Source organism: Perognathus longimembris, chromosome 2, assembly GCF_023159225.1.
Source record: "Perognathus longimembris pacificus isolate PPM17 chromosome 2, ASM2315922v1, whole genome shotgun sequence".
Classification (NCBI taxonomy): Eukaryota; Metazoa; Chordata; class Mammalia; order Rodentia; family Heteromyidae; genus Perognathus; species Perognathus longimembris.
This window is the reverse complement of record NC_063162.1, coordinates 89,120-205,057: the sequence shown is the minus strand read 5'-3', so window position 1 is coordinate 205,057 and position 115,938 is coordinate 89,120. Positions and strand designations below refer to the sequence as shown.

The 115,938-nt window shown below is 43.1% G+C and overlaps 7 protein-coding genes and 2 pseudogenes across 9 annotated transcripts; 7 read left to right on the top strand and 2 right to left on the bottom strand.

Annotated features, from left to right (window-relative positions):
- The first annotated feature begins 6,542 nt into the window (after positions 1-6,542).
- Positions 6,543-23,696, top strand: Scart1 (scavenger receptor family member expressed on T cells 1). Its single transcript, XM_048334610.1, is given in 13 exon segments — positions 6,543-6,782; positions 7,528-7,915; positions 8,854-9,162; positions 9,513-9,818; positions 10,002-10,341; positions 10,343-10,722; positions 20,365-20,682; positions 20,845-20,913; positions 20,989-21,463; positions 21,530-21,555; positions 22,038-22,127; positions 22,179-22,360; positions 22,697-23,696. Coding segments are annotated over 13 exon segments (3,567 nt in total). The 3' UTR covers positions 23,141-23,696.
- Positions 23,697-27,761: 4,065 nt separating this feature from the next.
- Positions 27,762-31,117, top strand: LOC125342438 (annotated as a pseudogene).
- A 6,066-nt stretch (positions 31,118-37,183) lies between these two features.
- Positions 37,184-38,378, top strand: LOC125342430 (olfactory receptor 13A1-like). The gene has a single exon (XM_048334586.1). It carries the CDS (start codon positions 37,449-37,451, stop codon positions 38,376-38,378), a length of 930 nt encoding a protein of 309 aa, XP_048190543.1. The 5' UTR covers positions 37,184-37,448.
- Positions 38,379-47,005: 8,627 nt separating this feature from the next.
- LOC125342520 (olfactory receptor 13G1-like) lies at positions 47,006-47,920 on the top strand. The gene has a single exon (XM_048334741.1). It carries the CDS (start codon positions 47,006-47,008, stop codon positions 47,918-47,920), a length of 915 nt encoding a protein of 304 aa, XP_048190698.1.
- Positions 47,921-58,839: 10,919 nt separating this feature from the next.
- LOC125342422 (olfactory receptor 13G1-like) lies at positions 58,840-59,772 on the top strand. The gene has a single exon (XM_048334573.1). It carries the CDS (start codon positions 58,840-58,842, stop codon positions 59,770-59,772), a length of 933 nt encoding a protein of 310 aa, XP_048190530.1.
- Positions 59,773-63,447: 3,675 nt separating this feature from the next.
- Positions 63,448-64,388, bottom strand: LOC125342413 (annotated as a pseudogene).
- Positions 64,389-77,310: 12,922 nt separating this feature from the next.
- On the top strand, positions 77,311-78,237 carry LOC125345914 (olfactory receptor 13G1-like). The gene has a single exon (XM_048337976.1). The coding sequence runs from the start codon at positions 77,311-77,313 to the stop codon at positions 78,235-78,237; it is 927 nt and encodes a 308-aa protein (XP_048193933.1).
- Positions 78,238-87,730: 9,493 nt separating this feature from the next.
- On the top strand, positions 87,731-96,245 carry LOC125345916 (cytochrome P450 2E1). Its single transcript, XM_048337978.1, has 9 exons — positions 87,731-87,907; positions 88,688-88,847; positions 90,407-90,556; positions 91,034-91,194; positions 91,586-91,762; positions 92,553-92,694; positions 94,094-94,281; positions 94,969-95,110; positions 96,026-96,245. Exons 1-9 carry the CDS (start codon positions 87,731-87,733, stop codon positions 96,208-96,210), a joined length of 1,482 nt encoding a protein of 493 aa, XP_048193935.1. The 3' UTR covers positions 96,211-96,245.
- Positions 96,246-102,139: 5,894 nt separating this feature from the next.
- On the bottom strand, positions 102,140-109,259 carry Syce1 (synaptonemal complex central element protein 1). 3 transcript variants are annotated; one of them, XM_048337973.1, is made up of 14 exons: positions 109,163-109,259; positions 107,093-107,155; positions 106,304-106,363; positions 105,867-105,941; positions 105,301-105,348; positions 105,020-105,074; positions 104,755-104,844; positions 104,479-104,542; positions 103,730-103,796; positions 103,628-103,630; positions 103,424-103,547; positions 103,242-103,352; positions 102,967-103,051; positions 102,140-102,263 (listed from the first exon to the last, which is right to left on the bottom strand). In XM_048337973.1, exons 1-14 carry the CDS (start codon positions 109,239-109,241, stop codon positions 102,186-102,188), a joined length of 1,002 nt encoding a protein of 333 aa, XP_048193930.1. In that variant the 5' UTR covers positions 109,242-109,259; the 3' UTR covers positions 102,140-102,185. The 3 variants fall into 3 exon arrangements, with proteins under 3 accessions (XP_048193930.1, XP_048193931.1, XP_048193932.1); XM_048337974.1 differs by lacking the exon at positions 103,628-103,630; XM_048337975.1 differs by lacking the exon at positions 102,967-103,051 and having other exon boundaries at positions 102,146-102,263.
- Positions 109,260-115,938: the final 6,679 nt, after the last annotated feature.

Genomic DNA, 115,938 nt, shown 5'->3' with positions numbered 1-115,938 from the left:
TGGCTTCTTCCCGCTCAAGGCTAGCACTCTGCCACTTGAGCCACAGCGCCGCTTCTGGCCGTTTTCTGTATATGTGGTGCTGGGGAATCGAACCTAGGGCCTCGTGTATCCGAGGCAGGCACTCTTGCCACTAGGCTATATCCCCAGCCCTTAAGTGATGTTTTAAATGGTGTTTAAGTGATAGTGCCAGGGCCAGAGTCATAGTTCTCCCCTTCTGAGTCCTTTAGGCTAATGACTGCATCTTGGAAAGTCTTAATTTTGTCTGTAAGATGGGAGTAGTAATACCTGCCTAATAAAGTTATTAAAAGTATGCAATGTGAAGATGCCTGGAATAGTATGCTTGTGTAGTACTTGGTATAAAGATGTAATAACTATGATTATTGTATTGGGCACAAATTTTACAATCCCAATTCCTAGTAAGTACAACTTACTTCTTTTTTTTTTTTTTTGGTCAATACTGGAATTTGAGTTCAGAGCCTGTGCTTACTAGTTGAGTGCTCTACCACTTGAGCCATACCTTTAGCCTCTTTTGCTCTTTAGCTATTTTTGAAAATAGAGTCTTGCTTTTGTCTAAGCTTGTCTGGGTCATGACCCTCTTATTTAGGGTATCTGCACATTTAAGATGATAGGTGTGCACCTCTGTGCCCAGCTTTTTAAATTGGTCTAGATTGCGCTTACTAACTTTTTTGCCTGGTGTTGGTCTTGAATCACAATCCTCTCAATCCCAGACTCCTGAATAACTAGGATTACAAGCCTGGATCACTGTGACTGGAAGCATATGGGATCTTATAAGTCAGTGTAACTTCTGACTTTGAGCCTCTATCTTTTCCACCATAAAAAAGAAAACTTAATTAATAGAAAAAAATAACTAAAGTCCAATAGCTTATTCTTAGTATATAGAAATCCAAATGTTTTTCTAGTGTTCTGATCTTATGTTCCAATCTTGCTAAGTTGATGTATCAATTCCAGGATCTTTTCTGTAAGTTCCTTGAGATTTTCTATTTAGATAATTACTTGAGCTGAGTATAAAATGTCTTATTCCTTCCAATCTATAAGCTTTCTATTTCTTTTTCTTGCCTTATTACACTGTCTAGGATTTTCACCAAGATGTTGAAGAAGAGCGATGAAAATGGGTATTTTTCTTTCTTACTTATTTTAGGGGAAGCCATTAAATATGATTTTGACTGTAGATTTTCTGATATTGCTCTTTGTCAGGTTAAGTAGTTAATTCTCCTGTTCCTAGGTTGCAGACAGGTTTTGTAGTACAAGGGTGATCAGTTTGTCACGTACTTTTTCACATCTTTTGAGGTGACCATATGTTGTCTTTTTCATTTTTTTATGAGGTGAATAAATTGATTCAATTTCCATTGTTGCACAGATCTTCATTACTGGGTTATGTTTCATTTGGTTTTCTTATCTTATTTATTTATGTAATATATTAATTGCACTATAAGTTACACAATATAAAGAAAGACCATCCAATATATGTGGACAATTAAATTATTTAAAAGATAAATTTGTAGCATGGTCAGACTTGTGAACAACAAAGTGTCAGCTGACTTTCATTTGAGGTTTTACTTCAGTCGCAGGGCAGTTTCAGCAGATGTGGGGTTGGTTGTTGATGGCTGTTCCACTTACTACTGGTTTCCATGTCTGATGAGAAATTCCTTGCCATTCAATTAGTATCATGGTCCTCTTGTGCAGCTGTTTCTAGCTTTCCTTCATCTTCCGAGTTCAGAGGTTCAGTTCTGATGTTTCTGGCTATGAATTTCTTTGGATTTATTCTTTTGGATTTGCTCAGCTTCCTGAATCTGTAGCTCTAAGTCTTTTACAAAATCTGGACAGTTTTCAGCCATGATTTTTCCAAATGCTTTTTCAGCCCATGGGCTTTCCTCTCCTTTCCAAATACCCATAGATACCACCGATCATGATGATAGATATCATTAGATCGCTGCCCCATAGATCCTTGGGGGCTCCCTTAGCTCTCTGCTGTTTCTACTGAGTAAACTTGATTTACCTTCAAGTTCACCACTACCATCTTGTCATTTCCATGCTATTACAGAGTCCAGTCACTAGATTTTTTTGGTAATATCATTCTGAAATATACACTTTTTTGTTTTCTTTTTTTTTTGCCAGTCCTGGGGCTTGAACTCAGGGCCTGAGCACTGTCCCTGGATTCTTTTTGCTCAAGGCTAGCACTCTATCACTTGAGCCACAGCGCCACTTCTATATATGTGGTGCTGAGGAATCAAACCCAGGGCTTCATGTATACAAGGTAAGCACTTTACCACTAGGCCGTATTCCCAGCCACTGAAATATATATTTATTTTAAGTAACAGCTTTGTTGAGATATAATTTATATGCACAAATGCATCCTTTTATAAATGTACCATGTGATGGATTTCATTATACTCAGAATTATGTAGCCCTCACTACAGCTAATTTCAGAAACTATTCATGACCTCAGAAAAGAAGCCTTGTGCCATTAGCAGTTGATTTTCATATTCTCCTCTTCAAGACTCTCATAACTGGAGTTTGGCTACTATGGACATTTTGTGTGGAAGCAATCGCACACACTATGTGGATTTTTGTGGCTGGCTCCTTTCATCTGGCAAGTATGCTCAAGGTGAGTCTACTCACAAATGGTATTTCATGCTGTGCACACACCTCTTCTTGCCATTGACTCAAGCTTCTGAACACTTGGGCCATCTGCACTTCTGCTTTCTATGAATCGTTATGCTGTGAACATCCATGCACAGGCTTTTTGTGTGGACATAAATCTCCATTTATCTTAGATATATGTATATCTGAGGGTGGGATTGCAAGGTCAGTAAAATATTTTCTTAATTTTTTTTAATTTAAAATTTTTATTGTCGAGGTGATGTACAGAGGGATTGCAGTTACATAAATCAGGTAATGAGTACATTTCTTTTTGAACAGTGTCACATCTTCCTTCATTTTCTCCTAGTTTTTTCTTTCTCTCCCACATGTTGTAAAGTTCATTTTCAACATAGTGTCTATTGAGAATTACTGCTAAATTAATTCACCATTAAAAAAAAGAAATACAAGAATGTCTTATTTGCTATATATATATATTTTTTTTACCAAATCGCTAAGGGCATATGGCAGAAGAATGCTGAAAAAATCACTGGGAAGTATGTGTTTGTTACATCAAGGAAGTTCCAAGAATCACAAAATCTGCAGATGCTTGGTTAATCAAATACTGCAGGACTGATTTACTCAGTATAAAATTGAAAGAGCTTTATTTTTGTAGTAAAAATCCCAATTTGGGGAAGGGCAAACTTTAAAACAGTAGCCAAGTAAGAAAGCCTAATTAGGGCAAGGGGTAAGTGAACAGGCAGGCATGCTGGGACTCATTAACTGACCACTGTCAAACCAGTGTAAGTTTCTTGGGTTCTCATGGAAAACATTTTATACATAGCACACTGTTTGTCCCACCATTTCTAATCCCTCCAATAAAGAGGACATTTACAATTTGCAAACATTGTCTTCATTAGTTTATTGTTGTAACTTCTATTTCTTTGCTGTCATTTTCAATTTTTTTCATTTGTTTCAAGAGAATTGACAATTTATTGTGGAAATATTTTATGGTGGCTACTTTCAAGTACTACTGATGATTCTGAAGTAGAGTTTCTCTTGGTACTGGTGTCGGTGGGTTCTCTTTCTCTAGTTTTTCATGAGATGAGTGATTATGAGTTGTATCTTAGACATTTTGGTTACTGTGTCCATAGCCTCCTGATCCTGTTCATCTTCTTTCTTCACAGGTAGTACTGTCAGGCTGGTGCTTGGTACTACACTCTGTGGGCTTGGTTTCAACCATGGTTTATTTTCCAAACCCTCACCAGACAGCTCGGTCCGTCTCATTTTTTCTGGTGTTGCTGAGGCTCCCTCTACTTCTCAGGGTGACTATGGGTGGAATGCAGCTCCTCGAGGTCTGGCCAACCTTGTCTTATATCTTCAATGCTTGTGGTGGGGCTGAACCACCAGGCCTGGATGGAGTGTGCAGAGGTTCAGGGCATGCTGCTGTGCTGTGTGCAGATTGGACACCTGTGTGGTGGTAGGATCTGGGTAAGGCTTGTAAGCATCACAGCATGAGAGGAAACTCCCAGCCTGGGCCTCTCACTCGTATTTGGTGCTACCAACAGAGTGATTGGTTGCTCTGCTCACAGAAACAGAGCCGCTGATATGCTCTTGGAGAGGTTTGCACTGTCCCCATTGGTTCTAGGCCAGTGGCAGCTCCTACATCTGTATATTTAACTCTGGGCATTGACCTCTACTATTTCTCCAGCTAAGCAGTGAGAGCTGATCCAAGTCCTGGGCTCTGTGGAGTCATGAGGGCCACGCTCTGGACCCTGGGGTTGGGGTTCTTTCTTCTTACTCTCAGAGCAGTCCCCATCGGTAAGTTTTACTTCTCTTCACTCACAAGGTCTAGAGATGGTGGCTTTGCAGATGCCCAGGCCCTGGAGCATGAGGATCCCTAGCTGCGACTGACCAGCTATTTGTCTGGCTCCTACTCAACTCTGAGGCAGAGAGATGTCCTAGTGGTTTCAGAGGGCTTGATTGCTGAAGAAGCTTCCATGGACATTAACTTCAGGGTGAGAGCAGGGCCTGGGTGCACTCTGATGGAATGATAGTCATAGTCTAGGGTAAGTCTCATGGCATGGAAGGGTGCTGAGTGTGGGTGGTCTCATGGGGCTGCTCTGGCTGCCCTCCCCTTGAGCAGAGCTGAGCATGTGAAATAGCGGGAGAGCCTGGTCATGTGGCAGTAGTCCCAGGGAGTTGCTCTGCCAAGGTGGGGGTCATGTGGATGGGTCATGAGAAGGCTGGAGGTGACAATAAGCCAGGCTGAGTCTATAAGAGGGTGTGTGTGTGTGTGTGTGTGTGTGTGTGTGTGTCTGTCTGTGTGTCTGTGTGTGTGTGTGTCTGTGTGTGCATGCCTGAGTGTGCATGCATATGTGAAGATGTGGCAGGTGAGCTGCAGAGGGGGTCCACAACTTGTGGTGTCTTTGAAACTGAGGGAGGAGAATTTAACTGGTATGTTCCACCATTCTCTGGTGAGAATGGTGCTGGACGGAGTCACCAAGATAATCACTTGGTGTGAACAGCTGCAAGAAAGAACAGACAATCTAGGATCTGAGGAAGACAATGACATGGTGGCTGTAGCTGGGATTGCAGGCTACTGAGATTTGTTTTTGTCTTAAAGATGACAGAGAACAGTGCATGTTCCTCCCAAGAAGGACCAGGCTTGGGGGGTTGAGGGGTCCAAAAGCAGATGTGGGGGTAGAATGGACGGCAACTCTGTGAGGACCCATACCTCCCTCAGGTGAGGGAGTCATGGGGGAGCCTCCCTCTCTCTGCCACCATCACTGAATCTTTGCACTGCAGAGGGTGTAGGCACTCTCCAGATCCTTGGATGAGTGTCGGGTGGATGGGGGAAGGGCATCCAGGCTGGAGCCACAGAGCTCCATTCTGCTGGCTGTTTAGTTTCTTCTACACCAGCAGGGTGGAGTTGGAGGGTGTGATGAGATGAAGTCCAGGGGCTGTGGAGGAAAGAGAAGGGGGCAGAGTCCTGGAAATGGCACTGTGGGTATGCTTTTTTTTTTTTTTTTTTTTTTTTGGCCAGTCCTGGGCCTTGGACTCAGGGCCTGAGCACTGTCCCTGGCTTCTTCCCGCTCAAGGCTAGCATCTCTGCCACTTGAGCCACAGCGCCGCTTCTGGCCGTTTTCTGTATATGTGGTGCTGGGGAATCGAACCTAGGGCCTCGTGTATCCGAGGCAGGCACTCTTGCCACTAGGCTATATCCCCAGCCCCTGTGGGTATGCTTTTGACCAGGTGGTAGGAGGTAAGGTAGGAAGGCGAGTGTGGCGAGAGAGGAGCTGGATAGAAGTGGCGGTGGTTTGGGGACTAGTTCCTTGAGATGGAGGACAAGGAGGAGGCAAGTGGATACTGGGCACACTATGGTGGGTGATATGTATGTAAGGCAGGGTGAGGAAGAGCCAGTGGTAAAGGCCTTGGGACTGAGGTATCTCCAGTGGATGCAGTGACATGACCTGTGGGGGGGGCAGGGGTGGATGGGATGAGATGACATAGAGGAAGGGGTGGATGGGGTGAGATGACATGGAGGAAGGAGTGGATGGGGTGAGATGACATGGAGGAAGGGGTGGATGGGATGAGATGACATAGAGGAAGGGGTGGATGGGGTGAGATGACATGGAGGGCAGGGGTGGATGGGATGAGATGATATGGGAGGGAGGGGTGGATGAGGTGAGATGACAGGGAGGGACAGGGGCAATCTGTTACTTTTTCAGTATTGCCTTGGGATGGGGATGATTTATAGCCCAGGCTTTGCAGCAAGACCTTGGGAGTGGTTTTGGGCAAATAAGGGCTCCTAGAGGCTATTACTGCTGTCCCCCTACTCCAGGCCAGGTCAGATATGCTCCTCTCACAGGGTCTGTCTCTCTGAAGGTGACTTTGGCGGCCTGAGGCTGGCGCACAGGCAGAGCACATGTGACGGAGTGGTGATGGTCCAACGCCATGGGAAGTGGGGGTACGTGTGCAACCAGGAGTGGACATTGACGGAGGCCTCTGTGGTCTGCAGGCAGCTGGGCTGTGGTCCTGCCATAGGTGCCCCCAAGTACGTCCCACTGCCTGGAGAGATGAGCCAGCCATGGTTGCACAATGTGTCCTGCTGGGGCAATGAGTCCTCCCTCTGGGAGTGCAGCCTTGGGGCCTGGAGTCAGAGAGCATGCCCCCACGAGTGGGTAGTGGTTGCTCTCTGTGCAAGTAAGTAGTGGGTGGGTAGAAAGGGCAAGGGAGGGTTTTGGGAGGGGAAGGGGGCGAGCATGAAGCTCATTGGCAGGAGCTACTGGATGGGCACAGAATGTCCTGAGTGTAAAATATGTTGGAGTCCTCTTTCTTTCAACAAATGCTCAGATGCCAGGTTCTCTCTCTCTCTCTCTCTCTCTCTCTCTCTCTCTCTCTGTGTGTGTGTGTGTGTGTGTGACCAAAGTCTCCTGGAGCTTGCTCAGGAGAGCACAGCAATCAAGTGAGTAGAACAGCCAGCGTGGAGTCCTCTGAGCCCTTGAGGAGGGCCCCAGACCACCCCTGGCCATTCACTCAAAATTTCCTAGAGAATGACTGGGGGAATGTGTTTTCCTTGGAGGTCTGGCTTGAGGGTCCCCAGCTGTGACTGGGAGCTTTGCGTATGTGTACTTGTGAGGACCCTTCATGGCATTCATTCTGTGGGTGGAGAAGAACTTGGCCAGAACCCCTATATGGTCTTGGGGTCCAGTGCAAAGTGATAGTGCAGCCTTTGTTTAAAAAATGATGAGCAATTTCAAGGGGATAGCCCTGGAACATTATACTTGAACAGGTGCTTCTGGCTACTAGGTGGCTGGTGCTCGAGGCTGATTGGGAGGGCATGTACTGGCCTCTCTGGGGATGGATAGAGTGATCTCTGAGGTTATTTCAGTTGTGGTCTCAGCCCCAGGCCCAAGTGCCCTGTAGAGATTGCTGTGGCCAAGTGGCAGGCTGCAGACTCCAGGCAACTGTGGCAGGCAGGGTCTCCACCTCTGTACGCTGGGTTTGTGCTCCACAGATGGCACTTTCCGGGAGATCCGGCTGGTGAAGGGCCACAGTCCTTGTGCAGGACTCCCTGAGATCAGGAATGTGAATGGGGTGGACCGCCTCTGTGGCTTGCATGTGGAGGAGGCCACAGTGTTCTGCCGGGAGTTGGAGTGTGGCCCTGCACTCCAGGCCTCCCGCCGTAATGTAGGCCTTGTGGAGAAGTACATGGCCTGCAGGGGCACGGAGCCCACCATCCGCACCTGCAGACTCAACAATAACCTGCGCAGCGGCTGCGACCTCCAGCTGGACGTGGAGGTGGTCTGCTCAGGTAGGGCCCTCACGCCCCAGGGCAATGCCTGGACACAAGCATGCAGGGAAGCGGGGCAGAGGCTAGAGGGCCCTTGGTCCTGTGCCTTTGCAGTTAGTCATCTTACAGGAAATAAAGCTGGCTAAAGGGTCGAGGGAAACAACAGGGGAGAACTAACTCTTCCTTAAAATCTGGTATCTCTGGCTCATAACTGCTTTTGACAAAGGCCTAGAGATGAAAAACCTGCCAAGTTCTTCAGGATGGGCTGACAGGCACCAGCCGAGCAGACTAAAGGTACACTCAAGTCTGCCTGCAGAGGCTGCACTGAGTGGGCTGCAAGGGCATTCCAGCTGTGTGCAGGAGCTGCACTGAATGTGATCAACAGTCTCAGATCTGTGTGCTGAGGCTACACTGAGTGTGAATGTGCACTTAGGTTTTTGTGTGTCATTCAGCAGATTGGAGTTGGGCTTTGGTGTCACAGAGCAGTAACATAGGTCTGACCTCCAGACCATTTGAAGGTCTCCAAGGACAGGTGCACCTGGATTGTTTCAACTGTGAGGGTCAAATGTTGAGTGTGTCTGATAGGTAGTAAGTCAGTGCCCTGAAGTCTGTGTGAGCTGCTGGTTGTATTAAGAGGTGGATGACCTACCTGCCATGGACCTACAAAAGGGCAGTGCTCTGTGGCCCAATGGCAGCCTCAACATTACTTATGAGACTGCAGAGGACATTGAAGCCATTCTTCTGGGCACATGTGAGCACCAGAGCATGAGGCCTTGACCCCTGGGTAGGGTAAAGGGTGGACAGGTCTCTGGCTGCCAGTTCCTGGCTGTGTTGGCAGACAGCTGCCTGGATATGGAAGATTTCCCCTGACTAAAGCCTGATGTGGTTTTAGGTGGCAACCCAGGGCTGCTCACCTGAGGACATCTGTCTTCTACCTGAAAGGATGTTTACTCTCCTAGGACACATGGAGACACGGCTGGTGGGTGGCGACCACTCCTGTGCTGGGTACCTAGAGGTTCTTCGGGGCCTGACCTGGGGCACTGTCTGTGATGCTGACTTGGACCTGCCCACAGCCCATGTGGTGTGCCGGGAGCTGGGGTGTGGGATAGCTGTGTCTGTATCTGGAGGCACTCACTCTGCCCGAGGCTCAAAGCCCAGATGGACAGAGGCATTCCACTGTGTGGGCAATGAATCAATGCTGTTCTACTGTCAAAGAGAGCCTGGGCACAGGTGCTCACATAACCAGGATGCCATGCTTATGTGCTCAGGTGAGTCCCCACGTGATTTTGAAGAAGTCCTCACTTCTCCCTTGCTAGCCTCCTTCAGTCCCTAAAGATGTGCTGGCTAGGTTGTATGTGATCCATCACGACAGATGGGGTCATATATTTTTAGGTAGGTGGAGAAGAGGGAAGGGATGGGCTCTGGTTGGTTAGGATGTGACCCAGAGAAGCACTTGGTGAGGCTTGTCTGAAGGGCTGCAGTAGGGGGATGTTGATTATTCAATGGGTGGGGAATCTGCAGAGAGCAAGGGTTCAGCTCTGTGCCCTTCATGCTGGGTACAAAAGAAATAATGGGACAAGGAGGGGGTCTGACAGTATTCCCACTGCCTCTCCCCCAGAGTTCCGTCTGGTCAATGGCAGCAACAACTGCGAGGGCCGCGTGGAACTCCAGGTGCAGGGGGTCTGGGCACCCCTGTGTGCCACCCACTGGGACTTGGCAGATGCCACAGTCCTGTGCCAGCAGCTCAACTGCGGCAGCGCAGCAGCCACACCCGGAGGAGGCCATTTTGGCGAAGGAGATGCTCCCTGCTGGCAGGACGTGTTCCACTGCGTGGGCACAGAGCCCCATCTGTTGAGCTGCCCGGCGAGCACCCTGGGGGCCCAGGCTTGCACCCAGGGAAATTCTGCCTCAGCAATCTGCTCAGGTGGGTGTGGCAGTTAGGACCAAGGGGGAGGAAGGGCAGAAGGGCGGGTGGGCAGAGTATGGGGCGGCCGGAGGGGCGGGGGTCCTGTGCCCCGTGGAGCTTTGTACGTGCGTGTCCTTTCTGCCTTTGAGAGGCCAGCACTCTCAGCCTGAGCCGGAGTGAGTGCCTGGCTGTCCTTCCTAGGCCTCCCCAACGCCCTGAGGCTGAGGGAAGGCCAGAGCCGGTGTGATGGGCGCGTGGAGGTGTCCCTGAGAGGCGAGTGGGGCCGCGTGCTGGATGACGCCTGGGACTTGCGTGGCGCCGCGGTGGTGTGCAGGCAGCTGGGGTGCGGTGGTGCGGAGCGAGCCTATGACGCGCCAGCCCCGGGCCGCGGTGCGGGCCGGGTTCTGCTGAGCCGCGTGCGCTGCCTGGGCTCCGAGGCTCGCCTGACCCAGTGCAATGTGTCCACCTCCCTGCGGGTGCGCGCGGGGACCTCGAGGGACGCGGGCGTGGTGTGTGCGGGTGAGTGAGGGTCTCTGTGTCCCCCGCCTCCTGGGTGGGGCTGGGTCCCATCCTGCCCCATCTCACCGCGTCCCTCCCGGTGCCGCAGGGAGCCTCCGGGTGCGCCTGGCTGGGGGCCCTGGCCGCTGTGCGGGCCGCGTGGAGACGCTCCGCTGGGGCACGTGGGGCACCGTGTGCGACGATGCCTGGGACCTGCGGGACGCGCACGTGGTGTGCAGGCAGCTGAGCTGTGGCCGTGCCCTCCGCGCCCCCGGGGCGGCCCGCTTCGGCGTGGGGACGGGGCCCATCTGGATGGACCAGGTGGATTGCCTGGGCAACGAGTCTGCCTTGTGGCAGTGTCCTTCACGGGGCTGGGGCCGGCACGACTGCAGCCACAAGGAGGATGCTGGGGTCTTCTGCTCAGGTGGGTCCTGTTCCTGAATCTTTTCCTGGGGGGCAGCCAGGCACCAAACCAGTGTGCTGAAAACAGCATACCTGCTGTCCACACTTCACACTGTAGAGTCCGTATTATGCACTTTAATTCTGTTCTTCACGTTTTCTGGTCCATGTTCCACTTTTCCTTCATGCAGAGTGACCACTATGTGTGCTACCTGTTGAGGCTTGCTACAGCAATTTGGTGTGACAAACTATAATGACTACCAGGCAAAAGACACAACTGTGGCTTAGCCTAGTTCCCAAAGTGCTTTACTAGTTCCTCTGTTTGTTCAGTTAGATAAGTCTCTCTCTCCCTACCTGGAGTTTCCCTCTCCTTGTTCTTGCTGATCACAGGAACAAGGGAACTGTCAATAAGATATGTCACTTCGGAAACTCAAGAAGTTCAGAGATAGTGTCCCGTGACCACTGTACTGGCCTTCCAGCTTAGCTGCCTGAGTTCTGGGGAGCAAGAGGGAGCTGCTAATGTGGCAGCCACCTCTATACAACTGGCCTTGGAGTGCAGGCATGAGTGTTTCTTCTGGTAGAAACCTTTCTTACTTGTGTTTGATGTTTCTGTTTTGAATGAATAGTTTTGAGCTATGGTATTGTGCACTGAGCATTCTCTAGAGTGTTTGTAAAGTGGAACATGACTCAATAACTCCTGAGGTTTTTTTTTTTTTTTTTTGCCAGTCCTGGGCCTTAGACTCAGGGCCTGAGCACTGTCCCTGGCTTCTTTTTGCTCAAGGCTAGCACTCTGCCACTTGAGCTACAGTGCCACTTCTGGCCGTTTTCTATGTATGTGGTGCTGGGGAATCGAACCCAGGGCTTCATGTATATGAGGCAAACACTCTTGCCACTAGGCCATATTCCCAGCCCCCTGAGGTTCTTTATGTTGCTGAGTTCTTGTCTTGGTGATTGGTCGTTCTTGGGTTCAGGATTTTGTCATTACTCTTAGGCGTTGGAGGGGTTCTAGCCCTCTGGCTGCTTGAGTCAAATCTGACATTTTAGGCAGCAGAATTTCCTATACTCCATCCAGTAGTTCATTTTATAAATAAATAAACTGGTATTAGTTCATATTTTGTTTTAGGACAGTTTTCCTTGGTCTCTGCTTTTCTTTCTAAGGAACATTGGTCTCCTTGAGTCTTCTGTCCTTTTCTGTTTTCTCTTCTCTCGATTCCTCTCAGGCCTTTCAGGAGCTTGTCTGGGTCTCAGTCCATGCCACCATGTGATCTTCTCTTGTTTTGGTCCTCATGTTCTGAGCACCACACTCCAGTTTGCCTTTGCATTTGCAATTTCCTTGTATCCTTCCTTATCACATCCCTCCAGTCCCCCAATTTCATTGCCTTTTACTATCCTTTGCCAACCAGCAAGCATTCTTTGTGTGCTGATGTGCTTTCCTTTTCCATGTTTGAATCTTAGTGAGAATGGCAGACTTTAATCTACAAGTCTCTTTCAGTTCCTCTGGACCCTGAATGTCTGTGGCTAATCCCTCCTTTGTGTTACACTGAAGTGTTCTTGTTCATTGTTTGGGGCTCCTTCCCCAGGTCATTTCTTTAACTGTCTTCCCTGTCCTCCCCACATGTAGTCATCTCTCAGTGATGTACTGGAGTCCAGGTCAGGCATGGGAACCTCAAGCCTCCAGTCATTTCTGGCATCCTGGATACTGCTGTAGTACCCTTGCGGCACAGGGCTGCATTCCAAGCACTGGTCTAGCAACTCAAGGCCCCTGCTGTCTGGGGCAGGGGGACATTCAGGCCAGTAGAGGGACACATATTTAATTGGAATATAGTAATGTTATAGTGTATGGATTACAGAGCAACATGGCAGTGCTGGTCTACCTTCAATCTAGTCCACTGATCACCATGCCTGTCCTTACAATCTCTCCATGATATTGTGGTTACTCTAGTTTTGTAGTAAGTTTTTAAATCAGGAAGTATGAGTTCTCCAACTTTGCCCTATTCACATGCTTTTTGAGTCTTGGTACCCATTCGTGTTTATATGAAGGATATGTTTGGACTTTGATTATGATCACGTCAAATCTACAGACCACTTTGGGGGCTGTGGACATCTTAACAATATCACATCTTTCATCTCTTGATGTGAAGTATATTTCTTTTTATGTAAAGTTTGTTTTCTTTCAAGGGAATTCTTTTAAATTATTTTTTTGCTAACACATAATTTTTTTTTTTGGCCAGTCCTGGGCCTTGGACTCAGGGCCTGAGCACTGTCCCTGGCTTCTTCCCGCTCAAGGCTAGCACTCTGCCACTTGAGCCACAGCGCCGCTTCTGGCCATTTTCTGTATATGTGGTGCTGGGGAATCGAACCCAGGGCCTCATGTATCCGAGGCAGGCACTCTTGCCACTAGGCTATATCCCCAGCCCCGCTAACACATAATTTTGCTAACACATTCAATTTACATATTTCTGGGGCTCAGTAGGTTATGGCAATATATCTGTACAATGTTTACTAATCAGGTCTGGGTACCTGGCACATTTATCACTTCAGATATGATTTATCTGTGTTGCAAATGTTAAATGTTTTCTTTACCAGCCATTTTGAAATAATTAACTAAGTGCCGTGCTGTGGAATGTTAGAGGTTGCTCCTTCTCCAGCTGCTCTGTGCCCATGATAGCATCTGCTCCTCATCCCCACCCACTTCCCAGGCTCTGGTAAACCCTTTTCTACTCTCTACTTATCTGAGATGAACATTTTAGCTTTTACATGCTAATGAAGAGCATGTGGTATTCATCTTTCCGTGCTTGTGTTTTCTCCAGTTCTACCCTCGTTGCTGCAAATGACAGAATTTCATATTAAAAAAGAAAATTATATTCCACTGGTTTATACACACTTTTCATTTATTCTCATGTCTGGTATTAGACATTTGTGTTGATTCTGTGTCCAGAATATTGTGTACAGTGTTGAAATAAGCATGTGAGTGCTGATGTCTCTCCCACATACTGAGTTTGGTTTCTTTGGATAGACCCCAGCCATGGCAGTCAGCACTGCCATGGCCCTGTATCTAGTTTGCTCAGAACTCTCCATACCATTTTCTATGTGGCTGGGCTAATTTACATTTCCACCACCAGTGAGAGTCTCCCTTTCTTCACAGTCTCACCAGCATTTGTTGACATTTTGCTTTTTGATAATTGTCATTCTAAGAGGGTTGATAGCTCTTTGTTCCTTGATTTGTATTTCCCAGATGATTTGTGATATTGAATATATACATATTGCTCATTTATATATCCTTTTTTTGGGAAATGTCTTTCCTTTTTTGGGGAACTCACTTTTCTTATCCACTTTTAAATATGCATTATTTTCTAGTGTGTTGTTTCAGTTCCTTTATTATATTATAAATATGAATCCCTTGTTAGGTGAATGGTTTATAGATTCATTGTTCCATTCTGCATTTGTCTCTTCCCTCTTTTATGGTTGTGCTGTGCAGAACCTTGCTGTGCAGAAATTGTTTAGTTTACAATTCCATCTGTCACATTTTGCTTTTGGTAACTGTACTTTTGAGGTCTAATTATTAAGGTCTTTGCTACAACCTGGTCCCTGCATGTTTTGTGCTCAGCTTTATAGTTGATTCTTATATTTAGTAAGTCTCTGATCTATTTGAGTTGATTTTTCTTTATACTTTCTTTCATATGCATATAGATATCCAGTTTCCCAACATTATTTATTGAAGAGATTTTCTTCCCCTATATGTTGTTACTGCCTTGTATGTTACTGATTTGTTTGTGTTTTCCATTTTGTTCTATTGGTCTGTCTTTTCATGCCAGTATCATGCTCTTTTCGTTATTGTTACTTTGAAGTATATGTTTTCATGCTTCCAGCTTTATTTTCTTCTCAGGATTGCTTTGGTATTTAGGCTCTTTTGTGATTTTTTTAAATCATTAACTCCAGTATTCCTTTGTTGATTTCTTGTATGGATGATCTGTTCACTGATGAATGTGGTATATTGATGTCCCCAACTATTATTGTATTGAATATTTTCCCTCCTTTTAGATCTATTAACGTTTGTGTTGTAAAGTTAGGTTATCTGGTAGTAAGTACATGTACAATAGCTATAACTTCTTGTTGAGTTGATGCATTAGTAATTATATACTTTTTTGCATAGGTTAATTTTTTTGTGCTAGTCCTGGGGCTTGAACTCAGAGCCTGGGTGCAGTCCTTGAGCTTTTTTGGTCAAGACTAGCATTCAACCACCTGAGCCACAGCTCTACTTCCAGGTTTTTGGTGGTTAATTGTAGATAAGAGTCTCATGGGCTTTCCTACCTAGGTTAGTTATGAACCATGATCCTCAGAGCTCAGTCTTCTGAGTAGCTAGGATTACAGGTATAAGCCATTGGCTCTTTTTTATAGTTTTTAACCTGAAGGTTTCTTTATCCAATATGTGTACAGCTACTTCTTCTCAGATTTGGCTTGCTGTGTGTAATATCCTTTTGCATCCTTTTTCTTCTAGTCTATGTGTGTCTTCTCTGGTGAAGTGAATTTCTTATAGGTAGTACATTGTTGTTAGGCTATAAGTTTTAATTGAGGAATTTAATATGGTTACATTAAGAGCTATTATTGTTAAATAAATACATACGCTTACCATTGTTAGTGTTTTTTGGTGCTTGTATATTATTTTTCTTTCTTCTTCTCTTGTTCATCGTTGTGGGTTAGTGTTAGTGTTTGAGTCCCTTTCTCTTTTGTACATATGCTCTACTGCTGAATTTTGTCTTTTTGTGTTTTTTTCATGGTGCCATTTCTCATTCTCTTGCTTCTAGAATAGGCCTCTATAAGCATTTCTTATAAGGCTGATGTGTGGATGCAGTCCACAGGGTTTGCTAGTCTTGGAAATTCTGTTTCTCCTTTCCTGAAGGATAGCTTTGCTAGATATTGTATTCTTGGCTGGCATTTTCTTTTTTTAGGACTTTGAATTTTCCTCTAGTCTGTAAGGCTTCTGATGGTAAATCTGCTAGCAGTGCAGTGATACTCTTGCTGTTTTCTTTGCCTTCCCCCCCTTTTTTATAGGTTAGCTGTAATAAGGCTCCAGGAAAATATTTTTCCTTTTCTTACTTTCTTTCTCTTTCTCTCTATTTTTTGCCAGTCCTGGAGCTTGAACTCAGGGCATGGGCACTGTCCCTGGCTTCTTTTGCTCAAGGCTAGTACTCTGCCACTTGAGCCCCAGTGCCACTTCTAGTCTTTTCTGTTTATGTGGTACTGTGGAATTGAACCCAGGGCTTCATGCATGATAGGCAAGCATTCTACCACTAAGCCACATTCCCAGCCTGAATAATTTTTCTTTTAAAGATTCATCTTTAAGTAGTTGCCATTCAACAAAGCAGTTTCTGAATACAATGCATTTTGATCAATGTCACCCTTTTCAATATTCTCACCCATCCTTTACCTACCCACCCCTCCATCACTCTAAATTTTGTAGGATCTACATTGAATTCTTGACTGTATTCTCCCCCTCTTCTCCATTTCATTTGTTTGCCCCATTCCCCTTGACCCTATACCACCCCTTTCAAGTACCTGCTTCCTGGTGTGTTTATTTTGTTAAACTATGACTGTGCCTTTCTAAGGAATTGTACTATTTGAATTCTCCCTTGAATTTACCATATCTCAGTTAATACATTTATATATACTTGTATACCATCCAATGTATTTACTTATGAGTTTGCAAACTAAATCTACTTCCCACATGTAAGAGAAAACATACATCCTTTGTCTCTCTGGGCCTGACTAATTCACTTAACACAATTTTTCCAGATCTTTCCATTTCTTTACAAATGGTAAAATATCATTCTATCGAATGAGTAAAATACCATTACACACACACACACACACACACACACACACACACACAAACACACCATTTTCTTGATCCATTTGTCCATTGAGGGGTATCTGGGCTGATTCCATACCTGGCTATGGTGAATAGTGCTGCAAGAAACATGGTTGTGCTTGTGGCTTTACTGTATCCTGGAGAATTCTTAGATCAAGTCCATTGGGATTTAGATTTCTCTGGACCTGGATACTTTTTCTTTCTCACTATCTGAAAAAATTTCCAGCAATTCCTCAAAGCAGTTATTTTCCTCATTTACTTTATTTTTTGTATATATTTAAGGAGTAAGTGGTGTTTTTATATACATATGCATGCTGAATGATTGTCAAAATTGAGTCAATTAAGATACCTAGCAATTCACCTCATTTTGTTTCTGTGGTAAAAGATTGTGAAATCTTCTCTATTAGCATGGTTTTAGTATACAATACAATATACTGACTGTAGTTCTCTGCTACACATTTAATCTTAAACTTACCTTCTTTTGACCTATTTCTCTCTGCTTTCCTCTCACAATTTAATTTTTTCTTTCCTTCCTTCTTTCTTTCTTCCCTCCCCGCCCCTCCCTTTGTTTTGGTAGTCCTGGGGCTTGGACTCAGGGCCTGAGCACTGTCCCTGGCTTTTTTTTTTTTTTTGCTCAAGGCTAGCACTCTACCACTTGAGCCACAGCAACACTTCTGGTTTTTTTTTCTTGCCAGTCCTGGGCCTTGGACTCAGGGCCTGAGCACTGTCCCTGGCTTCTTTTTGCTCAAGGCTAGCACTCTGCGACTTGAGCCACAGTGCCACTTCTGGCCATTTTCTTTCTTTCTTTTTTTTTTTTTTTTTTTTCAAATTTTTATTATCAAACTGATGTACAGAGAGGTTACAGTTTCATACGTTAAGCATTGGATACATTTCTTGTACTGTTTGTTACCTTGTCCCTCATACCCCCCTCCCCCTCCCCCTTTCCCTTCCCCCCCCACGGAGGTGTTCAGTTCACTTACACCAAACAGTTTTGCAAGTATTGCATTTGTAGTTGTTTGTCTTTTTTTACCCTGTGTCTCTCAAATTTGGTATTCCCTTTCAATTTCCTACTTCCAATACCAGTATACACGGTTTCCAATATACTCAGATAAGATTACAGAGATAGTGTAGGTACAACCACAGGAAGGTGATACAAGAACATCATCAATAATGGAAGCTACAGATACACATAGGACATTGAAAGTAGTTACAACTGTTTCCATAACATGGAGTTCATTTCACTTAGCATCATTTTATGTGTTCATAAGGGTATAGCTATTGGGCCTTGTGATGCTCTGCTATGACTTGCCTAAACCTGTACTAATTATTCCCAATAAGGGAGACCATAGAGTCCATGTTTCTTTGGGTCTGGCTCACTTCACTTAGTATAATTTTTTCCAAGTCCTTCCATTTCCTTACAAATGGGACAATGTCATTCTTTCTGATAGAGGCATAAAATTCCATTGTGTATATGTACCGCATTTTCCTGATCCATTCATCCACTGAGGGGCATCTGGGCTGGTTCAAGATTCTCGCTATGACAAATTGTGCTGCAGTGAACATTGTTGTGCTGGTGGCATTACTGTGATTTTTTTTGTGGTCTTTTGGATAGATACCCAAAAGTGGGGCTGCTGGGTCATAGGGGAGTTCTATATTTAGCCTTCTGAGGAATCTCCATACTGCTTGCCAGAGTGGCTGAACCAGTTTACATTCCCACCAACAATGAAGTAGGGTTCCCTTTTGGCCACATCCCCTCCAACAATTGTTATTGTTAGTTTTCTTGATATATGACATTCTTACTGGAGTGAGATGGAATCTCAATGTTGTTTTGATTTGCATTTCTTTTATGGCCAGTGATGTAGAGCACTTTTTCATATGTCTCTTGGCCATTCTCATTTCCTCATCAGAGAAGTCTCTTTGTAAGTCTTTAGCCCACTTGATGAGGGGGCTATTGGTTCTTTGCGGTTTTGTTTTGGAAAAAGGCAATTTTTTTAGTTCTGCATATATTTTAGAGATGAGGCCTTTGTCTGTTGAATGTCTGGTAAAGATCTTCTCCCAGTCTGTGGGCTTTCTGTTTATCTTGCGAGCTATGTCCTTTGCCGTGCAGAAGCTCTGCAGTTTGATGCAGTCCCATTTGTCCAACCTTTCTTTGATTTGTAGCATTTCTGGGTCTTTGTTTAGGAAGTTCCATCCTGCGTTCTGGCCATTTTCTATATATGTGGTGCTGGGGAATAGAACCCAGGGCTTCAGGTATACGAGGCAAGCGCTCTTGCCACTAGGCCATATTCCCAGCCCCCTGTTTTTTTTTTTTTTTTTAAATATATATGTGATGCTGAGGAATCGAACCCAGGGCTTCACGTATGCAAGGCAAGCACTCTACCACTAGGTCATATTCCCAGCCCTAATTTTATTTCTTTGTATTTAAAATTTTTATATTTCACATGTAGGAGAGATTGTATACTATTTTTCATTATGTGTCTGGTTTATTTAACGTAATATATTCTTTAGGTTTGTCTATTGTCACAAGTGATAGTTTTTCCTCTTCCTCCCTCTCTTACCTCTTCCTCCTTCTTCCACCTTCTATTTTTTAGATATTGAGGTTTGAACGCAGGGCTGGGTACTTGTGAGGCAAGGCAGGGGCTCTGCCACTTGAGCTATCTCCTCAGCCCTTTTTACTTTGGAGATACATAGCTCTAGTACAAAGGCTTAAACTGAGGGCCTAGTGCTCTACTTTATTTATTTATTTATTTATTTAATTTATTTATTTTTGCTTGACTGACTCTCAAAAACTTGAGTCATACCTCCAGCCTGGCAGTTTACTGGTTAATAGGAGATGGAGTCTTGTTTCTGCCTGGGCTAACTTTGAACTTTAATCCTCCAGATTTCAGCCTCCCAAGTGCCTGGGGTTGAAAATGTGGACAACTGGCTCCTGGCATTTTGGTTATATTTGAGATAGGGTTTTGAGTTTATGCCCAGACCAACCTGAACTGTAATCCTCCTACTTGTATTTCCTGTGTGGCTGGGATCATACATCATCATTTCCACTTTAGGATTTCTTTTTTTAAAAGACTAACATTATTCTCTATCCATATCTGTTTTTATATCTATATCTATAGCCAGATAAAGTATTTCCTGTTATCATTCATCTGCTAATGGTCTCACATGTTGTTTTTCTGCTCTATGATATATCACAATGGGTCACAATGAAAAGAGGGTTATGGATGTTTGGCATAATGGCTTAGTTTCCTTTGGATATTGTGTTAGATTTTTCATTAGTCCATTTGTTTCTGGGCCATGAGGCAGAGCTCATGGGAAGAGTAAGGGGAACACAGTTGCCTCTCTCATGGTGGCCAGAAAGCAGAGAGAGAAAAAGAGAAGCCCAGGACAACATAGTCTCCCAAGGAATGCCCCTAGTTGACCTAATTCTTGCTAGGCTCCACCAACTAAAGTTTCCAGAATCTTCCAAACAGCAGCACCAGTGAAAGACCAAGGACCAAGCCTTCAACAGTGAGCCTCTTGGAGGAATTTCCTTAAAACCATATATATATATATATATATATATATATATATATATATATATATATATATAGTGGGATAGCTGGTGCCTATTGGATTTGTAGGTTTTTGAGGACCATCCATACTGCTTTTCACAAATGCTGGAACTACCCATGTGCCAGTAATACCAAGGGGTTGCTGGGTTAGGCGCTGAGGGGTAGCTAAGATGCCCTCCACTGGGCTTCTCCTTCTGAGAGCACCCAGTAGAGCCTGAAACAGGGCCACTATGTGCTTGTCCTGCAGAATTCGTGGCACTGAGGCTTCATGGCAGTAGTGGAGACTGTGCTGGCTGGCTGGACGTGTTCTACAATGGGTCCTGGGGTGCTGTGTGCAGCAATGCCCTCAGGGATGTCTCCTTGACCATCATCTGCAGGCAACTGGGGTGCGGGGACCAGGGCTGGCTGGAGAGGAGTTCTTCCCCTCTGGCAGGCTCTGGCATCTCCTGGGTAGACAGAATTGAGTGCCGCAGCCCACACAGCTCCAGTCTGTGGCAGTGTCCCTCTGCACCCTGGCACCCACGCTCTTGTGCCCCAGGAGAGGAGGTCTGGATTTCCTGTTCAGGTGGGCACTGGTAGTCCCTGAGAGTTCCCCGGAAGGCTTGTGTGTCTGACAGGTCGTTTGGAAACAAAGCCCTGCCTGTAGGTCATGATGGACCACAGCTTGATTTGGTGGAGTCCCAGGGTATTTACACTCTGATGTAAGATAGCAGTGTCTTCCCCACAGGACTGTCACAGACAGTACCACCAGCTTCTGGGGAGACGCTCAACTGCTCATCCTCACTCAGCTGCCAAGGTACCCATTGTCTGTCTTCCAGTGTCCTTGTTCATCTAGATGCAGCTCCACAGTGACCTCAAGTCTCTTTTCCAGAGGAGGGAGCACTGCGGGTGAGCGGGGGCCCAGACGGCTGCTCTGGACGTGTGGAGGTCTGGCACGCAGGCTCCTGGGGCACTGTGTGTGACGACTCCTGGGACATGGCTGATGTGGAAGTTGTGTGCCGCCAGCTGGGCTGTGGCCAGGCCATGGAGGCAGTGCCAGGGGCTGCCTTTGGGCAGGGCTCAGGGCCCGTGTGGCTGGATGAGGTGGGGTGCCATGGCAGTGAGTCATCCCTGTGGGGCTGCCCTGCAGATCTGTGGGGACACAGAGACTGCACGCACAAGGAGGATGCTGGTGTGCGCTGCTCTGGTGAGTGGATAGGAAGGGGCAGCAGAGACAGGGTGACCAGGATGAGTTTTTGGAGTGCTTCTACCTTCTGCTCAGCCAGCTCTCCTAGCATAGGCCCTGAGGTAGATGTTCTGCTGGATGGGATAGCACAGGATGCCTGTTCTGTCCTGTGGGGCTCAGGGTGAGTGTGGCAAGTCTGTATTGCTGAAAGCAGTTGATACATTCCCATCCAGCATTTTTCCTGTAGGTATCCCCCAAGAACCATGGCATTGGGTAGGCGACTCATTCTCATGCCCATTCTCTTCCTGCCCATCAGTTCCTAGAGGGCCAGAAGTGGAGCTCAGCTTTGTCCATCCCTGGATGCCTGTGGAATCTTGACCAGTTGTAACTTCAGCTAGTTCAGCCTTTTAGTGATGGACACTCAGCCCACAATGGGCAGTGATCTTTTTTCCCTGTGTCTGCAGGGGTAGGGGATCTTTGAGGGACAGAGGCCCTAGATCCCCAGCTGTTACTTCTTTCCCTTGCTGACTGTGGGGTTCAGCCCTCTTGGACATCATAGCTAATGTCCAATGCAGAGCTGAGGAGGGGATAGTGACAATGGTGAGACTAATCCCTTGGGACCACACCAGGATTATCTCACTTGCACCCTGCCTGAGACCACACACCTGGATTGTCTCATTGGGGCTTTCCCAGTGGTCTCCATATTGTCCCTCCTCTTATGGTCTCTGTGAGTCCACTTGGGAACTCCCACCTAGATTCTCCTACCTGGGTCCTCTACAAGGGGAGCTTGGCCCTGCTGCCTGGGGCTATCTCTGTGGCAGTGGCAGCAGCCTTCCTAGACCTCAGTGAGGCACTGTGGGTGCCCCACCCCTTCTTGAGGGGCTGAGGTCATCTAGGCCCAGGGTCACAAAGCCCTGGGCAGTTCAGGCCCCGCCTCTCTCTGTGCCCCACAGCCCCTTCTCAGGCTCCTCCACCTGCGCCTACAGTCTGGACTCTGCCTGAAATCTCCTGCCTGGTCCTTGGCTGCTTTATGGTCCTGACCTTCCTAGCCCTGGGTACTCGGGGGTGTTGTGGCAGAGTTTCCAGCATGGGTATGTGACAATAGATGGGTTTAGTTGAGCTGACAGAGGGTGGGAGAAACCCTGAGACCACCACCATAGCAACTCCTCTCTGTTCTGGTCCCTGCCCTGCATACTAGCTAGTCTGTATGCCAGCCACTATTGGGCTTTTCTTTATGCATCTCTGAGCTGTTGGGGACTCAGGGAGCCTGGAGTCCCCTCTTTTGAGATGGGCTGGATGAAGAAATTTTATATTCTCAGGGTTCTGGAAACATTAGTCCTGCCATCCAGTCCTTTCATTACCACTGCAGCTGGGGGGGGTCTTTCAGGAATGAGTGTAATACCTGGACCAGCAGTCCCACCCTAGGACACTGAGTCTGTCCATCAGTGAGGAGCATTGCTTTTTAAGGGGTTCATATGTCCCAGCACCTATGAAGGATGCAGAGGCATGGGAGAGTGGGCTGTGCCTGCAGGATGGCTTTGTCTTTGAAGGTTCTGTTGTGGCATTTGCAGGTTCTGGAATGTCTGGGCACGTGCCATCAGAAGGTGTCTATGAGCACATTGAAGCTGCCTCTGTGGAGGAGAAGGAGGAGGAGCCCATGGTGTCCAGAGACTCGGTGCAGGAGCAGGATTATGACGATGCAGGAGACACAGAGCAAGACCCTGGGGATGAGGAGGAGCAGGCTGGGGCACTCCTGAGCCCAGCAGGTGTGCACCTCTGTGCCCTGGGGTCCATCGCCCTCCTCCTGCTATACTGCTCTCATGCTGGGGGCTCTGCTCTGGCTGGCACCTATATTTAAAGGATCAAAGAGTTGCTTTTCTGTGTCCCTGAGCCTTAATCCCATCTCTGGCCTAGGGCATTTTGCCCTTAAGTCTGCTCCTTAGTCTAGAGTCTTGTAACTGCCAGACATGTGGTCAGGGAGGTCTTTGTTTTTCTTTTGACTTCTTTCATATGTTCCCAGAGGTGCACATATAAGCACCTGGCACCCAGTGGCTTCAGGAGGGACTCTGGGTGGACAGTGGCTTAGAGTGGTGGTCTCAGTGTGAGAAGCAATCTCACTGTCACCTGTTCAGCCTATTCAACTGTGGTCTATACCTCTGTGTTTTCACCCTGCAGAGGGAAAGCTGGGGCTGAGAGATCCCTGGGGACAACAGTGGGCATGTCTCTTATTAAACACAGGTGGGGCTCCTTGCAGCCTTGGCCCTGATGCTCAGATGGGTACAGAAGATCTTGGCAGCCTCTTGGGCCAGCATGTGATGATCCTGCACTGACCAAAGGGGACATTAATCTGTCCAGAGCATGGTATAACTAAACCCAGGAGACTGGGGCTTTCCTTGTCCTTATTCTTTAAACATGTTATTAAGCTCCCTTTGAGTTCATCTATATCTGCCCACTCACCCATCTGTCCTTGGTCCTTCCCAGAAATGTATCAGACTCTACCATGACACTCATTGTGTTTATATTCAAGTTTATTAAATCAGGCTTTATAGTTTTTTTGGACATCCTTATCCACATAGTTCTTCTGAGAGGTACATGGGGTTCCTACGTACCTCCTGTCAATGGCAGGCAGGTCTGTGCTGCAGCACACGATTAATGTACCTGAGAGTCCAACTGTTCTGTCTTGGTCCCAACATATACTAGACACTTAGTGGTGTATTTAGTGCTTCCACTACCACACTTCATAGACCAGCCCTGATCATGTTCATCCAAGACCACAGTCTTCATGTCCTGATCAACCCCTCACCCTTTTCCTCTCCTAACCTTCTATCACACCTGCACACCCATCTCTTATCTACCACCTGCTCATTAGTGGCCACTGCTTATGGCCTTACCCACCTTGATTAGCCCTTAATAGACACACATTCAGGCCCAGAGCTCCTTGTCCACATTCCCTTTGAGAAATAGGTATCTTGCCATCCTCTTCTCTGTGTGATCAGAAAAAAATCTACAAATGAATGGAAATATTTGTAATTTGATAAAGAATTACCTTCATGAAGTTCTGTTGGATATTGGACCCACACGGTGTCCTTGGGTAGAATGTAGTTTGTTGGCTTTGGATCTTAAATTTCTTCCAAATGTCATGTTTTGATGGCTTATGTCCCAGCTTCTTCTGTAATTAGAAGATGTCAGGACAATCAAGATCTAATGGATCCAGTAAAAGAAAATTTGGTCATTGGATGCATGCCCTTGAAAGGGTATTTGGGCCTCAGCTCCCTTGTATCCCCCTGTCTCTACCACTATGTGGTGAGCAGCTATGTTCTACCATGTACTCCTGTCATGACGTTCTGTCTCCCCAGAGGCTCCAAAGCAACTGGTGCAACCAACCTCGACTGAAACTTCTAAACCTGAGCCAAAATAATTTTTTCCTCCTCTTAAGATGAGTGAAGTATTTTGTCACAGTGATGGACAGTTGGCTATACATACCCTTATGACATTGGTGAAGGAACCTGACAGTGTTTTTGTGTAGACTGGTATCCATATGGGGAGATCCTGGTAGCCAGTGGTTCCTGTGGTGTCCTCGAGTAGCACGAGCCCTTGTAGTGTTCTCATATCAAATAATCTCTGGGATTCTTGCCATTCAATGGAATTCCATGCCTTCCTGATGAAGAATGGACTTCCTTTGTGGCCTTGTATAGAAGAGACTCCCATGGTGGATGAGCATCAAGTGGACCCTCATGGTGATGAACCTAGTTTAGAATAGCCCATCATGGTGATCTGGTATAGAACAAACCATGGTGGCTCAGGGAGAATGGACCTTCATGGTGACCTCATGCATAATAAATCTTCATGATGGCCTTTACAGAAGGCTTCTTAGGTTTTCTGGTGGACATTGAACTCTCATGTGTCATTTACAATGCTCCCCATGGTATCTTGGAGTGAAAAATAAACTGGAATCCTCAGGCTGGATGAATCCTGTGGTGTATTTGTATAAGAAGAACTTCCTAGTGTTCTGGTGGGTGATGGGCCTGTCTATGGACTAAGAACACTTCAAGTGTAGGATACTGCTGCCCTCCATTCGCTGGATGATTTGACTCCAGTAGCCTTCCTGCTGGCCTCCACATCTTTAGACCTTCATGAACTGGTAGAAGACAGTGTGCAAGCAGGTGAGGTCAGCTAAAGGAGTAAGGGTTTACTACAAATTCCAATGGCAGAAGAGAGTGTGGCCCTCTATCTCCCTACCCAACATCCCTTCTAACTGGTCTGTGATCTTCTTCCTGTCTGTGGGCTCCAAGCTTGCTCTCCCTTCCCTTTCTCCTTTCCAGTACTGTTGCTTTTCTCTCCAGAAACCCAGAAATCCCCTGTTCCCCCTGAGTAAGAGGGGTTCCACTTCTTCCTCTAATAAAATTGGGAGTGTTTCAAATGCCTGATTGTACTGATGAGAAATGATGTAGGCATCTGGTGGGTATAGTGAACTAATGGGACACCAGGTAAGATGACTTGTGTCTTGGGGACTGGCTTTTCATGTTCAGGCTAGGCCATGGCTGAGGTTGGGCATGCAGTGAGAAGCAGGGTGGTAGTGAGTGCAGGAAGGGTCTCTGTGTGAATCCTTCCTGTTTAAGGGAACCCGGGCTGTCTGCCTGCTTGCCGTGTGCACCTCTGCATCTACATCTGGGTCCTAGACTGGCATAGAAGAACATCCACACCATGAGGTGTGTTCATTGTCCCTTATCTTCTTGTGTGACAGTTTCCCTCCCACCCTGTCCTCACAGATCTGCTGAGATGACTGGGGTTTCACAGGGTTCACAAGTGGCTTTGCACCCTACACTGTCATGTTGACCTTCTTCATAGGTTTCATTGAGGGGACTGTAATTTTTCCTTTTACTCTGGGTCGAACAAATTGTGTAGTGGACTCAACACATCTTTTGACTGAGATAATTTTGTGTGCAAAATTTCATGTTCATTTTCAAATCTCTAGAATATGAATACAGAAAACACAATAAAATGTAAAGCCCTAAATATGTTACTGCTTAAAATGAATGTTTTTAAAATATTTTGTTATTGTTAAGGTATTGTACAGAGGGATTTCCATTTCATAAGTGAGGTAATGAGGACATTTCTTTTATGGACAATGTCACTCCTTCCTTCGCTTTCTCCCTGTTTCTCCTTCCTGTCCCTGCCCACAAGTTGCATAGTTCATTTTCTACATAGTGTATACTGAATACCATGATTGCTTTGGTCCACCCTTTCTCCTCCCTTGCTATGCCCCACCCTTGCTTCTGCTAAAATGATAAAAAAACAAAAACCCCAAAGTTAAAACAAATACCACCACCACCACCACCACCAAAATACTCCATGTTTCCATTTTCTGGAATTTGTTTTGATAAATAGTATTTTTAAATGTTCAGAGGAGTTATATCTTCTGGTTCCTCCCCCCAAAGTATCCTTTAATCTGACTGTGTATGAATGTCTACAGTCTTGTATAAGTTTTCATGTAAGTTGTATTTTAGATCTAGCTTCCACATATGAGAGAAAACATGCACCATTAAATATTTTAAAGTATGAAATATATTTGATGAAACCTTACTTTCAGAAATGTATACTGAGTCCAATTAAAATTGATAAAAGTTGGAGTAATAAAATCCTATATGGGGTTGGGAATGTGACTTAGTGGTAGAGTGCTTGCCTAGCATGCATGAAGCCCTGGGTGCGATTCCTCAGTACCACATAAACAGAAAAAGCCAGAAGTGGCGCTGTGGCTCAAGTGGCAGAGTGCTAGCCTTGAGCAAAAAGAAGCCAGGAACAGTGCTCAAGCCCTCAGGTCAAGCCCCAGGACTGGCAAAAAAAAAGAAAAAAAGAAAAGAAAAGAAAAGAAAAAGTCCTATGTGATTTTTCCTTGACAATCCTCCCTAGTATAAATCGTAAGTGGCATTGTGTCCTTCATTTTCCACCCATCTTTGTGTGGCTGACTTGAATGTGTGGCTGCCTCCTAAGTGCACACCCTCAAAGGGAGCATATGTCCATCCTGATGGGTCACTGGGCACATGTGCTTTTCAGTGCTGTGATCAGATTGCTGACTCTGCCTGTTCATGACATACCCATTTTGGAAGGACCCTGAGTTTCCACCCTCATCTTCTGTGTGAGGCAGATGAAGGTCCCCATCCTCCTGCATGGCCTTGGTCATGGAAGCCTTGCTGTACATGGGATCCTGGACCCTGTCACACTGGGAGATGTGTGATGTCTGCTGCAGGAATCTCTGCTGGCTTTACATTGGGCTGCTGGCGTTGCCTGGCCACAGGCACAGTGAGTGAGCACCTGCACAGTGTGGCAGATGATAGCTCTGATGTGGGAGAGGCACCACAGCTCAAGTTATAGCCTCAGAACAGCATCTCCAAATTAGTCTGTCTTCCTCCTGAGGCAGAGCATGGTTGCCTGTTCCCAGACTGTCAACCTGGCAAGCTGCAGCTGCAAGGCAATTGGGCATGGCACTGTCCTCTCTGGGGCTGTGGGCCATTTTTCTGGCCTGCTGGATCTTTCCTCCTGGTGAGTATGTTCTGGCTGCTGGCTGCAGGTCCTGTGGTCAGGGACACAGGTGTACAATTTGCAAAGGGTGGAGTAAGAGATGACACAGTTCTGATACCTCCTTTTTTGTGCTCATTTTTGTTTCCATTTTATCCATGTGACTGTGTTGATACAATCTTAATTCCAATGAGATAAAGGAGGGCTCTGAACTGGAAAACAAGGGCAAGCTTTCTAACTTGGAACCTCCTGAACAAAAATCCTAGAATCTTCCATCTCATCTTGTGTTCTTTTCCTGAAGGTCCAGCTGGAACGGAGTCTGTGCGTCTCCTGGATGGTATCAACCACTGTGAGGGTGGTCTGTACCTTCAGCATCAGGGCCTTCAGGGCTTTGTGTGTGGGGACCACTGGGGCCTGCAAGAGGCCTCAGTGACCTGTAGACACCTCGGCTGTGGTCACGCACTAGCTGCACCTCAGTTTGTTCTAAGGCGTGAAGAGATGAAGGCACTGTGGCTGTACGGTACCCAGTGCCTGGGAGAGGAAGCCACCCTCTGGGAATGCTCACTGGGGAACTGGAGCCCCCTCGCCAGCTGCAGATGCCAGTGTGTGGTGGCAATGATCTGCTCAGGTGGGTCAGCAGGGGGCGCCTAAGTCCTCCTCAGTTCTGGGACTCCTTCCTTGTTCAAGATCCAGAAGGGGAGGAAGATGGATCTGTCCTAGGTGTGAGTGCCTCATTTTCTTGAAGCTCTGGGGCTCCCTCCTGATGCAAGATGGGGACTTTCCTCTTTGTCCTACTGCATTTCAGCTCTCATCTGCATGGAACTCTTTTCTGATCACTTTTCATAGGATTTTCAGGGTTCTACATTTAGCTACCAAAGCTATGCTTTCCTTTGTCATCTTTGGGCCACCTCAATGGAGTATCTGTGCAAGCTCTCTGTGTGCTGAGTTCAGATAGCTGGGGGGGGGGCAGTTACCCATTCGGAAACTTGAGGCAGGTATCCTGTCATGGATTCCCCTGGCAGCTTTTCTTAATGCTGTGAACAACTAGACCACGGCCCAACAATCCTGAGGGTGTCAGGGGTGGGGCTGCAACCAGGGTGCTCTGGAATGTCTCTCTGGGTAGTGAAGCAGCAAAGGTGCTGAATGAGGCTGGGTCATATCACCACTGAGAATCTAGACATGTAGCCCTGGCAAAGCTTCCAGGTCTCTGTTTCTCTTCTGTCCTACTAGGTAGTACCTTGGGAAAAATTAGACTGCACGGTGGTGGAAGCCCTTGTGCTGGGATCCCAGATTCAACAAACTTTGCTGTCTTTGTCCTGTGATGTGACTTGCAGCAGCAGGAGGCGAGTATCTTTTGCAGACAGTTGGAGTGTGGCACTGCTTTGCAGTGGTCAAGAACCTATCCCAGAGGAGACCTCAAGAGTCAGGAGCAGAAGATTGTGTCTTGTCAGGGAACAGAGGCCAATATTTTCCAGTGCAAGTTCAATGTGAACTTCCTAGAGCAGTGTTACTGTCCAACCTACACCCAGGTGGTGTGCACAGGTAAGGACACCCTGGGTTTTCTGTGTCTGTATTTGGAGAGAGGACATCCAGGTGTCTATCTCATCACAGGGGGACATGGTCAATGGAAACCTTTCTTGTGGATGGTGGTTGGTATGATTTTGCATTTCTACTGGGCAGAGGAAAGCCCTGGAAAGCAGTCTCCTATGGGCAGAACTCAGGTTTCTATCCAGCCCCTATTTTGGGGCTGAGGCAGCAATGCACATTTACCCTGCTTGTGCAGTCCCAGGGAGCCATGTACTTCCAGAGGCCAAGGAACATGTGAACTTTGTGATCTCGGCACATGTGTGAGATCTGAAGGGAGATCTGAAGAGAGGGGGCAAGGTCCTGTCTGCAGGCCCCTGAACTACTCTTGGGCTCCTGAACCCTGGGGCATAACTATGTCAGAGCTAAATGGTGGCCACTTTCAGTAGTTTGGAGCCTTCCCTACCCTTGGTTGCTCCAGTTCAGTTTCTCCCCTAGGACACGTGGAAGCCCGATTGGCAGTCAGCGAGCATCCCTGTGCCGGACACCTGAAGGTTCTGCAGGGCCTGACTTGGGGCACTGTCTGTGATGCTAACCTGGACCTGCCCACAGCCCAAGTGGTCTGCCAGGAGCTGGGGTGTGGGGTGGCAGTGTCCACACCTGGAGGTGCCTGCTTCGGCCAGGGATCAGGGCCTGTGTGGACAGAGGCATTCCACTGTGTGGGCAACGAGTCATTGCTGTTCCACGGGAGCAGGGGCACCAGTGTACACATAGCCAGGATATGGCACTCATCTGCTCAGGGGAAAGTGAGTCAGGCATGGGCCTGGGATGGATCTGGGCTGTGGTGATAGAGTCTGGGGTCTCAGGAACTGGGTTGTGGTGGCAGAGAGCCAGGACATGGAGGTTGGGGGCCAGGCTCCTTCCTCTGTTAGTGAGCTTTCCTGAAACTCCAGTCTCTCTTTTTTCTCCAGTTTCACATGTATTTGTTCGCCATTTTCTCTTTGGAGAAATATCTATTCCTATCTGTCACTCATTTCAGAAATAGAATGCTTGTCTTTATGTGATGGTATTGTGTGTTTCTGAATATTCTGTGTGGTAGACTTTTATAAACTCGTGATTCTAATTCCTGTGGCTACAAAGTGCACTTTGTCATAAAGCCCTTTGACATATGTTTCAATTTTGATTAATTACAGTACCTAGTTTTTGCTTTACTGGTTGTGCTTTTGGTGTCTAATTAAAATTCCTGCATTGCCTCCTCAGTGCTTTCTCCTATGACTTTTGTCTTAGTGTTTACCTTTAGTCTTCTTGGCCTCTTGGCCCTTGGGGCAGGCTGAGTTAGGTGGTCCTGGTTCCTCCTGCACCTGCTTCCTGTGACCAATAGCAGCCTCTGGGTCTCTTTATCCCAGTGGTCTGCAGGGAGCCTGTCCTGATCTTGGTTGCCCATCTAGTGTCTCTCCAGGATATGTGGGGGTTCAGCTCATGGGTGTTGAGCCTGGAATTTTAGTGTGGTCTTATCTGGGGCACCATTAGCCATGCCATTGCTATAGCTTGCCACTTGTTTGTTCCTTTGAATGTGTGGAGAAGTCAGCTTCACTGTTTCCATGAGGCCATCTAGTGTTCTCAGTACCTTCTTCAAGAGACTGTTCCTCAATGAAAGACCATGACACTTAAAAAGTTACAAGAATTAACACATGCAAATGGCCTAAATGGTATACTTCACATTCCACGAGGCATGTATCCATGCTTTTGTCCATGCTGCCTAATTCTTTACTCTCTCATCTTTCCTTTCTCCCTTTTCCCTTCCCTAGTTCCTTTTCTTCCTTTTCTATTTTCAGGTCATTTAAAAATATAATCTTATTGTTATTTTAAAGGTGTTATTCAGAGGGGTTACCATTTCATATGTCAGGCAATGACTAAATTTCTTTTTTTCCTTTGCTATCCCCCAGTTCCTCCCTCCTGTTCCTGCCCTCAAGTTACATAGTTCATTTTCCATATAGTATATACTGAGTGCTGGGACTGCATTTGTTCACCTTTCCTCCCTCCCTTCCTGAGCCCCACTTGTCTACTCTAAAATGACAAAAAAAAAAACAAAGCCTAAACAAACATCACCACTATCACCACCACCACCACTACCACTACCACCAAATCCCCATGTTTCCATTTCCTGGAATTCCTTTTGATAAATATTATTTTAAATGTTTGGAGGAGTTATACTTTTGGGTTCTCCTATGGGTATGCTCTTTTAGTCTGACTGTGTGTGAATGCCTAGAATCTCGTATAATTTATTATGTCCCCAAGTATTTTAGGTCTAGCTCCCACATATGGGAGAAAACATGCACTGTTTATCTTTCTGAGCTTGGCTTACCTCACTTAACATGATTTGTTCTAGGTCCATCCATCCATTTGCCTGCAAATAACCTCATGTTATGTTTTCTAATGGATGAGTAAAATTCCTTTGCGTATAGGTACCACTTTTTTTTTTTTTTGTCCACTCATCTACTGTAGGGCATCTGGACTGTGGACTGTTGCCATAACTTGGCTATTGTGAATAGTGCAGCAATGAACATGGATGTACAAGTGTCTTTAGCATATCTTGACTTGTAATGTTCTGGGTAGATGTCCAAGAGTAGTACAGCTAAGTCATAGGGAAGTTTTATATTTAGCTGTTTGAAGAACCTCCAGTTGTACTAGTTTACATTCTTGTCTGCCGGTCTAACTTTAAACCCCCTTCCGTGGAGATCCCGGGCTTATTTTCCCCCTCTTCCCCTTTCGCTCTCATTTATAGCCTCTGGCCAGTAGAAAGTAATGCGGGAGCGAGGGCCACGGGTAAGCTCCAGACCAGGTGTGGCCGAGAGAATGCCCTCCCCACCCTCATACTTGCCAAAGAGGCCAGGTATGTGTGGACATCAGGGAGTAAGCTTCAGGAGCTTCCCGAAGTTTTATTCAGGGGAGGGGTTTATATAACAGTAATGGTGGGAGGAAGAGGAGGGACTAACTGGGTATTAACGATTGGCTGATGAACTGTCCATCACGGTGATGTCACGGAACTTCCCGCAGAGGCGGAGATCACAGTCCCCCCAGGACTGGCCCCCTGGGCTCAGGCTGGTGCCATGGTGGCACACGTGCTTAGGGCGGGGCTGGCTTAGCTCCCTCTTCCCGGGGAGGTTCCAGACCCGGGGAGAAGGTAGGAGTGGCTAACAGCCAAGCAACCCCAGGTCTTAAAGGTATAGCCATCCCCGACACTTGTCAACACTACAATAGGGCTTCTCTACATTCCTGCCAGCATTTGTTGTTGTTCGAATACTTAATGTTGCCAATCTAATTGGGGAGAGATGGACTCTCAAAGTTGTTTGGATTTTTATTTCCTTTATGATGAGAGATGCTGAACATTTCTTCATGTGTTTATTTGCCATATTTATTTCTTCTGAGGTCTCTTTTTAGCTCACTTGCTATTTATTGATTGGTTTATTTTTTGTTTGTTTGTTTGTTTGTTTTTTGCCAGTCCTGGGGCTTGGACTCAGGGCCTGGGCACTGTCCCTGGCTTCTTTTTGCTCAAGGCTAGCACTCTGCCACTTGAGCCACAGCGCCACTTCTGGCCGTTTTCTGTATATGTGGTGCTGGGGAATTGAACCCAGGGCCTCATGTATAGGAGACAAGCACTCTTGCCACTAGGCCATACCCCCAGCCCCTGGTTTATTATTTTTGAGGGGGGCAATTTTTTGAGTTCCTTGGATATTTTGGACATTAGCCCTTTGTTAGATATATTTCTGGTAAAGATCTTTTCCCAGTCTGTTGGCTGTCTTTCTAGTTTAGTAACTATGTCCTTTGAATTTCAGAAATTTTTAATTTTGGTATAATCCCATTTTTCAAGTTTCTCTCTTGTTTGCTGTGCCCCTGGGACTCCTTTCAAAAAGTTCCTACCTGGGCCCATAAGTCCTAATATCTCCTATACTCCGTCTTTCAGTACTTTCAAAGTTTTAGGTCTATTGTTGAGGTCTTTGATTCCCTTTGAATTGATATTTGTGCATGGTGACAAACAGGGATCCAATTAATTTTCTACACTTGATGTCCAGTTTTCCCAACACCAATTATTGAAGAGGCTATCTTTTTTTTCCACTGTACATTTTTGGCTCCCTTGTCAAATATCAGACAACTGTAAGTTAAATGGTTTTGTTTCTGGGTCTTCGTCTGTTCCATTGATCTTTGGGACTATTTTGGTGCCATTATCAAGCTGTTTTTGTTATTATAGCTCTGTCGTAGAGCTTGAGGTCTGGGATTGTTATATCACCAGCATTGCCATTTTTTTTTTTTTTTTGCCTAGAAATGCTTTAGCTTTTCAAGGTCTTTTGTTGTTCTATATGATATTTTAGGTTGTTTTCTCTATCTTGGTGAAGGAGGTCATTGGGATATTCATGGGATTGTGTCAAATTTGTAGATCACCTTTGGCAGTATGGCCGTTTTCATATTAATTCTACCTATCCAAGAACATGGAAGGTCTTTCCTTTTCCTGGTGACGTCTTCTTTGGTTTTCTTCATATTTTCATAGTTTTCATTTTGCTTCCTTGTTTAGGCTTATTCCTAAATACTTTACTTTTTGAAGCTATTACAAATGAATTTGTTTTCTAGATTTCCCTCTCTGCTTGTACACTGTTGGTATACAGAAAAGCTACTGATTTTTGTAGGTTGGTTTTATATCCTGTTACTTTGCCAAAGCCATTGATAAGATCTAGCAGCTTGGGTGTGGAGTCTCTCAGATCCTTTAAGATGTAAGATCATGTCGTCTACAAATAGGGTTAGTTTGACTTCTTATTCCCCTATGTGAGTCCCCTTATGGCTTCCTTTTGCCTTATTGCTCTAGCTAGAAGTTCTAGAATTATAGTGAAAAACTGTGGAGAGAGTGGCCATCCTTGCCTTGTTCCTGATTTTAGAGGAAATGGTTTGTTTTTCACCGTTTAATATGACATTGGCTGTTGATCTGTCATATATAGCCTTTATTGTGTTTAGATATGTTGCTTCACTCTTTAAAAATTCTAAATTATTATCTTTAAGTAGTTGTACAAAGGAGTTACAATTTAATAAATCAGTTTATGAATACAATATATCTTGATCAATGTCACCTCTTTCAACATTCTCAATTATCTTTCTTTCCTTTAGCCACCTTCCTCACTCAATTTTGGATCCTTGACTATATTCTTCTCTTCTCCACATCATTTGTCTAACCCTTTCTCCCTGGCCCATCCCATTCAAGTACCTGCTTCCTGGTGTTTTATTTTGTCTTTCTAAGGAATTACACTATTTGTGATCTCCCTTGAATTTACCATATTTCAGTCAATACTTTTGTATACACTTGCATATCACCTAACATACTTACTTAGGAGTTTGTAAGCTAAATCTAGCTTCCACATAGCAGGGAAAACATGCATCCTTTGTCTCTCTGGGCCTGACTTCACTTAACATAATTTCTTGTTGTGTGCCTCTGTCCTCTTTCTCATAAAAACTTGTGACTTTGGTCTTTGAGGGGAAAAGACAGATCCAAATGGAGGGAAACTACAAAATACCAATTAGTATCCATCAGAACTGTCATAGTGATCACAAGCAAGGAAGTTTGAGAAATGGTCTCAGTCAAGAGAACCTAAGGAAATCATAAACAGCTTGTTTGGGGGCATCCAGGAACAGTCCGGAGATATGAGTGGATTGCAACTTGAGATATGGTTATGACTATGCTACCCCCAAGGCAAGATGCTAATAAAGGGGAAGTAGGGAGGTGGTATATCTAAAGGCCATGCTGCAGAGTAGCATTTATTTAAAGGGAGCCCATCCCATCTTCCTGCAGGGGGCTGGTGCACACTACTCTTGCTGAGCCACCAGGTGGGCACCTCAAAGGCCAGAGATCATGGCAGGCCACTCTCAGCATCTCCACAAAGACCCACTATCCTGAAGTCTGTGTCTACATCTACAGATGGCCACCTATTGTGCCCACAGGGTCCTGGTTTTGCCTCAGCTTGGGGATCAGGCTCTCCTGGGACTCTTGCTTACTACCAGGTATGTAATTGCTCCCTCAGGGCCATTCTGGGATGTTACCCCGTGGGGTCACCTCTACTTACAGGTCAACAGCAAACAAAGGAGACCCAGAAAGGAGGAGCAGGTTGTACCCTTCTGGCCACATCATACATTTGTCATGAAATGAGGATATCTTGGATTTAGAGTGAAGCACTCAAGATCAGTATTATCATACACGTGAGTTGCTTTGTCCCTCTAAGGTCTTTCATTTATCCTGTTTCCCCCCTTTTAAAAGTGCTTCTGTCTTGTTTCAATGCATATAAAATGTCACTTTTCTCTCAAATCTTTCATAGTTTCAGTTTGAAATTTTGAATGCCCAGAGCCTGCTCAGATCTGCTCTGTGCTCTGTCGTGGCTGTGAGCCCTAACCTGTGGCTTGGTCCCGGAGGAAGATCAAGGTCTCTGAGAGCATGGTGGTTTCCTGTGAATTTGGTGTAGGGGGCTGGGACAGCCACCTGTATTGCAAGAAGCTGGGACTCAGGTGTTGCAACCACAGGGAATTTGGAGCAGCAGATGAGAAGCTGCATGTGTATATGTGTATGTGGGGAGGTAGTTGTGGGTGCACATGTATGCATGTGCATGTATATGTGCATGTGTCTCTGTGTGGCAAAGTGCTGCTTCAGGCACTATGGACCTGACTCACCAACCTTCACTTCTGCAGGCTCCTAAAAGAGTGGCCCTATCTCAGCCTCCCTTTGTTGGTGGCCCTGACCTCTGTAAACCAGCAGTGTCTGTTTCATGGGAAGAGCAGCTTTCTTGCTTAGTAAGTGACCTAGAAATGAGCCTTAGGCAGTCCACAGACCATCTGTGAGTCATGGATCCAGTGTTCTGAGACCACACACCTCCCACTCCCACAAAGATGTCATGGTGTCACAGGAAGGAAGATCAGGTTGGTGTTTTAATTCCTTTTGGCTCCATCAGCCCCTCTTTGGTCTGAGCTGCCCTTCTATACAAGAAAACCCTGGAAGTCAGAAGGCTTGGGGCAGGTATGTGAGGGGGGAGACAGGTTGGTTACTAGGTGGGCATAGTGATCTGAAGATTAGGCAGGGTCGGAGGCTTTGTTAGCATATCTCAGGCTAGGAATAGCTTTAACTCACTGAGGGATTAGTCTGTTCCTGGCCCAGGGATAGGGATAACCAGCTACCCTAGACACTTCACAGGGCCCAACTGATATATCCCTAGAAAGAAACCTGGTGTGGCTAGGCAGGTATAAGCAGCTGGGGTGTCCACAAAAGACATGTTCAGGTTGATTCAGAACCTGAATCTGAAAGCCTAGGGTGTCAGTCCCAGGAGCCAGATCTCTGTATGTCCTTCCTCACAGCTACACTGGTCCTCCTTTAGGACCTCTGGAGACTACTGATCACATCTCTCCTCTGGTAGAGCCACCTCACAGCCTATGTGTGAGGCCTTGACCACTTAGCTCTTACTCCCTGGGGTCCCCAGCCCTGAGCAGCTTGGTCCTCTATGACATGGTGGGGCAGGCACATGTGCTCACAGTGGTGCTACAAGTCTAGGGATAATATTAAAACACACTGAAGGTCTGGGAATATGGCCTAATGGCAAGAGTGCTTGACTTGTATACATGAAGACCTGGGTTTGATTCCCCAGCACCACATATATAGAAAACAGCCAGAATTGGCACTGTGGCTCAAGTGGCAGAGTGCTAGCATTGAGCAAAAAGAAGCCAGGGACAGTGCTCAGGCCCTGAGTCCAAGGCCCAGGACTGGCCAAAAAACAAAACAAAACAAAAAACACTGAAAATAAAAATGCACAAAGGCCACACTTTCACATACTGAAAATCAAAATGCACAAAGGCCACACCTTCCACGGTGTATGGATGAGGGGCCACTTCCCGGTGCAGGCCAGCAGGAGGCGCTGTTCTGGGGCTTCTGCAGAGTGGAGAGCTGCCCATTTTCCTGGCTCAGGCATGACATCACAATCTTAATTATGTGCTTTCTGCAGCAACACCACCCATAGCAAATACCACCCATCTCCTCAGCAGGACCAACATGTGCCTGGTCAGCTAGCCTGGCTGTGTTCCAGTAGTCCTGGGGATCTCACCTGCAAATGGCAGTGAACAACCACACAACTGTTGAGGAGTTTGTCCTGCAGGGTTTCTCTGGAGACCTTTGGCTCCAGGCGATCTTCTTGGTCATCTTCCTTCTCCTTTACCTCCTGGCTCTTTTGGGAAATTTCATTATTGTCATGGCCATCAGCCTGAATCCAGTCCTTCATACCCCAATGTACTTCTTCCTTACTAACTTGGCCCTGTTAGACATTGTCTGTACATCCACTGTCCTCCCCAAGCTCCTGGAGGGCCTGCTGGGCAAGAGCAGCACCATCTCCTACAGGGGCTGCATGACCCAGCTCTTCTTCTTGACATGGTTCCTGGGGGCAGAGCTGTTGCTGCTCACAGCCATGGCCTATGACCGCTATGTGGCTATCTGCCGCCCTCTGCACTACAGTTCCATGATGAGCCGGCCTGTCTGCCTCTTGCTGGCCAGTGCTGTGTGGGTGGTCAGTGCCATCAGCACATCTGTGCACACAGGCCTTATGGCACGGCTCCATTTCTGCGGCCCCAACCAGATCCGTCACTTTCTCTGTGAAGTCCCCTCACTGCTGCTGCTGTCCTGCAGCCCAACCACCCTGAACAACATCATGATTGTCATCGCAGATGCTTATTTTGGTGTGGTCAACTTCCTGCTGACTATGGTGTCCTATGGCAGTATCATTGCCAGCATTCTGCGTATCCGCTCAGCAGAAGGCAAGCGGCGGGCCTTCTCCACCTGCTCTGCACACCTGCTGGTGGTCACACTCTACTACTCCACAGTCATCTACACCTATGTTCTCCCTGGCTCTGGCTCCTCCATGGAAAATGGTAAGGTGGTTGCTTTGTTATACACTGCCGTCAGCCCCACCCTGAATCCCCTCATCTACTCTCTGCGGAACAAGGATGTCAAAGTGGCCCTCAGGAAGATGGTCCCCTGCCTTGGGTGAGCGAACACAAGGGCCCAGCTCGAGTGTTCCAGGTGATGACTTTGAGAACGTGATGCAAGGAGCATGGAGGCTACTGATGTGGTTCATAGGCAACATGCTTCCACAGAACCACCAGCACTGCACATGGCATTCAGACATCTAGAGTCCTCAGGTTGGGGTCTGTCAGAACTGCAGGCTACACAGAGTGAGGGAGGGCCATCCAGGAGCTGGGAAAGCAAAAGCAACAGCATCACTTGTCTCTTTTCCTTTCTGAGTTTGCTGCTGATGCCTGGGTCCCACATTCCTAGCCAAACAATGGCATTTTTGTCTGTGTTTCTAGTATACTTTTTGTTCTCTTTAGTCTTGACATTTTGATTATGGTATTTTCTGGTAAGTTTCTCCTCTGGTCATGTTTATTTGGAGTTTAAAATACCTCCCACATATGAGTGTCTATATCTTTCCCAAGATTTGGGAAAATATCTACTATAATTTTATTAAATAGTTTTCTTCCTACGCATTTTTATTCTTCCTTTTACACCATGATTTTTAATCATATCTCAAAAGTTCTTGAAGGTTTTGATCATGGTTGTTTGTTTGTTGGTTTCTTTACTTATTTAACCAGTACTGGAGTTTGAACTTGGCCCTTATGTTTATTTGTCTTGCTTATTTGGCTGGACTTCTCCCAGTTGAGCCATTCCTCTAGCTTGGTTATTTTGAAGATGGAGTCTTGGGGACTTTTCTGCCTGGGTTGACTTGAACCCACAATCCTCTGAATCTTAACCTCTATTGTTTGATCTTGTCTGATGATGATGTTGTCTACAATGTTTTTTTCTTCATTTCACTTTCTGTGTCCAATATTTCTGTTTTTATTTCACAATTTCAATTTTCTTGCGGAATTTTGAACCACTATTGTTGACTTTCATGTCTAGTTTTTGAACTGATTTTTCTTTTTCTTTTTTCCAGTCCTGGGCCGTGAACTCAGGGCCTGAGCACTGTCCCTGGCTTCTTTTTGCTCAAGGCTAGCACTTTGCCACTTGAACCACAGCGCCACTTCTGGCCGTTTTCTATATATGTGGTGCTGGGTTATCGAACCCAGGACTTCATGTATACCAGGCCAAGCACTCTTGCCACTAGGCCATATTCCCAGACTTGAACTGATTTTCTAAGTTAATTTGTTTGAATCTTCTTTGAGGTCAGTGATCATTTAAAAAAATAGGCTTTTGGGAAGGAGAGAGAAAGAGGGAAATAAGAGGTGATTATTATAGAAATATATTATATATATGTATAAAAATAGCACAAGGAAACCCATCAAAACAGTTTAGAAGGGAGGGTGGCTAACAGAGTAATATAGGTAGAGTAAACTCGATTTAAGAATATTATGTACATGTTATAAAAATCAGAATAAAATATCTTTATTTTATGAACAAAACCTTTATTTTAAAACACAATTTATGCTACTAAAGAGTGACTTTTGAATTATTTTCTCGGTTTTTAGCCAATTCGGCATCTTTGGACTTTGCTGAATTATTGTGAGGTTTTGGAGGAACCATATTGTCTTGCCCCTTTATTTTATTTGCATTTCTACATTTCAGTTTGCAATCTCTTGTGCTAAGTTTCTATTTTACTTAGGTGCAAAAGAAATAACATCTTTGACAAGGCCAACAATTCAACAATAAACCAGATGTATAAATGTAAGATATGTAAGATATATAAATGTAGTAAAGATAGAAACTTCAACTACATCTCCAATAAAGTTTTAGAAGTAAAGAGCTCAGGTTCTTATGGAACAAAGAGGGAGTTTTATATATAGGTATTTAAAATTAAATAATACAGGGAATGGGAGTGAAGAAATGAAGTAGAAATATAAAGAGAAGCACAGATAGAGAAGATAATAGTGTGAAGAAGCACTTTATAATTATTACAGAGATACAGAATAGCTGGGGGAAGTAGAAAGAAACCCCTAAAACAAACAACTACAAAGTCTCACAAAAGCAACAAATAAAAATAAACGATCCAGTCCCATTTGTCAATGCCTCTATCAGAAAGAATGACATTGCCCCATTTGTAAGGAAATGGAAGGACTTGGAAAAAATTATACTAAATGAAGTGAGCCAGACCCAAAGAAACATGGACTCTGTGGTTTCCCTCATAGGGAATAATTAGTACATGTTTAGGCTACTTATAGCAGAAGATCACAATTTCCCAATAGCTATGCCCGTATGAACACTTAAGATGATGCTAAGTGAAATGAACTCCATGTTATGGAAACAAGTGTTATATCATTGTTGTAATAATTTTCAACATGCCATGTGAAACTGTACCTTTTTGTTGTTGTTTCTCTCGTATTTCCTTCCTGTGGTTGTACCCCCGCTATTACTGTATCTCATCTGAGTACCCTGGATACTGTATATATGTGTATTAGAACTAGGAAAGGGAATATCAGAATGGAGAGACAAAGGATAAAAAAATGATTCCAAAAGCAATACTTACAAAACTATTTGGTGTAAACCAACTGAACAACTCATGGGGTGGAGGAGAGGGAAAAGGGGAGGGGGAGGCAGGGGGAAAGTGATGGAGGAGATAACAAGTTGAACAAGAAATGTAGTCGCTGCCTTACATATGAAACTGTAACCCCTCTGTACTTCACTTTGACAATAAAGAAAAAATTATCTATAGTTCCTGCTGAAGAGAAAGGTTCCTTCAGGCTGAGCTCTGTCCAGGTGTCTGGCATTTTTCTTCATCTTTAGCTCTCAGAGGTCCATCTGTGGCTCCCAGTATAGTTGGTACTAATTTCTTCTGGGCAAGAACCTGTAGCTGTTCCCCTCTAGGTACAGCCTGGGCATGTAGGCTGGCTGTGGGTGCTGTAGCAAAAGCTTCAGGGGGTGGACCTGCTAGGGAGGCAAGACCTCTGAGGGGAGCTCCTTTGAGAGATGGGGTCCAAGAAGAGAGGGGGCCTGGCAGGTGAAGACCATGGACTCTGCAGGTGAGGCTGATCAGGTAAGAGTGCCTTGGTGCTTCTATGGGCAGTGGCTTTTCTAATGAGTGATGCCTCCTGCACCGTGGCCAGGGCTGCTCCAGGAAATCATGCGGGAACCTCAGTGGGTGGGCAAGGGGAGCTTCTCAGAGTGAGCCCAGGGGCTCTCATGCTGGTGGGCTGTTTCTTCCAATCTCAGGGTAAGTTGGTTACTCATTGTGCCCAAGGTTTGTGCTGAGGGAAGACTTCTCCTGAGTGTTCCCAAAGTCCCTCCATTGCGAGGAGCACACATTTAAGCAGTTTTGTGTCTGTGAGACAGTCAAGACCTCCACTGATTTGCTCCACTGAGTTTCAGTTGGACCTTTGCTTGGTTGGTGGAGTTGGGAATACTTTTGAGACTGGAGATATAAAAAGAACACAACAAACAACAAAAACAGAACTGATGATCTTCATATCCTGAATTGATTCCAGCTTACATTGTTTATATGGATACACATGTGGCTCAGTTTTCTTCCCCTCTCACTTCCACCTCTCCTTTCCCTACCCCTAGACCCAGACACCTGCTATTCTCCATTGTCACTGCTATTTGTTTACTGGACTCTAACCTTGTCACTCAGGTCTCAGACAAAATGCCACCTCACTGTGGTGTTCGTACCATTATCTGAAAGATTTCCTCTGATATTCACAACCCATAATTTAGTTTGTCTTCTTGAAATCGTTAAGTCTCAGACCTTCTATTTACTGACTTTTTACTTTCTTTTTATGTGTCATTTTTTATTTGCTTAAGTCCTGGTGCTTAGACTCAGGGCCTGAGCACTGTCCCTGGCTTCTTTTTGCTCAAGGCTACCACTCTACCACTTGAGCCACAGCACCACTTCTGGCTTTTTCTATATATGTGGTGGTGAGGAATCAAACCCAGGGCTTCATGTATATGAGGTGAGCACTCTACCACTAGGCCATATTCCCAGCCCCTTGCTTAACTTTTTATTTAATTTTTTTTTCTTGTCTGTTGCGAGGCCTGAACTCAGGGCCTGGGTGCTGTCCTTGAGCCTCTTTGTGCTCAAGGCTAGCGCTCTACTACTTGAGCAACAGCACCACTTCTGGTTCTTGAGTGGTTAATTGGAGATGAGTGTTATGGGGACGTTTTTGCCTCAGCGAACTTCAAACCACAATCCTCAGATCTCAGCCTCCTGAGTAGCTAGGATTAAAGGTGTGAGCCACCGGCACCTAACTTTTTTTTTTTTTTTGCCAGTCCTGGGCCTTGGACTCAGGGCCTGGGCACTGTCCGTGGCTTCTTTTTGCTCAATGCTAGCACTCTGCCACTTGAGCCACAGCACCACTTCTGGCCGTTTTCTATATATGTGGTGCTGGGGAATTGAACCCAGGGCTTCATGTATACGAGGCAAACACTCTTGCCACTAGGCCATATTCCAGCCCCAGCACCCAACTTTTAACTAACTTTTTACTAATCTGTCTCACTGCTGTATCTCAACCCTAACAGCCATAACTAGTAGGCAGAAGGCACATAATGTATGCCAGTTGAGTGAATAATGCCTCCCCTGCAGCAGGATACAGGACTGTGGAGAGCATGTCTGTCTCACTGATGCTGAGCACAATGCAGAATGCTGGTTCTCAGGTGCCCTCATTTACTGCAAGAGTTGCATGCATGCGCACTTTTGGAGAACTTAAGTGCCAACAACAGAATAGGAATGTGATTTCTGTGGGAGCCCTGGGATTGGCCACACATCTGCGTGATGCTTCAGGACCACACGTACCAGCTTTTGCCTATAGCTGAAGTCAAAGAGGAAAAGTGAGCAGGGGAGTAACACTCCCCTCCTCCCCCCACGAGAGACAGAACAAAAGACAATGACACAAGGAAGGGGGAGTTAGTACAAGTGGAGGAGGACAACCACTTTAGTTTCGTTGTGATTTTTAAAAAAATTTTTTATTGTCAAACTGATGTACAAGAGGTTACAGTTTCATACGTTAGGCATCGGATACATTTCTTGTACTGTTTGTTACCTCCTCCCTCATTCCCCCCTCCCCCCTCCCTCTTTCCCTTTCCCCACCATGAGTGGTTCAGTTCATTTACACCAAACAGTTTTGCAAGTATTGCTTTTGTAGTCATTTGTCTTTTTTACCCTGTGTCTCTTGATTTGGGTATTCCCTTTCAGTTTCCTAGTTCGAATACCAGTATACACGGTTTCCAATGTACTCAGATAAGATACAGAGATTGTGCAGGTACAACCACAGGAAGGGGATACAAGAAGATCATCAATAATAGAAGCTACGGTTACACATAGCACGTTGAAAGTAGTTACAGCAGTGATATAACAATCTTTTCCATAACATGGAGTTCATTTCACTTAGCATCTTATGTGTATTGTGAATATTTTTATTTAAGTAGTTGTACAAAGGAGTTGCCAATCAACAGAGCAGTTTATGAATACAGTGCTTCTTGATCAATGTCACTCCTTTTAACATTCTCTCTCACCCCTCCAACCCCACTCCTTCCCTCACTTTTCTTAATTTGTAGGTTATATATTGAATAATTTTACCATTTAACAAAACAATTATGTATACAATGCATCTTGTGTCATCCCTTCAACTTCTTTACCCCCCTTGACCCACCCCTTCTCTTATTTTTCTCAATTCTATGGTATATACAACGCATCCTTGCCTGCATTCTATTCATTTTCCCCATTCGTTCTTCTACCTCTTTCTCCTTGCCCCCCACCTTCTTGCAGCCAGAAACAAACTCTATTACACTGTTGTTGGGAATGTAAATTTATTCAGCCACTCTGGGAAGCATTATGGAGGTTCAAACAAAACAAACAAACAAACAAACAAAAACCCAGAACTACTCCATGACCTAGCAATTCCATTTTTGGGCATTGATCCAATACAGCACAAATAAGGATATACTAAAACCACCAGCACAACCATGTTTATTTTAACATATTTACTATAGCCAAGATATGGAATGAGCCCAGATACCCCTGAATGGATGAATGAATCAAGAAAATGTGATATATATATATATATATATATACATACACACACACACACACACACACACATATATATACACACACAATGGAATTCTACTCATCGATCAGAAAAGATGATATTGTATCAATTGTAAGGAAATGGAGAGGCTTGGAAAAAATTATATGAAGTAAGCCAGACCTAGAGAAACACAGATTGCATAGTTTCCCTCATTTGTGGGAGCTAGAATGTGCCTATAAATCTATAAACTCACTGTGTAGTATACAAGAAGTTGTAAATTAACTGAATTATAATAGACTCTATAGATGGTATAGGTAGTATAATTCTTTAGAAAGACTAAGTCAAAATAAGTACCGGGACAATCACTTTGAGTGGCTGCCTTTTAATGGCTTCCTATCAGTGCTGGCCTTTAGATACTCAGGTTTCCTCTGGGGAGTTGTGCAGAGCCCCCTGTGGGCAGAGGTGGCTGAGCAGCTCTTCCTCCCCATGTCTTGCACGTGCTTCCGTGGGTATTAGTGTCCTTTTGAATTATCAGTTGTTTTTCCTCCTGGACACACAGTTGAGGATCAGTTGTACCAAGGGTTCAAACTCTCTAGGAGATAATGATCTGTCTAGAGCCACTGGTCAGCTCCCCCAAGGTTCCTTCCCAGGAGGCTAGAGTGGTTCTGCCTAACTGGTTCCTCAGAGCCCTGCCCCTCCCTGTGAACACGAATCTGAATATTACAGACCATACATGGCCTGTGGTTCTTATCCAAAGCCTCTTACTTTCCCCCTTTGTAACTATGTACTTCTATCCTTTTAAACCAGTTTTCTTCTCTAATGAAAGCTGATGACCAAATTTCTTTTAGGAGAGCAGGAAGCTAGTTTCCTGAGAGGACTCAAGGAAATCTTCTGCCATCTTTTGTAAGCACCTGCTGTAATGGGTTTTTGATTCTATGTATCTATATGTTTGAATGCAAAGGATAATACTTTTGGAATGGGGGTAATTATATTTTGTGTCATGAATAATATCCATGAGATTCCTTTGGCTGTCCTTTTTGGGGACAAAAGTTCTGTAGTATGTAGAAGGGAAATGAGAAACGTGTACAGGTTGTAGCACAAAGCCTCTTCTTGGTTTATGTATAATTTCTCTTTTCTCTCCATCTTTTTTTTTTCTAACTCTTTTCTGCCCTTCTGTCTCCCTAATACTATTTCTGACTCTCAGTGTCTATCTTTCTGACTTTGACACTGTATTTTCCTTGTCTTTCCCTCTGTCTCTGTCTCTCTGTCCTTATCTTTCTGTTTCTCTTTTTCTCTGAGTCTTTCTCTGCAACTCAGTCCATTTGTCTCTGTCACTCTGTTTTTCCTTGTCCTTACTTTACTATGACTCTATCTCTATCCCTTTTGTTCTATGTGGACCCTGTATGCATAAATTTCTCTGTCTCCTAGTCTGTGTCTCCCTCCATGTCTTTCTGTCTCCCTCTCTGTGTGCTCCTCTAGCTCTCTCTATGTCTTCCTATATCTGTTTCTATCACTTTTTCTCTCTCTCTCACCTTTTGTTTCCCTGTCTCTCCACTCATTCAGTATAACATGCAAGTAGAAATCTGTCAGCACCTTCCATGGCACCAAGCTCAGCTCTGAGGGTGACAAGGTCTCTTACTCTCTGGCCAGCCTCTCAGGGACATGTGTCCTTGTAATGGTTAGTGAAGGTCACATACCCCTGGACATTGCCCCTGGAGCAGACAGAGGAGGAGAGATGAGAACTAAGCCAACCAGAAAATAGTTTGTTTACTCCTCAGGGTTATAAAAGTCTATGACAACAAAATTATAAAATTAAATGGGTATGATCTAGTTAGGTATTTACAAATGGGAAATTTAGGCAAATATTATTATCCCTAAACTTAGTAATAATTTGTGTTCAGAGCCAAGCAATCTGCTCTTATCTTATGATTAGCTGATGCTGTTTAAGGTTTATCTGGAGGGTCTCTATTCCAAGCTGAAAAGTTGGATCTGGTCAAGTGAGCCTCCGTTTCGTGGAGGTGAGAGGGCTGCACTCACCAGGCGAGAGAGTCTGGAGTTGGAACAGGGCTCACAGAGGGTCTGGAGTTGGAACAGGGCTCAGCCCTGCCACACAGTTGCACTTGTCTGAGTGACAGCAATGCCCAATAGTTAGGGCATAGGTCATGTGTGAGGACTCCTGGCTGACCAAACTGAGTGCTGTTAGATATGAGGTGAGGGGGCGTTTTACAGTTAGCTTTCCTCATCCCACATGCTCTCAGACCCTGAGCACTTGTTTGGTTAGTAAACACATCTTTTGCAATCTCTCAGAAGACAGAGCTCAGGTCCCTGGAGTTTCCTTGTGAGACCCCCCTCCCCATGTGCATTGCACATATTTAGACCTCTCTGTGCTGGACAGCCCAGCCAAATGAAAAGAAATCAAGATATTTGGCTGTTTCCTGAGAGCAAGAAGGGGGAAGTTCACACTCCCTAAATGGTGACTTTTCCTGCAATATGTGGTGGCTCAGAACTCTATTTTTACCTCAATATGGTGCTTGAATGGGTTATACACATAAGGAGCAGGCTCCGCAGAAGCTGACACTGGTGTTTGTTTTCTCTCCAGCTCCTGGCAGAACCACCAAGGCAGAGCAGTGGTCCAAGATTACTTGGGGTACACACCAGCCCTGGGATGAATCAGACTCTGGTCACTGAGTTCCTCATTCTTGGATTCTCGGAAACACCTCACCTGCGACCACTGCTCTTCATCAGTTTCCTCAGCCTTTATGCTGCTGCCCTCTTGGGAAACCTGCTCATCCTGGTGCTCATCAGTGCCAGCCCAACCCTGCACACTTCCATGTACTTCTTTCTAGCCAACCTGGCTTCAGTAGACATTCTCTGCACCTCCACCATCCTGCCCAAGCTGCTTGGATGCATGGTGGCCAGGAGGACCATCTCCTATGGGGGCTGTATGGCCCAGCTTTTCTTCTTCACATGGTCCATGGGGGCAGAGCTGCTGCTCTTCTCTGCTATGGCCTATGACCGCTATGTGGCTATCTGTTGGCCACTGCACTACAGCACACGGATGGGTGCCCGAGCATGCATACTCCTGGCTGCTGGTGTGTGGGCCATCAGCCTGACCAACACCTGTGTGAACACTGGCCTCACGATGAACTTGCCATTCTGTGGCTCCAATGTGGTTGAGCACTTCTTCTGTGAGATCCCCCCACTCCTGAAACTCTCCTGTGCTCCCACAAACCTCAATGAGGCCATGGCCTTCACTGCAGATGTGATCTTGGCTGTGGGAAACTTCTCTGTGACAGTACTCTCCTATGGCTTCATTGTCGCTAGCATCCTGCGTATCCGCTCAGCAGAGGGCAAGCGGCGAGCCTTCTCCACCTGCTCGGCTCACCTGCTGGTGGTCACCATGTACTACTCCACTGTCATCTACACCTACATCCGTCCTGCATCCAGCTACTCACTGCACAAGGACAAAGTGGTATCTGTCATCTACACCTCTGTGGCACCTACTCTGAATCCCCTCATCTACACTCTGAGGAACAAAGATGTAAAAGTTGCACTCAGGAGACTTCTGTCCTGCAGCTGAGCCTGCATAGCACCAGCTCACCTGGTCTGCCGCTCTGGGGGCTCTGTGCTGGCAGAAGCAGGTCCTGCTCCAGAGAACACATTCTGTTTAGGGACAGCCATGACATTGCTGATCCTCACTATAGTGAAGCTCCTTTTCCTGCAGGCCATTTAACCCTGTGACCGGGGAATGTCCTGTAGGATCAATAGTGATCCATGAGACTGAACTCCATGAATACTAGATATCATTCAATGTACTACATTCCTTTCCACAGCCCCTCCCCCCTGCTCTGTCTTCCCTTAACCCAGGGTTTGTGGGTTTGGGGTCTTGGGGCCTTTGCCTGACTTACAGCTGGCAGATGGGCTTGAAGGCTGAGGGAGCAGGAGATCAGGGCTTCAGGAGGACAAATCTTTCTATAAACACAGTCTCTGAGAATGGTTTCTTTCTAGATTGTAGTTCATTGAAGGTGACAGTTTAATAGTAGCTTTGCAAATCTACTATGGAGGCATGCCGTAAGCATGTGATATGACCAGGGGCTGCTGCTTTGTTCCCTTCTGTCTAGTGCACAACAACAGTGCCAGCTGGCCACTTCCTGACCACTTGTGGTTCTGGTTGCAGGAATGCCTGCGTACCAGGAAGAGCCATGGAAACTGGGCTCTTTGGAATTTCCTCTGAGCTGGATTAGGTGCAGGGTGTGGGAGCATGTGTGGTTGAGAACAGTGGCCAGAACAGAACCTCACGAGGTCCTTTAGAGAGAAGCAGCTGACTTCTTAGAACGGATCCTCACAAGATGCAGGGACTCTGGTCATCACAAAAGTCCCTATTCTTAGCCTGATCCCTATTCTAGAGCTGAACTGTGGAGACCTGTTGGCTTCTATATTGGCTTGTTTGTTCCCTTCATGTTGGCTTGTCCTTGTCCCTTGATGTTGACCTGCCCATTATGTTGAAGTTGATTTGTCTATCATCTCCATGTTGACTAATCTATTCCTTTCATATTGGCTTGTCTCTGTTCCAACATGTTGAGTTTCCCAGTATTTTCAAGATAATTAGACTCTCAGCTCCCTGTTGATTTGTCTATAAAATTAGTGTTGACTGGTCTATCTCCTTTATGTTGTGCTATCTGTCCCCTCCATGTTGGCTTGTATGTCCCTTTTGTGTTGACATGCATGTATTCTCCATGTGGTCTTCTATGCACCATTCACTTTGCTTTGTATGTTCTTTCCATGTTGATATGCATGTTTCTCCCATGTTGGCTTTTATTTTTTGCCAGTCCTGAGGTTTCCATTTAGCACCTGGGCACTGTACCTGAGCTTCTTTTACTCAATTCTAGCATTATTCCTCTTGAGCATCAGCACCACTTCTGGCCTTTTCTGTTTATATGGTACTGAGGAATGGAACCCAGGGCTCCATGCATGTTAGGCAAGTACTCTGCCACTAAGGCACATTCCCAGCCCCTATGTTGGCTTTTATGTCTCTTCCATGTTGGTTTGTCTGTCTCTTCCATGCTGGTTTTTATTGTCTTCCCCTAACATAGACTTTACCCCCTGCTGTAAACTGTAGCCTCTTTGCTGGTGAGAATAGTGTCTTGTTCTTATCTTTGCACCAAGTACATGGCAGGCACTGCCATAATAAATGAATGATGCAACGATTAATCCATCAACTAGTGCTTTAGTTTGGGAATGACCAAGCCAAGGCCATTTACATGATTGGTAAAGGAACTAACATTTTTTTATTTCCTCCCATATGAGTCCTATTCCATGATCCTGTGGAAAGTAGGGTGGGTGTTTGGATGAGGGTCAGTGGAAGCATTTACAATTCAGACTGAGAACCATGGAGCCTGGCATAGAAGTCTTGCTCCAAAATGTGGTAGAGTCTTGTTGAGATTGGTTCTAGACTCAACCTGATCTGGAACTTGTAAATGTGTTTACCTGCCTGCCTTGCTCCTCTGATGCCAGAGAAGAATTGCCAATGGAAGTGCTCTCCGATGAAATATAAAGCAAAATTCTGTGAGAGCCAGCCCTATCCACCCCAGCAGTGCAGGAGCACTCTGGACTAAGTGAATGTCTGCTACAACCCCAGCAGTGGAGAGGCACTCTGGACTTCGTGGATATCAATTCCAAGCATGCGGACCGGAACCTAGAGAATCCCCAAGGCGTCCCAGATTCCTGAGTAATATGCACTCCTGGTTTCTTTTGTTCCTTGTGTCACAACTCCTTAAAGAAAGAATTTTCATTCTAAGTATGTATTTTATTCTAACAAAATCATCCTTTTAAAAATCAAAACACTAACTCTCTGTACATCACTTTGACAATAAATAAGAAAAAAATAAAAATACATATATAAATAAAAAAATAAAACACTTCAAATTCATGCAGAGGTGTTCTTTCTTGATATTCTTGTGTTCTTTACTGTTCTGTCTCTGTGTTTATTTGCACACATACACTGAATTTTTACCCTGAGTCAGCTGAATCTGCAGGGGTTTGTTTTTCTGTTTTTGCCAGTCCCTGAGGACCTGAGCACTGTCCTTGAGACTCTGTGCTCAAGGCTAGCACTCTACCACTTGAGCCATGGCTCTACGCCTCACTTTTTTCTGAGTACTTTATTGGAGGTAAGAATTTCACAGACTTTCCTACCTGGGCTGGCTCTGAACCACAATCCTCAGATCTCAGCCTCCTGAGTGGCTAGGATTACAGGCCTGAGCCACCAGCATCTGCTCGCTGCAGTTTTTCTAAACCAATTTCTTTTTTTTTTAATTTTTTTATTATTAATTGAACATAAATTTTTTTTTACAAGGTGTTGTGCAAAGAGGGTGCAGTTACATAGTAGGGCAGTGTGTACATTTCTTGTGATATCTTACAACCTGTTTTTCCATCCCTTGTCTAGGTCAGGTAGACCCATATGCAATATACAATGTATCAAGCACATATACAGTGTTCACAGACTTGGTCTCTACTGTCTCTCCATCTCCCTTTGTTAACAGTCATATATCAGGGAGATCATGCCCCTTTGTTTTCTGTGTTCTAGGCTTGTCTCACTCAACATTATTTGTTCGAGTTCTGACCATTTCCCTGCGAATAACAATATTTCACCATTCCTAATCGCTATGTAGTATTCCATTGTGTATAAGTACCATATTTTTTGGATCCATTCGTCTGTGGAGGGGCATCTGGGTTGTTTCCAAATTTTGGCTATTGTGAATTGTGCCGCGATAAACATGGAAGTACAAATGTCCTTTTGATATCTTGGGTTTTGCTGTTTAAGATAGATGCCTAGGAGTGGTATGGCTGGGTCATAGGGTAGGACTATATTGAGCTTTTTGAGAAACCTCCATACTGTTCTCCAAAGTGGTTGTACTAATTTGCACTCCCACCAACAATGGAGAAGGGTTCCTCTTTCCCCACAGCCCCTCCAGCATTTGTTGTTTCCTGAGTTCAGAGTATAGGCCATTCTAACTGGGGTGAGGTGGTATCTCAGGGTTGTTTTTATTTGCATTTCCTTTACTAGCAGGGATGTTGAGCATTTCCTCATGTGTTTCTTTGCCATTTTTATATCTTCTCTTGTGAAGTCTCTCTTTAGCTCTTTTGCCCATTTCCTAATAGGTTTGTTGGGCTTGGAGGGGCTTAGTTTTTTGAGTTCTCTGTAGATGACAGATATCAGGCCTTTGTCTGTTGCTGTGCTGGTAAATATCCTTTCCCATATCGTTGGCTGTCTTTCTATTTTGGTGGCTATGACCTTAGCTGTGCAGAAACTTTTTAATTTGTAGTAGTCCCATTTGTTGAGTCTTTCCCCTATTTGTTGTGCCCCTGGGACTCTATTCAGGAAGTTCCTTCCTGTGCCTATAAGTTCTAGTGTCTTTCCTACTCTGTCCTTCAGTAGTTTCAAGGATTCAGGTCTGATGTTGAGGTCCTTGATCCATTTTGAGTTGATCTTGGTGCATGGTGATAGGCTTGGGTCTACTTTGAGTTTTCTGCATATGGCTGCCCAGTTCTCCCAGCACCAGTAGTTGAAGAGGCTATGTTTATTCCATTGTATGTCTTTAGCTCCTTTGTCGAATATCAGTTGGCTGTAAGAGTGCGGTTTTATTTCTGGGTCTTCAATTCTAATCCACTGGTCTTCCGATCTGTTTTTATACCAATACCATGCTGTTTTTGTTATGATGGCCTTGTAGTAGAGCTTGAAGTCTGGTATGGTGATACCTCCTGCACTATGTTTTTTGCCTAGAATTGCTTTGGCTATTCTAGGTTTTTTGCTGTTCCATATGAATTTATGGATTGGTTTCTCTATTTCAGTGAAGAATGTGGCTGGGATTTTGATAGGTATTGCATTGAATTTGTATAACAATTTGGGCAATATGGCCATTTTCACTATATTGATTCTGCCTACCCATGAGCATGGGAGGTCTTTCCATCTCCTTGTGTCTTCTTTGATTTCCCTTATTAGATTTTTGTAGTTTTCATTGAATAGGTCCGTCACGTCCTTGGTTAAGTTGATCCCTAGGTACTTTATTCTTTTTTTGGCTACTGTAAATGGAATTGTTTCCATAATTTCCTTTTCTGTTTGTCTATTGCTGGTGTACAGAAAAGCTGCTGACTTTTGCGGATTGATTTTGTATCCTGCTACTTTGCCAAATTGGTTTATTAGATGTAGGAGTTTGGGTACTGAGTTTTTTGGGTCCTTGAGATATAAGATCATGTCGTCTGCGAATAGGGATAACTTGATTTCTTCCTTGCCGACGTGGATCCCTTTGATGTCCTCCTCTTGCCTTATTGCTATGGCTAGGGATTCCAGCACTATGTTGAACAGAAGTGGGGAGAGTGGGCATCCTTGTCTTGTTCCTGTGTTTAGGGGGAATGATTTAAGTTTCTCTCCATTTAATATGATATTAGCAGTTGGTCTGTTGTATATGGCTTTTATTGTTTTGAGGAATGTTCCATCTATTCCTGTTCTCTCCAAAGCTTTTAATAGGTATGGATGTTGTATTTTGTCGAAGGCTTTTTGGGCATCGACTGAGATAACAATGTGATTCTTGATTTTAGTTCTGTTTATGTGGTGAATTACATTGATTGATTTACGGATGTTGAACCATCCTTGTGACTGAGGGATGAAGCCTACTTGGTCATGATGTATGATATTCTTGATCAGTTTCTGGATCCTGTTAGCTAATATTTTATTGAGGAGCTTTGCATCTGTGTTCATTAGTGATATTGGTCTGTAGTTCTCTTTTTTTGTTGGATCTTTGCCTGGTTTGGGGATGAGTATGATATTAGCTTCGTAGAATGAATTTGGGATTTCTCCCTCCGTTTCTATTTCGCGGAAGAGTTTGAGGAGTATTGGAATTAGCTCCTCACTAAAGGTTTTGTAGAATTCGTTGGTGAATCCATCTGGGCCTGGGCTTTTCTTAGTAGGGAGGTTCTTGATTACCTCTTGTATCTCACCGTAAGTTATTGGTTTATTTAGTTGATTTATTTCTTCTTGGTTCAGTTTGGGCAGTTTATACTTCTCTAAGAATTGATCCATTTCTGTAAAATTATTGTTTTTTGCTGAGTAGAGGTTTTGGAAATGGCTCCTTATGATTGTTTGAATATCGTGTGTACTTGTTGTAATTTTTCCTGTGGAGTCCCTGATTTTACGAATATGAGTCTCTTCTCTTTGTTTTTTTGTGAGTCTTGCAAGGGGTCTGTCAATTTTGTTTATTTTCTCAAAGAACCAGCTTTTAGTCTTATTTATTTGTTGAATGGTCTTTCTATTTTCAATCAGATTTATCTCTTCTTTAATCTTTGTAATCTCTCCCCTCCTAGTCGTTTTAGATTCTGTCATTTCTTGTTTCTCCAGTTGCTAAACCAATTTCTGATAGAGGCTTTATGTGTCCTTATTGCTGGGGCACACAATTAATTGGGCCACAGTGGCCTCAGACTTTGCCCACCAAAACCTTTGGTAGCCTGTTGTCCTCAAGTCCCATATTCAGATGATCAGAAAGCTCCATTGTCTTTCTTCTCAAAATAAAATGTAGGCATTTTATAGAATTGTTATGGGGAGAAATTTAAAAGACAGGGGTCTATTGCCATATCTCATAAATCTTCATAAGAACTAAAATTTCGGGGATGGGAATGTGGCCTAGTGGTAGAGTGCTTGCCTAGAATGCATGAAGCCCTGGGTTCGATTCCTCAGCACCACATATACAGAAAAAGCCAGAAGTGGCACTGTGACTCAAAGTGGTAGAGTGCTAGCCTTGAGCAAAAAGAAGCCAGGGACAGTGCGCAGACCCTGAGTTCAAGCCCCAGGACTGGGAAAAAAAAAAAGAAATAAAATTTCTAGGAAGTACAGCTATGGCTTAAGTGGTAGAACACTAGTCTTGAGCAAAAATGCTCAGGGATAGCACCTAGATCTCAAGTTCAAATCCCAGGACTGGCACCTAATTTTTTTTTTCCCTAGAAAGTTTTTTTTTTTTTAAACCAAAACTGTACTAGATAATGGAGAGTGATCAAAATAAGCCAGAAACTCAAGAGGTTGGGAGCTTGAGTTTCTCGTGTAGAGGGAGAACATGTCATTATATTCAATGTATATATGTAAAAACAATTACAGAACTCGAGGGTAGGGATGAGATGGGGAAAGATAGGGAGAATGATGGAAGGGGTGCTATTGATCAAGATGTATTGTACTCATAACCTGACTTCTGGAATCAAAGATCAAAGCCCCTTTGTGTAACTACTTAATAAAAGTAAATAAAATATATGTACAGTTTTGATCTATAGAATTTGTAGTTTTCTTTACATTTTGCCAATATATTCACCAATAAAACTAATGTTTAATTTAAAAATATTTGATTCCTCAACCAGGGCATGGCTCAAGCAGTAGAGTGCTACAGAAACAATAAATAATATTTGAGTCATTAAACAGACTTTTTCCCTGAATAAATTCCATGATTGCTAGGGTATACGGCTGCTAGCAGCCATCTTCAAACCACAACCTGTTGGTTCAAGTATCAGAGGACAGATTATTGCCAGCAGGGCAAGTGGAAATTGAAAATAAATGTCTCAGAGAACACAAGGAAGGATCAAGACATTGACAGACACCACAACTCTACATAAAAGACAAAAATTAAAAAATATAAGGCCTCGGGGCTGGGGATATGGCCTAGTGGCAAGAGTGCTTGCCTTGTATACATGAGGCCCTGGGTTCGATTCCCCAGCACCACATATACAGAAAACAGCCAGAAGTGGCGCTGTGGCTCAAGTGGCAGAGTGCTAACCTTGAGCAAGAAGAAGCCAGGGACAGTGCTCAGGCCCTGAGTCCAAGGCCCAGGACTGGCCAAAATAAATAAATAAATAAATAAATAAGGCCAAGCTATTCCTGGAAGGCTCAAAGAGACCACAGATGTTTCATCTACCTCCTCCTATGAGAGAGATTAAGTTTGAAATCCATGTAAAATGGGCTTGGCAAACATTCATGATCTTCACTACAACCCACAAGGCCTACACTTACTTCAACACTAGACTATATCACAAGACTAGGGTATTTGTCTTTAGACTAAGATCAAGATGTTAAAAAAAATCACATTAAGCCCTTAGCACAGTATAAAACTACATTTCCTTAGATCCACTGGCAATCTGTCTACCAGAACACAAATTCACCACTCTTAGAAAAAAGCTTTATGGTATATCCATTCACTAAGTAATGAAATAGGAAAATGTGTACCAAATACAGTAAATAGTTAACAGTCCTTGAGTTGACCAAGATGTTCAAATAATTACCTTAAAGTAGGTATTGTAATGATTTTCAAGAGCTTTAAGGGAAATATGCTTGTAATTATGAAATTTGAAGTGACTCCCTATATAGGATTAATAATGAATTAGAGAAATAAAGGGATGAATGAACTTAAGGTAATTCAAAATAAAACACACAAAAAATACGAAAAAGGAATGTAGCTCCAGTGATGTGGACATCAAGGTATGTGCCAAGCTAGGCTGCTGTCTTCTTCCAAGCTGGATGGATAATGATTTTGGGGGTAACACTGATCAAGATGCTTTGTATTCATAAATTAACATGCTGAGTTGAAACCCCTTTGTGCAAGTACTTAAAGATAACATAAAAACAACAAAAACACCTTCATAAGATAAAACGTGTCAACTTATTAGAAATGCATGCACATTTTTGATAAAATTAGTGAGGCATTACTTTTAACATCTATGCAGAGAATTCAAGTTCATAGCTGATGATGGAGCTTCTAAGTAGTTTGTCACAGAGTTAGCAGAAATACTAACTATAGACCCCAGAGGTAGAATGGGAGGTTGGCATTTCCCAGGCCTTCCCTTTGGCTAACCATAGGTCTGCCAATTCTTTCTAGAAGGACTGTGTGCTCACATTAACTGAGCTACTTTAACAGCTCAGACACAAGGGATAATGTTTGACATCCTCTACTGCTGGCATTTGAAGGGACACAGGATTCACCCATGTTCTTAGATCACAGTAAATTAGTGGTTTTAAATGAATTTACAAGTACTTCCAGGGCTATTTTGCTCTCCAGGATCAGAGCAGAGATCTGCTCCCTAGGGCTTGGGTTGCATCACACAGCCCAAACCAACCTTATGTAACCGGGATGATCTGGAGCCAGCCTCCAAACAGCAGGATCATAGTTACCAAGAGCACAAATGGGGTGGGGAGGACATGTGGAGTTGATCCCTGGCTTAATACCTGTCCATGCTCTCTCTGGGCAAGTGTATCTGCCATGTGACACAGCCTGTCATCTAGGGCTCACGTGGAATAGTCCATTTGTCTAGCGATGCCCTGTTGTGCTGGTTATAGGCAGGATGTACTTATTTAGCCTCTTCTCCTGTTTAGTCAGTTTATTCACTTGCTGTTTGTGGGTACCTGTGGGCCCCAGCAGCTCCTGTGTCAGGAGGACACAGACTATTCTGTGAATACTTCTGATGTCCAGGGAAGAAGGAGTTCTGATAAATATCACAGGAATATGAGCAGATTCAGGGACAGTCACAGATTAGCCTCCTCCCTATTGACTCTGCTGGGAGCCAAAGTGGATGCCCTGCATCAGGTGGTGGGCTCCATAGTCACACAATTTACTTGCTTCTTGGAAACAGAGGCATTATGTTTTCTATAGAGTTCATTTACAAATGCCCCCCAAACAAGATAGTTGCATATCATTCGTGATTCGGGAGCATATGGAGCTGTATTCTACCACAAAAGCTAGACAAGAGTGAAAGGGTCCCTGCTCTGGTGGCCTCTCAGCTGTACTCTGCATCCAGCCCCAGCAGTAACCATCCTATTATACTTTTTCTCAAGGTATTTGCAAATGTTTCCATCTCTATCCATCCTAAAGGTGCATAGGACACAGAAAGGACATCTCCCTTCCTTAGGTAGGAGAAACTGCTTCAGATATTGCCCACTTGCATCTTTTCAGGAACCTAAGCAGGAGTTTGGGGCTGCAGTCTTTCTACAGTCCCTCTGGTTTGGCAACGGCAAGAGAGGAATTGGAGGTGAGAATGGTACTTAGGAAATGAAAGTGGTTACAATGCTGATGCTGAGCTGTTGTGATAGCCATTCAGACGTGTTAATTCTCTCTCTCTCTCTCTCTCTCTCTCTCTCTCTCTCTCTGTGTGTGTGTGTGTGTGTGTGTGTGTGTGTGTGTGTGTCTGTTTGTGGCTTTCTGGATAAATCTCAGATCTCAGCTTCCAATGTGGCTAGCATTACACGTGTGAGCCACTGGCATCTTGATAAAGAGAAGAGAAGAGGGGATCTGGTTGTGTTTGGGATCAGATGCTCAGAGAAAATACAGGATGTTCTCTTCAAGAATTTCTTTCACAGGATTTAGGCCAAATTCATACTAAAAATGATCACTCATTACCAGAAATAAATCTAGCACCACGTCTGAAACATGCAGCATTCAGGGATAGCCACATGACCCATGACTAGTAGTGCTCTTGTGTAACTGAGGCTTATTCGTCCTACACAGACAAAATAGAACAAAGTGTGACTGAGAGTCTGTAGGTGGGGCAGTTAGAAAGCAAAGAGAATGAGGCTCAGCCCATGGAAGAGAGTATGGGAGTGGGGGACACCAGCTGTGATGATGCTTTCCATGACATTGAACTTTTGATTGCTCATTTTCAAATGTGAGTAGAGCCAGTACAATGTTAGCAGGCCTTGCTTGGTGACCCAGGACTGACTAATAGCATAAATCTGGGAGAGCCCTATGAGTCCGAGGATCCAGACATGTGGTCCCGATGGCTGAATCTCCAGGATGGAAGGGATTTATAAAGCCATGGAGATGACTGTTGTAGACTGCTGTTTGTTATCACAGCATGGGTCTGGCTGCTGGAGCTAAAGCATGCCTGTTTCTGACTCCCATTACCTATTGTCTATTGCCAATTTGACCCCAATTGCCACCATCCTCTCAGCTATACACACTGTAGGGGATGTATCCATGGTCATCTCATGGAATCCTGGGCATCTCTGCCCCACATGGAATGGAGAGGAGAAAGTATAGCCCTGTTTAGTCAGGATGTGGAAAAGAGCCCCCCAGTGTCTATCTGTGTTCACATACAGGTCTCTGTGGAATTTCTCACTGACCTGAATTTCCCTGTAGTTAGAGAAGCAGAAGTTTGCTGTTTATTTTGTATCTGAAAATGTAAATTTAAGCAATGCTTTTCTACCAGAAAGGTTTCCCATTCCATGGTATGAATATTTTAAATTTAATTTTATTGTTAAGGTGATTGCAGAGGGGTTACAGTTACATAGGTAAGGTAGTGAATAGATTTCTTGTCATACTTGTTACCCACTCCCTCATTTTTCTCCCATCTTCCCCTCCTCTTAACCCCCTCCTGAATTTTTACATATTATAAAATGACATTTAGGTAAAAGCAAAGCTCATCTGTGCTCAAGAAGGAAGCTCCAGCTGCAGACCCACTCTGGTCCTGCTCAGGATACCCATGGCCCCTGGAAACCAGTCTGCGGTGACCATGTTCATCCTGCAGAGGTTTGTGGATGACCCTTGGCTCCAGGACACCCTCTTCTGTCTCTTACTCATCTTGTTTGTCATGGCTCTTCTTGGCAACATCCTGATCATCACTGCCATCCACTGCAGCCCCAACCTCCACACTCCCATGTACTTCTTCTTGGTCAACCTGGCCCTGATGGATGTTATCTGCACGGTGACTGTCTTGCCCAAATTCCTACAGAGCCTAGTAGCTGAGAACACCATCTCCTTTGGAGGCTGCCTCATCCAGATGTTTGTCTTCACTTGGGTCCTTGGATCTGAGTTGCTGCTTTTCTCTGCCATGGCCTATGACCGCTACCTGGCCATCTGCTGGCCACTGCACTATGGTACTCTGATGAGTGTCAGAGCTTGTGTGTCTCTGGCCACCTTTGTGTGGTCTACAGGGGCTCTCAACTCCTTGGTGCTCACTTGTCTGGTCCTGCGTCTATCCTTCTGTGGACCCAACCTCATTGCACACTTTCTCTGTGAGATTCCATCGGTGCTACTGCTGTCCTGCAGCCCTACCTTCATCAATGACATCATGACAGTTATTGCAGACATGTTCTTGACTGGCCTAAACTTCTTTCTGACCATGGCCTCCTATGGTTGCATCATTGCCAACATTCTGCGCATCCGCTCAGCTGAGGGCAAACGGCGTGCCTTCTCCACCTGCTCAGCTCACCTTGTGGTTGTCACGCTGTACTACTCTACTGTGCTCTACACCTATGTCCGGCCAGCCATGGGTTCCACTGGGCTCCAGGACCAGGTCATCGCCGTTCTGTACACCACTGTCACTCCCTCTCTCAACCCGCTCATCTACACCTTGAGAAACAAAGAATTCAAAGCATCCTGCAGAAAGCTCCTGTCTTTTGCCAGATTACCCTAGGAGAGAAGAGGAACTTTGAAAATGGCGGGAGAGGGGCTGACACTTCTCACATCTTGAATCTGGAGTATGTAGGTTTTGTCCCCTGGGCTGTCTGTCTGAGACTCTGTTTAGGAAATGCCACACTTTGTACCATAGAATATCTGATATTTTTACTCCTCTAAAGGCTTCACTAAGCCACATGCATTGCTACATTCCTAGTACCTTAAAATTTATGTTTGTACATTAGGTTCTCTTAAACATTAAGACCTTTGACTCATTTAACTAGATGTCACTAGCTGTTTAACTAAGAAGTATAGGTTCTTTTAATGTACACGTTTGTGTTTTTTTGTTGTTTTGTTTTGTTGGTTAGGTTTGTTGTTGTTGCTGTTGTTGTTGGGTTGCTTGTTTTGATGTGGGTCTTGGTGCTTGAACTCAGGACTTGGGCAGTGTCCCTGGGCTTTTTTAATGCTCAAGGTTAGTTTTGCTTTTAACTGGAGATAAGAGTCTCAAGGACTTTCCTGATCAGGCTGGCTTTTTATTGCAATCCTCAGCCTCCTGAGTTGCTGGGATTATGGGTATAAGCCACCAGCACCCAGCTTAATTTACCATTTTTAAGTGCTTTCAACTAAAATAGTGATTCTGCCATTGGAAAAATTTGAATAATTATAACATCATTTGTAATCCATGAAAAAATTATCAACTCACATAGAAGGCCAGTGACACTTAAGGAGCATATAAGAAGTACACTTGGCTGTCCCATCATGTACCAAATTATTTTGGGCTGGATGTTTCCCACCCTTGCCATTCATATTGTATTGCCCCAATGACCATGAATTCTGTACCTTACCCACCTTTCCTGTTCACCCCTGACTCTTGTCCTGTGACCACCTTCCAGTCTCTACATTTTGTTTTGTTTGTGGTTGTGGAGCTTGAACTCAGGGACTAGTTGCTGTCCCTGAGCTCTTTTTGCTCAGGGCTAGTACTTTACAACTTTGAGCCATAGCTTCACTTCTGGTTTTTGAGTGGTTAATTTGAGATAAGAGTTTCATGGGAACTTTTCTGCCTGGGGCTGTATTGAACTGTGATTCTAAGATCTCAGCCTCTGGAGTAGCTAGATTACAGGTGTGAGCCACCAGCACCCAGCCAATCTCTACTTTTATGAGTTCAAGATTTTGTTTTGTTTTGTTTTGCCATTCCTGGGGCTTGAACTCAGGGCTTAAGCACTGTCCCTGGCTTCGTTTTGCTCAAGGCTAGCACTCTACCACTTGAGCAACAATGCCCCCTCTGGCTTTTTCTATATAGGTGATGCTGAGCAATCGAACCCAGAGCTTCATGTATACGAGGCAGATATTCTACCACTAGGCCATATTCCCAGCACCAGGATTTTAGATTTTGTACAAAATGAGAATGTGACATTTGTCTTTCTCAGCTTAGCTTACTTCATTGTGCATAACACCATTCAGATTCATCCATATAAATTAGAGTTTCTTCCTTTACATGGCTGAATATTAGATATATTGCTGTATACCTAATATATGCAACACATTTTCTTTATACATCAGTGGACATTTGCTTTCTTTTTATTGGATATTGTGTATTGTGTATGCAGTGAACATGAGGGTGGAGATATCTCTTTAAGGCACTGATTTCATTTGTCTCAATATATACCCAAAGGCAGTACTGGTTGTCCATATAGAGTTCTATTTTAAAATGCTTTGAAGAACTTCCATATTGCTTTGTGTGATGGCAGTACTAAACCTTAGTGTGCAAATTTGCATTTCTCCCCATTTCACTAACACTTGTTATTTTTTGTCTTGCTGATAATAACCTTCTTAGAGGTTTGAGGTAATATTAATTGTGGTATTGACAGGCAACCTCTAGGTGATTAGTGTTGTTGTGAATCTTTGAATAAGACTTACTGTTTCAAAACCTTAAGACATTTCTGTATCCTCTTTGCAAAAACGTCTATTCACTTGTTTAGTTTTTTAAAAAATGTTTTTGAATATCAACCACTTATTAGCTATAAGATTTGCAAACATTTCCTCTTACTCCATGGTTAGCATTTTCCTTTTTTTTTTTTTCTTCCTCTTTTGCCAGTTTTGGCGCTTGAACTCAGGATGCTATCCTTGAACTTTTCTTTTTCTTTTCTTTCCTTTTTTTTTTTGCTTTTCGGTTAAAGGCTAGTGCCCTACCACTTGAGCCACATCTCCACCTCTGGCTTTTTGGTGATTAATTGGAGAAAAGAATCTCATAGACTTTCCTTCTTGGGCTGGCTTTGAACCTTGATTCTCAGATCTCAGCTCCCTGATAAGTTAGGATTGCAGGTGTGAGCCACCAGCATCTGGAGCAGTGCGTTTTCTTTTTAATTATTGTTTCCTCTTTGGTAAGCAGAAGTCTTTTCAGTTGATGTAGTCATTGTAGTTTAAATATATTTTTGCCTCTGCTTTTATATCCAATATATAATTGTAAGTAAAAAATGTTATGGGGTTATTTCTCTATGATTTCTTTGGGGATTTTATGGGTTCACAACTTACACCTAAAACTTTTATTCATTTTTTTTTAATTTGGGAGGGCTGGGGATATGGCCTAGTGGCAAGAGTGCTTACCTTGTATACATGAAGCCCTGGGTTCAATTCCCCAGCACCACATATACAGAAAAGGGCCAGAAGTGGCGCTATGGCTCAAGTGGCAGAGTGCTAGCCTTGAGCAAAAAGAAGCCAGGGACAGTGCTCAGGCCCTGAGTCCAAGACCCAGCCAGGACGGGCCAAAAAAAAATTTTGGGGGGGGGGGCATATTCTACAAATATCTGAGTCTGACATGTATGAAACCGAGGAATCTGGATCTGATGGAAGGGGCTTGTGAGAGCTGGGGATGGCTGGTTGGCTTCAGTTTAACTTGGCGTGGTTGAGTAGAGTGCTTGTTCTGGGTGGACATGGCTTCTCGTGTATCTGTGTAGGACTCAAAGTATAAGACTTTCTTTTTAAATAGTCCTGATCTAGGAGCTTGAACTCAGGATATGGGTACTGTCTCTGAGCTTTTCTGCTCAAGACTAGCATTCTGCCACGTAAGCCACAGCACCACTTCTGTTTTCTTTCTTTCTTTTTTTTTTTTTTCTTTGTATGTGGTACTGAGGAATCAACCCCAGGGTTTCATGCATGGTAGGCACGCACTCTACCACTAAACCACATTCCCAGCCCCTACATGTAAAACTTTAACACATTTATAGTTAATTTTGTATGTAGTATAAGTTAAATTTCAGTGTCATTCCTCTGCATGGGGTTTCTAGTTTTCCCTACTCCATTTAATGGAGAGACTGTTCTTTCTACAGGTTTGGTCTTGTCATTGTTGTTAATGATGAATTGGCTGTGGATTTATGGCTTTCTGCACTGTTACATGGGTCCATGCACATACTTATACCAGTACCTTAAAATGTTGATCACTATAGCTTTGCAAGGTAGTTTGATATTTAAAAGTGTGATGCTTCAAACTTGAATTTCTTTCTTAAAATAACTTCAGCTTTTTTGTGGGGGGTGTTGGGGCTCATAGGATTTCATACAAAGCTGAGCATTTTTTCTACATCATTAATAAATGTCATCTGGTATTACTGCAAATGGAACTGTTTAATTTTTTGATGTTTGTTAGTATATATAGTTAATTCCAATAAACACATGGGAAAAACAGACAGCATATATCCACCTAACACTGGAGAGAGAGCAAACATCTTTGCAAGGCATTCTCTACTTCCTTGTTCCTCAAAGTGTAGATGAGGGGGTTCATAGTAGGGCTCAAGGTCAAGCACAGAACACCAGACACTTTGCTTCTTTCTGCACTACAGCTGGAGGCAGGGCTGATGTAGGCACAGAACACAGAGGAGTGGTACACATAGACCACGAGGAGGTGGGATTAGCAGATAGAGAAGGCCTTCAGCTTCCCGTTAGTTGAATGCATGCACAAGATGCTCTTGATGATGCAGCCATAGGACAGCAGGGTGAGCAGGAAGTTCAAGCCTCCATAGAAGGCATTGGCCAAGAGTGTCATGATGTTGTTTACCCGTGTCGGACTATAGGAGAGCAGCAGGAGAGGAGGAATCTCACAGAAGAAGTGGGTGATGACCTTGAGACAACAGAATGTCAGCCTTGTCATCAGACCAGTGTTTAGGGAAGCATTTAAGGCACATATGGCCCACACGCCTACAGCCATGTGGGCACCACATGTGCATGGGTTCATCCTGGAGCTGTAGTGCAGGGGAAAGCAGATGGCCACATAGCGGTCATAGGCCATGACTATGAGCAGCAGCAACTCAGAGGATGCAGACCAGACAAGAAAGAAGAGCTGGGTCATACACTCCTGGAAGGAGATGGAGTTTTGTCTGCAATGAGGCCAACTGGCACCTTAGGCAGCAAAGAGAAGGTACAGACAATGTCCATGGTGGCCAGATTGCAGAGGAAAGAATACATGGTGCTATGTAGGCCAGTGCTGTAGATGACCAAAGCAATGAGCAACAGAACATTGCCCATTATTGCCACAGAGTACAGGGACAGCGGGTAGCCAGTCAGGGTCAGTCACAGCCTGGGATGCTCTGAGAACCCCTGCAGAACAAACTCGGTGACCAGTGTCTGGTTGGAGCTTGCCATCTGAAGGGAACAGCCCTGGTCCCACTCCTGCATCTATAAGTCTGTGAGGAGAGATCACTCTCTGTTTACTCACTTCAGACTCTGGCTTTCATATGTGATCATGATCAAATGTATCCTGATGTGAGGATTAGAAGTGAATGTATTTCCTTCATGGAAGCCCATTTGTCCCTTAATGTCTACCCAGTATCATTTGGAAGCCACATATCAATTTTTGTTATTTTTTTACCTTCAAACATTTCATCCTCTAGATTTGTGTTCTGAAAGTCACATATGCCTTTCTCTAGGTGGTTTTGGCCTGTAGGTGTATATGGAACAACCTCATTCAGGAGTGACCAGTCATTATTTCTACTCCTGTGATTTATATGCCTTCAATATGACTTTTAGGATATTTAACTCCCACCCTACTCAGGCATACAGAGACAAAGGACTTTGTGCACTTTCTGCCCTGATCAGTCAGAAACATTTCAAACTCAACACTCTTGAAGTTGGATTCCTTACCATTCAGCAAATGTGCTCCACTTGGGATTTTTTTTATCACAACACAGGGCAGGGCACCTTTAGCCAGCCAGTGTATGGGGGTGAAGATATAAGCTCTGTGAATCAGAGACACAACACTCTACCTCATCATTGTGTTTTCGGTTTCTGGCCATAGTAGAGTTTTGGAAGAGACCTACTCAATGAGATAAAGATAGCCTGCTGTGTTTTCCTCCCCTTCTCATCCATCTGGTTACTGAGGCCCACAGGCAAAGCTCTTCAAATGTTATGCATACATGCTCTCAGCTTATATCCTCAGCAATTCTGTCAGTTCAGGCTTTGAAAAAAAATTCCAGGATGGTTAATTTATTGCTACAGTATCCTCTCACATTTTCTCCACCTTAGCCAGGTTAGTATCCTAAAATGAAACCCTAATTTGTGTCTTTCTTCTTCTCCTTTCATGCTGACTATAGCTCTCCAGGCAAGTCAGTAGCTCTATAGCTTGCTGGGGCCCATCTCACAGTGTTTTCTCTGAGTTCATTTGTGCTTAAACTCCACCCCTTCACTTGTGATTCTAGATGTTCCAGTTCTTCACATTTCTTCTTCCCTGAATATGCACTTTATTTATTCATTCATCAAGGGCTTAAAAGGCCTTCATTTTTCAAGATCCAGCACAACCACAATCTATTTAGTGAAACCCACTATAAATCAAGGCCATTCAACCAAGATGAACACTTTCCTTACTACCTTACAGTAGTTCATTGATCACAATCCTTGCAGCAACAAATTCATTGTCTTTGTTATTAAGGCTTTTTTCTATAGTAGGGTTTGCGACCTACTGTTTTCCTGGCAGTACTAACTTCTGAGTTAGACAAGCATCACTATTAATACTACAGCTCCCACCTATCCCAAACTCTAGATATTGTACCTATCTACATATTCCCTGGCAGAGAATGTGTTTGCCTGATCATACTTCTTTGCTGTTACAGAAGTGGTGAAAACCTTCTATCCATATATTTCATCAACACCGTAGGCAAATCCTTGAATATGTGGGAATTAACTAACATTCTAACAAATAACCAATGAGAAAAATGAATATATGTTTCTCAAAAGAAAGTCATTTAGGTGGCCAACAGTTAGGATGACATAGGAGACCCTGCTGAGATGGTGTAGTGTTCCTTCTTGCTAGGTTTCACACTGTGTTCATCTGTATCTGTACGCTACCCCTTATCTTGTAAACCCTGAATCTAGCTCTTCAGCTCTGCCCCTTTTACTCTACTCCCCAACCCTGTCATAGCTAAGTACAGAAAACTTTCAACATTATTAATCAGGGAAATTCAAATTTAAAGAAGAATGGTGTCACCTTATTTTTGTTAAAATCGTTATTATCAAAGAGACCAAAATTACTAAGTGTGGAAGAAGCTGTTAACACAAAGAACCCTGTATACTATAAGGGAAATTAAATCAGCTCTTATGGAAAATAACGTATAAACCTTAAACTAGATCCACTCTAGATCCATACAACTATGATTAAAAGAGCATTTGAGGGGCTGGGAATATGGCGTAATGGCAAGAGTGCTTGCTTCCTATACATGTAGCCCTGGGTTCAATTCCTTAGCACCACATATATAGTGGCACTGTGGCTCAAGTGGCAGAGTGCTAGCCTTGAGCAAAAAGAAGCCAGGGACCATGCTCACACCTTGAGTCCAAGCCCTAGGACTGGTCAAAAAAAAAAAAGCATTTGAGAAATGTCAGGCATTGGATTATGATCTATGTACAAAAAGAAAGAACTTAACCAGGGTTTTTTTTTTTTCTATGCATGGTTTTTCATTTGAGGTCACACTTAAACCTACCTAGGTGTGCAGTTGGTAAAACAAACAGAAATTGAAATTAGTGGGATTCTCAGATCTTAATTTTCTATAGAAGTGGTAAAAAATCTGGTAGATCGATCTAAAGAAGAGAGAGTGGCCAAACACACATATAAAGCATCGTAATACTCCAAAATGTGTATGTGTGTGTGTGTGTGTGTGTGTGTGTGTGTGTGTGTGTGTGTGTGTGTATAGGTCTGTTTGTCTGCCATCTATCACTTTGTCTGTCTCCAAGCCATCCAATGGAAAACAACAACTGTGTTACTGACCTGAGATTTCATCAACCATAGGGAGAAGAAAAATGTTTGAGTTTCATTTTAGCCAAGTGAAGTACCTGGTAAGACAAAAATCTATTCTTTTCACAGTTATATATCACAATCCAAATCTCCATAGTGTATTATCTATAATCTGTACAATACTGAAAAACATATATATATACACACATACATATATGAAAAATGAGAAAATGTGGTCTGTACACAAGTAAAAAGTATTCAATATAAACTGACCTCATCATTTTTGAATTGGAAGATAAGAACTTATAAAATACACTTTTGTAAATATGTAAAAGGCCAATGTAAAATATAATTGTGCTGAATAAGCATACAGATAAAGTATCAATATAAAGTGTAAAACTAAGTTAAACATCAAATGAAACTATAGAGATTTGAAGTCAAATATCTCAAATGAACAATAATCAGATAATTATTTTTGTGTGCTAGTCCTGGGGCTTGAACTCTGGACCTTGGGCTCTCATTTGGCTCTCTACCATGGGGGTGTCAACTTCTTGCTTTCTGATGGTTAGTTGGAGATGAAAGTCTCAGATTTGTATGTTCAGGCTGGCTTCTAACTGAGATTCTCAGATCTCAGCCTTCTAGGATTATAGGCATGAGCCACTGACACTTACCTCACCAGATAACATTTTGAAAGGCAATGGGAATTCTATCAAAGAATGTGAATGTAGGTAAGTAGAATTTATCCAGTACTAAGATGAGAGAAATAGAAAAAAAAAGCATTAACAAAATGCCTGTGACGTATTGCAAATAATCTAACATTTTGTAATTGAAGGAGAGTGATGGAGGGATGATTCTGATGAAGGCACATTGTATGCACATATGGGTATGTCAGCATAAAATCCCCTTGTATAACTAACTCATGCTAGTAAAATATGGAAAAAGAAAAAGAGTAAGATAAAATACATCTTGAGAAACAGTCATTCCAAGCCCCATCATAGTACTATATAGCAAGGTAGAGCAATGGGCAGATGCTTGGTATACCTAAGGAGAATGAATACTTTTATTAACAATTTTTTTATTGTAAAGATGATGTACAGAGGGGTTACAGTTACGTAAATCAGGCAATGATTACATTTCTTTTTGAACAGTGTCATCTGAAAATGAATATTTTTAGAAAGCATATCTTGGCACATTTCAGTCACCCTGCTGATATTCAGAGATAAAGAAAATACAAACGTCTTATTAGATAAAAACTATTAACAATGATGTGAATGAGTTGGTGTCTCATTTAAAAATGAGGCTAAGGATTAAGAATGGCATTTGAAAGATTGATTTTAAAAACAAAACAAAATGATTGATAATCACAAAATTTGAATCTAGCGAAAACATCACTTAATAATGAAATAAGTGCATTTCCCAATACTTGAGCTAATTCATTGTTGGCTAACCAAGCGGAGCTTTCAGGTTGGAATGTAATGATATAGAGGGGAAAAAATACACTAGAAACAACGAAAGTGATCTGAAATGTAGCTACTAGAAGATTATAAACGCCATACTACCTTTTTCTTAATTTCTTCCTTTTTCGGGGGGGTGGGGGTGGGTAGGCAGTTGTTGGGCTTGAACTCGGGGCCTGGGAGCTGTTCCTGAACATGTTTTGCTCAAGGCTAGTGCTCTACCACTTTAAGCCCAAGCTCCATATGAAGGTTATATGCCTGGGATACTCCAATGAAGACTACTATGTATTGAAAGGTCCATTTGCTAGAATACACAAACTCTCTGTAGTGTACTTGCTCAGATAAAAAGGTAAGAATGGCCCTTCTAGAAAATAATGACTCAATAACTAGTTCACCCTTGCACATTGGCTGCCTATTCTGCTGACTGAAGAGGTGAGTATGTTTGTCATTTTTAGATACTAGAATAAAATCCAGAGAGAATAAATCAATGAATAAGTTTCTCAACTTTCTATGTGCACACGTGGCCAGATAGAGAGGTGGGCCACATCCACCTGGAGAGTTTTTACGACTCTTGGCTTGTTTTGGGAATTCAGTATTGATTGTTAAGGTGGCACTCTGTGTTTGAGATAACATGGGAAGAATTTAGAAACAATGCAGTTTTTCAAATGCTTCAAGTGGACTCAGAGCAGCACTCTGAGGCAGCATGTAGACTACAAGACCAGCATGTTTTGTTGGCAAGCCTGCAGGATTAGTAGGAGCAAGGCTGTCTCTAGCTCTTTCATTTGGTCTTAACTGTAATAACGCCAGCACCTCATGAGCACAGGCGGAACTTGGTGCCTATGAGAATATTGGTGGAAGTAACACATATAAGGCCAGCCTTTAGATCAAACATTCTTTACCTCTTCATTTTCTCAGTTTTTCCTGACTCTTAAGGTCATAGACCAGAAATATTCCATTAGGTGAGTTCTATTTACCCTTATACCTGAATCTGGAGTAGACAGGGCTTCTATAGCACCAGCATGACTGGGCTGTTTTCTTCTTCCCTGGAAAGTAAAAGTTACTTTCTGCTTTCAAACACTGGTCTCTGGACCTTAGGATAATACATACATATATTATATATATGAGCACAGGCCCAATTGTCTGCGACCAATCAGTTTTCATAAAATTCTTAATCATAGGCAACGTCTATCATGGGTTGGTATCACTGAATATGAGGGTCAAGTACTGGAATGAATGCTACATGTATGCTGAAATGAATGTTTCTCTGAAGGTTCAGAGAGTGAGAGAAGACTGCACTCACCTTTGCTGATCACTCTGGGTTCAGTGAGTGAAGGTGGACTGTGACCAAGATAAGTGTTGTCTGACATTCTTTCCATGTCCCAAGTCTTCTTGACTCTCTGATCACAGTGTACAAAGCCTTCAATTTTCCAATGACAGAGACAAATGGCAGGTGTTTGACCTGTAGACTCTAGGGGAGCAAAGTCAGAGAAATTTCCTCCAGGGGCAATTAAACATGGCTCTTGGCTTCAGAACATGGTTCTGCAGAACAATGAGGAGGAAAGTGGGCAGGGAACCTCATCTTGTGGTCTTATATGAATATCAGCCCCCCGCCCACCCATCCCCTGCATTCACCTTACAGAGTATCATAGATTTAAGTACCCTATGTGGAAGATTTATATTTTAAGTGGATTCCACTCTGATCCTCCCGAATCCTCTGGATTTGTAATTAATAATTGACATGAGAAGGCCACATAAGAAAATGGGCATATCCCCAAAGAATTTTGTTTTCTGTTTGTTGCCTTCCTTTTTCTATATTTGAGCAGTTCAATATATTGCTTAATTTTGTTTAGCATTGCTTCAGAACTTACTTTTGTGTGTGTGTGTGTGTGTGTTTGTGTGTGCGTGTGTCAGTAGTGGGCCTTGAACTCAGGGCCTGGGCGCTGTCCCTGAACCTCTTTGTGCTTAAGGCTAATGCTGTACCACTTGAGCCACAGGGCCACTTCCCAGAGCTTACTTTTTATTACTATTTGAACTCTGTAGAATAAAGCTACCAATTTGATACTTTGTCTGACCCAAATTCTTTCTTTTCTTCAATATGTTTTTGTCTCAATTTAATTTGCACATTTTTCAGCATTTTACCCTGTTTATTAAGGATTTACTAGTGAACTAGGAAAACAAGACCTCAACTTTGTAAGTAGTACCAAAATTGGTGCTACCATTACCCATAATGGTCAAAAACTGAAAGTTTTTTCTTTAGAACTAAAAGAAACACATTTTATTTTCCCTGCTTCTATTCAACCATGCTCCAGAAATTTCTTCTAGTAAAACAATGTGAAAAGATTAAATAAAGAATACCAAAAGAAGAAAAGAGTAGCTTGTATTTATCTGCAGATGAGGCTATGCCTGTAGAATAATCTATGATTCAACCTCAAATAAGTAAATGAAATAAATGGGTTTAGTATGGTTAGAGGATATAAAGCCAATATACATGTCATTTAAAAATCTTCAGACTAGCAGTCTTTGGAAATCAAATTTAAGCACTTTTTACAAAAAGCCTAGGCTCCCCTATGTAGGGACATACAATGGCAAAATATGTGAAAGAATGAATACTCAAACCTTCAAAACATTGTTAGTGTAGGGCAATGAATAGGGACTGAAAATGTTTAAAAAGTTAAATTACCCAAATAGTGGAGAGATGTCTTATTTTCATGCATTGGAGGTGTAATACAGTCAAAGTATTAATTCTTCCCAAATTGACTTATGGATTCAATGTACTCCTGATCAAATGCTAGCCTTTTTGTATAAATTAATAAATGATGAAATTAATTTCCTAGGGGTTTCATAAGAGAATGATGATTTGATTTGTGTTTTGGTGTGTTGTGGCTAGGTAGTAGAATGAGTGAATGGATGAATGCATGTGTGAGTTGAGAAATGACAGATGGGTAAGTGGAATGAAAGACAGGTGTCTAGATGCTTAGTTAGATGACGTATGAATGGGTAGATGGATATGTGGATGGATGGGTAGATGGATAAGAGGATGGTTACTGTATGAGTGCTGGATGGGTGAACAGATAGATGGATGATGCAAGGATGAATGGATATGCAGACAGGTAGGTGAATGTTAGGGTAGATGATGGAGAGATGGGAGGGCAGAAGATGGCTAGGTAGGTGGAAATATACATGGATACATGGAGATTTAGGTAGATAGGCTGATATGTGGATAGATAGATGGATAGGTAGACAGATGCATTGCTGAGAGTAGATGAGCGAATGGATAGAAGGATGATGGATAGATGATGGATTCATGGATGGACAAATCGGTGGATGAATGGTGAGTTGGTGGGTAGACAAGTATACAAATGGTTGCATTGATGGAATATAATAGAATGTATATGGAGGCAAGTGATTGGCATGTGAATTTAAGAATGAGGATGGGACACATTTACAGGTGATCAAAAACTTAAGGGAACTTTATTATTTAGAGTACAAACCATTTTCTATTGAAGAATGAGTATACATTTAATGCCAATTGTTGCCATGATCAACTATTTGCCAAATTCTAGAATTTGAGCATAGAAACATTGACAATGTATCCATTTAGTCAGAATAGAAATCTAAGTATGTTTTCTGAAGGTCCTGTGAGAAAAGTAAGTGCTGTGGTACTACTGTCATCTCTAGAAAAGAATCACAATCTCAGCTGCCTGATTCTGAGGTGGCACCAATATAGTGTTTGCTGTTGGTAATGTAGATTTCACAGAGAAGCCACATCTTGCTTCTTGTATTTTCTTCCTAGGTTATAAGTATCAAGATCACCAAACATCAATTTTACCACCCACTCTCAGCACCATATATACCTTTTATCAATGAGCTCCTGGCATAGAGCAGAATTTAGCACAGATAAAATGTCCATAGAAGTAGTCTCTGTTAATGGACAAGATTCCGGGTCTCCTTAAGGGTCCAGGCTGAGACAGAGAAACCCTTGATCTCAGGCCTCCCTCTTGTCTGGCCTCTCTCCCATATTGAGGTCCCGGTAGTCTCTAGTTGGCTTTCTGTGTCAGTCACAACAGAGGACATAGGTTTTACTCCTTTCTATCCTCATTTTGTCATCAGAGGATCGAACACAGGCCTTCCTTCAGAAGGGACAAAGATTGTAGAGCCTTTTCTGGTGAATATGAAGCAGCAGAGTATTAGTGACCAGAGCCATCTCCTGTCAATGTTTTGACTTGGGACTTGAGCTCTGGGTCAGCATCTGACTTTCTACCATGTGCAGCAGTGAGGCAACAGCAAGATACTGTGCCATTTCTTGTCTGCCCCTGGGATCAATTGACTCTGTTCTGTCTGGGGATGGTGTTGTGACTTCACAGGCAGACATCAAGGCCACCTCAGTGTGAACCCTAGGGCATAGCTCCTTATGGCTTGGTTTGCATCACACAGCCAAAACCAATCTTATGTAACCAGGATGATCTGGAGCCAGCTTCCAAACAGCAGGATCATAGCCACCCTGAGAGTGAATGGGGTGGGGAGGATATGTGGAGCTGACCCCCGGCTGTAATATCTGTCCATGCTTTCTCTGGGCAAGTGTATCTGCCTGTGACACAGTCTGTCACCTAGGATTCGCGCAGATTAGTTCATTTGTCTAGAGATGCCCAGTGTGCTGTTTACAGGCAGGCTGTACTTCATCAGCCTTTTCCTCTGTTCAGTCAGGTTATTCACTTGCTGCATGTGGGCACCTGAGGGCCCCAGCGACTCCTGTGTCAGGAGGGCACAGACTCTATACTGTGAGTACTTCTGATGTCCAGTGAAGAGGTTTGGTGAGTTCTGACAGGCGTCACAGCAGGATAGGGTGAGGATGTGTGGGCCTAGGTGATTACAATTCAGAGTTTCCTCTCCCCCTTGATCTGTTTACTCTTGTGTCAGCCAGGAACCCAGGCTGAATGCTCAGGGCCACATGCTGAGCTCCAAATCACATAATTAATAATCATACTAAAAATATTGTATTGAAGACCTGGGAGTTATCTTTTTTATAGAGTGTTGACTGTTGTTCACAATGCCCCAAACAAGATAGTTCCATACCAATAGAAATTCAGGAGCATGTGGAGCTATATTTTACTACAGAAGTTAGAGCAGGGTGGGAGGGTTCCTGCTGTGGTGGCCTCTCAGCTGTTCTCTCTGATCCCAGCACTAACACTCACCATTACATCACACCTGTTCCCAGGGCACCTGTATGTGTTTTCTACCTCACATCCATACTAGACATTCAGAAGACACCTTCCTCTCCTAGGTAGGTGGAATTGCCCCTCATATTGTCCACTTATCAGGCACCCCAAACAGTCTGGGCAGGTTGTAGGTTCTGCTTGGTCTCTGTGTTAAGTGACTGTAGGGGAGGTGTTGGAGGTTAGTAGGGAGTTTGAAACAGGGAGGTACTTGGAATGCTGTGCTGATCTGTGACATGTGTTAATCTTGACATTAAGATATTCTTGTAGAGAGAAGGGGTTATCTGGTCTTGTCAGGACCAAGTTGACCAGACACAACACAGGATGTCCATTTGTTAAGTATAAGCATTTCCCAGACAGTATTTGGGCCACACTTGGTCTACAAATACTCTCACTGATTACCAAAATTCACTTGAGAATCTTGCAGTTTGCTAAATCTGGCACCTTGCATCACACCTGGGACATTCAAAGAAGCCACATTAACATTTGGACACAATCAGTGACTTGTAGAGCTCTTACGTAACTGAAGGTTGCTAGTTATCTGGAATCTGGGAAGGAACAGTCTGTGGCTCAGAACTTTATTGGCTCAGTGGTTAGAAAATCATTCAAATAAAGACCAGTCCCTGGAAAAGGTGTATGAGGAACTTCCAGTTTTGATAGTACTTTTATCACACAGTGATTTCTTTGCACATTTTGAAATGTGAGCAGAGGCATTGTAGCATGAACTACCCTTCCTGGATCGCCCAGAAAGTCGTCTCCTGGATACATTGATGGAGAGAATCAGGAAAAGCCAAACAGTCCTGAGAACTTCAGCAAGGGTATTGCAATATCGGAATCTCCAGGATCACGTATAGAACACCAAGGAGAGACATGGTGGGAGGCTCGTGGGTTATTCTTCACAGGTCCAAACTCTGAGATTGGCTGCTGGAGCTAAAGCATGCCTGTTTCTGACTCCCATTACCTATTGTCTATTGCCAATTTGACCCCAAATGCCACCATCCTCTCAGCTATACACAATGTAGGGGATGTATCCATGGTCATCTCATGGAATCCTGGGCATCTCTGCCCCACATGGAGTGGAGAGGAGAAAGTGTAGCCCTGTTTAGTCAGGATGTGGAAAAGAGCCCCCAGTGTCTATCTGTGTTCACAGACAGGTCTCTGTGGAATTTCTCACTGACCTGCCTTTCCCTGTAGTTAGAGAACCAGAAGTTTGCTGTTTATTTTGTATCTGAAAATGTAAATTTAAGCAATGCTTTTCTACCAGAAAGGTTTTCCATTGCATGCGTATGAATATTTTATTTTATTTTTGTTTTTTTTAAATTTTTTATTGCCAAACTGATGTACAGAGAGGTTACAGTTTCATACATTAGGCATTGGATATATTCTTGTACTGTTTGTTACCTCCTCCCTCATTCTCCCCTCCCTTCTCCCCCTTTCCCTTTCCCCCCATGAGTTGTTCAGTTCATTTATACCAAACAGTTTTTCAAGTATTACCCTTGTAGTCGTTTGTCTTTTTTACCCTGTGTCTCTCAATTTTGGTATTCCCTTTAAGTTTCCTAGTTCTAATACCAGTATACACGGTTTCCCATGTACTCAGATAAGATACAGAAATAGTGTAGGTACACCACAGGAAGGGGATACAAGAAGATCATCAATAATAAAAGCTACGGTTACACATAGCACGTTGAAAGTAGTTACAACAGTGATATAACAATCATTTCCACAACATGGAGTTAATTTCACTTAGCATCATCTTATGTGTTCATAAGGGTATAGCTATTGGGAAATTGTGATCCTCTGCTGTGACTTGCCTAAACCTGTGCTAGTTATTCCCTATGAGGAAGACCATAGAATCCATGTTTCTTTGGGTCTGGCTCACTTCACTTAGTATAATTTTTTCTAAGTCCTTCCATTTCCTTATGAAGGGGGCAATATCATTCTTTCTGATAGAGGTATAACATTCCATTGTGCATATATACCACATTTTCCTGATCCATTTGCCTGCTGAGGGGTATCTGGGTTGGTTCCATATTCTAGCTATGACAAATTGTGCTGCTATGAACATTGTTGTGCTGGTGGCTTTAGTGTGTTCTTGTTTGTGGTCTTTTGGGTAGATGCCCAAAAGTGGGGCTGCTGGGTCATAGGGGAGCTCTATGTTTAGCCTTCTGAGAAATCTCTGTACCACTTGCCAGAGTGGCTGAACCAGTTTACATTCCCACCAACAATGAAGTAGGGTTCCCTTTTGGCCACATCCCCTCCAAGATTTGTTATTGTTAGTTTTCTTGATATAGGACATTCTTAGTGGGGTGAGATGGAATCACAATGTTGTTTTGATTTGCATTTCTTTTATGGGTAGTGTTTTGATTTGCATTTCTTTTATGGCCAGTGATGTAGAGCACTTTTTCATATGTCTCTTGGCCATTCTCCTTTCTTCATCAGAGAAGTCTCTTTTTAAGTCTTTAGCCCACTTGTTGAGGGGGCTATTGGTTCTTTGTGGTTTTGTTTTGAAGGAATGTAATTTTTTTAGTTCTGCATATATTTTAGATATGAGGCCTTTGTCCATTGTATGGCCGGTAAAGATCTTTTCCCAATCTGTGGGCTTTCTGTTTATTTTGCGAGCTATGTCCTTTGCCCTGCAGAAGTTCTGCAGTTTGATGCAGTCCCATTTGTCCATCCTTTCTTTGATTCGTAGCATTTCTGGGTCTTTGTTAAGGAAGTTCCATCCTCAATACCCATTAATATCCCAACACCATTTTTTAATGAAATAGAGGAAGCAATCCGGGAATTCATATGGAACAATGAAAGACCCAGAATAGCAAAAACAATCCTAAGCAGAAAGAACAGTGCTGGAGGAGTTACAATAACCAACTTCAAGCTGTATTATAAAGCTATCGTAATAAAAACAGCTTGGTATTGGCACCGGAACAGGCCTGAAGACCAATGGAACAGAATTGAAGACCCAGAAATGAACCCACAGACCTATGCCTACTTAATGTTTGATAAAGGAGCTTAAAAAAATAGTCTGGAAGAAAGATAGCCTCTTTAACAAATGGTGCTGGCAAAAATGGTTCAACATATGCAACAAACTAAAACTACATCCTTATATATCACCCTGCACCAAAATCAATTCCAAATGGACCAAAGACCTCGAAATTAAAACAGATACCCTGGGGCTGGGGATATGGCTTAGTGGCAAGAGTGCTTGCCTTGTATACATGAGGCCCTGGGTTCAATTCCCCAGCACCACATATATAGAAAATGGCCAGAAGGGGTGCTGTGGCTCAAGTGGCAGAGTGCTAGCCTTGAGCAAAAAGAAGCCAGGCCCTGAGTCCAAGGCCCAGGACTGGCTGAAAATAAATAAATAAAATAAATAAATAAATAAATAAATAAAACAGATACCCTGAAAACAGTAAAGGAAGGAGTAGGGTATGAATATTTTAAATTTAATTTTATTGCTAAGGTGATTGCAGAGGGGTTACAGTTACATAGGTAAGGTAGTGAATAGATTTCTTGTCATACTTGTTACCCACTCCCTCATTTTTCTCCCACCTTCCCCTCCTCTTAACCCCCTCCTGAATTTTTACATATTACAAAATGACATTTAGGTAAAAGCAAAGCTCATCTGTGCTCAAGAAGGAAGCTCCAGCTGCAGACCCACTCTGGTCCTGCTCAGGATACCCATGGCCCCTGGAAACCAGTCTGCGGTGACCATGTTCATCCTGCAGAGGTTTGTGGATGACCCTTGGCTCCAGGACACCCTCTTCTGTCTCTTACTCATCTTGTTTGTCATGGCTCTTCTTGGCAACATCCTGATCATCACTGCCATCCACTGCAGCCCCAACCTCCACACTCCCATGTACTTCTTCTTGGTCAACCTGGCCCTTATGGATGTTATCTGCACGGTGACTGTCTTGCCCAAATTCCTACAGAGCCTAGTAGCTGAGAACACCATCTCCTTTGGAGGCTGCCTCATCCAGATGTTTGTCTTCTCTTGGGTCCTTGGATCTGAGTTGCTGCTTTTCTCTGCCATGGCCTATGACCGCTACCTGGCCATCTGCCGGCCATTGCACTATGGTACTCTGATGAGTGTCAGAGCTTGTGTGTCTCTGGCCACCTTTGTGTGGTCTACAGGGGCTCTCAACTCCTTGGTGCTCACTTGTCTGGTCCTGCGTCTATCCTTCTGTGGACCCAACCTCATTGCACACTTTCTCTGTGAGATTCCATCGGTGCTACTGCTGTCCTGCAGCCCTACCTTCATCAATGACATCATGACAGTTATTGCAGACATGTTCTTGACTGGCCTAAACTTCTTTCTGACCATGGCCTCCTATGGTTGCATCATTGCCAACATTCTGCGCATCCGCTCAGCTGAGGGCAAACGGCGTGCCTTCTCCACCTGCTCAGCTCACCTTGTGGTTGTCACACTGTACTATTCTACTGTGCTCTACACCTATGTCCGGCCAGCCATGGGTTCCACTGGGCTTATGGACCAGGTCATCGCCGTTCTGTACACCACTGTCACTCCCTCTCTCAACCCGCTCATCTACACCTTGAGAAACAAAGAATTCAAAGCGTCCTGCAGAAAGCTCCTGTCTTTTGCCAGATGACCCTAGGAGAGAAGAGGAACTTTGAAAATGGCGGGAGAGGGGCTGACACTTCTCACATCTTGAATCTGGAGTATGTAGGTTTTGTCCCCCGAGGTATCTGTCTGAGACTCTTTTTAGGAAATACTTCCTTTGTACAATATAATATCTGCTATTTTTACTCCTCTAAAGGTTTCACTAAGCCATTTGCATTGCTTTGTTTTTTCAAGTTTTTATTATCAAACTGATGTACAGAGAGGTTACAGTTTCATACTTTAGGCATTGGATATATTACTTGTACTGTTTGTTACCTCTTCCCTCATACTAAGCCATATGCATTGTTATACTCCTAGTATCTTAAACATTAAGATAGACCTTTGACTCGTTTAATTAAATGTTACTGCTACTTCGGTAGTTTCTTTCAATGTAAAAATCTTTAAGCCATTTTAACCTATCCACTATTGTGATACCACTTTAGGCTTTTTGGATATAGAAAATTATCAGTGTATGATCCTGTTGGTGCTGGATTATAGTAATGAATACTAATATGAATTCATGTGTATGTTCATATGTACAGATTGATATGAGCTGAAATACACTGATATGTATGAGTTTGAGTATGTATGCATGCATAGTTCTGTATTTCCTAGTTATGTGTGCTGAGAGAATTAGGAAGATTTAATATCCCAACAGTAGTGAGTATTATCAGTGCTCAGATCTTAGCATTTGCGTACCTATTTAATTATTTGTTTTTATGTTCATTTATTTTCAGATCACCACATTAGCTTGTCTCTCTGTTCATTTGCTTTTGATACAGGGTCATATTATGTAGCTTGTACTGGCCTAGAAATCACAATCTTCCTGCCTTTACTTCCCAAGCTTCATAATTTAAAGCATGTTCCACCATGCTTGGTTGCCTTTTAAATACAGTTAGTTAATGAATGATAGGATCAAGAAAAATGTTAGCCACCAAAGAAAATTCACATTCTCACAATGATAATGAGTTAGAAGTGTTGACTATGAACAAAACAACTGATTAGACAGATCTTCCTTGAATAATTACAAGCAGAAACCAATTACAATGAAGCCATTCAAACAAAGTTAAACCACCAAGATAACTGAGGCCAATGATTCTCAAACTGTCTGTAATAGTTTCCATTTATTTGATGGTTCTGTTGCTTTTTTATGAGCTCATACATTTAAAAGAAACACACCACTCATTTAAAGGTAGATAACTAAAAGTAGGATTATGTGCTGGAAAGGGTAGTGATGTAGAGTTGTACTGTGTCCCTACTCCCTGTAACCTCTGCCCTAACCTTTTCACAGACCTGCACCATTCCCACAATATCACACTTCATCCACCACCGCATGAAACATGTTCAAGACCCCATAAGGAATGGTGTACATGGGCAAAATTCTAATAAAATAAAGTAAAGGTATATAAAGGACAAAAATATAAAGTAAATAAAAATTACTATGAAATATTGTTCTATAGTATTGATGTTGGTATTACAAATTGAGGAAACCCAACTCCACAGATGAAACACGAATTCGACATAGTTTGATCATTGTTAAATTGGAGTGATACATTATTTTACTTTTCAAACTTTCTACATTTGAAGTATTTTCTAACTAAAGTAATCATTTCTATGCATTTTGAAAAGTATCTCATTTCTGCATTGTGGTTAAAGAAAAGAGATTAAGAAAACATTTACAGCCCAGTTAATAATGAAAGTATCTAACATGAAACTTAGGAAAGTATGAAAGTAGGAATTGGAGGTGAGATGAAATAATAAATACCTGTATCTAGAATATAAGGTTGGAAGAGTAATGAGGCTATTGTCAAACATGAATATACACAGAATAATGGACTCAAATAAAGGAAGATAGCCAAATGATAAAAAAAGACAGAAATTGTGAAATGCAAATAATGATAAACAGAAACAAAACCAAAACTTTCTCTTTGAAAAAGATCAATCAAATAGGTAAACTGCTTATGAAGCTAAGGACATGTTATTGTCCTAATCTAAGCAGTTTGTTGATCTGTGACACATACTGGATCAGATCATCTGATGATGGGTCAATGTGTGCCCCAGCATTCCAGTGCTAGGACTTTCTCCTTTTATGTAATTCAGGAGAGGGAATATTGTCAATCCCATATCAGGTATATTTCTTAGGTTCATGCCTGGTGTTTCTGATATGATTTGATATATTTTCCCATGTAATAGTTTATTGGCATAAATAAAGTACTATCCATTTGTGTCTCAGAATGCGCTAATGGATGGTAGTTGTTTACTTGCACAAACACATGTAAAATCATTCTTGTTTTGACTCTTACACTCAAGGTGGAATGGCTACATATCACAGAGTAACTCTGGGCAGGCCCAGTCTGTTATCATCAGGTGCCCAACCTTTTTGGAACTTACATCATGCCATCACATATGTCAAATTCTAGACATGAAACTGTGTTTGCTCTACTGAGTTTTGTTCTTGCTTTGGTCCAATTCTTCCTCAGAATTCTCTTAGTTCTCTTTTTTGGAGTGAGAGTGTTTGCTCTGTCCCTATCCTAGGAGTGTGTTAGAAGCATGTGACTTGCTGTAAAGTTAATTTTCTCATTTGGTTGTAGCAACAAAAAAAGTTAATGACAGGACTGGGAATATGGCCTAGTGGCAAGAGTGCTTGCCTCGTATACATGAAGCCCTGGGTTTGATTCCTCTGCACTACATATATAGAAAAGGCCAGAAGTGGCGCTGTGTCTCAAGTGGCAGAGTGCTAGCCTTGAGTAAAAAGAAGCCAGGGACAGAGCTCAGGCCCTGAATTCAAGCTCCAGGACTGGCCAAAAAAAAAAAAAAAAAGTTAGTGACAGAGTATACATGATAAAAACCAGAAAAGGTAAAATATAGGATAATACCAAAACAAACTTTGTTGACAAAATTGAAAATTCAAAGGAAATAAAAAAATTTCCAGAGCATAATAAGTTGATTTATCAATTCTACGTGTTTCTAATTTTTAAAATATCAGGTTATTTCATGCATGAGTTTTTTCAAACTTTCAGAAATTAGATCATCCTGATCTCACACAAACACTTCTAAAATATTAGAAATGAGTGAGTAGCCATGAGATCAGTCAATGACACCTAAATGATCTTGCTATAAAAGCAAAAAATGACCCTAGGTGAGAAGGGTGGGCCTGTTTTGTCTTGAATACAGGTACAAAAGTCTAAAATAATTAATAAGCTAAGCACACAGCTGCTGGGCTGGTCCTGTCATGGGGTACAAGTTGACTAATATGCAAAAAAGGCAGTGCCATATCTAAATTGAGATTATTCTAGTATTTCTAAACTGGTTTAACATTGGGGATGTATAAATGTCATGCACTATACTCACAAATTAAAGGGAAAATACAAATTCTTTATAACTTTGAAAAGCTTTAACCATTAATACAACTCAACACCAACTGCAAATTTAGTATACAAGAAATAAAAGGGTACTTATATAACCTATGAAAGAATATATCATCTCGAGTTAGTTGCAGAAATTTATATTTTTTGTTGTAAAAATACTGTAACAAATTCCATTCTTAAAAGTAGAAGTGCTAAAAACATTACATTAAAATAGAAACCAAACCAACAATGTACTGAGTGCTATTTATAGAGTAAAACAAGAAAAAGACATTACTAAGATAAGATGTGGAAAACATAAGATAAAACTTTCATTAGTCACAGTCTTATTAGTGACTCAAAATTGTCTACTGACAACCTCAAAAAGAAAATACACAGAAATTATTAGAAATAGTTTAGCAAGAGGGCCCCCTCTGGGTCAATAAACCCAAACCATTCATATTGCTATATACAAGTAATAAATAGTTGTGAAAATGTAATTCATAAAGAAGTCTGCTTAAGAAAACTCAGTTCTCCAAGAGTAAATCCAGACATTGAAAATTAAAAAAATTATTGAAAATAGTCAAATGACTTAAATAAATGGTAGTGTATATATACCATGGATAGAAGGAGGAATATTTAAAAGTATTTACTTCACAGACTCTATGTAACTCCAACAAAAATTCTAAAAGTGATTTTGAGGAAATTTGTCTTGAAATTTATATGGATTATATATAGATTACAGATTCTTGAAATTTATATTTATACATTTATATAAATTGATAGCAACAAAGGGCCAAGACACTCTTGAACATATATATGGTGGTAAGGCTTGCCATGTTAAGTTTCAAGTCTTACTCTGAATCTTCATTAATAAAACAACAGCATATCAAGAGAAACTTGATCTAATCTATGCATAAAGAGAAAATGAGGACCCTGGATGAGGTCTTGGAACATTCATATCTACATAAGTGTATCTTTAACCCTCATCATACAGGAAAAACAATTCTACATGGATTCTGGAACTCAATGTATCAAGAAGATAGGCAACTGATCTTTTTAGGATACAGAGGAATCTTCAAATTCTCCTCAAAAGTGCAAATCCCATAGTTAAGGATGGATATTTGAGAATATTGGAAGGAAGGAAGGAAGGAAGGAAGGAAGGAAGGAAGGAAGGAAGGAAGGAAGGAAGGAAGGAAGGAAGGAAATAAGGAAGGAAGTTAGGGAAGGAGGGAGGGAAGGGAATAGAAAGATAACCCCAAAATGGGAAAACACATAAAATGGAGCAAAGGTTATTAGCCAGAATGTATAAAACATCCCTAAAATAGACCAGATATTCTCTTCTGTGTTCATAATCAGAGAAATGAAAGATGGGACATACTCAAATACCATTTCATACTTGCTGGATGAAATGTGTGAGTACCAAATGTCAGTGAGGTGGTGTCTTAATAAGATTTGCTTATACATGTGCAGATGGCTTGGAATACTTGGAAAATGGAACAGTTTAAGTATCAGGCTTCTAGTTGCTCTGTAGACCAGGGATAGCTTTGCATAGTGCCCTGGGAAGCATGTGCAACAACATTTCCAGAACACTCTTCAATGACAAAAATTCAGGACTAGTTTGACAAGGCAACGAATAAACATAACTGCAAAACACTGATGTCCATAAGCAGAGCTACTATTATCCTAGATACATCTTGCAGAGGTAATAATGGGAAGATTTGGGTCTTTTGGAATGCAAAGGTCACGAGATTAATACTGTAAAGAAAGCAGAGTATAGGGGCTGGGGATATAGCCTAGTGGCAAGAGTGCCTGCCTCGGATACACGAGGCCCTAGGTTCGATTCCCCAGCACCACATATACAGAAAACGGCCAGAAGCGGCGCTGTGGCTCAAGTGGCAGAGTGCTAGCCTTGAGCGGGAAGAAGCCAGGGACAGTGCTCAGGCCCTCTGAGTCCAAGGCCCAGGACTGGCCAAAAAAAAAAAAAAAAAAAAAGAAAGCAGAGTATGTGGAAGATTCGGAGTATGTTTCAGAATGACCATCAGCTCTGGATGTGATGTTGCTGGATCCTGAGCAGTAGAGCTGTTGGAATGTCAATGTTGGGTCAGTAATAGGTGCTTGGTGTGCATTATGTTAACATTCTTTATGATTTACGTGGGAAGTTCCGTATCAATATTAATATCATTATTAATTATATCAATATTAGTGTCAATATTAATGACATAAGGCAGCACTTGTCCCAAGTTTTTGTCTCATGCCGCCTGCTCTTGATGTCAAGCATCCCTGAAGTGATACTTTGTATTTCCCTTGAGTTTCTCAGTGAGCTGAAGCCTATTGAGCACCTAGGAGGCTGTTTTATTTACTTTGTAGGCCACTTCTTGGCACTGTTTGTAGGAAAACAATGTTGTTTGCTCCCAGAATGTTACACAGTAGCTCAGACTTGGAGGAAGAACCAACTGACAGATAAGAGAATACATAACAGAATTCTCAATTCTTTGATGTGGAAAACTTTGTCCCTAGGCTAAGCTGGCTTGCCCTTTGGACACAGATGTATTTGATGTTTTTGTTGTACTTGGAAAGATTTTGGCTCTGTGAAGGTCATTGTTTATAATGAGGAATTGTACTGAACATTAGATACTGGTTCAACAAATTTTTGTTCTGGAACTTTTTTTTAATTAGAAAAAAGAGCTTTTCAAGGCTAAACTTTTACCATTCAAAGCAAGAAAATATTCCTAGAGGTGAGTCCTCAAATCAACTATTCTGAACTGTTTTCAACACTACCCCTACTCTACTCTGTTTTTACTCTGTAACCTTCTAGATACACAGAAGTTTAATATTCTTGTATCTTCCATCATAGCTAAGGAGTTATGGCTGTTGAGTGTCCTCCTAGAGAACTGGCACATTTCATACTTCCTTCTTGCAAATATGAAGGAAGGGAGACATTTGATCTGCTTCTAAGAGAACTTGACTGTGGAAGAGGTAGGGGGCTGGGACGGTGTGCAGGAAAATGGATATTTCACTCATGATCCTTTGTGTAGCTTGTCCTCTTCCCATGAAATCTGGTTTTAAGTATAGATGAGTCTACATACCTGGGAGCAGGTATCCAAGTCAAAGAAGATATGATGTAAAAGACAAGATGAAATACCAGTAAAGTATAACTAATCACTTGACTATAAGTATTAATGTTGTAAAATATAATAAACAAAGTCGAACAAATATATTTGAACCAATTTAAAACTTTTATTCTGAAACTGAAAATCTCTTCTTATTCAAATCAGAAACTATTCATTCCAGTTAATTAAGAACATAAATATTAGAACTTATATAGTGTCCAGTTGTACAGTAGTTACAGTAGTTACTAGTAGATTAATAGAAAGTCATTGTGATTCCAAACCATCAAGAAAGAGAAGGAACAAATAAAATAGAATCAAGCCAGAAAAAGACAGAGAAGGAAACATGCCTAGGGGCTCACATGTCTGTGTGCGCATGTGCACACACACACACACACACACACACACACACACACACAGAGTGCCAGTTTTAGTAGGGATCGTGATAAACATGATTAGTTCTCCTGTTTAAAGGAAAAGCTTTCCAGTTATATCAAAGCTGTAGGCGCTTAGCAAGAAAACAATGTAGAGATTGTTTTTAGTACTAGAATTAACCAAGATAGACCAGAAAAGTACTAGAAACAGAAAATGCTGCTGCTGTAATAACCAGTGGTGACTACTTGTAGCTGTAGTGACCAGCAATGATGACTTGTCTCTGTAGTGATAGCAGTGATGACCTGTCTGTAGTGACCAGTAGTGACCACTTGTGGCTGTAATGACCAGCAGTGATGATATGACCAATGTTACTTTTCAAACTTCTGTAAAAAAAAAAAAAAAAACAACTCAGATTTTTAGAAGTTTCTTTGGAAGTGCTCTCATTTTCCTGATGAAAAAGACAGGCAAGAAGACTCCTTCCAGAAAGGCAGAGGAAGAAGCTCTGAAGTCTCTTCATCTAAACAGGAAATGGGAACACTAGCAACATGTTTACATTGAAAACAAATCTTAGAATAGAGCCTCAGTAATATCCAACCAATAAGTCATCAGTAATATCCAACCCAAGGAGGAGAGAAAAGAAGAAAATAGAAAAGCTATTTAAAGACTAGTGCTTAAGTATAATAGATGAATAACGGATCAAGAAAATGGGATATACATATGTAAATGTGTGTAAGTCAGGCTCAGAGAAACAAAGGCATATGTTTTCTATTATATGTGGGAGTTCTAAATTACAAACAGATATGGAAACATATATAGGGGCATATGCATATATATATATATATATATAAACATATTGTCTAAAGTATGGTATTTTCAGGGGAAATTTGCAATGGTATAACTCCTTTGAACTAGTAACTTATGGCTTAACAGCCAGGATAAAACATAACACCCTACTCCCCAAACAGCTAAAGTTGTAAGGACTTGGAGCATGGCTCAGAGGTAAAGTGCCTGCTCTGCAAGCACAAGGTCCTAAGTTCTAACATTTATAAATAATGCATTGTGGCTGGGAATATGGCCTAGTGGCAAGAGTGCTTGCCTCATATACATGAAGCCCTGGGTTTGATTCCCCAGCACCACATATATAGAAAATGGCCAGAGGTGGCACTGTGGCTCAAGTGGCAGAGTGCTAGCCTTGAGCAAAAAGAAGCCAGGGACAGTGCTCAGGCCCTGAGTCCAAGGCCCAGGACTGGCAAACAAACAAACAAAAAACCCTAAATAATGCATTGTGATGCTTATTTTCTAATGTATCCAAAGACGTATAAAAGCACATAGTTACAATACATAAACTAAGATCTTTACAGATTATCAGGCCAAAGATAAAATAAAATCAGTCTCTTCATTTTTACCATACACAAAAGTCTCCATTTGAAGAAGCAAAGAAATGGGGAGCTTCACTACCATATTTCACAGTCTTCCAAATTTAACTCACTGACAGATAATAAGTACAATAAAGATCTTCTAGAGAGAGAGAGAGAGAGAGAGAGAGAGAGAGAGAGAGAGAGAGAGAGAGCACTCACATGTGTTAGTTCTGAGCTCTTGAACTCAGGGCCTTGTTCTCTTCTTTGACTTTTTTCACTCAAGGCTGCTCTACCACTTGTGCAACATTTCCACTTCTTTCATTGTTTCTGGTCCACTGGAGATATGAGTTTCACAGATTTATTTACCTGGGCAGGTTTCTGAGATCTCAGCCTCCTGAGATAGCTAGGATTCCATTCCTGAGGCACCAGCACCCAGCTTATTTTTACATTTTGAAAAAATGATAACAGAATAATTTCCACTTAATTTTCTACAACAAAATTATGACCTATACAATTTATATCCCTATACAGGGTCCTAGGTTTGATCCTCAGCCCTGTATACACTCCCTGTCTACATACAAACACACATATATTGCTAGAGATATATATGTATATATGTACATATTCAGCAAAAGGCACATAATATGTATATTTGTGTACCTTTTTAAAATGGAGACTAACTCTAAAAAATTAATCAACTCTGCTTTTATTTTTATTGATTTTTCTAGTTGATTTGGCAAAGTATAATAGGGTTCAGAAGTTAATTTTACCTCTTAGTAATTTCCAAGTGGTGATTCAAGTGTACTGGGGCTGCTTAGACAATCCTCCTGATTAGAAGTTAAAAGATGTTTGTACCACTTAAGCTCTCACTTGCCTGGACTGACTAGCACACGGTGGCTGGTGTTGCCTTACATGAATCCTACCCCAAATAAACTCATGAAAACATAATCTGGATGCCCTCACTGTATCAAGGGAGAGGGCAGTCTCCTACCCCCCAGGTCTGGCCTATGGATTGGTGAATGGTCCATGTGTTTACTGGCAATGAGGCAGGGATCACCAAACAGAGTATTGACAAACCCAGCCTGATCCTTACCAGATCACTAGATGGAACTTCTAAAAGGTAACTTTTAGGGATTGTACTTTGAAGTGTTGCCCAAGGGCAGCTAATAATGAGCCAATATCTGGGGCCAAGGCTATTGGTTGGTGGATCACCCTCCTTCTCAATAATGCATTATAAAAGCTTTGCTTTTCCCCCAGATCATCCATACAAGTCAGTCTGGGACTCTAGATGCATCATGGCTGCTCTTGGCATCACGATTGCTCTGCTGGTGTGGATTGTCTCCCTCCTGCTCATATCTATCATGAAGCAGATACATAGCAGCTGGAACCTTCCCCCAGGACCTTTCCCACTTCCCATTGTTGGGAATTTCTTCAGTTTGGATTTGAAGGATGTTCCTAAATCATTCACCAGGGTAAGAGAAATATTGTTATTTTAGGGACAATGCATTGGGGATTATATCTCATGTGAGAGTTTTAAATTGGTATGCAATACCAACCTGTTATGAATTAACTGAATTAATAGTAGTGTCCAAGAGTAATAACAAGTGGGCATGGAGCACTCAGAATGGCCTTGCCACACAAGGACCACGTAGTTGGAATGACTGTGGGATGCTGATGTAGCTGGCATTCCTATGGGCCACTTGTGATGTAATGTCAGATGCATGTTGGCTGGTGTCAAACCATAAGATGTCAAAGAAAAGACAACAGATAAGTTCTGGGCCAGTCATGTTTCACCAGAACATCAGCATCTGTGGCCTGGGACTGTTGTGTGAGTTGACTGAAGCCAAAATGCCATCAAGCAGATCTGGCATTTGACGTTTGCTTTATGGGTGTTATTAAGCATGGCAGAGTGGGTACAGGATGTGGGACCATGCACTCTAGGTCATCTGGCATTATCCTGGGGTCTATTGGCTTGATTTCAGAAGCAAACAACAGAATGATGAACACAAGTTTTGGGAAAATGGCCACAGGGAAGAGACATGTGGAGCCTATGTCTCCAGATTTGATGTCTAGGTAAAAAGAGGGTGTCCCTGCAAGTAATGCAGCCTCTTGTGGGGAATGTCCTCACATTGGGCTAGACAAAGACAGCCTTTCCCCAGATCCCACCCCAGCCAATAGTCATAATAATGCCTTGCAGTCTAGAGAAAGCTGCCTTTGTACTTCCTGATCACGCTGTGTGCTGGTCCCCACAGCTGGCAGAGCGCTTTGGGCCAGTCTTCACTCTGCACCTGGGCTTTCGACGTGTTGTGGTCCTGCATGGCTACAAAGCCGTGAAAGAGGTGCTGCTGAACCACAAGAATGACTTCTCTGGCCGAGGGGACATCCCTGCATTCCAAGAGTATAAGAACAAGGGTGAGTCCACTTCTTAGGCAGCAAGTATGGTCAAGCCCATAGGGAGAGTGACCTGCCCCTCCCAAGTCCTACACAAACAATAATAGTGATAGCAGTGACAGTATGAAGTTAAAAAGAGAAAAAGACAGTTGGAGGCCTGGCTCGGTGGGTAGAGCACTAGCCAATGAGAGAAATTGTAGGGAACTCTGAAGCTGAGCTGTGAAACCTGGAAACGGTTTGAGAGGTCAGAAGGTTGGCTCGACAGCACTTGGAATGCTGAGAGCTGGCCATGGAAGGGTTAAAACAGGCAGATTTGTTAGAGGTTTAGAGATTAGATTGTTGCCTCCCTACTCTCACCCCTTTCCTTGGGCGGGCAGCTGTGCCAGGAACCTTGAGAGCTTAACCTGGGCTAAATATATGGACACCATGCCTGGATTTTCCCTGGGCTGCAGTCTCCTGTCTCAAAATAATAAAGGAACGAGTGTCTCTTACAAACTATTTTAGGTCCGATTGTAATATTAATATAGATGCTTTGGTTTTTTGCATGTATCCATGGTAACCTTGCCTGTGCGTACTCAAATACATATGCTTGCACAGACTCAGGGATCAAGTGCCAGAGATCCTTGGGACCCCTGGTCCCTGCTCTCTATCTCTGCCTTTTCTAATTTTCTTCCCCCCAGTATCCTGTTGTGCTGCCTTGGATTGAGGTTAGCAATATGAAATTGTTAGGTATCAACTTTTAGGGCTGGTCTTGGACCTTTAAACAGAAAAAAGAAAAGAAAGACAAAAATACCCTTAGACCATATGGTGATGGCTTGTGCTTGTATGAAAGCTGCTGTGAAGTTTGCATTGAGTAGGCACTGTGATTTGTTCATCCCAGAATTCTAGAACCCAGCAAGTACTTTATATACATAGGTACCCAAACATTTGTTAGAGAAAAGGTTGTGGGTAAATTAAGAGAAGGAAGGAGGTAGGTAGAGAGGAGTATAGTAAGCATAAGGCTGCAAGATACTCTGCTTGGCAGGAACTGATTGTGGCTGTGGCACTCCACAGTGTGGATCTGTTGATTCCAAATGTTTTCATGCTCCAGACAGTCCACCAGGCTACATTCTGAAGGAGAGAAAGGCAGAGTATGATTTGAGCACTAGAAGGCTTGGGGTGGGTGGAGTACTCAGTATTCCCAGCTTAAGGTCTCCGCAAACAAGAGTCCTGAGGCCTTCAGATTTTATGAAGCCACAGTGCTGTGAGTGGAGATATTTCTAGCTTGATGGTTAAAATCTATGGGAACAGAAAGGTGATTCAAGAATTTTGTCAGTAGACATAGTTAGTTCTATATGTGGTTTTAGTTGGCATGGAGAAGATTAGTGGCAAGTGTAAAACCAAAGAAAATAAACTTCTGCTATGATGAAAACATCCAAGAAGGTTTGTATGTGTCAGAGAAACTTGGCATCCCCTTCTCTTCTTGTGGACTTGTTCTACATTTACACATCCCAATTGGTACCCTAAGGCTGTGATGAGGTCACTCCCCAAACCCTGTTTCTTTGAGAATTGGGCAATTGGAGTAATTTCTTCTATTTCAGGAGTTATTTTCAACAATTCACACACCTGGAGAGATGTCCGACGGTTTTCCTTGAGCATCCTCCGAGACTATGGGATGGGGAAACAGGGCAATGAGGAACGCATCCAGAGAGAAGCTCACTTCCTAGTGGAGGAGCTCAGGAAGACCCAGGGTGAGTATTGTCAGACAAACAGCCAGGGAGGGAGGTCTTGGACAGGCCCCTAGAAGGCATTGAACAACCTGGAAGTGGTTGGAAACTAGAGAGAGTGCTGTTGATTCTCAGGCACTGTTTCTTTTTTTTTTTTTTTTTTTTTTTTTTTTTTTTTCTCAAATTTTTATTTTCAAACTGACGTACAGAGAGGTTACAGTATCATACGTTGGGCGTTGGATACATTTCTTGTACTGTTTGTTCAGGCACTGTTTCTTAATTCGCTACCCGTTCTAATTTCTAATGGATCAGGAATGGTCACCACGTGTTATTGCTGTACTCTAGAGATCACTGAAAAGTAAAAGTAATTTAGAAGGTCCTGTTCTCACAGAGACTGGTGAGGACTCAAGGGAGCCTGAGTTGCTGGCTACAGCAGGCCATAGTTAGTGTGTTCATATTCCTTACTCCAACAGGGACTCTAACATCCCATTTATTTTCCAGGCCAGCCCTTTGACCCTACTTTTGTCATTGGTTGTGCACCTTGCAATGTCATAGCAGACATTCTCTTCAACAGACGTTTTGATTATAATGACAAGAAGGTTCATAGGCTCATGAGTTTGTTCAATGAGGACTTCTACTTACTAAGCACTCCTTGGATCCAGGTATTTCTTTGCCTCCTTTTTTTTTTTATTAATCTTGGTTATACAGTTTACATTAGAAATTGAGGGACAATTTAGGTCACATGGGAAAGAGAGGCATAGAAAAGCCCAAGAACAGGAATGCATTAGAAAGTGTCTGACTAGATAGCTCCAGTAACCCTTCAAGAGATGTCTAAGGGGCCTTGAGCATCTCTTTCTTATCCAAAAGTAAGCCTATTTTCACTACAGAAGAGGAGAATGATTATCCCTCTTCCCAAAGACAGTGCTGCACAAAATATCCTAAACTGTATAGGGATCTCTGCCATAAATTTATGTTTGGAGGTTACTAGACCGGCACATAAAATCATGTAGCATCCAGAAAAATGATACAGTAACATAATCTTGTTCTTTTTAGCTTTATAATAATTTATCGAGCTCCCTACGCTTTCTGCCTGGAAGCCATAGAAAAGTGCTTAAGAATGTGTCTGAAATAAAACAGTACACACTTGAGAAAGCCAAGGAACATCTTCAGTCTGTGGATTACAACTGTCCCCGGGATGTGACTGACTGCCTGCTGGTGGAAATGGAGAAGGTATCTGCTACAGGATATACAGGTGGATGTGGTGGGGAACAGCCATTTTTCAGGTTGATGCGAAGACCCACTTGCAGGTGTCTAGACTGTCCACCTTCATTAGTTTTTGATGATCTTGGGTTTATAGACACATTTTGGCTCAGCATGACCACTGAACTCTTCTCCCTACTCATGGGAGGAATGAAGGAGGATGAATGGGCTGGTGGATCTCTCAGTTCCCTCCAGGCTGGATAGGGCTGTAGCCCTTTGAGAATCCCTCAGCATCCCCATTGGCACTTATTTCCAAACAGTGCCAAACTTCTTGAGGTTTGGGCTCTCTCTAGTGTCATGTTTTTGTAACTCCTATGACCACTCTGGCTCAGATTGATGAAGCCTCTAATACCCTTCTTACGGCATATAAATTATTGCTAATTCCCCATGGATGGTTTGTGGGGCTGAGAATTCCTTTCCTTAGTTCAATCCTCCCTGTCAGAGGCTGGAAGAAGACTTGTTAGCTCATGCAGCTGGAGGGTCATTAGCAGAGGCCAGGTTGCCTCAGTTTCCCCAGGACATCCCTGGCTCTGTTGATGGAGACAGCTCTGTGGACTTGGTGAGGAGCCTTGTCCTCCCATTAGCTTGTTTTCTGGAAGCCTTTGTTTGCCTAGCTTAGAGGTAGAGATTATCAAATCCTGGTTTAGCCAGAAGATCCTGTCATACCTCTGATTCTACTCTGCTAAAGAGCAAAATACATCACTTTTCAGCACCTAGAGACTTAACTTCACCCAGTACCTGTTTGTCTCCTACTTCACAGGAAAAACATAGTGAAGAACCTGTGTACACAATGGAAAATATTGCTGTGACCTTGGCAGACCTGTTCTTTGCAGGGACAGAAACTACCAGTACTACTTTGAGATACGGGCTCCTGATTCTAATGAAATACCCAGAGATTGAAGGTATGCACATAACAAACCACAAGCCTGTTTGTCAAGGTTGAGTCTCTGCGTAGCTAGCCTTATGCATTTAGGCCTCAGCTGTCAGCCTACAGCTGCTTGTTAACTTTCTCAGGATCATGGAATGAATTCCTTTAAGGGGAGATGTCCCTGTAGTGTCCTTGAGCACTGATTATCCCATTTTCCACCAGAGCCTCTGGTGACAAAAAAGAGAAGCTCAACACTGAAATGGAGAGAGATTGAGAAATTTTCCAATGGTTCTGTTACCTTTAGGAAAGATGGACTTTCAGACTTCAAGTAGTCTTGTGGACAGGTATAATGTGACACACCTGTAATTCAAGCTACTCTGTAGATGAGGGCCAGCCCAAGAAAAAGGTATTGGTGAGAATCAGTCTCAAAACAAACAAACAAAATCTAGGCACTGGTAGTTCATGCCTATAATATTAGCTACTTGGGAGAATAAGACCTGAAAATTGCCATTCTAAGCCAGACATGGCAGGAAAGTCCACAAGACTATCTCCATTTAACCAGCAAAAAGATGAAAGTAGAGAAGTATCTCAAGTGGTAGAGGGCTAGCCTTGAGCATTAAATCTCAGGGGCAGTGTCCAGGCCCAGAGTTTAAGCCCCCAAAATAGCATACACACACACACACACACACACACACACACACACACACACACACACATCTGGAGCATAGTATGAGTGGTAAAATGTTTGTGTAGCATGCTCCAAGGCTCAACCCCCACAGCATGTCTATGTCCATTATGTTACCCCTTCATATAATCTTGAAGCATCAAGTAAAGCAGCTAGAGATGATATAACACAAGTATTTCCCTTCAAGGAAAAACTTCCAATACCTTTTTATTGTTCTTTATTCCTGACACTAACTGGATAAATCATCATGAGGTGAGATAATAGATATCAAACTTTTTGTTGACCTGAATACTCTCACATCCAGGAATGTGAGACCTAAGGTCTTGTTGACATTTGTGGGGAAATTATCCAGATTTTGAATTACCTGGATTACCAAATTCAAGATGCACCATAAACGTGACACATCATAAGCTTGGTAGATGGATGAGAGGGTGGTTGGATTAAGGTGTGGATGGATGAGTGGTGCATAGATAGAAGGATAGGTATGTAACAGATGAGTGGATAGATGAGTGAGTGGATGGCCAGTAAATGAATGTGTAGAAGAATGGAAATATGAGTAGATAGATGGAAAAGTGATTAGATACATGGAAGGATGGTGGGTGGGAAATCAATTACTAACTCATCAATTCTCACATCCTTATTAACATTAATTGCACCAAAGGGTTTCTTTCAGACATGCCCATATAGGCATACAATTTGCTTTGATCAGGATCAGCTCTTTAAATTGATCTCATTCATGTCTTGGCAGAGAAACTTCATGAAGAAATTGACAGGGTTATTGGGCCCAGTCGCATCCCTGCTGTCAAAGACAGGCTGGAGATGCCCTACATGGATGCTGTGGTGCATGAGATTCAGAGATTCATCAATCTCGTGCCTTCCAACCTTCCCCATGAAGCAACTCGGGACACCATGTTCCGAGGATACCGGATTCCCAAGGTCAGAAATGAGATGAAATGTCTCCTGTGAGCAGAGTCCTGATGACTGGCTCAGCCCTTTGCTTGACAGGGGCCAGACAGGAATTCAAGGACTTCTTTCTCTCTAGCAGGGTAACTGGATGGTGGGTCCAGGTCAGCAATCCCATCCTGCAGAGTGCCACTGCCCTGGAAGTTCTTGCATGACTTGGTGGCTAGAAAAACAGGCATACTAGGAGAGTACATCCTTAAATGAGACTTAGAATTTGTAGCACATTCTAACACCAGGAGCCCAAATCAGCAACAACCGAGATACTATTTTTAACCTGTGAAAAGTTTAGGGCCTCTCCCCCTCTCTCTCTCTCTCTCTCTCTCTCTCTCTCTCTCTCTCTCTCTCTCTCTCTCTCTCTCTCTCTCTCTCTCTCTCTTTCTCTCTCTCCAGTACTGGGGCTTGAACTCAGGACCTGAGTACTACTGTCCTTTAGCTTCTTTTGCTCAAGGCTAGCATTCTACCACTAATCACCTGCCTAGCTTTGCCTTTCTCTCATTTAGACTTGAGCCTTAGTTGTTTTCCATCCAGTCCTTAAACAACTTTCCTAACTGTATATTTAATATTCTGCATAACAAAAATCAATCTTTTTTTCATTGTGGCTTCCAAGTGAAAGACCATATTTTGTGAAGTTGACTGACTGAAGTGTCTGCTTTTTTCTAGGGCACAGTTGTAATTCCAACTCTGGACTCCCTTTTATATGACAACCAAGAATTTCCAGAACCTGATAAATTTAATCCAGAGCACTTTTTGAATGAAAATGGGAAGTTCAAGTACAGTGACTATTTTAAGCCATTTTCTGCAGGTAAGCAGGGTCCCAGAGTAGTATCTTCTTTATTTCTACTCTTTGCCTGTTTTGGCATCATCCCAGACATGAATCACACCCAGACCTGTCTTGTCCAAGTTTGTGTTTAGAACATGATCTGGGTGTGTTCCTCATTGTCCAGAGACGTTAGATTATATCATGTATCAATGTGATGTTTTGGATGGAATGTTTTCTATATTCTTGGTTAAACTGTTTCTACTTTACCTGGACTTAGTAAGAATATCACAAAACCACATTTCTTAATTCCTCATCATTTATATAAGGATTATTTTAAAAAAACAAATGAAAAAACAACACTGTAGCCTTTGATTGCTTAGTGTTTCTCTTCTTAGGAAGCAGCAAGACCTTCTCTGATATGACCCTGTGGCTTTTGTTCCCTTCTTGGGGCTTCACTAGGGCTGTAATGAAGGAAGCTCCTACAATCAACTTGATAGATAAGCACCTAATGTTTGAATGGGCTTCTAATCTCATCTCTCTTGCTTTCCTGAGGGGCAATGGGCATTTGGTGCTTCCTTCTTCACTGGTTGGAGGTTGGAAGCCGGTTCCCTAACCTAACAATAGTTTGTTTGTTTTTTAAAAATTTGATTTAACAATTATTTATTTTTTTGTCTATCAATAATTTATTTACTTATTTATTATAACACTAGTTTTTGCAGGTGAGTTCTGCATGATTGTTACAGCATATAAACTGTCCTTTGAATAAATCAATATTACTAATATTGTTGGGTTTTGTAAATATGTTTTCTGCTTCTTATTGGTCTGGGAGGGTGCCTTCTGTTTTAGGTTGTAGTTGGCCCACAGACCCCTCCTGCTCTCTCCTTGAAGCCCTACTATTAATAGTTTTAATAACCTCTTGAGGCTTCCTCCTTGTCTAATCAGTATTGTTACTTCTAGGGAAGCGGGTGTGTGTCGGAGAAGGCCTGGCTCGCATGGAATTGTTTCTGCTCTTGTCTGCTATCCTGCAGCATTTTAATCTGAAGTCTCTGGTTGACCCAAAGGATATTGACCTTAGCCCTATTGCAGTTGGCTTTGGCAGCATCCCACCACACTACAAACTGTGTGTCATTCCTCGATCATGAATATGAACAAATGTGCCCCGAGAGCACCTGTCTGGACTAGAGTATCAGGAAAAGGCTTCCTATTGTCAAGATGGGCGGCTGCAAGGGGATGAATTAGGTCAAAGGAAATGCTTTCCAAACTCAGTCTCAGAATATGATACCAAGCCTGAGGTAGAGGTCCTTAAACTAATTTTTGAATCTACTTGAGGCTATGTTGAAGCCATAGAGTCAGGTAATTAAGACCCTGTCACTGTAAGTTAAGCTCAGTTTTTCTGAAGAAGTAGTAGGACTATCCAATTCACCACAGCCAATTCCTACAAAAATTTAACAGAAAAGAAATAGGGATACTGTAATTTGCAAAGGTTGGTTTGGGTAGGATTTGTTAGCCTTGTCAAAATCCAGTCATCTTTCCTTAGAATGCAAACCTTTGGGTTCCTTAGAATGAACCTTTGGGTTCACTGTGTGCAACATTCTCTCCTACATCCTAAGGTAAACTATGCATGAAAACTCAATACAAGCACTCACTATTATCTTTTAAATATTAGTATATAAGTTTGTATTTGTACTATGTAGTCCCCCACATGAAACAATGTAAATGGAAGAATGAATAAAATTTAATGAATTAAATACTAATGTGAAATGGAAAAGGAGTTGGTTATAAGAATCCTAGCCCTGTTGGCTGGCACACATAGCAAGCCCTTGCTGTGGATAATCCTATGTCTCAGCATCCCCTTTTTCCTACAGATAAGAGAGCATCCCCTTTCCAGTAGACACACTTCCCAACACATTGTGTCAATGTATCTCAATAAAATAAATGCTGGTTCAAAGCTGGTAATGCAGCATCTCCTGGCCTACTATCTCTGTCCCTGATCCTCCTGCCTCTCTCTCGTAAGACTGTCTTATGAAAATTGAGCTGCCTTAATAATTCAGGGTAATCTCCTCATCTTAAGATTGTGAACTTAGTTATATATTCAAAGCAACATATTAATAGGTTCTGGGAATAAGATATGTACATCTTTGGGGACACTGTTCTGCAGATCTTGGAGTACTACTGAAGCTTAAAGCTAACAGACAGGTTTCTCAACAGACTGAAGGGACAATAGCTCCACAGAAAGCACCTGTGTTTGTCACAATCATATCTTCCCAACATAAAACTGCTTTCAGAGAGTGTGTATAAAATATATATTTTAATTTGTTTTGGGTCAGGGAAGCTACAATTTAATAGAATCCATGTAGCAAAATTCTAAAGGATGATGGAGAAATGCTGGGGGGTAGGGGTGGGAGCCTTTGAGGGTCCTTGTTTAACTGACTGAAGTATCTTCTAAGTTCTTGTAGTCTTCAAATGACATCCTTGTCAGCTATTTACTCAGTGGTTGGTTTCCTGAGCCTGGGTTGTAACAGGTCCTGCTGTCTCCTCAAGGGAGTAGCGCTAACCCCAGAGTTAATGTCACTTTGGAAATCAGTCTTTCCTTAAGAAATTATCTACTGCTACAAACCACATTTTTCAAAGTAAGAATGTTTCCATTCCACATTTTGTCTCAGCTTCACTTGTAGTGACACTATGTGCGGACAAAGACTGTGGCTTCAACATTTCATTGCTATTAATGTTCTTCCTAGCTATTCATGAATATCCACAGGGAAATCTGATTATTCTCTTGTCTCCCTATTTTTGGCTGATAATGTTACAAACCTGTAGATAACCCATGTAACCTGTTGTAAGCCTGATAGTCCCCCCTCCCATAGCGTAGCATGCTCCTTCCCTAGGCAACACTAGGCCCATCTAGTAAGGGCAGTAAATAGCCTCCACCCCTTCTTCCTTGAGATGGCACTCCTTTAGGGCAATTATGACCATGTAAGGTAACAATATCCCCTTACAAGTGACCTCCAGGGTCAAGGCAGCTGCAGGACCCCCTTGACAACTGCTACCAATTATAGCCCGACATGGTGAAGCCCCTGGTCTGTACATTCACACCGAGGTCCCCGCCTCCAAAACCTCCTAGGTTATATAAGTCACCCCAGACAATAGATGGCACCTCTTCTCACTCGTCCCTGGTGAGAAGGGGTCTTGCCAGTCACCTTTGCTGGCAATAAGCCTTTCCTTCGTTCTTCTATACCTGGATGTCTGTGTGGTTTCTGGCACTGTCTAATATATTCTAACACTTGTATTTATGAGTTCCTGGCCACTAGACCCTCCCAGTGTGCCAGGCCTTGCTTCCTTCTGGTTCTGTATCAGTAGCAGCAGTCTCTAGTAGGGAGGACCAAAGTATCAGGGCCTGATGAAGTAGACTCTGTGTCCTGCTTTGAAAAGGAAGGACATGATTGAGAGCCCAGAGGACTGAACAAGACAAGAATGCCATTATTTTTTGCTGCACTAAAGTTATCTACTCATAAGATATCAAGACAGGCAGCCCCATCATATGCTCTATTCTCCAATGATTAAAGCCACAGATGCTCAGAAGATCCACTCATTTGAAGTACTATTATCATTAATAATACTGCAGTGACTTCAGCACTTTGGAAAGTATTCAAGGGCTTCCATCCTCAGGACCAGTCATATTTTCCCCCTTTTCATTAGCACTGCTGAAGTGTGATTTATATATAATGAAATTAGTCAGTTTTAAACATATAACGAAAGAGGCTTCATAGATATACAATCATGAGGATGCTACCACAGTGGCATTTTCCAGTCAAAATATCTCCAAGACCTCAGATTTTGCTTCATACCTATCACAGTTAAGATGTAATACCCATCCTCAATCCTTGGTCACTAGCTTGATCTGTGTTCTTGAAGGCCCATGTTCCTTGATGCCACTCAAAAAAGCCAGTGATTTTCCTTATGCAATGGCTTTTGCTTGTAACCTTAGCTAGAGAGACAGAGATTGGGGGAATTACAGTTCAAGGCCAATCTGGGCAAAAAGTTTGTAAGACTCTTTCTCAACCAATAGCAGTGCTCCATGGTACATGGCTATTACCACAACAATACAGAGAAACACAAATAGGAGTTCATTGTCTAGACCAGCCTGGACATAAAGCAAGACCTTGTCTCAAAATTAACAAGTTAAAAAAGGACTGACAGAATGGCTTAAGCAGTAGTGCCTGCCTATTAAGTAGAATGAGGCCTTCAGACCAAATCTCAGTACTGCTCAGGTTGGTTGAAAACAAGTTGTTGGAGTGAGGAAAAACATTTATTTGGAAAGCTAGAAAACCAAAGATGAGGCTATTGCTGGCAAAGACAATCCTACCTTGGAGTTTTGGGTTTAGGTTATATAGGGATGTGTGGGCATATCAGACAAGCAGTCACCAGGGCATTTACAAATTTCAGGTGATTGTTTTTCTGATGCATGATCTGCTGCTATCTGTATTTCAATGTATCTTCTGGATCTTTAAAGCTAAAGGAAATTTACTGATTATAAAGTCTTATGACATGTTTTAGTTCTTTTTACTAGGAATAGTTAATTCTGTAGTAACCAAACAAACTTCTTTTTCCCCAGAGAATAGGAGACAATGGCACATAGCTAATTTTCCCATGGAGAACTGGGAACAATAGCAAACAACTGATATTCCCCAGAGCACAGCACAAGAGAAAATCAACATTCCTTGTGAGGGCACCAGGGAGGTAGCCTTTGCTGGAGAAGAGCTTTTAACCAATTCAGTGCCTTTAATCAAAGGTGTATTCTGCATTACAGCCAGTGGGATACCAACAGCATATGTCCAACTGCAGGACCTCCAACATTAGAAACTTAAAATCCACTAAAAATCAACTGGAGTTAGAAGGTTATTTTAGCTTTTTTATTTGCAATAATCCTTTGGTGTTATCTGTAAAAATGTGACGGAAATTGAGTTATATACTCTGCAGAAGACATGCCTTGAGCGTTTTCAGTGTCAGCACTGGCTTGGCTCACTGTAGCACACCATTTGTGATGGATGATGACTGGACGTGGAGTGCTGGGGAGGAAGTATCATTCACCTCTAATTTGGCCACAAATTCACAGGAGGTGGATTGTTGCTGGTTTAACCTCTCTTCTCATGGAGAAAGCGCACTCTGTGCTCCCTGCATCTGGTCTCTCACAGCACGATACATGGATATCAAGCCACAGAGGACTGCTGGTGGTAGAGGAAGATTTCAAGTTTGGAGGATGACTTAGAGATGGAGGTATATTTCAAATCATAGATGATGGCCTCCAAGAACACAGTATGTCTGCAGTCAGAGCATGAGTCAACCTGGCTTTAGATTTTACATTTTCTATTGCAAATGGCATTTTCTGAGTGGCTAAAGCCTGCAGCATGGTAGGTACCAACTTCAGACACCAGCATCATTATCCCCTCACAATCTACCTATTCCACTGGTACTATGCCCATAACCCCCTGAAATCTACTTTTTTTCCCCCCTTTCCATCCAATCCTCTTACATTTTTTTTCTCCTAAATATATTGACCGGCCTGAATTTTGAGAGTGAAGATTATTAGCAAGCTTGAAGGCATAATCATGATGTAGGATGGAAGATTATAAAACACCATTACATGGCAGATCAGTCCCAGTTTGGTAATAAAAGCTGACATTCTGTGTCAGCTAATCAAATTCTTTTAATATCAGTTCTTCATCTTTGAAATGATGACCACAGTATTTTACTCCTTTTTGTTATTTTTATGATGGTTTTTAGTAGCATCTACCAGTTGTAGAAGTAGGTTTCATCTTGATATATCCAATTTGTTTATTTCCTTATTTCCTGTTGATGACACTCCCCTTCCCCCATAATTCTCCCTTCTAAATTCTCCTCCCTTTCCAAGTTGGCCTATGGTATCACTTAATTCTGAAGTTTCTTGGCAGATTTTTCATCTGGATTACCTATCTATTGTTGAAAGCAAGGCGATAGAATCTACTACTATCATTGTCTTGAGGGCTATCTGTGCTTTTAAATCCAGTAATGTTCATTGAAACAAGTACACCAACATTTGGTGCATACATGTTAATAATTATATTTATATTAATTTCTCTTGATAGATTCTTCCCTTCACCATAAGCCAATGTTTGATTTTTATCAGTATGATGTGTTTCTTATAGGCAACAAGTGATCAGGATTTGCTTTTTAATCCAGCTCGCCATTCTGTGTCTTTTGATTGGAGAATTAAGAGCCTTAATATTCAGTGTTATTAAAAGGTATATATTGATTGTTGCCATTCTATCATCTATATCTTATTCTTTCCTGTTCATTAGCTTATCTACTCATCCGATGAGATTTGTTTTCCCACCTATTTTCATGATTAATTTTATCCTCCTCATGTGAAAGACTTCTACTTTTGAGTTCTCTGTTCTGGATTTCTTCTTCACTAGCCTTAAGCTATTAATAGGTTACTGATGGCCTTTTGTTATAGTTTTTGTGTTCATGAATTGAGTTACATATTTTAGGTCATTTCATTGGTTGAATACTTTAATTATGTTTGTTCTTGCAATTTAAGTTTTCAAAATGCTCAAAGAACATTGTAGTGGGAGGGGTGCAGTGTAGTTTCACTTCTTAGCAATGGGAGATCTGTGGCCAAGCTTCTGCCCACATATGCAAAGCATCACACCTAAGTTCCCCACTACCCCTAAGATGGAGGGTGTGTTTAGGTTGGCATTACATCTGAGTTGAGGGTAGGGCTAGTCAAAGGTCAGTTGTCTACTTTTGTGCTGCTTCCACCATTGTGAACTGGAAACCACTGCTGATGTCATGTCTGAATCCAGTGTTTGGCGATGTGATTAAGCTAATAATGTTACAAGGTGCCTTTTAGCCAAAGAACAGACAGACACACACACACACGCACACATACACACACACACACACACACACACACACACACACACACACACCACAGAACATTACTGAACCATAAAGAAAAAAGAAATTATGTCATTTGCAAGAAAACAGATTGGAGATCATTATATTGAGCAAAAATAGCCAAACATTTTATTTCATGTATCCTATGTCATAAGATTGGGGTGAGCTGTGTCTTCATGGTTTAGGAGGGTATCAGGCCCTGCTTGGTGAGTGGCTCCTGGTCTTTCTCCTCACGGATTTCTAGAGACTTAGGACTGGTCTGTGGAAGGTCAGAGTCCAGGGTAGGTATTTGTAAGCCTGATAACCTCCTCTCCCATAGCGTGGCATGCACCTTTCCTAAGCAACACTAGGCCCATCTAGTAAGGGCAGCAAATATTTAGCTCCCACCCCCACTTCCTTGGATGGCATTCCTTTACTGAATTTGTGGCCATATAAGGTAACAAGATCTCCTTAGAGTGACCTCGGGGCTAGGGCAGCTGCAGGATCTACTGCCTACCATTTGACAGCAGCCATAAATCATAGCTCACCATAAGGAAGCTCCCGGTCCACACATCACACCTAGGTCTCTGCCTCTAAGACCTCCTAGGTTATATATGTCACCCCAGAGAATACGCCACACTTCTTCTCACTTCTCCCTGGTGAGAAGAGGTCTTTCCAGTTCCCTTTGCTGGCAATAAACTTTTCCTTTGTTCTGTTGTACCTGGATGTCTGTGTTGTTTCTGGCAATGTCTAATAAATTCTAACATTATTCTTACACAGACGCTCAAAGCTATCCCTGCCCATCCTTCTCTGACCATCAGTATTATGTATCCAGTCTACATTTTTGCTTTGGCTATGTCCCCTGCTGGAATGTTCTTGCTCAAGATCATCCTCTTAGAATTCCCAGTATCCTTTTTGCCCTCCTTCCCTAGCCCCCCTTGAGAAATTGTCTCTTCCCTCTGCCACCTAATGCCAGGACTCACCGCTTTTTGTGAGGTGGCCCCTTCTTGCATGCTCTGGGCTTGAGCAAGGATCTGAGGCCCATGCCTTTCTAAGTCCTCCTTCAGCCTAGTTAGGAAGGCATAAGAAGAGAAGAGATGCCAGGAGGAACAGTATGATGATGGGAGACATGGGGGCGAGGGGAGAGACAGAGACAGAGACAGAGACACAGAGAGACAGAGACTAAGGCAGAGAGGAGAAGACATCCCCCCTCATCCTCCTTCCTATGTTGGTGGTGGGCACAGGGTTCCATGCCCACCTCTGCTGCTTCTGCTGTAGATGCTGGCACCTCTGCTGCAGTTGTTGGTGATTCTGAGCTGCAGCCTCCAGGAGCTCCTCAGCTTTCTTGTTCTCTTCCTTAAACATTTCCCTGAGGGTAGGGGTGGGGGGTTAGCATCAGGCACTCCTTCCTCCTGCTCCCTCTTGGCTTACATATCTTACACAGCTGCTGCTGCCTCCTGGCTTCGGAGGAAGAGCCCCTCAGTGAGGGTGGAGGGCCCCTCAGGACCACACAGAGAGAACAGTCGGTGTTTCACATCCTCCAGCTTCACCTCAACCAGCTTCTCTGCAGAAGGAAGGGGAGGTGAATAGTGAGGGCAGGCAATGGCCGGGCAGGACTGGGTCACCTTCCTGCCATGGCCTTACCTTCTTTTTTTTAATTTACTATCTTTAAAAAAAATAATAATTACTTATTTATTGTCAAAGTGATGTAGAGAGGAGTTACAGTTTCATAAGTTATGTCCTTACCTTCTTTTAGCAGTTGTTCCTTGTTGCTGTCCAGGGCACAAATCTCTCTTGCTAGACGCTCTGCCCTCTGAGGAGGACAAAACCAGTCTGTTCATACCTCCTAGTTTCCCCATATCTCAGAGAAGCCTGTCTGGATCTGGTCATTTGACCCCTTATATCTCATTTCCTAATACCCTGGCTCCTCTATGCATACCACCCAAGGCCCAGCTTTAGGGTCTTTTTTACTGGCCATTCCTACCCCTGCCTCCACCCACATCCTCATGGACCTCTCATATGAAAAACAGCTGCTGTGGCAAGTATTTAATCATAGAAGAATCTAAAGATCCTACAACTCTGGGCTGTTAATTGGAGATTCCTTCATCACTATGACACTGGAGCTCCTATCTTCCTCCCCTCCCTGTGATGGTGTACTCACTAATCCTCTTCCCCACTAACATTGATTCTCTGTTTCTTTAGTGACTAAAAGTTCCCAAGGCAAACACTAGTCACTTATTCTCTGCTGTCTTCCTTGTGCTTATGATAGTCCTATCACATTCATGAATGTTCTGGGTAGGTGGCTCCAACCTTGGTGTTATTAGGGTTCCTCCTGACCACTGAATGAATACACAGGGCAGCAGAGGTAAGTGTTCAGATCAGCAATGTGGACACTGAACAGAGGAATGAATTCAGGGTGATAGTGATAATAGATGACTAAGGCTTGTAAATGGACAAGATATGGGAGTTAGGAGGCATGAATTTGAATGACTCACATGAAATTCCCAGAGGTCCTTGTGTTGGTCCATCAGAGTCTCCAGCTGTTGCTCAAAGTCCAACCTGGAGGCCAACCACACAGGCATGAGGGCTATGAGCTGGCAATCTGGCTTGGGAAGGGCATCTTCATGCTCAGGTCTTGGGGACCTTACTCATACCCTTTGCTCCATGCACAGCAACTTTCCCCCCTTGACCCTCTCTGGTTCAGCTAGACTAGCTCCTTTAATAATATTAGATAATATTTGTATCCCCCAGCTTCATGTACTGGAGTTTACCTTAGCTGCCTCTGTTTGTTCTTCTCTTCCTCAATCTGGGAGTTCAGAGAAGAAATCCTCTCCTTGCACTCTTGCAACAGGGTGTGCTTCCTGGGAAGAAAGACAGTGTTCAGCCATTCTCTAACTCTCTTGGAAAGGAGCTAGTGGTTTATTTTCTATACCTCTCTATTTAGATCCATGTCTGTAACATGGTGGGAGGTATGACAGGAGGACCTACTCCTGTGTTGTGAAGACTTGGGAGACCAATATGGGCATAGCCTCTTACCTCTGGGCCTCATTTTCTTTTTCTTGGCAATGCAGCCGATGGATTCTCAGTGTTTCTACACACAGAGAGAGAGCAATAAGGTCCTCTAAGTGGCTGACAATGCATTCATTTTGAGGAGACAGAACAGATCTTGTCAGATTTGTGGACATTTTCCCAGTCTGGTATAAGCCATAGAAGGGATGCAACCTCAGGAGGTTTCAAGGCCTTTCTCAACTATAGGAAGAGGAGCTTTCTGCAGGATGGCACAGGCAACAGCCTGAAGATGGAGGAGCTCAAAATACCTTGTTTTTTGCTCAAGATCTCTTTCAGTCGTACTTTCTCTTCATGTACTAGAAAACATGGTCAATGTTTAGTTATCAGCAATTACCCATGGCATTGACAGCTTTGACCCTAACACAAATGTGGACTCCTTGAGGTGAGCCTCTTCCCCTCACTGCTCCTACTCCTTTGTAAACACAAAGGACCTTTACATTTGTATAACCTATGTGAGGATCTTCTGTGGTGCCCATTAGGGCTCAGAAGGAACAGATTTATCAGAAAGTGCTGTATGACTAAGATGGGGGCAGGGTGGTGTCTTTATGTAGGATGACTGGGGAAGGGTATATTTAAGCTCAGAGATAGATGGTGGTATGAGAACAGAGAAATGTATCATTTACACAAGGAGTAGGAGTGTACACAGAGGGCATTTCCAGAATGCCACCACTAGGAAATGCAGAGATGGGGAGAACGGGAGGCTAGAGAGATGGCAGCACTCTTGACCATGATGTAGTTGCTCAGTGTCTGGAATATTGGATTAGGAAAGGCTTGAGACACTGTGGGGACCTCTAGTGAGCTCCAACTCACTTACACGAGTCCAGTTCCTTCTGCAAAGCATCCCAGACAGTCCTAGCCTCTCCCAGCTCTTCACTGGCTTTCTTTTTTGCTTATAAAAGAGTAGAAAAGACATTGTGTGAGTGTGGCCTCCAGCTGCATCTTTCCCTTTTAAACAATGTTTCACATTTTTCTTCAAGTAAACCTGGAGGTTCCTAGATTTTATAGAACAGGAAACTTGGCTTTCAGAGTCCCAGGATCTACCTGTTGGGTTCAAGTGGCCGCAAGGCTAGGTTCACAGACTAAAGTGGTGCTTTCATGCAGAAGGGCCCTGCACTTATATTTTGTGGCCTGTTATTGCTGCTGAGATGTCTAAGGGTATTTTTGACAAAGGAATCCTGCATTTTAACTTTGCATCAGACCTAGCAAAGCACACATGTGGTCCTAAATAGCAGCCAAGGTCCCTGAGCTCACCTTGCTGAACCTCATTAATTCGGTTAATCAGGACCTCAATCCGTGGCTCTAGAGTTCCCACTGCAGAGAGCAAAAGAGGTTGAATTGGCAAACTAACAGTCTATGTCTCTGCAAGCATCACTCCATACAAATCCACAGTGGGGACTAATAAAAATAACAAGTCAAGTGTTGTAACTTCATTCAAGGGACAAAAGTGGGGGGCTGGGAATATGGCCTAGTGGTAAAGTGCTTGCCTTGTATATATGAAGCTCTGGGTTTGATTCCTCTGTACCACATATATAGAAAAAGCCAGAAGTGGTGCTGTGGCTCAAGTGGTAGAGTGCTAGCCTTAAGCTAAAAGAAGCCAGGGAGTTCAAGCCCCAGAACTGGCAACAAAACAAAACAAAACAAAAAAGATACAAAAGTGGGGGCAAAGGTTTGAAGAGTGAAGGAGTTGGAACTGATTGTTGGATATGGGAAAGTGACTTGTAGGTCCCACATCAAGTGAGGGATGTAAGCTCTGCAACTCTATGGGTAAAGGTGGGGGGGGCGGGGGGGGGGAGGCAATCAGTACAGAGGCCAGCCAAGTAGGGTGGCCAGCAAGGGGCTTTGGACAGGAGTTTACCAAAATATTTTTCTTCTATATGCTTATGATAATTTTGAATCATCATTTTTTTTTGGTTAAAAGAATTAGAATCTAAAAGAAAGTGAAAATTAAGGGTATAGTTTCCTAGGTTTCTGACTTGTGGGCGCTGTAAATGAATCTACAATGCCTGACAGCAAGCCTCATACACAAAGGAGACACAAGACCTTTCTGCAACTTTTTCACCATTTCCATCAAGTCTTCAATTTTCTGTGTGTACGTGTCCTGCCCTGTGGAACAAAACCAAACATTTCAAAACACAATAGGGTAAAATGAAAGGGGAAGGATTCAACTTCTTTGGCTGGGACTGAGGTGAGTTGAAGGCATTACTGTAGCGGGAGTAGTGCCTTTAATCTTTGTCCTCAGGCAAATAGTCCATAAGAGATAAGTTTGGTCCCTCCCTGGTCAGCCTTTCCCTGTGTAGTACAATGACACCAGAGATTGGCCTTTTCTGAAACTCAAGGTGATGGCAGGTGTTGTGGTCAAACTGGGATCAGCATTTACAAAGTAGTAATATATAAAAAATAGGTTGCTGGATATGGTAGTGCTCTTTTGTAAATCTTCAACTCCAGCTCTCAGGACACCGAGACAGGAAGATGGAGAGGAGCAGGAAGAGCCTGCAAGGTGAGACTCAGTTTCAAAAACAATAATGGATGGAGATGTAGCTCAGCAAAACACAGCCTTTGGCTAACATGTGCAAAGCCCTGGTTCAATCAACTAGCATAGGAAAAAAAGAGAGTGTTTCAAAGAAATGAAAATGAGTTGAAAGTTACTGTACGGGCAAGTGGCAACATCAGTTATCTCTTAAAAACTCTTACACAAAAACAAAAGAACTAGTAACAAAAATCTAATCAACTGTGGTTAATTAATACAAATGTTTTTCCTTTCTATAACCAATGCTAAGTATGAAACCTCCATTTAAGATATTTCATAGTAATTTTTTCTGTAGTTTGAAGCCAGCCTAATCAGCAAAGTAATTAACCAGCAAAAAGCCCAGTGGAGCTGTTGCTCAAGTGGGAAAGTGCTGTCTTGAGCACAATAGCTCAGGTACCAAAAAGGACATTAACACCTATAAACAACTTGCTGAAAATGATACTGATATTTATTAAAGCTTATGGCCTAAGTTCAGAAGATATGCAGGGATAGAACAACAGTAAATGGCATATGAGGGTGCATTTAGCAACAAGCCTGAGAAATCAGACAGGAAAAACAATTGTTTAACAAATAAATGTGAAGGGAAAAGGGAGTGAGAAAAGAAGATACTCAGAAAAAAATTGTGCCTTAGGAGATACAAGTAATCTCTGTAATTGTGTGTTGAAGGAGAAAAAAATAGTATTTTAAATTTTACTGTCACAATGAACAAACTGTAAAATTACTATTTGATGAAATAAAGTAATTATTGCTGCTACTATGTAAATGGAGCAACGGTATCACTTTTCTGAAGACAACTTACCTTTAGAGATATACATGGAAATATTTGTGGATAATTACGAGATTCTATACAATCAAATAGGAGAGTTCGTGTTAAAGAATAAAAAGACTTGACGATAGTTGAGAACTGTGAAAGTTGGAAGATAGTCTCATGGAGCCACTATAGCTTGTTTTTTACTTTGTATATGCTTAAATATTTGTAAAGCCCCCTGTGAACTTATAGAAAGTAAATAATCATCCCACTAAACAGAGAAAAATAGTGCTGCTGGCTGACCATCCTGGTGCCTCCACGCTCCCCAACTCCTGCTCTCTGTCACCTTGCATGGTGGAGGCTTGGCCACTTCCTCAGGGGTGGGGATGATGGAAGGGTGGTGATCTCCTTCCCTGCAGGACTCTGACCCTTGGTGACTTGCTGGGTCAGCACACCTCCCTCCCAGAGGTGCCCTTCCCTGGGGACTCGCTGACCCGGCACACCTCCTGCAGGGGTCCCCTTCCCTGGGGACTTGCGCCAACATGGCGGCGCCTATCAGGCCACTGTCTCCACCTGCTGTCTGTCAGCTCGAGGACAGGCTCGGCCCGCCTGAGGCGACTGGGGAGAGCTTATCCTCTGCTGTGGGAACAAGCCCCGGCACTCACGCGGTGGCAAACGTCCCACCATGCGAACCCCGAGGCTCCCACTACGCACGTGGGCCCTAGAGACTTGGTGACTCAACCCCGGCCGCCCCACGCCGGCCTCAACCTGGCGGGGCTTCCGGCGCCCAGGCAGCCCCCATGGCTGTCCAGCCCAGGCCCAGCACGACTGCTACCTCCGGTCACTTGGGGCCCCTCAGGTTGGTCTGCAGCTCCTGTGAGCTCTCCACTAGCCAGACTGGGCCTGGCCGCCATGTCTCCTCTATGCCCCGCGCCTACGGCAGCCTGGACGGCTGACCGGCCGACGTCAGTGCGTGGCGAGGAACGTTCCGCGGTAGCTCCAGCGGCAGCCGGGTGCCCGTATGGCAGCTACTGTGCATGCGCAAAACCACCAAACGCCATCTGGCCCGGAGATAGGGCCGTGCGCAACTTTCCAAGTCGCGCGTCACCCGTTGAGCAGGCAGTCAGCAGCGCGTGCTTAAAGGCCTCCAGCTGAGTTGCACGCACCGCCCACGGCTGGGTTGTGGTGCGTGCGTGTTGTGCGGCTTGCAGGTGGAGTCCTTCCCTGCTGGAGCAGGTCCATTTCATAACATTAGGGTTAGGTTAAGGGATTTAGAATTTGGAAAAGAGAAAAGGACCTCCATTACCAGACAGAGTAGTGAATACCAGCAGACTCAGGACACATGCTGTAGAAAGGCCTCTAGTGTCAGCATTCAGCTCTTTAGGGGTCCTTTGGCTCTATCACGATAAGTGTTGAGGTTATAGTCCTTGAGTGTGCAAGTCCTGGAGGCTTGACTTGCAGACCCAGAGACGGGTAGGTCCAAACCCTCATGGCTAAGGGTTCCACTGTTGAGAAAACAGACTTGGGGCTCGCGTTGGAGCTTATTGCTCTAGATGTTAACTACTAGTGGCCCAGCACTTGACGTAAATAGCAATAAACAATAAGAAGTATCTTCTGTTGTTAGAGCTGTGGCACAGCCTTGGGTGCTAGGCCCACAGGCAAGCTTCCAGATCATAGGTCTTTAGTGTTTGAGGCTTAGTCCTTAAGCCTTGGCAACTCCATGATCAAGGCCCACATTTTTTTCTTTTCATTACTTCACATTCCTTGTCTCCATCAGCTCTCTGTAACTCTTCAGCTGGAGACTTCTGTAACTTTTCTTGTGGTATCACTGTTACTGCTGGGACTGTGTCAGCTGCTGCCACCTCTACTGTTGCTGCAGCTCTGCAGCTGCTTCCATCATTTTCTTTTCACATTACTGGCACAGCCCACGATCAAAAGTAGTCAAAAAACCACTAGGTATAGAAGCCTTAGTTTCAACACCTGGAAACAGGCACCTAGGTGGTTCAAAAAGCGAGCCAAATAGCCTATTTATATAGACATAAAGGGAGTATGGCTCCCATTCTGGTCTGGATGGAAATGTCTACATTTCCATACATGAATAGGATCATTTGTAAATGATCCATTCTAACACTTTATCCTAATCCCAATCCCAACCTGAACCCTAAACCCTAACTTCTAATCACTAACCCCTAACTTTAATCTGAAACCAATTAAATCTAAAGATTAGTCATTGGAGATTTTACCATGAAAATCTATGCCTGTATCTCTAACCTTTGTAGGCAATAAAGAGAAAAAATAATAACAATATTTTCTATTGAATGTTTCAGGTCTGCCACTTGCAAATGAGGGAGATTATTTGCAAAATGAAGCACAGAGTCTGTGCTCACTGATGAGTGGATGAGTGACTGAGCACCTCAGACAGGGAAAGGGCGACAGAATCTGTAGATCATGCCCTTCATGTAACCCCAGTGCTACAAAGCAGGCATCTGTCTATAGGGCATCCATGTGACTGGCCTCCCTCCTACATGCCTTTATGGCCACCAGGTGCTGGTAGCAGTTCAGGGAGACAACACTGTGGCCACTGTTTCACTTGTCCAAGCTCTGCTGCACTTTGGTGCAGTCCTGGAGGCCAAGGCAGGTTCAGAGGTAGGTCCCCCAGGCCCTTTCTTCCTCCACCTGCTGACAGCCTGGCTGCCTTGGCCAGATGCTGATCCTTGTCCTCACTTGTTTTCCTGGCTGCCCTCAGTAGCCAAGGGCTTTCCAGAAGTGGACGTCTGGCTGGGCATATGACCCTTCGCACAATAGAAGATTACTAGAATGAGAAGGTGCTGGCTAGCAGGTCTTTAAAGGGAGAAGGTGGCAGCTCAGAGAGGGAAAGTGGCCAGTGGCATCACACGGTTCCCTAAGACACACATCCACTGATCCCATCTTGTAAGACCAGAGAAGATCCCCAAGAATACTCTTCTCAGTTGGGTATAGTGACTTTTATAAAGAAGTTGACTTCTAGAGAAGATCATTTCCTTACCTAAGGATGAATAGCAGATAAGCCTCACATTTTCTTTTTTCTGTGGTAGTGGAGGTGAAACTCATGACCTTAGGCATTTATTTATTTATTTATTTATTTCATCATAACAAACTTTATTAGTTCTATTATTTTATTTATTTATTATCAGCTGCATAAAGGGGTTTCAAGTCAACATGTCAGTTTCTGAGTACGCTGATGTTACCCATCTCCTTTATCTGACCCAACCCCACCCTAGGACAAACTTCTTAACCCTCATTAGTTACTACGTAACAAACATTGAACTTGTCATTTACTCCTCAGTTCAAAGAACATTTTATAATCAGCCCTTTTAAAAATAGAGAAATTACATATTTTTATTTGCTTTTGAGTCTCAATGAGTACGTTAGTAAAAAATAAATTCTATAGGTTCTTTTATCTGAAACAATGTGAGAACTAAACATCCAAGGAAAATATATCCCCAAATTTAGAATAAAATTTTCTCCACATAGTAAAACCAATATTCAAAGACATATTGAAATTAAAATACCAAATCTCTTAGGGCCATAATGATGTATACATTGTATATGTGAATAAAAAAGAAAAATACATTGGGCTGGGGATATAGCCTAGTGGCAAGAGTGCCTGCCTCGGATACACGAGGCCCTAGGTTCGATTCCCCAGCACCACATATACAGAAAACGGCCAGAAGCGGCGCTGTGGCTCAAGTGGCAGAGTGCTAGCCTTGAGCGGGAAGAAGCCAGGGACAGTGCTCAGGCCCTGAGTCCAAGGCCCAGGACTGGCCAAAAAAAAAAAAAAAAAAAAAAAAGAAAAGAAAAAAAAGAAAAATACAGTAACATGTGGCTATATATAATAACCACACAAAAAACTGAGTCTTGGATATTAAATTATGCTTCTAAATCTTTTGATGTGCTGATAATATATGCTTCTGTGTTTCTAAAACTTCACATTTTATTAAGTAGGACAAAATATGGCACTGAACAATTTGTAGTCTATTTTCTTAAAATTTAAGAAGTATAATAAATCCAAAAAAATTTTCCTACTGTATTTGCATTATTGAATGCCAAAATCACTAATACATATATAAATATCACTCAATGCAATGTGAGGCTTAGAGCCATTGCCATTGCTTAAACAATTATTCACATTCCCGGTATAATAACACTTATTGAACTTTTATTCTTAAGAATTAGGATTTAAGAATCAGGAATTAGTCTTAAGAAAGGACATTTCCCCGTAAGATCAGGGACTCCACTGGAAAAATTACAACAAATACACAGGATATTCATACAATTATAAGGAACTATTTCCAGAACCTTTACTCACTAAATAATGAAAAATTTACAGAGATGGATCCATTCTTAGAGAAGTATAAACTGCCCAAACTGAATCAAGAAGAAATAAATCAATTAAATAAACCAATAACCTACAGCAAGATACAGGATATAATCAAGAGCCTTCCAACAAAGAAAAGCTCAGGCCCGGATGGATTCACTGATGAATTCTATAAAACCTTCAGTGAGGAGCTAATACCAATACTCCTCAAACTCTTCCATGAAATAGAAACAGAGGGAGAAATCCCAAACTCATTCTATGAAGCTAATATCATACTCATCCCCAAACCAGGCAAAGACCCAGCAAAAATAGAGAATTACGGACCAATGTCAGTAATGAACACAGATGCAAAGCTCCTCAACAAAATATTAGCTAACAGGATCCAGAAGCTGATCAAGAAAATTATGCATCACGATCAAGTAGGCTTCATCCTACAGACGCAAGGCTGGTTCAACATCTGAAAATTAATAAACATAATTCACCACATCAACAGAGCTAAGACCAAGAACCACATCATCATCTCAGCTGATGCCCAAAAAGCCTTCGACAAAATACAACACCCATACATGTTCAAAGCCCTGGAGAGAACCTAGAGAATAAATAAAATAGAGGGAACATTCTTTTTTTTTTTTTTTTTTTCCAGTCCTGGGGCTTGGACTCAGGGCCTGAGGACTGTCCCCGGCTTCTTTTTGCTCAAGGCTAGCACTCTATCTCTTGAGCCACAGAACCACTTCTGGCCTTTTCTGTTTATATGGTGCTGAGGAATCGAACCCAGGGCTTCACGCTACCACTAAGCCACATTCCCGGCCCAAGATGGAACATTCTTTAAAACAGTAAAAGCCATATACAACAGATCAACTGCTAATATCATATTAAATGGAGAGAAACTCAAACCATTTCCCCCCAAATCAGGAACAAGACAAGGATGCCCACTCTCACTGCTCCTATTCAACATAGTACTGGAATCCCTAGTCATAGCAATAAGGCCAGAAGAGGACATTAAAGGGATCCACGTTGGTAAAGAAGAAATCAAACTATCCCTATTCACAGATGACATGATCTTATATCTGAAGGACCCCCCCAAAAAAACAGTCCCCAAACTCCTAGAACTAATAAACCATTTTGGCAAATTAGCAGGATACAACATCAACCTACAAAAATCAGCATCTTTTCTGTACACCAGCAGTGTATAAGCAGAAAAGGAAATTATGGAAATAATACCATTTGCAATACCAAAAAAAAAAAATTACCTAGGGACTAACCTAACTAAAGATGTGAATGACGGGCTGGGGATGTGGCCTAGTGGCAAGAGTGCTTGCCTCCCATACATGAAGCCCTGGGTTCAATTCCCCAGCACCACATATACAGAAAATGGCCAGAAGTGGCACTGTGGCTCAAGTGGCAGAGTGCTAGCCTTGAGCAAAAAGAAGCCAGGGACAGTGCTCAGGCCCTGAGTCCAAAAGCCCCAGAACTGGCAAAAAAAAAATGTGAATGACATATTTAATGAGAACTATAAAAATCTAAAAAGAGAAATCAAAGAGGACACCAGGAGATGGAAAGACCTCCCATGCTTATGGGTAGGCAGAATCAATATAGTGAAAATGGCCATATTGCCAAAAATGTTATACGAATTCAATGCAATCCTCATCAAAATCACAGCTACATTTTTCACTGAAATTGAGAAAGCAACCCATAAATTCATATGGGACAGCAAAAAAAAAAAAAAGACCTAGAGTAGCCAAAGCAATTCTAGGCAAAAGAAGCAGTGCAGAAGGAATCACAATACGAGACTTCAAGCTCTATTATAGAGCCATCATAACAAAAGCAGCCTGGAGGGCTGGGGATATAGCCTAGTGGCAAGAGTGCCTGCCTCGGATACACGAGGCCCTAGGTTCGATTCCCCAGCACCACATATACAGAAAATGGCCAGAAGCGGCGCTGTGGCTCAAGTGGCAGAGTGCTAGCCTTGAGCGGGAAGAAGCCAGGGACAGTGCTCAGGCCCTGAGTCCAAGGCCCAGGACTGGCCAAAAAAAAAAAAAAAAAAAGCAGCCTGGTACTGGCATAAAAACAGACCTGAAGACCAATGGAATAGGATGGAAGACCCAGAAATAAAGCCACATACTTACAGTCAGCTGATATTTGACAAAGCAGCTAAAGACATACAATGAAAAAACAACAACAGCCTCTTCAATTACTGGTGCTGGGAAAACTGGGCAGCCACATGTAAAAGACTCAAAGTGGACCCTAGCCTATCACCATGCACCAAGATCAACTCAAAATGGATTAAGGACCTCAACATTAGACCTGAAACCCTGAAACTACTGAAGGACAGAGTGGGAAAGACACTAGAACTTATAGACACTAGAACAGGTAGGAACTTCCTGAACAGAGTCCCAGGGGCACAACAGATAGGGCAGAGACTCGACAAATGGGACTACTACAAAATAAAGTTTCTGCACAGTTAAAGACATAGTCACTTAACTAGAAAGACAGCCAACCATATGGGAAAGGATCTTCACTAGCACAGCAACAGACAAAGGCCTAATATCTGTCATTTACAGAGAACTCAAGGAACTAACCCCCTCCAAACTCAGTAAACCAATTATTAAATGGGCAAAGGAGCTAAAGAGAGACTTCACAGGAGAAGAAATAAAAATGGCAAAAAAATATGAGGAAATGTTCAACATCTCTGGCAGTAAAGGAAATGCAAATAAAAACAACCATGAGATACCACCTCACTCCAGGGAGAATGGCCTATACTCTGAACTCAGGCAAAAACAAATTCTGGAGGGGATGTGGGGAAAGAGGAACCCTTCTCCACTGTTGGTGGGGATGCCAAATAGTACCACTAATTTGAAGAACAATATGGAGGTTCCTCAAAAAGCTCAGCATAGACATACCCTATGACCCAGCCATACCACTCCTAGGCATCCATCCTGAACAACAGGTCTCAGAATACCATAAAGACATCTATACATCCATGTTTATCACTGCACAATTCACAGTAGCCAAAATATGGAAACAATCCAGATGCCCCACTACAGATGAATGGATCAAAAAAATTTGGTACCGGTACACATAGCGATTAAAAATGATAAAATATTGGTATTTGCAGGAAAATGGTCAGAACTTAAACAAATAATGTTGAGCGAGACAAACCTAGAACATAGAGAACAAAGGCACATGGTCTCCTTGATATATGACTGTTGGGGTGGGGGTGGGGGGAACAGTAGAGACCAGGTCTGCAAAATAAC

Bases quoted from the DNA above. Each gene is read 5' to 3' on its own strand.
- LOC125342430 (XM_048334586.1), top strand. From the start codon at position 37,449: ATGGCAGTGAACAACCACACAACTGTTGAGGAGTTTGTCCTGCAGGGT.
- LOC125342520 (XM_048334741.1), top strand. From the start codon at position 47,006: ATGAATCAGACTCTGGTCACTGAGTTCCTCATTCTTGGATTCTCGGAA.
- LOC125342422 (XM_048334573.1), top strand. From the start codon at position 58,840: ATGGCCCCTGGAAACCAGTCTGCGGTGACCATGTTCATCCTGCAGAGG.
- LOC125345914 (XM_048337976.1), top strand. From the start codon at position 77,311: ATGGCCCCTGGAAACCAGTCTGCGGTGACCATGTTCATCCTGCAGAGG.
- LOC125345916 (XM_048337978.1), top strand. From the start codon at position 87,731: ATGGCTGCTCTTGGCATCACGATTGCTCTGCTGGTGTGGATTGTCTCC. The intron at 92,695-94,093 runs GTATGCACATAA...ATGTCTTGGCAG, and splicing joins GAAATACCCAGAGATTGAAG to AGAAACTTCATGAAGAAATT. The intron at 94,282-94,968 runs GTCAGAAATGAG...GCTTTTTTCTAG, and splicing joins GAGGATACCGGATTCCCAAG to GGCACAGTTGTAATTCCAAC.
- Syce1 (XM_048337973.1), bottom strand. From the start codon at position 109,241: ATGGCGGCCAGGCCCAGTCTGGCTAGTGGAGAGCTCACAGGAGCTGCA. The intron at 106,364-107,092 runs GTCTTGTGTCTC...TGCTCTCTGCAG, and splicing joins GGTGAAAAAGTTGCAGAAAG to TGGGAACTCTAGAGCCACGG. The intron at 103,797-104,478 runs GTGAGTCATTCA...TGTCCTCCTCAG, and splicing joins AGGACCTCTGGGAATTTCAT to AGGGCAGAGCGTCTAGCAAG.